The sequence below is a fragment of the Esox lucius genome, chromosome 24 (assembly GCF_011004845.1).
Source record: "Esox lucius isolate fEsoLuc1 chromosome 24, fEsoLuc1.pri, whole genome shotgun sequence".
Taxonomy (NCBI): Eukaryota; Metazoa; Chordata; class Actinopteri; order Esociformes; family Esocidae; genus Esox; species Esox lucius.
In genome coordinates, this window is record NC_047592.1 from 25,341,034 (window position 1) to 25,453,683 (window position 112,650).

The following is a 112,650-nucleotide window of genomic DNA, read 5'->3' on the forward strand; positions in this document are numbered from 1 at the left end:
TTGTCATTATTTAGTAGATATCTATCTATGTAGAATTTCTTTGAGTCTTTACTGTCTAGTACGTATTCCCTACTCTCTGTTTCTATCTTTTGCTCTTATCGATAAAGCTCCAGAACTTTCTTTCCACTGGACTCTTGTTGTAGGCCCTCATGTCATGCTGTTAGTTTGCTTGTCTGCCACTTTTACTCTTTTCTTTAAATTGGGTCAGTTGCATCGCTAGCCAATCGGGCTAAACCTGGTTATTTTTTATGTCCATTTATAATGTTTTAATTGAAGAAAGACTATTACCTACAACGGCTAGTGGTGAAATGATGTGCTCCTAGTCAGTGCCGTGCACAGACCTTCCAAGGGGCATGTCACACGGATTGACCATTTGAGTGTGTGAGGTGGATGACACACAGCACGTCACCAAGGCGGATGTCAACTGGAAAGGGCGCTAGGTAGCCAAGGGCCACGTGCTCTGGACAGGTTGTCTTACCTGTGCACGTGCCCTGCTCTTACTGAGCACTGGAGTCTGTAGAGTTGAGACTATCTGGATTACCTGGCTACAGAACACCTGTGAACAGGTGGTGGTCATTTTGATTTGAAAATTGGATTTCCACACGGAGATCCACTTAGCACTCTATGAAAATGAATATCATGCCCTTTTTATGTAAGAGCTGTTTGGACAAAATCCCTGTAGGCTAAAAAGCCTGTTGAAGAGGGATGGAAGTTCTGGCCCGCCTCATAAATACATAGATATTTGACCAATAAGAAAGAGTTACTTAACCCTGCTGCCAATAACCGCTAGCTTTCATATTTCCCCTTCCTAATCAGACCACTCCCAGATTGTCCTGTTGAAATTCCGGCTTTAGAAACCGGTGTTTCCTAAGAAGCTCTTTTTGTTTTCTTTAGGCTGTTTGATTTTCATTCAGGACCCTCTCTTTGTGTCCCAAAAATGAAAGCTCATCTCTGAAATCCTTAGCCTGTGCTATTCCCTTAATCAAGAGGTTATAAAGCTCTGGGCCGCGTTGCACTTCTAGATCTAGGATCAGCAAACCCCTAACGTCAGCTGTTTGCATGGAATATGTTAAACTGATCTTAGATTAGTGCCTACGGACAACTGAGTTCCAAATGTGTGCCCTATTCCCCATGAAGTACACTTCTTTCTAACGTCGCGTCCACAGGGGCCTTGTAAGGAATGTGGTGCTTTTCACTCCTTTCTCCTGAATTGATCGTCTTATGTCTTCTTGTTTGTCTGTCTATTTTGGCTCTTTTTTATTTTTTTTACCTAATCGTTTTTCTGCATGTTGTCCTGCCTGGACTTTGAAGTGTAGGTGTATCTTTGAACTGGTTTTTAAAATGGTGAAAGGAGGGCAGTGATAAGGACAGTTTAGAGACCCTGGTGATTGTTTCATTAAAATCTCTTGGGACAGCACCTCAATAACCTGAAGAGTTGGCTTCCAGATTCATGCCTATGGCTGGGGTCTGATATCTGGCCTGTTAAACAGAGCAGAAGCCATTAACGCCTCCCAGGATGTTCTGTTAGAGTGCATGGTCGTGACGGTGTTGTGTTTTTTGTTTGGTTTTTTACAGCGGCCCATAAAAGCATGATCTGACCTACTCTGTTGTCTGTTAAAACTTGTCCAAGTGTCTGGGGTTTTTCGCAATTGTGTTTTTCCAATTTTGTGTGGCAGGGATAGGCATGTGTCATAGATTTAACCTGAATCTCAACTGTCTTTCCTTGATTCCTGGCATCCTTTCTCCCCGAAACGCCTGGGAGGTAGAGGAGCAGTCTGTGCGGTGTGACCAAACCACGTCACTTCTCCAAAGATGCCCCATTTCGTCTTTTAGAATATCTGTAATAGTTGTGCCCTCTGCTGGTGATTCCCCGGCTACTAACCCAGCCACTGAAATTTATGTCAGCCCAACACAGAGAAAATGGAGAGAGTGGGAGCGATGAAGAGGGGGAACGCATTTTGATGAAGCTCTCCATAAAATGCATCTGTTTGCCCATTACAAACGGATACATTCCGTCATATTTTAGTCAGCTTGTTAGTTCAAAGATATTGTGCACGTTTTCTTTCTCAATTTTTTGTTTGTTGTTGGTACAACTCCCCTTCTGACTGCTGCCTGGTGTTAATTAACAATGTAAATACAACTACAAACAAACGCATATACACACATTACCAATCCCAGATGATCCCAGTACCGAACAAAAGGGAATATGGGATGTGTTTAGACTGGCAAAAGCTCTCATCTGATTGGTCTAATGACCAATTAGGCTAACAAGGGCTGAATCACCAGTCTAAATGCAGGCACGGTGTCATTTGGGAAAGACACGTGTGTCTGCCATAATGTTTTTGTCTTTGTATTCTTTTCTTTTTCTGAACATGAGAGATATTTGATATTGCATTATACAGTATATAGGTAGACATATAGTAATACCCAATGGGGAGAAGTCATGGGAGGAATCGTTTGCATATCTATCGGAGGTCCCTAACGGCTAGTCAATGGATTTGGTCAATTGATGAAACAATTGATTATTTGTCTGTGACGCCAAACGATTCAGAGAATAATATCCAATTTTGATCTTGATCTTCCCCAGTCACTTTGTATATTTTTTATTTATTTATGCAGAAATATAATGATTTTATTAAGCATGGAAAGTACATACAAAAGTTACAGAATACACACAAATTATGGGCTTTTATTTTACTTATGGCGTTATAATTTTTTGGAAGAAATAAAGTCATTTTCCATTCTTTAAATGTTTTGTGATTTTGTTTGTACTGTTTGCTCACTTTTAATATAAACTGTCGGCTCTTGCCTTTTGGGGCCCTAAGCAAAATATAATTTGTGGCCCCCTCTCCCGTCAGTCAGTGGCTCCCTAGGTGACTGCTTATGCCTGGAGCCGGCCCTGCATATCACCCCCTGCTGTTACCTGGTCTTCCTGTTTTTGAAGCTGCATCTTGCAGTCCAGCTTCTGTATTTTGGCTGTGGAAGTCTTCGGTGGCTGGTAATGGCTCACATCCATGCCTACCTCCTGGAGAGTCTTACAGGTCTGTTGGAAAGGTGTTTTCTTTCCCTTAATAATGGTGAGTATTCTTTGGTCATCCACCGCTGATTTCTACCTTGTCTACCAAGTCGTTTGTGATTTTTAAACGTCACTTGAAAGATTACAATTTTTCAGACTCAAAATGGCTTTTGTGCCTTCCATTGACACCACATTGGTTGTCATGTTCATTCAAATATGTAGCAGTGTTTATTTGAAAGGGGTAAGAACTTTTGTTCAGGCGCCAGGCAGTTTGTAACAAACACAAATACACACAGGCATTTGAACCATAATGAAGAAAATAAGTAGTCTATATAGGCCTCTAACAAAAAGCAACCAAACATGCAAACTTACAGTACAACAAGATTAGTAAAAGTGACCCATAAAATACGTAAAATGCATTGGCCAACTATTGCTTGCTATGTTTTCTAGGGTAGCTGTTTGTATCATCTTTCCAGTAATTACTTTTGTCGATAACTAGTTAATTGAGTGAAGTGTAATTATTACTACTAGTTTATCTACTTTAGCTACTTAATACTTAAGTCACTCTGGATAAGAACATCTAAATGACTAGAAAGTATACGGTCAGTTTTACAATGTTTAAAATACTAGGACGTTTGCTTTAAAATGGCAAGATAGTTCTTTTTGCCTCAGAATGGGTAGAATTTAATTTCTGGTGTTAGTCCAGTTTTCACATTTTTTTTGGCTCCTAATTGGTGGCCTTTTGGCTCCTAATTTGGCGGTCCTTGACAATTATTTTTTTGGAAAACCACTGCCTCTTATCCCAAACCGCCATGCCAGGACACACACTGCTAAGACGGATCAGGAGAGGAATGTCAAGCCAACCCAGATAAGGACTGACAGCTGAAGAGGAGAGGGGAATGACTGGTGGTTATTTATATCATTCAGCCGGGCCAACCAAAGACCCCCTCTCTCCCCCTTTATTTTTTGCTTCTGGATCTCTCTCTCTCATTTGCTTGTTAATTCGTTTTGGGAATGTTCTGGAAATTCTAAAATAAGGGATTAAGCTTCCCGAAACCTCTAGAAGAGAAGGAGGAGGAATAAGTGAGGTATAACAAAAGGAAACGTTAGGCCAAACAGTTACTAGAGGACAAGCAGACCAACATGGCGCTCCTATGCTACAACAAAGGTTGCGGAGAGAAGTTTGATGCAGAGAAGAACAAAGATGGTGAGTGGGAGTCCTTTAAAATTCCAACACTTCCAAGTCAAACAATCTGTTTAATGTTAATTGCAGTTTTTGAAGTTTTGGGCTTTGATGTTTGTAATAGTATTATTGGTTAATATACTGCGTGTTACAGATGCAGTTTTGCATGACAATGTAGAGAATTGACAATGTGTATTTTGGTGATCGTTTGATTAACTAATCTGGCAGATTCTTGTGGCACAGTGATGTAATTTGACAGGTGTCTTGAGCTTAGATCAAGCTTGATCAAATACTGAAACACAAGGTCAACGAAAGCTTAGTCATCCAAGCTTTGACATACTGAGAGACTGTTTTGCTGTTGTGTGTGAAAGAAATGGCCGCTTAATTTCTGAATGACGTTCATGTGTTCTAATGGACAAAACACAAGCTGCTCTGATTCTCCACGTGTCTTTAGCCTACTGAGTAGAGCGGTCTCCCCTTCCTGGCAACTGTTAGCTCTATTGCCACCGTATATGGGCCACCCCCCCCCCTCCAGTTGCCTGGGAGACTCGGGTGGGTGGGTGTGTCACAGGTCACACTGTCGTGTCGGACAAATGTCTGAGCCTACAAGCACCATATGTTTAACATCTCTGTCTCTCTTTGTACTTCTCTCCATCTAGATGCCTGTCTACATCATCCAGGTGTTCCCATCTTCCATGATGCCCTCAAGGTGATTAAAAAGTGCCATCGTTAGGCCTTGGCATCCGGGGCTATAGCCCCGGGCACAAATTGACCGAAAAAATGTATAAATAAATAGTCCCAGATCTATTCATCTATTACTCTGATTGTGCATTATGACATTGTGGACATGTAGGCCGTTAGCGTGTACATTGAAATGTTATGCATGTACATTCAAAACCCTGTGCTTTCTGTCCAGGGTGGGCTTAGCCCCGAGTGTATTGTCATCCTAGCGACGCCTCTGTGATTGAATAAATAATTTAGAGGAATGTACAGATGAGGATCAATCAATGTCAAACCGTCAGTGTCAGTGAGTGAGCAGATTAACAATATGTGTTGGTTGGTATGTGTGGTTCTTTCTAGGGTTGGTCTTGTTGTAAGAAGAGAACCACAGACTTCTCTGAGTTTCTCGCTATTAAGGTAAGGACAATGTGCGAGTCACTGGGTTTGAAGACAGTTTCAACTGTCTGATCTAAAGGATATATACTATCTCTAGGAATACAACTAATAAAGTACCAATAGTAGTTTAAAGGCAGTACCTGGACTGGACTTTCCTGTTGCAGGGCTGTACCCGTGGACGTCATAGCAACGAAAAGCCCCAGGAGCCTTTGCAGCCGGCTGTAACAACAGACAAGAACGGTGTAAAAAGCAACCGGGAAGAAATAATTTACCAGGGGCCCAAATCTGCTGAGGCAATGCAGAAAGAGAGACCAAGGTAGTGTCCAGCTGTTCTGCTGTTCTGCTGGATTCACTGAAATGGTTGTGATGGTGGTGAAAATCACCTTTGGAGGTCACTGCGTTGGACTCCCAGGCCATATAGGGAAATGTGCTGGCCAGTCAACAAACAGGACTCACCCAGTTGGGATCAGCATAACTATTTCACTTGAAACCAAGTCTTTGGCTAAAGTTGCTGTTTGGGATAACTAGCTCACTTGAGCAAGGATGGCTTCATCATAATTGGTTGAAGACAAAACTAAGGTCCAGCACATTTCATGCAGGTTTTCATAGAAAATAAGGACATTTCAAAGTGACCCCAAACTTCTGAGCTGTAGTGTATATGTAAGCAAAGACGTCAGAGGGGATGTGGGTCTTCGAGACCACAGAAATAGAGCAGTAAAAAGTGATGTCATAACCATGATATTCAGTCTCTTATAAACCGTGTTGTTTGAATTCTGAATGCTAATTGGCGTATAGCCATGGTATGAGACCGTGTACCATGGGGAATGACATTTCATTACCTTTTACTGCTCTAATTGTGTTGGACACCGGTTTAGGAGAGTAATAAGGTATTTCTGGAGTGTGGTCTTTGGCCAATATAACGTCTAGGAACTGTGTTAAGGCACTCCACAATGTGTTGTGCCTAAGAACAGCCCTTAGCTGTTGGTATATTGGCCTCCTGTCCCTTATTGCTTACATATACCAGATCTGTCTGCCAATCAGGGTTCTGGATTCAAACCAACCAATTTATAAAGATGTGTATTTCTTTTATGTCAAATATTTGTTTATGGAACACGCATGCTCAACCAGAGAGAAAATTATAAGCAAATTTTATATATATTTTGTGTTATGTGAAGTGCAAGGTTTCCACAGGGGCTTCATTAAAATAGCTGGCGGTGTTTGTTTATTTCTGTCTGCGTTGCCCCTTATAGTTCAGACGAGGAGAAGACCAAGCTGGAACTGAAGGTGTCCCCCTCTCTGATCCAGATCCTGGAGAAGCTAGACATCACCAGCAAGGAAGAACTGAAGAAGAAAGGTGTGTGAGTTAGACAGTGCAACAAAGGGCCAATTCAGTTTGTCTGGGTAGCCACAATTAACTACATTATTGGGTCTGTTTTTAGGAGTTTTGTGGCTTGGGGAGAGGGGGAGATGTTATTCATGAGCATGTTGGTTGTGGAAGGTTCCACTGGGAGGAAACTCCCGTTGTAATCGAACCCACAACCCAGGTTGCAAGTGTCATTTCATCTGAAAATCTAGAGATCTTGAGTTTTCTCTCCCTTAACCACTCCCATAAGATCCTGGTTCATCTTGATGCTCAAATGGTTGTTCTTTTCTGTGGTATCAGCAGGGTGATCTTTATTTCATGTTTTTATCTCCCACCCCCCACCCACACACACTTACAGAGAGTGCAGTTGTCATGCAGGGAACGCGATGCAAGAACACAGGATGCAAAATAGTGGGTGTTTTTGTGTGTGTTAGCATGTGTTTTTGCGCATGAGAGAAATGAAGAAAGGAATGAAAAATGTGTGGTGCACTCCTGCCTTTGTACATGATGAATCTGTTGCATTCTGCTGACGTCGGGTATCAACCTACATTAGTTCCCCCACTCTGTCTCACGCAGTTTTTAACTCTTTCCCGTAATGGTTTGCACTAGAGAAAAAAAATATTGTATAGACCCATCTCACTCTAATCTTGCTCTTATTTGCACAGAAATTACCACAGTTGGTTCAGTGCTCAAGCTACTTCTCACTTTCAACCCTGTTTTGTAATTTGACAAGTGTCGCCATCAACTGGCCAATTTTAGCAAATGCATGTTCATATGCCTCTTTATCTGAGGAAAATGTCATTGTCAGTGGTTTATTTTTTCTTTGTTTGCTTACTGTCGACAGCAATACCAGGGGCCAGAGACCAACCTGGAGACATGTAGGCATCATCCTGGAGCCCCAGTCTTCCATGAAGGGTAAGACCACAACAAGATAAACTGTTTTAAACTTGTCGCTCGTATGCTTATACAATATTTTGCAGTAGGTTCTTAATGCTGATTGGCTCAATGCCATGTTGTATATCAGATTGTACATAACAAGTATAACACACAACCTTTTACTGTTATGACTGCGTCTGTAACCAGTTCATAATAGCAATAAGGCACTTCTGAGGTTTAGGGTATTCTGTTCTATCACTCAACATACATCCAGGCACTTTGCATTGCTTGACTTGGGTTGTGCATATGAACAACTCTTACTTTGGTCTGTTGCCCATTTACCACACCCTCTCTTGCATTGCCCTTTAATTGTTTTATTATTTTGTTGTGTTTTATTATTGTACTATTGTATTTTTATAAAAAATATGGAGAAACCAGAATTTTTCATATTGAATGTATGAATTGTGCCATATTGCTAATTATACTCATTTCCAGATAAAAATACTAGTTTTTAATATGGATGTAATGGTACCATACATCATGTGCTGTAATTCAAACTCAACAGGTATAAGTACTGGAGCTGCTGTTGTGTGAAAACAACAGACTTCAATGCTTTCCTGGACCAGAAGGGTTGTACTGAAGGCAAACATCGCTGGGTCCAAAAATTGGTCAGTTTCAACTGTCCTCTGTGGATTATTTTGCCCATTTGAGCTAATTTACCATTGAGCCTATCTCTCACAAGTCACTTTCTGGTGTGAAGAGTTAACTGTTAACATAACATAGTCTTTCACTCTGTGTGTATAGAACAACAAAAAAGTAGCGTGTAGGCACGACTGGTACCAGACAGCCAGCAAGGTTTTCGTGACCATCTATGCCAAGAACTCCATACCCGAACTGTCCTACGTTGAGGCTAACCGCACTGTGGTAAGAGTAGCTCCACACTCACATTACCATCTAAAGAATTGCCATGTTGTCAGTGTCTTCAGACTTGCGGGTACAGGAATTTGCTTCTCCACACCACCAGGCTGCCTGTGCTCTCTGGCCCAGAGCAGTACCTAGCTAATTGTATTTCGCTCAGAAAGATCTGCAATCTTGAGGTCACACACTGTCAGCCTGTGAGCGCGACTGAGACTTCCAAACAGAACTACCAACTTTTCAATGCTACATATCCATTGGAAAATAATGAGAGCCGCGCATCCACAGCATGCGGTGTATCATGCCCTTTAAAGGGAAACACTGCCATTACATTTGACACAGCAGGGTCATGTTCTACATGAGTCCTTAGTGCTAGATTTGTACTTTGTTGGTAGAACCTGTAACCACGCCATAACACGGTGAGAATGCCAGTGGCAGAAACCTGGTCGGCAGAGTCCGGTGAAACGACGGTCCCCTGCGGCCTGAGATCAGCCCAGTGCCGCTGCATCTGTCTGAGACTGATGAGTGTTGACTAAATGACTAAAACACAGACATGTTTATTTTCGCTGGTCTTTTAAATAATTCAATCTTCCATCTCTCCTTCCCTTAGCTGACCTGCCACATCCAGTTTGAAGACAACAAGATTTTCCATAAGGACTTCCATCTGTGGGGAGTGAGTGTTGATCCATGCAGCACCTCTTTCCACATCGTCTTCCTATTTCTTTTCTTTTTGTCTCTCTGCATGTCTCTGTCTAATTAGGCTGAACAAAATTCATTAAATATTTGAACGTTTTATTTATTTAGTATAGTGGAAATGTTATGCCAACCTTAGTTCAACACCCAGTATCCTTTTCAAGCACAGTTCAGTTTTGTGAATCCTAGAGGAAGCTAAATTTGCCACTTGATTACATTTTGACTACCTTTCTCAATGTTTTTTTCCCTTTATATGGCCTTGAGGCATACCATTCATACAGACATCCCAACAATAACCCTAATTCTGTTTTGTCCTTCCTGTAGGTAGCGGATGTAGCTAACAGTGTGGTCAACATGGTGCCTACTAAAGTGGAGGTGTCACTGCACAAGTCAGATGCTGTGGCCTGGGGAAAACTAGAGGACCCCAAGTTCAAACCTGAAGCAGAACCCCAAGAAGAGGACCTTGGTACTGTACCCTCCCACTTCATGTTGTTTTCTTTTACACACTCAGGAGGAGTTGCTCCTAATTGGCTCAGGATGGGTGGTGCTGAGTGCTGGCAGAAGGTTTTATTTTAAGACATTGCAGCTACTAGTTGCTGAGGGTTCCAAGCCATTCACAATTCCCTGTTATTTACACTGTTCAAATGCCAAATCACTCACGGAAGTAGTATGTGAAGACAAGTATCAAGAGTATCAAGTATCAAGACGCCAACTGTTAACCAAAATAAAACGTGGTGGGAAATATTTTGCCGAGAGAATACTTCCAGAGAATGTGACAAGTGTTACAATGACAGGTGTGTTTTGAATTTCTAGGTTTTGTTGATAACTAGCATGATAGGCTCATTCAGGCTATATTGCAATGTTAGCTTTGCTCACTAGAAATGTAAAAGTAATCTCAGATTCAGCCATAATATGAAGCATTGAGATTTCAGTGCCCACTAATGCCAAAGAACTGTCTTTAATATTCAGCTGAGTGATGGCCCTAAACCTTAATGTAAAATGTGAAGAAACACCCCCTGGGTGAATGTACCACTACCTGACACCCAAATATACTGTCAATGTGTTTCAGATTACACTGATGAGGCCGACGACCCCAGTCAGTGGGACAGGGACATAGATGATGATGACATCAGTGACTCGGACGAGGAGTGGGAGAAAGCGCAGGTTGTCCAGAACCCTCCAGTGGATGAGGATATGCCTGTGTTGGAAACATAAATTTGATTGGTTGTCCTTTTCTGTTAAGGGGACTGTCTGATGGGCAGTGACATTGTTGATTTCTTAAGTCAAGGGAAATGTTTTGGCTGGAAGATTCATGTATTTTTGGTTAATGTAGCAGATACAAATCTCAGTAATTTAAGATTAGTTTTCTTCTTTTCCCTTCCAGTAATGGTGTCCATATTGGGACACTGTCAGGCATCAGACCTTTTATTTGGGTTAGAATAAATGTGCCAATATGGCCACTGCACTCTGGTTTCATTGTATTGAAATAAAGGCCTATTGTTTTGAATAGTCATTGTACTGCAGTTCTGCTTGAAAGTATGTGAACCCCGTTTTTATCTGACATAACAGGTTTATAGTTACCAATTCTGTATGTTGGTTTAGAGGAAATCATGAGAAAAACTAAATAAAAAAAAAAACGAGTTAGTGCAGTTTGTAAGTTGAATCAGGTTGGCAAATAATTGGGTAACAAATGAACCAATCAAGGGAATCTGAGAAATAGAGACAAGAAACCTGGGCAATTTGTTGTTACCCATACTGGTGAATGCAAAACAGACATTGCCAACAGGAAAGAAGATATCAGAGGACATCGGGAAGAGGGCAGTGAGAGTACCTCACTTTGGGGAAGGCTAAACATCTATCTCAAAAACATTTGAGGTCCATCAGTCCACTGTGATGCAAATAATTTACTAATGGTGAGCACAACTCAAAGTTGAAAATATGCCTACAACAAAAATAGAGCTACAACAAAAATAATGTCAGGTAAATGGCAAACACAACATCTGGAGATCTGCAGAACTCCCTCTCTGGACAGATTCGTTCAGATTCGTTTACCCAACACTGCCTACCACCAAACGAACCTTCCCAACTTTCAAGCATAGTTGTGAGAAATTATCAAGATCTGGGGCTGCTTTTCCTCCACTGGACATGGCAGACGGCACATCACTGAATTCTGAGGTAAACCAGGAGATTCTTGAACAGAATTTCAGGAAATCAGTGAAGGAGTTAAAGCTGGGACAAAAATGGGTATTCCGACAAGACCACAACCAAAAGCAAATCAGCCAAAGAATGGCTCAAGAGAAATAAGATTTCAAAGTCCTGACATGTCAAATCAGGGTTATTCCACCAATTATTGATTTCTGAACTCTTCCTAAGTTAAAACAAATATTTTGTTGTTAAAAAATGAATATGAATTTGTTTTCTTTGCATTATTTGAGGTCTGAAAACAATGCATCTTGTTTTCAGACCTCACTGGTTATTTTGACCAGTTGTTGTTTTCTATAAATTAATACTCTAAATGACAATATTTGTTTGGAATTTGGGTGTAATATTGTCAGTAGTTAATAGAATAAAACCACATTTATTTTAACACATACCTATGAATAGTAAAACCAGAGAATCTGATAATTTTGCAGTGGTCTCCCATATATACAGTACATTGTTAATACAGTGTACATGAACGTTTTCAAAAAGAATTCTACATCATTTTATAACTGGATGATGAAACCTAAAGAATAATCTTTACTGATATTGAGCTTGAGATTTGTTTTGAGAAGCTATATTACTGTAATTCATGTGGATGTGTAGCACTAACTTAAAAGTAAATAATGACATTTTCTACAAATAAATCTGTATATTTGGCCACATAGAACTGACATTTAATTTGTTTCTCCCCAGCCCTGCAGGCACTCACATACACACAGACAAAGAATGATTGACAGACTTTATTTCAGCCTCGTGCTAGCAGCAACCGAATACGATTGCTTGCTCCGGAGTGTTGAACATGGATTTTTCAACAGTTTGATAAAACACAGGCTACGCGAGGAATTCAATCAAATGCCCGTCACCGACAAGCTGTATAACAAAATGCAATAAAACAGTAAAACCATAGCCTGCATGATTAATGTCAGATTGGCAAAGTAAACATTTTTTGTCAAAATAATATTTTGGCTCTGACATGATGCATATGGTGTGTATATATATATATATATATATATATAAATATTTGGAACTCTCAATAAAGTTCATTACATGGTCATTAATTCAAAGATTCACAATTCAAGATTTGATCACAATTCAAGATTCAATTCACAATCACATCCCTCATCAGTTTATACCATTAAATAGTATAACATACAATACCTTTACCTTTTATGTCCAACCCTAGTTACAGCGATCAACAAATTTAGAGCACAATAGTATTACTATTAAACATCTTCGAACAAACAACGTGCAACATCGAGTCCAGCTTTGAGCTTTGCACTGTGGAGTCCGTCCAGTTCTATCCATAGGGGTGCGTTCACAAGACAAAGTTGCGTTCACAGAAATCTGCCACCAATCAAATGTCCATTCAATTCAGTCTTTAGACAAAATGTGCATTAACAAGACACGTGTGTCCACAAATCTGTCATTAAATACTGTCACACAACCGTGGCATACAAGATGTTACATACGTGTTGTCCAACAAAACGTTTCCAAATCGTTTGCTGTTGACTTGATCGTTATGTTGTTGTTGCATTGTTCTCGGTGGTTGACCTCTATATATTTTGTCACGCAAGATTTCAGCTGTGTTCAGCACTGATATATCCTGGTGCCGTGACATAGACGCAATAACAGCAGCGCAATAATCATTGGCATAACATTAGAAATGTTGTAGCAATGTTGTCACAATATCTTTGAGAATCCAGTCCTCCATGACATTAGGGTGTATAAAGTAAGAACATCAGGGTTGCAAAATGCCTGAATGTTTTCAAACATTCCTGGGTTTACAGAAACTATAAATCTTCTTGGAATTTTGAAAAACTCAGAAATTTTACACACCTGAGCACATTTACACAATACAACAGTCCCCTGACAAATGAATAAACATATTTTACATATATTTACTTTAGCATTCATTTAGTTATATTTATACTGTATATTACATACTATTAACACACTGATCTCTGTATAGATTTGTCATAAATATGAAGGACCGTTTTCATAGATAAAAAAACCACAAAGGAACGAACAAACGCACACGCACACACACACACTCACTCTCTTTACGTTTTGCTTTGTAAAGTGCAAGGCAAGATACAGTAAACTTCTTTGAAATGAATGACACTCACAGTGTCATTTACATACACGCACACATGTCTTAAGTCATTTTAAACCACTGCGCTCAGTACGAAACTTGGCACACATGTACATCACTAAAGCCTATAGCAATAACAGCAGGACCAGCACGCTATCAATACAGTAGCACGATCATAGCTAACACTATCTTGATGGATGCTAATAAAACAGGAAAGAAATACAATTTATTAGCTATTAAATGGCTAATACATAGCTTGTTCAAAATGTAATGAATTAAGTATGTTTTTGTAATGAACAACTTAAACCTATATTTCCTGCTCATGGTTCAGTTGTATATAGTTTGGCATAGTGGTCTTTATAATAATTACATATTTTCAAAACTTCAATAATTTATAAATAAATGAAGGATAGAATTATTTAGCAATAAACAATTTTTGGTTAATAAAAATACTTTAACTATTAACAGTTTATAAGCAGTTTAAGACTTTCAAAATATATTTTTACCCAACTTCTACAGGAGAACATTTCAATATCACAGAATTTGTATTCCATTGTAAGGTTTAGGGAAAGTATATGGTACACCTAACCACAGATCTAAAATTAAAGTACGAGGAATGAAAACCCTAGATCAGTGTATAGACGTTACTTTGTCCAGGCCTGCAGACACAATTAGGGTCATAATGCCTTAGATATTACAGTAAGTACTGAATTAGCTAGCCCTGGTTATTACAATAAGAATTGTACAGTAGTAGATTGGCTTTTATTTTATGGTAGGTAATGTAGTAGCTAGCCCTAGATATTACAGTAAATACTGGGGTAACTGGCCATGGCCGTGTTAGTTATCACATAACCAATTTTACAGTGGACAACACACAGCAAGGCCAATATAGTAATACCATCTTGATATTAATAAGTTAATTCATGTTGAGGTTTAATACATTCCTTTATCTTACCCTTCAATAATAGTTTTACCAAATTTGCGCCATTTAAGAATCTCCAGTTCAGCAGGAGAGAATAAGGTGTTGTTTACATTGTTGTTCTTGTTTAGATTGTTGTTGTACTTGATAATTTAGTTCAGACTTTTTAAAGGAAATGCGAAAAACTCCAGAAAGTTGCCCCAAAAGTTAAAAGTAAATGAGAAAAGAGGTGGGGTAGCCAAAACTCCTCCAAATAGAGGGGTTATCTACGGATAATAATAACAAGAAAAAGTCTGCTGCTGTCATGCAAAGGAAAACGTTGCCTCGGTAAACACATTGCGTCATCAAGGAAATATTTGCTTACAGAGCGTCTCTCCTTTCCTCCCCTCTGATTGGCCACTTAGCCTCTCATGACACACCCTCCTGCAGGGTCAGCTGGAAAAACATAATGAATAAGAGAATACCAAACAGTGATGCGATACAAAGCCTCGACCCCCCGGATGTCATGATGACAGCTGTCTAGTTAAGCCTCCTCGTTAAGTTCCTCAATTGCCTGTAGGATCCGTCTCACATGCCCCACTTTTAATATCCCAAGATCCTGGGAAAGAGAACAGACAATTAGACATTTCTATGATAAAACTTTCACATTACATATTTTCAACTGTGCATTTTTCAACTGATTGTCATAAAATTAAGTATTTGGTAATAAGTACTTAGTTGGATATCAAGTTCTATAAATAATGTATGTTGGCATTACTTAAACTTTTTGTGCCAAGGGACCGGTAAAGTATAGCAAGCATATTTAATAAAAAGTATTTAAAAAGTAAAGCACAGCCTTCTTTCTCCTGTGGCTGCTTGTGTAAAGAACAAGTCACCACTGGCTTTTTTTTTTTAAAATACATATTTCTCAAGGCAATATTTCCGACTGACTACCCTAACACACTGCACGGTTTAAAATGGTAATACCACGGACCCATTTAAACCTCCATTTTACGACATATTGGGGGTAAAACTAATGAAACATTTGAATATAGCCTTGAGAACTGCCCTAATCTCAATCAACACCAAAATAAAACACCAACATATCAAACAACTGACTCTGAAGGATTCAGGGCTACAGTAACGAGTTAAAGACGTGTTCCTGAGAGTCCTGTCATTAATGTACGGGGATTTTAACAGATCCAACTTAAAGTATTGTCTTGGATGTATTGTATAATGTAAGCTATGTTGATTATGTATGACAAGTCACTGAGCATTATCGTTTCATAATGGAAAGAGAAAGACGTGATTATATGGCCTTCAAGAAATGACATGCTGCAGAGCGTTATGAAGCAAGAAACAACATGTATTTCATATGTGAATGTGTGGCCTGTATTGTGCAAACAAATGATAATACTGTGTTGACGTTTGTGTGATGTAACTGTTTAGAGTGCTATCATGAGATACATTCTTATTTTAATGTTTAGATTGTAATATGAACACCAAGTGCATTATTATAAGCCACTAAACAGACAAAACAATACAATAGATATAAAAGCAACATACAAAAATTATAAGGTTATATACATTTGTCTGTCTCATCATTTATTTTATTAATTTATTTATATCTTCCATCTTTTTTTCATGCTTTATTGGACAGAAAAGTGAGAGCAGTATTTGCTGAAAAAGCAGTGAGATGGATTTGAGAGCATGTTGCAACAGTGCACGTGCACAAGAGGAAGTGTCCTGGGACTATTTTCTTTTCCTCCCCACCAAATGACATGTGGTCCATCATTTACTCTGCAGGCCTCTGGGCTCTGTTGGTAGCTACACTGTACATACTTTAAATTTAGTAAGGAATATATTTGAACATTTGAATAAGATCCCTCCACATCCAACAAAGCCACGCAAAGTTTGAGTGTATTGGAAATAGAATTATGCTTTAGACCCAAAAAGGCTGACCATGCCAATGTACACTGCTCACAAAAATTAAGGGAACATGCAATCATCACAGTATAACACTAAATTAGTGAAACATCAATCTGTCCAGTGAGGAAGCATAAGCAATTGTGAATCAGTGTCACCTGTTTAGATGCAAATGAAAGTGACAACAGGTGCACTGGAGAGGGAACAGTAAGTTAACCCCCAAAAAGGGAATGGTTTTGCAGGTGGTGGCCACAGGCAATTGTTCTCTTCTTATCCTTCCTGACTGATTCTTCTCTAGTTTTGTATTTTGCTAGTGTCCTGGTAGCATGAGGTGGTACCTGCAGCCCATTTAGGGTTGCACAGGCAGTCCAACTCCTCCAGGATGGCACATCCATGTGCGCCATCACAAGGTTTGCTGTGTCTCCCAGTACAGTCTCAAGAACATAGAGGAGATACCAGTTACACCAGGAGAGCTGGACAGGGCCATAGAAAGGCATCAACCCAGCAGCAGGACGGTATCTGCTCCTTTGTGTGAGGAGGAACAGGAGGAGCACTGCCAAAGCCCTACAAAATGACTTCCAGCAAGCTACAGGTGTGCATGTTTCTGACCAAACGGTCAGAAACTGATTCCATGAGGGTGGCATTAGGGCCCGACATCCTCTAGTGGGACCTGTGCTCACAGCCCAGCACCATGCAGCTCGACTGGCATTCACCAGAGAACACCAGAATTGGCAGGTCCGCCATTGGTGTCCCGTTCTCTACACAGATGAGAGCAGGTTCACACTGAATAGGTGACAGATGTGAAAGAGTCTGGAGACGCCATGGTGAACATTATGCTGCTTTGCAACATCATCCAACATGACCGGTTTGGCAGTGGGTCAGTGATGGTCTGGGGAGACATATCCTTGGAGGGTCACACAGGCCTCCATGTCCTAGCCAACGGTACCCTGACTGCTGGGTTCCTCCTGGTGCAGGACAATGCCGGCCTCATATGAGCTGAGTGTGTAGGCAGTTCCTGGATGACAAAGGCATTGATGCCATTGACTGGCCCTCAAGTTCCCCAGACCTGAATCCAATTGAGAACCTCTGAGACATTATGTATGCCACGAGTAGCGCCACAGACTGTCCAGGAACTCAGTGATGCCCTGATCCAGGTCTGGGAGGAGATCCCCCAGGACTCCATCAGGAGCCCAGACGTTGTCCGGAGTGCATTCAGGCACGGGGGCCATGCACACTACTGAGTCACATGAGTTGCCGTGATGAAATTCACACAAGTTGCAACAGCTTGAGATTTCAATAGTTTACTTTGATTTGAGTTTGAAACCCTCAATTGGTTGGTGATTTTGGTTTCCATTGACTGTTATGTCATTTTGCTCTGAATGAATGACACAATGTACAGTAAAGACTTAGATTTTGTATGTATTTCCTTCATTGAGCCCCGATGTGTGATTAAATGTTCCCTTCATGTTTTGGAGCAGTGTGAATAGGCAGAGTGATAGAGACGCCCATGAGGATAGAACCCATTGAGGGTTTCTTCCCTTTTTTTGTAGTCAATTAGGCAGGATCACATAATTACATCCAGGTCATCTGGAGGGATCTAGAATTTATTTATAGTCAAATGCAGGTGGCAGTTAATTGCCAACCCTGGCTTTACACCTGTTCATAAAACATATTTATAGGTGGCAGTATGCAACCTATTAGTTTGACCACCAGGTGGTAGAAAACCATTCAGTACTTCGAAATGGAGATTGGCATTAAAGCATAATATGCAAAATGGGCGCCCCGTTTTTTATCGTCCCCCTGTACCTTGAGGTCGTGCCTCTGCAACTGTGAGAGCTGGCCGCCCCGGATGTCCCTGGAGAGAAAAGTCTCTCTGTACTCCCCTAATCCCAGAGAGTCCAGCCAAGCAGCTACCTCTTCACTCTCCCACTTCACCGCTATAGTGCGCCAAAGACACACGCACACACGCACCCACCAGCGCGAAGACACACAGAGAAAACAATAGATACAGGAAAAGAAGACACTGACACAGAAAGTTACCTACCAGTGGACAAGGGTGAGTGGAGGGGCACACAATAATGGATGGATTAGCCAATCATTTGATTTAATGTTAGAAAAGAGTTGAATGGGACGTAAAACCTATGTACATTCTTTATCATCATGCCATTTTTAAAGTGCTAAATTCTATTCTATCATTATAAATACATGTACCCATAATGTTCCTGTTAAATAAGTAAATGGAGCACATGGTCAAACCAACCGTTTCCTTACGCTCAAATCCACTACAAGAACCTGCCAAGACTACATTTTAACTGGTTTTTGTTTCATTTCTACACTAACTTTATGAAGCCCTATGCTATTTAAAATATTATTAAGCATAACATTGTACAGTAAATTGCATAATCATCCACCCTCTTAGATTTTATTGTATTATAATGTGCAATTGAAACAGATTGGTTTTTATCAACAATGTCAAAAGAATATTTAGAGGATACTTAATAATTTTTTACATTATATTAAGTTAAATTATAGAAGAATTTGTTTTGATCAATCCCAAAATGCACAGCTAAAATAATACTTTGTAATGCATAAAATAAATTCCCATTTTACGACCTATATAAACACTAGCAAACGCAAAGTGTCATTGATATTAATGGTCCATCAAGGGTTTTCTAGCAATAAATTCCCCACCAGCCGCCACTGACACCGATGCAAAACATTCATAAAACCACAAGCATGCATAGATACTCAAAGACAAACAGAATCAAACAAAAGAAAATCCCACAGAAGCTACAACATACAACTACACTGCATCTACAGTAGGCCTGGACGTCCACAGCAGGCCATGAAGCAGGGGAGTCGCCTAGAAGCTTACCTGACAGAGGGCTGTTATGCCAGGCCACAAAGTACTAGGGTGTGGTTGAGGCTTTATGTAGGTTAGACCTTACAGCAGGGGGCTTGTCTGGATCCTTACCCGACAGAGAGCTGTTAGACCTCTGCTTGTGGAGTTTCTCTTTTTCTTTTTTCACTTTGGGCATCATCTTCAGTTTCATGCTGCTCTTAGAACTTGCTCGCACAGTGTCCTGGAAAGGGGTCAAGAAAGCCCAAGGGGGAGAAGGAAATTAAACATTAAACACGCCGAGTTGTGAGTTCAACATACTGAAATTTGACATCCACTTTGAACCCCTCCAAACTGTAGAGATGTGGGACTTTTACAAAATGTAGAACCTGAGGACCAGTCTGAACCAATCATTTTCTTCTCTTGCTACCTTGGGGATTTGGTTTAGCAACCTTACTGGTCAGATGACCCATATAGGCTACCTACTGTCCAGAGGGTGAGTGGAAAGGCATGGGCAGAAAGAGAATTACAATAACAATGTGTGATTGAAAAATACTTAGGTTGCTCACACACACCTCCTCAGAGCAGTGCATAGTGGGGCAGATCCAGTGTATATCGTCCAGCTTGTTAAGTTCAGCGCTCAAAGAGTTAAGTGTTGAGAGGAGGTCATCTTCTTGGGGAGAGTCCAGCTGAAACAGAAAATGTAGGGGATGAATGAAGTATCCTGAATGGGAGAGTAAAACAATCGGGAAGGGGATAGTGGCTGCAGTTCAAATAGGGCTGCTTTACGTTGTTTTACATCACAGGTGTCAGACCGATTCCACAGAGGGCCTAGTGCATGCTGTTATTTTTTAGTTGGTGCCCAACTGAGACCTAAACAACCAGGGGGAAATCCTAACTAATTAGTGACCAAATTAATACTACAGGGTAAGAGCAAAAACCTGCAGTCCCTCAGCCTTCCATAGAACGGGTTTGAATGTACTTCTGAGGGCACTTGCCCAAACATGAAAGAGTAATGATTGGAGTTAGCTAACTAGCTACGCACCCCACCAGGTGTCTGACCAATCAGGTACCAGTATGAGACATTTAGTTCTGCTGATTCAGTATGATGCTTTGTGGCTACCTGCATAACAGACTTGATTACATTTTATACTGACTTGTGGGTGACATCACCCAAGTGAGCAACGTTTCTGAGTTGGTCCACAAAGCTAAATCAAGGGCCTTGGGGGCAGCTTTTGTGAACAGGACCGGCAATTAAGATGGTAATCAAACTGCATCCGGTTTCAGTTGGGATTCCCATGAGGAGAAGGGGCTAGGGCGAAGGCTGGTAACTATGTAATTGGACTGCAGCCAAGACATCTAACAGCAGCCTGAATGAGAGAGTCTAAATCAGATGGGGAGCCGACTAAACAGTACCAACTAAATGGGTCTGTCCTGTGTTAGGTTCTTGGCCCATGGCAGTGTCTGCATTGTCTTGTGACTGGATACACAGTATGTCTGAGGAAATGTGTATAGTAACAAAAACAACGTTGGTCAATAGTCATGTGCTTCCTTATATCAGTTTGTTATATCAAAATGTGGCTAGTTGTGTTCAAAATGCGTATACATGTGTTGTGATATCCAAATGCCATGCAGTCAGTCCATAGAGATGGATAGAAGACTCCTCTGAGCTGAAACTAGTTTAAGCATGGACATCACAATGGAGGGTTTCAAAGTAGTCTACCAGACAAGGACCTCGGACTTCATTGGCTGATACCTCCTGAGGACATCAACAGAAGTTATCAGCCCATGGATTAGACTCCCATCGAAAGTGGACCCAATGATGCTTGCAGACTTCATATTGAGATGGCTACAGAGGTCTATCCAAGCCTATGTCTTCTGCCAATTTGTGAGGCTAATAGTATTTTTACCAATAGTCTTCCCTCCAGCAGCATCCTGGTCTCCAGCTGAAGGACTTTACTACTGTTCACGATCTCCACCGCTGTACTGCGACTTAAACACTGGGCACATCAGTCAGAGGGAATGAGAAAGGTTTATCATTAAGTAATAATATACTTTATTTAAACAAAAAGGCATAAGGAGGTGTGGAATATGGTCAATATACCACTACTAAGGACAGTTCTTTTGGAGTGCCTGGATTGAGCCCTTACAGGAAATACATCAGAAACTAGTTTTAGGCACCCAGAGGTGCCTAATTGGTTTTATAATCTGGTTACCTAATATAATATTCAGCATCCAAGACCCAAGCTTCACAGTTTATAATAATATATCCCAATTAGCAGAGGATTTTATCCAAAGCTATTCATACCATTTTTACAGCTAGAGCCCAGAAATCCCAGAAAGCATTATTAAATACAACCAATCTTTTATAGTTTCACATTTTTTACAACTAGGATATAAATGCTGTAATTCTAATGTTCCACAAAATACCCTAATTATAAAAAATGTTGTGGCTAATGGCGGGTGTAGTTCTATGAGTGCTGCAAAATACTGTTTGGTTGGACAGTGCTGCCAGTTTGTGTAGTCTTGTGAGTGCGGTTAAGTACTTCTGGGTAGTGTAGTTCAGGGAGCGCGGTTAAATACTGCTGGGTAGTGTCATTTTGTAAGTGCTACTAAGTACTGCAGTGTTCTGTAGTTGAGTTGTTTTACCTCAGGGCTGGATGGTTTGGAAGGGAAGGCTTCAGTCAACACCAGAGCACTAGCATTGACAGCATGTGCTAATTCCTGTTCAACCAACTTGTGAGTCTTAGCTGCCTCTCTTATCCTTTAAATAAATAAATAAATAAATATGACATTGTATTAATTATTTAATAGAATATAACTCAGTAATTAATTAATTAATTTCAACATATTTTTTAGGAACATGAAAGAATGTAAGCCAAATCATATTCCCTAATTAATTTTGTCATAAATACATTTAATTTCATACTTTGTGACGAGTGTTCCAGTCATGTCTAGCTAGAGCAGCATCACTCACACGCGGTCACATTCACCCAGTCGTGTCTAGCTAGAGCAGCATCACTCACAAGCGGTCACATTCACCCAGTCGTGTCTAGCTAGAGCAGCATCACTCACACGCGGTCACATTCACCCAGTCGTGTCTAGCTAGAGCAGCATCACTCACACACAGTCACATTCACCCAGTCGTGTCTAGCTAGAGCAGCATCACTCACACGCGGTCACATTCACCCAGTCGTGTCTAGCTAGAGCAGCATCACTCACACGCGGTCACATTCACCCAGTCGTGTCTAGCTAGAGCAGCATCACTCACACGGTCACATTCACCCAGTCGTGTCTAGCTAGAGCAGCATCACTCACACACGGTCACATTCACCCAGTCGTGTCTAGCTAGAGCAGCATCAGTCACACGCGGTCACATTCACCCAGTCGTGTCTAGCTAGAGCAGCATCACTCACAAGCGGTCACATTCACCCAGTCGTGTCTAGCTAGAGCAGCATCACTCACACGCGGTCACATTCACCCAGTCGTGTCTAGCTAGAGCAGCATCACTCACACACAGTCACATTCACCCAGTCGTGTATAGCTAGAGCAGCATCACTCACACGCGGTCACATTCACCCAGTCGTGTCTAGCTAGAGCAGCATCACTCACACGCGGTCACATTCACCCAGTCGTGTATAGCTAGTGCAGCATCACACACACACAGTCACATTCACACACACCTGGTGATAAGCGTGTCAGCCACCATGCCTAACTGCTGCACTTGGGCACATTCCTCCTCTGTAAGGTATTCCATGGACTGCTGGGAGTTGAGGCGGGGCCTGGAGGAACGGTAGCTGTCAATCTTCCTCTTATCCTCCCACGACGTTAGAGTCCTTTCAAAGTTCTGTAAGCATAAAACGGAAATGTAGAAACGCAACATAGAAAAAGATTAAAGGAAAGTATATCCCAGAAAGCTAGTGGTCAAACCTGTTTTTGTAACGTCAAACTCTGTAATTCTGCTGCACTAGAGGGTGAGATTAGGATTTGAAACAATGACAATAGCAGCAACCACAGTACCTTTGGAAAGTGTTCAGACGACATCACTTTCTCCACATTTTGTTGTGTTAAAGACTATATTTATAATTTATAAAATTTTCCCCCGTTCATTTCCTCGGCAATACACCATAATGACAAAGCAAAAACGCATTTTTAGAAACGTGTAATAATTTACTGAAAATTATATTTTATGTTTAAGTATTATGACCCTTTATTCAGTATTTGTTAGAAGAAACTTGGTCAGTAATAAGAGTCTTCTTGAGTGTGCCTCTGCCAGCTTATATAGACGTGTGCCTTTCTAAATCATGTCCAATCAGTTGAATTGACCTTAGGTGGACTCCAATCCAGTTCCATAGACATACCAAAGATGATCAAAGGATACAGGATGCATCTGAGCCCAGTTTGGACTGTCATGGTAGGGGGTGTAAATAGTAAAACACATGAGATATGACTTTTTCACTCCATTCATTAGAATGAATACATCAAATTTATTCGCTTTATCATTATGAGGTAATGTGTGTAGATTGATGACAAAAAAGGAACATTTTATAAATTATTACTTAAGACTTTCAAAAGCCCCTGAATATTTTTCAACGGCACTCAATATAGTACACATAACACATAATCATACAGAATAACACCTCAACCAAAAGAGAAATATATTTAATTCTGGTGTGCAGAACTTGGTTCCAGACCAGCATATTATATGTTTATTCATTTATCCAGACACTCTTATTGACAAACAAAACAGTTATTTGATCAAAACAAAGAGGCTTGTCGAAGCTAGCCTGGATGAAAAGGCTACAGCTGAGCACACAAAAACACCAACCTACCCTGTCTCTGGTGAGCATCTGAGCCCTGTTCTTATGGGTTATCTTAACGATGCCAGGGGGCTGGATCCAGGCCTCCCCATCCACCTGAACTGGGACTCCCTCCTCTCCAAGGATGGTGATCTTCACCTGGCGACACTGGACACCGGGAGGAGAAGGAGAAGGCAGAGATAGCAAACAGGAGGAGAGGGTATGGTGAGTGAAGTCCAATAAATAGGACCCCAACCGACTATAAAACCTATCGCCAAGGCCCAGTGGTGGAACTCCCGGCACGCTCCTCACCACAATAAAAAAGGGGTCCACTCTCCTTTGGAAGTAAATAAACAATAACAGCGATGTGTTTTGGGTCTGTGGTTTGGCGTATGAGTGTGTCCCATCTGATGTGGTACTGTTTGTGTGTCATACCTGTGCTATGCGGTGGTGCTGGATGTTGATTACTCTGGACACAGCCATCTGCATGCTGCCAAATACAGCCACCACTTCCAGCTTCTTGTCGTCAAAAGATGGAGCGCCAAAATTCTACCCAGAAGAAACAAATTGACTTTCCCCCACAGCTAACACAAACACCGGTCAGGCCACACAAAGCCGATTAACGGCTAAGCAGGTTTAGTTATTTATTGTTTTAAGTTTGGAAATAATGCTGCATCGTTCAAATGCCTAGTAACCTCTTTGAAAGCACAGTTGTGTTAAAATGTAAACCTTTTCAAGGTGAGGCGCAGAGTTCATAACAGACGCACTGGTGTGTGTGTGTGTGTTGACTCACGTTGTCCTCTTTGGTGCCTCCCCAGAAGTTGATCCCTCCTGCATAGCTAGGAATGTTGAGGACTGCCAGACCCTGAAGACTAGGGAGACTCATAGCTACACCATCACACTGGGAGAGATGGGAGATGGGAGAAGAAAGGGAAAGACAAGGGGAAAAGAGATCAAGGGAGAAAGAGACAGTAGAACTTGTTTTATCATACAGGTCACAAAAACCACAATTATGATATTACAGATGACACAACCGAACATCTGTCAATCACACTCTATGATGTACTGATTACAGTAGAGATAACTAAGCCACAGCTTCAGGGGTGTCATTTAGCAGAAGACAAACTAGATTACAATATATGTCCTCATTCCCTAGGGGTGTTCATCTGATTTTCTCTGAATGTGTGTGTGTGTGTCAGGCAGCTGTGTGCCATCTTACCTCAAGCAGTACTCGTTGTTCCAGGTTTTTATATGTCTTTTGGACCAACTCCTTGGTTCCCATTACGCCGTACCACAACTTGTTCTTAGTTCGACTGCTGCAGAGGCCGACAGAAACCGACAGCCAGGTGTTTTAATCACACTTTTTGAAAGGTGCTAAATTAGAATTTAGAAGCTTTTTTCATGGTAAATTTAATTACCCTTCATTGTGTAGTTATGATGCTTGTATTTGTATAAGAGGATAATGGCGGTTACCTGCATTTCTTGGGATGTTCATCTCTCTTGTTGTTGAACTCCAGGGAGATCTTAGCATCCAGACCAATACCAAAGTAGTTGTTCATCACACACTTCTCTGAGCACTGGCTGAAAATACACACACACACACACACACACACACACACACACACACACACACAGTTACCATAATCAATCTTGTCGAAGAACGTTTTAAGAGATAACGTTTTCTCCTGTCTGCAGAGGTTCTTCTACCATCTTAAATGACGGTCACATTGATTAAGTGATTCCTTACTCCTCATTGAAGGACGGAGGACTGAGACTCTCTGGTTTCTCCAGGATGATGTTGGAGGAGGAGGGGCTTAAACTGACATGACCTGATTGGTTGTAGAGGAGAGAGAGCAAAGGAATCATGGGTTAATGGATTTAACACATTGTCAATTTACGAACATATTCACCCTATTAAACTACATTTTTCAAGTACTTTATGTACTATTGGAAAGGAAAGTGATTAAAGATAGAGAGTTTTGTTAAGAGAGCATTGGGCTGGATTTGAAGCCAAGCCGGCAAATTAAAAACAAACATGGAAAGCTTGCCGACTGGAAAAGTAAGTCAATATTTGTAGCAGGTCGACTACATATTTAGAACTGTGTGTGCGACTCACGAGGTTCGGCCTCTTTCAGCTCCTCGCTGTTTTCTCTCTTGATGGAGGACGAGGAAGACATGCGCTGGAGATGTGTGTGCCTGTTCTGCTCATCCACCACTAGGGGGAGAGAGATAGACACAGTACAGAGTAGAGAGATAGAGAAGAGATAGAGTGAGCAATGTGTGAGCTTGTGTAGGCGTTCGCAGTACATGACTGCTTCAGAATGCGTGTGTTCACTCAGTACGTCCATCGCTTATGCATTATTCACATATTTAATGCGTTCTGCATGCAATTTTTTCTGTGCAGTGTATTCAATCCACTAGAGCAGTCAAAATGAAGTAAACAGAAACTACATGAAAAAAGACCGGATGTATTTCTCTGGCAGTAGATGATGTTCAGATTATATTGAGTGTGTGTGTGTGTGTTGTACCTTTCTCAGCCTGTTCTATGATCTGCCTCAGTGCTTTCTTCAGACTGTTAGCTCTCAGCATCAGCTGTTCCCTGGACCTTTAAGTTAAAAAGCACATATTAAGATTTTTCGCATAATTGTAATTATTTTTTAACCCTTTATTGGAAAGAGTTTGGGAATCCATGCCACAGCAGTTGAACAGAGGCAGCTGCTCGCTGACAAAACTCGTCACAACAGTGAATGCTTTGACCGACAAGATCCTGGTGGACGGAATACAAAGAAAATGAAGATAAGCACCGATATGGAGGTCGGGGTTCCCCTCCTGGGGTGTCAGCGCCCTTCTCCCGGTGCCCGTTTGGGGGTGGTACACTGCCGGCTGGCACCACCTGGGCATCGGCTTCCTCACTCAGAGCCTTCACCAGGCTTTCCAGCTTCTCGTTCAACAGGGCGCACTGAGAGCAACAGAGGCATAGAGACAGACAGAGACAAACGAGGGAGAGAGACAACTCAGCTGTGAAGCTTATCTTAGCTCAGTTCATCTCAGAACCACTTCCATATATACACTGCAGCATTCAGTTCCAGAAATGCATCCAAATTATAGATGCATTATGTAGAGCTGAATCTGCTGAATTGGAATATATGAATAATATTGATGATATTCAGGGTAGAAAAACACTGCATTATCCCAATTGGCCTTCAGGCAGTAAGAGGCCGACGTTCAAAATAGAACCTTATTGCCAATAAAGTGCACTGGTTTTGTCCAGGAGGACGGGTCCAAAGTAACCAGGGTTCCATTACAAATGAAACCGCAAACCCTTTTTATTACCTTTTGACTTGAATACATCTATATCATCACCCACACAAACACACCACTCTGCAAAGTGGTTAACCCCATTATACAACCTGTTACGTAACACGCACGCGTATGCACACACACCTTCTTGGCCATAGCGTCAGCTTCTTGCTTGTTCTCCGTGGCTCGCTCATACGCTCTCCCCACCTCCGCCACGAAATCGTTCACCGTCCCACACAAAAACCTGCAGGAGAGAAGGGCAGAGAGGGAGAAGAGAGACAGAAAGCAGGACAGAGTTTTTGAGGGAGAGAAACGCAACTGTTGTAACGACGTAGCATTTGAAGAAGCCTTCATCCTTTTGAAACTGACTCTGTTGGGATGTTAATGTCCCTCAGCTGATTTGGATGTTGTCTTACTGCCTGCAATGCTTTCTTCTTGGCTGTATGCAGCACCAGTATCAAACAGAATTCATCAGAACGTGGCGGTTCTGCGGGGAACTTAGAGAACGTGTAAGTCATGCCATCCATGTGGACTCAAGTGGCCATCACGTGAGTGTCTGCCACGTGCCTGGGGTGGCTTCACACCATTACCGGAACCAAACACACGAGAGCAGTGTGACAATCGACGCTCTTATTTTTGGGATGAATGGATTCACGTTGCTGTTTCAGTGGTGTGCCTGCGTCACTTTGTTGAAATTGCCAAACTCCTCCTAAAACACACCGTTTTCAAAAAATTATCTTGCCTCAGCTAAGTGCCCTCACACTGCCTCATATATATCAACCTCACAATCCCAATGTCAATCAAAATGAGGTTGAGGTATGCAGGAGGTCATTTGGGGAGGGAGATGAATGATTTCTTTGTTTCGATAGGATATTATCAGATAATTTCTAGGTGGGACTTTTCAGCTGGAAAGAGATTTCAGACAGATGATCATGTGACCAGAGTTCTCCTTTCAATAATTAAGAATCAATATTTAAGCCTAAAACAGAGACAAATTGCACATACTTGGCAGAGGATATGACGTCCGTATGTTTGTCTGAATCCAGGATCTTAGTGAGGTGGGAGGCCACAGAGTCTGCATACTGAGTGATGTGGACCTGAAGGGGAGATGAAAATGACCAGTTTCATGAAAAAGCTTGCGCATTGTGAGAAACTGTGGTGTCATTTTGGCTCCAAGAGAAGCGGGAAAGCCGGCTTGTGTGTGATATTTGGCTCAGTTGGCAGAGAATGGAGTTCACAACACCAGGGTTCGTTTCCCACATGGGACCACTATACAACTCAATAGTGTCAGTGGCTCTAGATAAGACTGCCAAATGCTAAATGAATGTAATGACATTAGACTTGGGTGAAAATAATGTTTTCTTCATAATTCCTTCGTAAAAGGTGGTGTAATTTTAGCTCAAATTGGAGGCCAATGTACCTGTAAGTGGGATTCGGGGCTAAAATCATCTTCCTTTACCATGGGATACTGTTTGGTAGGCAACTCGTATGTCATAACACTCCACCTGAGGTGACACAGAACAAACACACATTTAACTTTTACTGTTCTTGTGAAAAAAATACAAAAAAACAGTCAAAATACTATTCTTCAAAAACTCTGAAACTTAAATTCCTAACCCCAAATCAAACTAAGAAATAACCTTCTTCCTCATGGGGAGAGGCGAAAGCTCAGACAAGATCAAATGTTTTGTTTTACTATCCTTCATGGGGATGTTAGTTCCCCACCAGGACAATAAAACATGTCAGGAAATGAACAGGAAAACATTGCACCACTATCAACTTGACAATGACATCGACATTTCATTTGAATTACTCAACATCTTGACTTCGTTTTTCAGATATCATCAGGTGAACTAAACCGATTTACTTCTCTAGTATAACAAAGACAGAGAAAGCTGCTCGCTCGGTCATGGAAGATACGGTCTGTTAAGCCCTGTTCCAGTATAATAACTTCCAGAGCTGTAAATACCTTTCAGAGTTGATTATATCTTATAAGGCATTACAGCAGTCATAAAAATACATTTCATAACCACACTAAACTTGCCTGTTCTATCGCCTCTTCACTTAAAGAAATCCCCCTTTCTCCCTTTCCCTCAGCCCCCCCCCATCTCTCCTACCGGTCCAGCATCTTGGTGGTGGCCCGTTCCAGTTTCTCCAGGATCTGGAGGAGTTGAGCGTCGTCGTCACACAGCCCCCCCCAGCCCAGCACCCGGGCCAGATCGTTACCGGTCCCCAAGGGGAGCACACCAAGCTGGCACTGGAGAGGAGACAGACGGACCAGACCCAGGTCCCGTATAAATAGAAACAACTCAAAGACACAACCAGTACTGCTCACAATATCAATCTCTAGAAGTGTACACTTTCAGGATCATGGGGGGGGGGGGTAGGAAGAAGAATAACTTCTGGGAAAGGGAAGGGTTTATCTTCTGATCGGTTTCTGTTGTTTCTTTCTGCTGAGATGTATATTTATCTTTTTTTATTTATCGCTTTTTTGCTGTTTCATTTTATTTATATTAAACAGTTTAATGTATAAGTAATTAGGGTGTAACCAAAACGATGTCAACCACAGGCTGCGCCATTAAAACAAATTGGGGAGTACTGCACCAAGCGATTCAAGACTTCTTAACAAACCTGTTTGTGCAGGTTAAGTTTGTCCAGTTCAGACAGAACCCAGCCAACGCTGCCATCACCACCACACACCAAGATGCGGAATGTGGCGAACTTCTGGAACACGCGTAGACTGGAGTACAGGAGAGGAGAGAGCGGGAAAGAAGGAGAGAGAGAAGCTGAGTCGGTAGATCTCTTTCTAAAGTCAAAGATGGTATAAAACCATGTGGGACACTTACCCCAACTGTGGCCCGCCGTTCATCAAGTCAAACACCTGGGCGGGGTTGAGCAGCTGTTTGAACTTGCGCAAGAACTTAACTCCTTGGTTGTCACCACTCTTAGAGTTGCAGAGAACCAAGAGAGGCGAGGTGCAGGATGGAGAGGTGGCCTTCCAGAAGCCTGAAGGGAAACAGAAATCAAATGGGGTTAGGTTGGGGTCCTGGTGGCACAATTGCTGCTGCAGGACAAATGGGTGGCCTTCCAGAAGCCTAAAGATAAATCAATATAGGTTTAAGCTGGGGTCCTAGTGGTACAATTAATTAAAGCAAATGATGATCTTGAGTTCGAAGTCCCATCAAGTATTTATTTTTTTACATGCGCATGGGACAATTGAAATACAGCCACCTATGTATGACCACACTCCGAGTAATCAAATAATCTAGGTACGACAGGCGTCTTTGTACTCCTTCACTGGCCAGCCACCCTACTCATATTACTCACACATTGAACAAAGAACAGATTCTAGGTCATACTCAGGTCAAGCTGTTCAACAGATAAACAGAGAGCCCTATGGTCTGTTACTCACTCACTGACCCAGGTCACAGCGTACTAAATGATACCACTACAGAAACTAATACTTTGGTTCTCAGTTTAAAATTTCCACCACAAATTTCTGCTGCAGGACAAATGGATGGCCTTCCAGTTGAGAACGATAAATCTACATAATTTCTGGGTGGGGTCCTGCACAGGTGGTTATCTAAACTCATACCTACATTCAGATTGTTTCTTACATGTGTTCTTTTAGCTTTCCTAGTGTGGCTTCCCCTTGGTTTAAAAACAGCCCAAGGAAGGAAAAGTCACGATGGATAATCTTGTGTGTTTTCTTAGAATGAGCTAAACATTTAGTGTGTGTGTGTGGTGTGTGTCTCACCATCAGAGTCGATACTGTTGAGGGCGGTTGGAGGGATGATTGACACTCGGCATTGACCCAGAGGACACGCCTTTCCCATCTGCTCCCTACAGCTGTTGTGGACCTGTACATGCGCACAGACACACACACACACGCACAGACAGACAGACACACACACACACACACACACAAAATCAATCAGAGGTGGCATTTGGAATGTTGGAGAGGTGACATTTTCGTCCAATGACCTTTCAGATCTAACACCCAAGTTCCTGATGTGATTTTGTCTTGAAGAGTAAACTGTGTGTGTTTGCACAAGTCTTTATACTGTGGTTATAAGTATGTACGCGCGTCCATCCGTGTTTGTGCACACACTTACGATAGCCTTGCACCATAGACATCTCCAGTCTTGCAATCTCCTGACACTGCCACAGTTTCGGTCACACACCACACACTTAGCACTGACCGGCAGGTTGCCTTCTAACCACTGATGAGGCATAGAAATCTAGATGGGGAGAGAGAGGGAGGGAGAGATAGAGAGAGAGGGACTCATAACAATTTGCACATTTTTTAACCCTGTTATGTAGGTTATAATATAATATTTGAAAATCCTCTTTTAAATCTTGTAAGATTTACTCAGAATTTAAGATTTATTATATTGTAGTTTTCACTTTTGTTATATCTTACGGCTATCTTCTTCCCACCTGCATGTTTTGCATTTCAATGACAGCCCTTACATTGAAATTTGGAGACAGAGATCGAGAGAGAACTCTGCGTTTACATCAACCTGTCTGGGGAGCACCGGGATGCAAGCATGAGCACATGGGGAGCAATTTGGGTTAACCGCCTCGCCCCGGAACAAAACCACACATTTTTTTAAATTACGGCTCAGTGATTCAACAAATCAGACTTTGGTAACTGGTCGGGAGTGAAATAAATAGAGCGAGGCCGCTATGGGCATATTGTTAACTAAATCAGGTGAAAACCAAGCTGCAGATCTTTTAGGCAAAATACATTATTGTCAAATCACAGCAACAAGACATCTGACCTCTCTAGCTTTGATGGCAGCGCGTGCATATCGCGAGGCTCAGCGTCTACTCAGTTTTTGCAAATTAGCAGTAATTTACTTAATAATTCTTAGCTTATTAACTCCGTACAGCCTAGCTCACACACTATACAACCGACAAAAACTCCTTGGAGCACAATACACAGAAAGAGTTTTTGACAACTTCCACTGGAAGACGCCATTCAAACCTCCGGTAGGAAGTGCCCGGATGCACGTAAACAAAGGCATGGGAAGACTAGGCTAATGCTAGCCACCTTTCACTGTTCCTTCTTGCCAAGTATTTACCCCTCATTAAAGGTGTGAAACCATTATTAAGGAGAGTCAAAGCGTAGCCAGAAGGGTCAGACTCACCTCTACAGCACCAGTTTCAACACACAGACTGGAGGTTGTTTGCCACTCAAGCCACGCATGACTCCCATATGGACATTGAAACATATGCTTCTTCTGTTCTGGATTACATCAACATCTTTAACATCCAACGATGTCACCAACCAAAAACTAATAAAGACCTTCCCCAACCAGAAGCCTTGGATGAACAGAGAGGTCCGACAACTGCTAAAGGCACGCAACACTGCGTTCAGATCCGGCGATACAGAGGACAACTCATCCAGAGCCAATCTGAAAAGGGGCATCTGTTAATTTGCTAAAGGAGCCGTTTTTACCGAGTATGAGTAATCCATAATTTTTTTTACTGATTACAAATATGGACAGGTAACTTGTAACTGTAACGGATTACATTTAAAAAGTTACCTACCCAACCCTGCTTATTACTTGTAAATACTTTTTGGTTAAAGGCTAACTGCATTTCATTGTGTACTGTTCAATGACAATAAAGTTGAATCTAATGAGAAAAGGGTAACCAGTGAAGTACAAACAACACTGTAAACAAAACCAATTTCCATCTTTTTATTTTCACTCTTTACATTAATTACCATTTATACTCATAACTATTTGCACAAAATGGTACAGATCTAATAACATAATTTAAAAGACCTTTATAGTGTGATGTTTCTTTAGAATGTCACACTACTAAATAATTGTTTTTGTAATATCTTGTTTTCCATTGGCTTTGGCAAAGTACACATAGGTTTCCCCTTGCCAATAAATGCCATTAAATAACTGACACTGAAATACCTGCCACATTTTGGCAAGCTCCTATCCAACCACTTACGTGGCATGGCTAACTCAGGACACACAATACCCAATATGCAGACAAAAAGGTATCCGTGCACAACATAGTGGGAAAAGCACAATTTCTTGTTTCTTACATTTTTATGTGGCATTTTTTTTATCGTTCATTTGCTAAAGGAGCTGTTTTTTCTTTTCACAAATGTTTTAAATGAGTACATTTCTGATCCTCTTCTAAAACCTCACTGTGTGTGAGTCCCAGTAACGTAGCATTATTATCGATTTATTGGAAAAGAGATGGAAAGAATGTCAGGAAAGGTGGGAGGAGAAGGGCGAAAGCCTGTGCCAGAATAGCAGTGGATCGGTCTACACCTACGCTTGCAGTGGTAAGGTACAGTGTTGTGGAGGCATCAGCTAAGACCAGCTAGGCTGTTCACCTTCACAGGGGAGAGTTTTAAAGCAGCAGTCATCTGTTGCAACAATGACAAAGTCAAACTGAGATCAAGGACAGGGCTAGGGAAATGAAATCACCCGCAATTTCGCAGACAAAGCAACGGACGTGTGAGGACTGACCATCCAAGATATCGTCCATGATAAACGCAGTTCACAACTTGCAGCGTGCACCTTTATTGGCCGGATGGTGCCGGAACAACACGGCCAAGTCAATGAGAAACAAAGAACGGTGGCGCAGAGGGACTTTGCAGTACTCACCCCTTCTTCGTCCTCTATGATGTCATTTCCTATGGAGGCCAGCGTGGTCCATTTACAGTTGTTGGTGGAACGGACGGCACAGCGCTTATGTGCCTTGAACTTACACACTGTCGGTGAGGGGGGCAAGAGGGACAGCCATTCGTTTAGAAACCAACAACCTGGCTGACATTTCTGTTAAAGTAAAAATCTAAATATAGACCTTTTCAATTATTTGGATAAAAGTGTATTTGTACCTTCACAGGACAGCCCATGCGAGGTGACTCCAGAAAGGGCTTCTCTGCAGACGTTACAGAAGGTGGGTCTGGCGTGGGAGCAGGCGTACCAGTTATGCATCCCAGAGAAATGTTCCATGTTAAAAAGACTGGCCTGCAAAAACAGGAGGAGAGCGTGAGGGAGAGAGAATAATACGCCGTGTTTATTCCAGTCCACAGACAAGCTCCGCCCAACTTAACCACCCAGGTCAACAACAAGGAACAGACTACTGTGTGACAGATGCTGATTTAAAAAGAGTTTAGTAAAAGAAAAAGATTTACTGAAAGGTAGTTTCAACTTTATCAAAAGCAAATAACACACTGATGCAACATTCGGTTTGAAATGTGAGAATAGTGAATTGACAGAATTAACCAATTGTTGAATAACAGTATTTATAAAAATTCCCCCTTCTAGCAATGACTTTGCAAGTAGCTGGGCTACTTGATTAAGTCAAATGTGCTTGCTAGGTATCTGTGGTTTGTGGTTGTCTAACCATCTTAAAATGAATACACTAACTGTAAGTCTGAAAATGACAAACAGATATGAAAATGGAAATTCAAAAGAAAGTCCCATAAACTGTAGTTCAAAAATAAAACACAACCAACATGTGCATGTTGTGTGGTTAAAGTGCAAAGCTGAGGATAAATGAACAAGACTGGAGAGGATGGAAGGTGGAACAGGAGGAATGTTCACCTCGTATGTCTCCCATTTCTGAACGGACTTCAGAGCGCCGATCCAGTCCTCCATCTCCTTCCTACTCTCAGCGCAGAGCATCAGCTTTCTGAATGGAGTGATAACCTGAAGAGAAAAAGGGAGAGGAAGAAACACATATGAGAGAGAGGATGAGAAGGGGGTAGTAGAAAGAAGAAAGCAGACAGTAAAAAACAGAGCAAGATACGGAATTGAGAGATAATGGATGCAAGAGGAAGGAGAGAGAAAGAGATGGGTATAGATAGAAAGGCAGTGATAGAGATGAGGGGAAAGAGATGAGGGGAAAGAGATGAGGGGAAAGAGATGAGGGGAAAGAGATGAGGGGAAAGAGATGAGGGGAAAGAGATGAGGGAAAGAGATGAGGGAAAGAGATAAGGGAAAGAGATGGGTATAGATATAAAGGCAGTGATAGAGATGAGGGGAAAGAGATGAGGGGAAAGAGATGAGGGGAAAGAGATGAGGGGAAAGAGATGAGGGAAAGAGGTGAGGGAAAGAGATGAGGGAAAGAGATGAGGGAAAGAGATGAGGGAAAGAGATGAGGGAAAGAGATGAGGGAAAGAGATGAGGGATAGAGATGAGGGGAAAGAGATGAGGGGAAAGAGATGAGGGAAAGAGATGAGGGGAAAGAGATGAGGGAAAGAGATGGGTATAGATAGAAAGGCAGTGATAAAAAGGCAGGGATGAGATGAGGGGAAAGAGAGAGAGACAAAATGTGGGTAATCGAAGAGGGAGAAAGCGGTTGATACACAAGGAGAGAGACACAAGCTGCATAAAATACATACATGGGTATAGATAGAAAGGCAGTGATAGAGATGAGGGGAAAGAGATGAGGGGAAAGAGATGAGGGGAAAGAGATGAGGGAAAGAGATGAGGGAAAGAGATGAGGGATAGAGATGAGGGGAAAGAGATGAGGGGAAAGAGATGAGGGGAAAGAGATGAGGGAAAGAGATGGGTATAGATAGAAAGGCAGTGATAAAAAAGAGATGAGGGAAAGAGATGAGGGGAAAGAGATGAGGGAAAGAGGGAAAGAGATGGGTATAGATAGAAAGGCAGTGATAAAAAGGCAGGGATGAGATGAGGGGAAAGAGAGAGAGACAAAATGTGGGTAATCGAAGAGGGAGAAAGCGGTTGATACACAAGGAGAGAGACACAAGCTGCATAAAATACATAGTAGCAAAGCCCTTTAACTGACTACCAAAATAGAAACTGTCAATATTAATAAGATCAAGTAGGGGAACCACCTTTTCTACTGAACTCTACTCTCAACAATGTCAAAACATGATGATAAGTACAGCCAGAAATAGTACATGGAAAAATCCTTTTGGCGAATACACTAATATATCAATGGGGATTAAATGGACTCACAAAAAACTATGGAAAAAGAAAGTGCCTACTGTTAATAAATTAGAGGTTTGATTAAATTAGAAGTACATTTCCTTGTTAGTCACTAAATATAAGTCACCAAAGATTCACATATTTTGCTTGATCAGACAGTTTTGTCTTTCTATTAAGAAATAAATATTGTTCAATGTTAAAATAATTGGTTATTGTTAAAAAAATGTACATAACATTACTGCTTTTAATATTTTGTATTTTATATTTGTAGGGAATAGATCAGCTATAACCATAGAGAACATTTCTTGATGAATTACTAACGTCCCCTTTTTGCAAAAACAATTAGGTTCAGGAGGGTCAAAGTTTTGCCAGACCGTTCAGCTTATCACACGGCTTGCTCAATCAGGTGACTGTCGCAGACACACGGACGCTGAAAGAAACACCTTCTCAGGTCAACAACCATGATTGAGCTTGCAAGCAGTCACCCAACCAAAAGGAGTAGCTAGAGTGCAGCTGGACAAGGCAGCCATGTCTGACACCCTCCCGGATGTAGCTGAGACAATTTCGGCATGATGCAACCAATCTTCTAAAACCTATCCACCATGATGCAACTGCATTGCGAGGCAGTGACTTAAGACAGCCACGCCAATCAGGTTGCTTCCTATCATGAATTTTGATGAGCTTTGCTAGCATCACATAGTTAGCTAAAAACACATTTAGTAGGGAAGCATTTTAGAGGATTAAACTACAGGCGTTGTTTTTGGCAGACGGTGTGGGTCATCGGAGGTTACCGTGAAGCTGTTGTTGATGTTCTTGGTGCTGGTCTCGGCCACGCTGGCATCTGATAGGTCCACCTCGTCAAATATCAGAGACTGAGAGAAAACAAGAACAGAAAACAGAAATTTGAACTTTGTGGTAGCGGGGGTGTCAGGTCAACTAGCTAAACAAGATTTAACTGGAATATACTCAAAATATTCAGAGGAAAACTACAAACAATCCGGGCAGGGCAGAATCAGGTCAACATTCACTAATAATAATAAAAAAGCAATTAAGTTCGGGAAAATTTTACAATAGAGACTTCCTTTCATATCATCAAAAAGCCCTGCAATACTAAAGCAAATCTGTCTATAAATCGACACTGTGATCACGACCAAAACCTAAGAATACAGGCTCAGGGACATTTGCCTGCCATTAAGACACCTACTGACAGGAAAACCTGTCTGCCCGTAGAGGAAGGCCATGAATGATCAAAGCACAGAGCTCCAAAACCTCACAAAATGCACAAAGCCATTAACAGACATTACTTCCAAAATGTGAACATATAATTAAAACAAAAAATATATAAAAATAGATCATTAAAACTGCCAGTCCCATTACAAGAAAACAAAGAACTAAAGACTGGCAGCACACTATACAATATAACACTTTATATTGTATAGTGTGTTGCCAGTGTATATTGCCAGTGTATATTGTTGCTAGGATTACAAGTAATGCTGCTAAAACATGAAATAGAGAAACAGAACCAGAGCAGCAGAGAAAATGCAAATGCAAACCCAAATGAATGCATGCAGAATAACATGAGAAATATACGCACAAATTATCAAATAATAAACTGAGAGAAGCACTGTTCAATTTCACACCCACCTGAACAAAACCAATTCTCAAACATTCCATAACAAAGCCCTAACAAAACCAATTCTCAAACATTCCATAACAAAGCCCTAACATTCAGAGATACAAACCTAGAGAAAAGCATCTTAAGCCGGCTGGTTTTGGGGCTTTGTCCCCAAACCCAAACAGACACAGCAGAGCCACAGGACAGCAGCGCAGTTAGACCCGATCAAATAACGAGAATTGTTTTTGGGAACTATTTTACACACTGGACAGTTTAAAACATAAATAAAATAAAAAAGAGCTCAAACTGGAATGCTACCTTGCCCTAAATAGAGAGTACCCAGGGACAGAGAACACAGTATGTAATGTAAGAACACAGTAGAGGCACATTTCTCACAGATCATACATACCCACAACTGTGATGAATTCAATGCAATCTGCTGTTATCAGCATGACTTGTGAGCTGTTGCCATGTGAAAAGGACAACCAGTGGAGCACAAACAACATTGCGAACATAACCAATATTAATCTCTTTATTTTCCCTTGTTATTCATACTTTAAATCTTTTCATTGTTACACACTGTACATTGCCACTAATAGAACATTTCAAAGTCCTTTATCCCTTTATTGTGTGCACTGATTTCTTACAATTTTATATTGTTTATTTTGATTTTGGCTTTCCCTTCTGTTATTTATTACATCTTGCATATTTTCCACTTGAGTTTGGAATGTAAACAAATATTTCCCATACCAATAAAGCCTTTTAAGTTGAATTGAGAGAGGGGTGAGGGAAGTGAGGGAGAAAAGAGAGCGAGAGGAACAAGAAAAGAGAAACGGACAAACCAAATCTGAAACATGAGAACTGAACGTATTCAGGATGGAAAAAAAGCCTGTCCTATACTCGTTAAAACATCTGTGAAAGTGAAAGCTTATTATCCTGGGTGCTGTTGTGTTTCTGCTCCTGTCAACTCCATAAGGAGTAATCATGATAATGACCACTGAGTTGACTAAAGCACAGATATGTCCCTTTGTTAACAGCCTGCCCATCCAATAACTTTCATAGCCAGGTCCATATTTCAATACTGCAGCTGCAAACCGAATTGGAGGAACAAACATACACACATCTAACTTGGGAGTGAACATTTAGAATCACCTTTATTTGCTAAGTATATTTACACATTCTCAGATCTGGATTAGGTGTAATGCTGCTTGTAGTAGGTGTAATGCTGCTTGTAGTAGGTGTAATACTGCTTGTAGTAGGTGTAATTCTGCTTGTATTAGGTGTAATGCTGCTTGTATTAGGTGTAATGCTGCATGTAGTAGGTGTAATGCTGCATGTAGTAGGTGTAATGCTGCTTGTATTAGGTGTAATGCTGCTTGTATTAGGTGTAATGCTGCTTGTATTAGGTGTAATGCTGCTTGTATTAGGTGTAATGCTGCTTGTATTAGGTGTAATGCTGCTTGTATTAGGTGTAATGCTGCTTGTAGTAGGTGTAATGCTGCTTGTAGTAGGTGTAATGCTGCTTGTAGTAGGTGTAATGCTGCTTGTATTAGGTGTAATGCTGCTTGTATTAGGTGTAATGCTGCTTGTAGTAGGTGTAATGCTGCTTGTAGTAGGTGTAATGCTGCTTGTAGTAGGTGTAATGCTGCTTGTAGTAGGTGTAATGCTGCTTGTAGTAGGTGTAATGCTGCTTGTATTAGGTGTAATGCTGCTTGTATTAGGTGTAATGCTGCTTGTATTAGGTGTAATGCTGCTTGTAGTAAGTGTAATGCTGCTTGTATTAGGTGTAATGCTGCTTGTATTAGGTGTAATGCTGCTTGTAGTAAGTGTAATGCTGCTTGTATTAGGTGTAATGCTGCTTGTAGTAAGTGTAATGCTGCTTGTATTAGGTGTAATGCTGCTTGTAGTAGGTGTAATAATGTGGTAAATAACATGTAGAGACAGCACACGGAAAGTAACCAGTGTTACCTTGGAGTCTTTGGCATAGTAGAGTGTCCGGCCTCTTAGTTTGAAGTACCTCCTCTTCCATCTCTGGAAGGAGCTGGTCTGTTTCAATAAGATGCCTTCCTTCACACTTTTCTATTGAGAAGACAGAGAGAGAGAGATGTGAGTTTAGCTGCTGAATGTCAGGTTCAACACGATGCCTTTCTTCATAGGATGGAGAGAGAAGGGCGGGGTGACGTAGTTATGGTGAATGTGTGTATGTGGAAGCGTGATAGCTGTTCAGCTACATTTGGGGAATGTCAGTTGTAACGCGGAGAGTCCCTTGGCAGAGGACTTGGAAGGCCCGTGTTCCGTTCCCCCGTGGGACGCCTGACATACCAGCCTTTCACAACTACAACCAGCCCAAGTTCTACATGACTTACTGATACAAGTGGCATTTACTGCAATCGTCTAAGAGTTCATGATCAGCATTATGTTGACTTTATCGTTGCCTGAGAATCTTACATGACCCATTTCAATGTGGTAGGGTAATAAAACATTCAATATTACCTCGGGGAAAAAAAGTGTCTGAAGAGACAAAGTAAAGGAATGAAAGACAATAGAGACAACGGAAGACAGACCTACAGGAAGTGTTTACATCCACGCTAATTAAATATTGAAATGATTACGGCTCCAGGCACGGAGAACATGGAGTATGGAAACACTCTGCTTATCTTAATTGGCATACGGTTGCAACCCCAGAGTAGGACAATTAAAACCCCTTGTTTTCTGAGCACATGCCAAGTGCAAGCTTCCCTGAGACGTGCCCCTCCCTCATAAGGAATTACAATTGAAAAACAGAACTTCACATGGTGTTTGTATGTGTGACTGTCAAGACAAGGATTGAGGAGCAACAGGGTGGGCTGGATGCCTGTCTTTTTACAGAAATATTAGACTATTATGACTAGTCTCATAATTAAAACTGGTTATGTTAAAATGTTTGGACCCCTTCAGATTCTGCTATATTATTGCAGTAGGCTATATTATTGCAGATGTTTCTCTAACCTGCAAGTAGTAGGCTCATGTAAGAATTGGCAACCATTTCGTTAGCCACTTTAGTTTTATTTTAAAAAAAACTCCAGGAGTTGAGCCTGTAAGACCCTAGCTCAGAATCGAGATTAATGAATTATTCTACTCTGATGCTGTTTCAATTTGTTTCAAACAGGGTCTGTGACTATGTTTATCCATATTAAGTTAACTTTTGATTTGTCACTCATGCACCTGTTTTTCAATATCACTTATACATTACAAAAAAAAAATGTTCAATGGAATTTGTTGATTTAATCACACAAAGCTTTTAAAAAAATATGTTAAATAATACTGAAATATATAAGTATATAAACAATAAAAGGCGGCAGGTACTGGAAAACAATTGCCTCTCGCAAAGCAGCTAGGTGTCCCTAGCAGTTTAAGAGCTGGGGGACAGCGGCTGGGCTGTGGGAAGACAGTGGCATGTAATCGCTAGGAGGTTGACTGTCGCCATAAAAAAAAGAAATTATTACGCTAGCGCACAGTCCTTAATGTCTATTCTAGCCGCTGGACTACCACCAACTACTCATTGCTGTCTGGGTACTAACACTTATCCTAACCAATTGTAACTTTTACCCTGAACCAAACACTTAAGCAAAACAAAACAGACACTTCAAAAAGGAAACAGAGAAAGTATCCCAATTGACAGCCATACCCTAGTTAAACTAGTTTGGGGACATTTTTAGCCATTTGTATAGTTAAACCTGTTAAGCCTCCTTTTAAAAGGCGAGCAGACTGGATGCCTGTTATAATTCAGATATGGATCCTGACACACACCTTGTCCCAGCTAGAATGCAGACTGCTTACAAATTCACGGTGATGTGGCAATGACTCCCACACACACACAATGGCACACACTAGGATAGCCATGTCACTATGACTCAGAACAGAGTGGAACATGGCCAGCACAGGCATTAATGATACTTCACCTACACGATGAAGTGGTCACGTCTCCTCTGCACCTTCCAATCACGAGGACTTGAGCGTCCTCATATGGCACAATTACTTTCCGCTCACGGCGATAGGCAGCCTAGTGGTTGGGGTGTCTAACCCGGGAATCAAAAGGTTGCTAGTTCGAATCCCCAAGCTGGCAAGATGTCAAATCTGTTCTGTCCTTGAGCAACACAGTCAACCTGGAGTCACCCTGGATAAAATGTGTCCTAAATGACTAGTGTACATTGTTCATAAAAGAAGACAGAAAAATGAGTCATGAAAATAATATGACCATGGCCTAAGGTGATCCATTGGTGTAAAATTCTGGCTCTGATGCACATGTACCGCTTCTGTATGGGTCCAAATACCTATTTCAACTAAAACTCTGTCCTTGACAGGCGTATGCATTTCTGAATCTGAATGTCTCCTGAGTAAAAGTAGATTTACCCTAATTGTTTATACTAAAATGTTATTGAGGTTAACAACATTTCTAAATACAATTTAGAATTTATTGCATAACATTACAATTTACCTTCTTTTTTTTCATTTAGTACCTCTCTTTTTGTCACGAGTGGGTGGGGTCGACTATTCGATGACAAAAAAACTAGAAAGTCAGATTGGATCTTTATATCTGAAGAGAGTAACATGCAACACTGGCAGAGCCACTTCTAAACATTTAATTATTTTGTGCTTTTCAAATATTAGCCACAACAAAATGTACATCTTCATTATTGTAATTTGTTGCTAAAACATTATTATGGGAACATGAACACAACATAATGATGAACATGAACACAATTTCATGACCAACATCCTACTTTCCCTACTTCTTACTCATCCAATGGTTCTGCTTAAATCCCGGTCCCTTCCAAATTTAAAGGGTTAATGCTTTCTCATTTCCAATTCTTCCCTGCTGTTCTCCTCATTCTGAAGCATTACATAAATGCGCTGTCCTCCATGCGGCTTAAGTCTTATCTTATCAACAGGGATCCCTCCATAACAAGTGTTCATCTCTGTGCTTGCACATAAAGGAATTACCTCCCGGTGTGTGTGTGTGTCTGTGTGTGTCTGAGAGAAAGAGAGACAGTGTGACAGGAAAGATTATTAAATATACAGTGCCTGGCCACGTTGACACAGTTAGAAGTTGAGGTGAGGCTACAGAACAGACTACTTTCTCGTAGAATTTCCATGATCTATTTCCCAATGACCTTATGTACACACAATACCAGTAATCACACTGATCTTCATAGGGCTTCAACCTATACTGTTTATGCTCAGTTTAACCAATTTACTCATGTGTTTCCTTTATTTGGGCGGACACCTGTGGGTAGGTGCTTATATTAGTCCTATTTCATTGAGATGTTGCCCTTTCTCATTTGCTGCTCCTTGAGGATGTCTCTCTCTCCTCCCCACCCCCATGATGGCAGCATGGATAGTAGTATGTGAAGGATCTGTGGTCCAGTAATAAATCCAATTCATCACTATCACAGCACACACAATCAAATTCCCAGTGTGTGTGTGTGTGTGTGAGCATCTGTCTTCATAGCCACAGGAAAAAGACAGACAGAATCTCAGCACCTTCAGCTTGTGAGAGATGCAGGGAGAGACACAGATAACAGGACAGTAAAAGCCACGGAAATAATTACAGATGTATGTGAACATGACCAATGAAGCAGTGGCCTTGGGTGTTCCAGAGTTCTAAGCACAAGAACCACAGCAGCATGGGTTGGGTTCCAATCCTGCCCAGAGCTCTTTCAGCTTAAAGTCCTTTTCATTCCTATCATCGCGACTGTCTTTCTATCTGATAAAGCAGAACATTTTCCAAAACATATCTTCAGAAGACTACAAAGCAAACAGACATTTTGCCCAGGGTCAAAGTCCACCTATAAATCATCTGACCTGTGAGTTCATAGATAACAGCACCACGGAACACCTGAATCAGCCAATTGCGCATATCGTCTGTCGCCAAGGTAACAAGCTGACAAAACCTGCCTGTTGGTTGTCTGAATGCCGGCTTCTATGTGTGACCCAGACAGAGACTTCACGGCCCCATAACTGCGTGACACAAATGACGCTGACTGCTTGAAGTTAAAGCCAGTTTTAAGGTCTCGTGAACATTGAATGCAGCTGATAGGTGCAGTCATTAAATGGGCAGGAGAATGTGATTGGGTAAATTATTGTTACTCAATTTCAACATCTACATTTGTACAGAGAAATAGGCTCAGTCGACCAAACCCACCAACTGTAACAGATCAAAAAGGAAACTTTTTACTGGTCAGCCAACGACTGAAAGTGTCAAGTACACCATCAAAGTTGGAAACTCCATATGATTTCAACCTCATATCCTCTCCCCGCCAAACCCTATTGGAAGGATTTTAAATGTGCGTTGTCAGACACACTCTCAAAGTGGCTTGTGGAATATACAATCGACCATCTGTTGCACAGTAATTTTTTAATCACCCATTTCTTCAGTGTCGACTGTTTTCACTTAAACTCATACATTCCCTCTTTAAAAGTCTCTCTCTTCCTTTAACTCTCTCCAAACAGAGTCAGAGTTAGTCAGATCCAGCCAGACCAGTCTATTCATTAGAGGAGGACTAATCTCATTCACTACCAATTAGTCTCTGTAAAACGCTGTGCGGGACCTGTCCCTGGGCCACTTGCAATCACACACACAGTCACCCGCTCACACACACGCTGCCAGACCTGTGTGTCGTGGCTTGGCTGTCTCTCCCAGTGGATGTTGTCCAGTTGGTCTCCATGGCTGAGCTGGCAGTCATCGTCCTGTCCCACCACGCAGCGGAAGAGCATAGGAGCCAGGCAACAAGCCCCACTGGGGCAGCAGCTGGGCATGACCTCTGTCTGTCTGTCTCTCTGTCTGTCTGTCTCTCTGTCTGTCTGTCTCTCTGTCTGTCTGTCTCTCTGTCTGTCTCTGCGGTTACTCTCTCATCGGCATGTTCTCTCTCCTGTCAAAAACCATTTGGTTTCAGTTTATTCCCTCTTGTCTGGCACTCACGAAGCACAAAGTGTTGAAGTAGTGAATTCTTTCCCTCTCTCTCTAGCTTTCACTCCTGCTCTCTTTCTCTCCGGTAATGGAACAGCCCAAGGTTGCGGTGGCTGCTGTGAAAGTCAACTGGGTCGACATGCTTCCTCTTTCCATTGCCTGATCATAGGTCACGCCCCCTCTCAGGTGTGTATGAGGACCCACCCTAACCAGGAAGACATCCTGCCCCCCCCGTCTCTCTCTTTCCCTAGCCCAAACCTAGTTCACGCCCCCTTTCAGGTGTGCAAGACAGGCCTGCCTCAACCACAGAGGCATCCCCACCCACTGTGTTTCTCCCTCTTCAACACCGCTGTTTCTTTTGCCAGGCCCCTTTTGATTCAGTCTCTCTTTGTGCGCGCACCCTTCCCCTCTCACAGGCTGTATTCAAAAGGAAGTGGGAGGGGAGACCCGGGCTAAAAATAGAACTGGTGCAACCTGTTGAGACTGGTTACCCAAGATGGGAACATGCAGAGACACACGCCCACTCACGGAGACACTTGGTAGATATTTGATGATGATAAACATTCTTGACATCACTGGTGTGTGCTGTTGTCTTGGTATCTAGTTTTCACGCCAACGCACATCTGGTACATAATGGGGTGAGGAGCGCTGTGTGTGTCATGTCGGTGTCTCGTCCAGTCAGACCAAATTAGCTTCCGTCTGTGTATGCATGTGTTTGAGCGTGTCATGTCACATAACGTGCGCCCCTAGAGATGAGCTGACACCGTTCTCTCCATCCATCTTCCCTTCTTTTTTCTTTCGCCGCCTCTGGAAATCCATCTCTCCTTAGTGACACTACACAAGTCCCCTTCGTTCTTCTCACCTCTTTCTTTCTCTATCCCTTTCTGTCTTCGCGTAGGGACTCTAAGTGAAGTTGTGAGTATATTTTCTTCCGGCATTTTGATGCTTAAGTGTACAGAGACGTGGGGAGAGATTCTGGCAGAGCGCTGGGACAGGGTCGTGGGGAGAGATTCTGGCAGAGCGCTGGGACAGGGATGTGGGGAGAGATTCTGGCAGAGCGCTGGGACAGGGATGTGGGGAGAGATTCTGGCAGAGCGCTGGGACAGGGATGTGGGGAGAGATTCTGGCAGAGCGCTGGGACAGGGATGTGGGGAGAGATTCTGGCAGAGCGCTGGGACAGGGTCGTGGGGAGAGATTCTGGCAGAGCGCTGGGACAGGGATGTGGGGAGAGATTCTGGCAGAGCGCTGGGACAGGGATGTGGGGAGAGATTCTGGCAGAGCGCTGGGACAGGGATGTGGGGAGAGATTCTGGCAGAGCGCTGGGACAGGGACGTGGGGAGAGATTCTGGCAGAGCGCTGGGACAGGGATGTGGGGAGAGATTCTGGCAGAGCGCTGGGACAGGGATGTGGGGAGAGATTCTGGCAGAGCGCTGGGACAGGGATGTGGGGAGAGATTCTGGCAGAGCGCTGGGACAGGGACGTGGGGAGAGATTCTGGCAGAGCGCTGGGACAGGGACGTGGGGAGAGATTCTGGCAGAGCGCTGGGACAGGGACGTGGGGAGAGATTCTGGCAGAGCGCTGGGACAGGGACGTGGGGAGAGATTCTGGCAGAGCGCTGGGACAGGGATGTGGGGAGAGATTCTGGCAGAGCGCTGGGATGAATTTGGCTCAGGCTGCAGCAGGACATGTCCAGTGGAGGCAGCGGCCTTAACCTCTTGACCGCCGGAGGACACAAGGATTTAAGTGGGCATTTGGAGTCACCCCAAAGAGCTGATTTGCTAAGTGGTGTGATTCTGCTGCACCTACTCGGTCCCTCTCTTTCTCTCATCATCTTCTCTGTCCAGCTCTCTCACCCTCTACACCCGCAACTAAACCTCTTGTCCAGTAGAGGGCAGCAGATCCCCTGGGTTGACAGAACCTCATAAGGCTGAGAATTGGAGAAGAACGAACACTAGAAAGAGGGAGGGAGAGTGGTGCAATCATTTGTATCTGTCAGATAAACCATCATGTCAACCATTCACACACACACACACACACACACATACACATACACATACACACACTTGCACCGTAGAGGTCGGCGACCATCTCATGGCATTCAAAGTTGCCATGGTGATGGGGGAACTAACCCCACGGCTGGACTGAAGTGGGCACGCGCACACTCACATGTTCTTCTGTCCATCTTACCTAGTAAACTGAAAGGCCAACAGTCGTATCCTGGGCCACTTTAAGTGTTGGTTTAACACATTTACAACGACTCCATACGTTAGTGGAAACTGACAACGGCATTCTACAAGTGGCAGAAAGGATTTCTGCATTTTCAGAGAAAACAGTCACTCTCACATTCACACTTCGGGTAGGAGGATAGTGTGTTGACCACATCCTCGCCTGTAACTGTAGAATTATTAATAGCAACACAGGAAGAACTATAATGACAGATACGCAGAGAACAAACACACACAGACACACACCCCCTAAAAAAGGCAGCATTACATAATTGGCCTGAGGTGGTTTCATACACAATGCACCTATAATGAGGACAACGGTCACATATTGACACACTCATGCAGGCACTGACAGGCAAAGAGACACTGAGGATTGAAGTGACCTATTCACACACACACACACACACACACACGCGTGCGCGCGCCCCCCCGCTTTACATAGATTAAAGAAAGCGGGACACGGATATGGTCTGAGGAGCAGAAGGTGGAGTTAGAAAGAAATGACTGAGAAGGAAAATATAGAGGGAGGGAGACGGTTGTGGGGGGGGGCTGGGGTCCTCCAGGATATTTCCTCCCTGGCGTGCTGCGATTGTTAATCCAGATACTATGATGCAGCTAAACTGGTGCTGAGGCACTGCTTGATAAAAACACTTGTGCCGTGCGCGCGCACAGACACCCGCGTCACGACAGCCTCCTCGACCCCGAGAGCGCTGTTGGTCGTGCCGTCGCCACGGGAGACCGCAAATTCCGTGGCGACCGCTCCATTTTACCCCCCCCCCCCCAATCCCCCCGGAACACATTTTCGCAGACGACGCGGTGACCTGTCCAAATGAGGAACGGGGGCTTCCACACACCTCTGAACGAGGCTCCTTCTAGAAAGCACTGAAAACAGGTCAGCAGTGATGAGGACACAGTGGGATTCCTCTTCCCACTCCTGCTCTTACATTGACAAACCTCACGGGTGGCCTTGACACAAAAGTGTGCATACTAGAAATGGCACACTGCGAAGGGAGCGAGGGGGCCATTTGGCATGAATCCTAAAGACAAAGGTTCAGGGTATTTACATATATACTTCAATGTATGAAAGGAACATGAAAGATATGCGGACGCATTTCAATGCTTTACTTGACAGGAAAGTGGAGAAAGTGTGTTTGCTCAAAGAGCAGTGAGCCAGACCGACACCCACACTGCTGTGGTGCCCATGCAACAAAGAGCACGGGACCACCACAGGCCGCTTGAAAACTGTTTGAACACCAAGTTAAACGTTCTGCTACCTCAGTGGTCATAAAGAGGCATTCAATAGGGCCAATGTACAGCTTGTCTTCTCAACTCAACTGCCAATCGCCAACACAAACTCTCCTTTTCAGAACTACTAAGGTTCAGTCTTCCAGCTGGACTTGGGTTAACCAAGATTCCATTTTGTGGTTATTTGGTTCCATGGCTCCAGATAAAACTATGATCAGCTTATTTCCTACCGTGTCATGCTCCCAGAGGAAGAGAGCACACAGTCAGCAAAGGTTCAGGACCCTGGAGAGCACGAACTGGGAGACAGCGGGAATGTTCCAGGACAGGGACAGCCCACACCGGGGGAGTGCGAGAACATTCCGGAACATTCCGGAGGCAGCTGGGAGGCAGCCATAAAGAGGGGGACACTCTGAAACCATCACCCATAAAGGCTTAGGAGACGCTGCCTGAGAAGCCTGGGGATGCTGCCTTAGTTCCTTCTCTTCTTGTTGTGGCTACAAATAAACCCTTGGGCATCGTAACCACTACCTGCCTGTGCCACAAATACATTTAGGAATTAGAAAACTACATTTAAATGAATAGCATCCCAATGAATTAGAGAACTAATACTATTTCAACCCACTTATAATACACATGAAATTCAAGTTTGCAGTAACCTCAGAGAAACTAGGATATGATAGGAATTTGATACTGGATGAACTGCAGGCTAAACACTTGACAGGTTAGAAGACTGCCGCCCAACGGAGCGGATACCTCACGTTAATGAAATGATTGATATCAACCACAGGGAGGAATAATCGCTTCTGGAAAATGTCCTGAATAAACGTGGAAAAATGCAACGAATAATACAAGGTTAACAGCTAGACAGTCTGGAAAAGGAAAGGCAATTCAATCTTTTAATAGACAATCAATGATGAGAGAAATTAAGATGGCGGCATGGAAGAAGAGAGGGTTGGAGGAGTGGAGAGATGGAGAGATGGATTGAGAGATAGAATAAAGGATGGAAGGGATGGATTTAGTTGAGTAACTGGGCCTCATTGTCTCCCCTCATCTATCTGGTAGACCATCATTAAGTCCCTGATCAATACAACTGTTTTCTACTCCCTCCTTTCTTTCCCTGTGTGTGTGTGTGTGTGTGTGTGTGTGTGTGGGTGTGTGTGTGTGTGTGGGGGGGGGGGGGTTTACATTGCCAGACCATGTGGGAAATAAGATAAAATCATAATTTACTAAATGAAATAAACTCTCTTTCCCTTTCTCTTAATGTCTTTCAGACACTCCCTGGTTCCTCGCTCACCCAGCTTCTATCGCTCCCGTCTTCTCAGCATCGATATGTTTCAGTTTGATGGATAGACAGGACGTCGCCGTCGGCTCCAGCCAGACCATAATGAGCCGCACCTTAGCCATGGAAACAGGCAACAGGCCAGCCCAAAGGCATCTTCCCTTAATGAGGTTGAACTTGAGCATGGCTGCCACTTTGGCCGAGGAAAACATACCGTAACTTGATTTTGTTTTGTAACTTTCTTTTTTGTTTGTTTCCAATAATTTGGTGAAATCATGTGTCAAGTCAAAATCTCAAGTCCTTAAGAAAAGGTAAAGCGGGGTATGAAATACAGAACCTTTTATGGGGTGGGTTATGTTGAAACCTTTGTTTGAAGTACCGTTGAAATACTGTTGCAATACAGTGGAAGTATGACGCAGTAAGCTGCTGTTGAAATGATTGCAAAGGGTTGAAATGTGGTTGTTACAAAACTTCTGTGCGTCTGAGAGTCGCTTACTATACCTGAAGGTGAAGTGTGTGTGTGTGTGTGTGTCTGACGGTGCATGAGTGGGCCTGAGTGGTTCTCTCACCCATCTCCCATGCAAATTGAGTTGAACTCATCCTGCACTCCTGCTCTCATCCTGCACTCCTGCTCTCATCCTGCACTCCTGCTCTCATCCTGCACTCCTGCTCTCATCCTGCACTCCACTCTCTCTCTCTCTCTCTCTCTCTCTCTCTCTCTCTCTCTCTCTCTCTCTCTCTCTCTCTCTCTCTCTCTCTCTCTCTCTCTCTCTCTCTCTCTCTCTCTCTCTCTCTCTCTCTCTCTCTCTCTCTCTCTCTCTCTCTCTCTCTCTCTCTCTCTCTCTCTCTCTCTCTCTCTCTCTCTCTCTCTCTCTCTCTCTCTCTCTCTCTCTCTCTCTCTCTCTCTCTCTCTCTCTCTCTCTCTCTCTCTCTCTCTCTCTCTCTCTCTCTCTCTCTCTCTCTCTCTCTCTCTCTCTCTCTCTCTCTCTCTCTCTCTCTCTATGCACTCTTCTCTCTCACCTCCATCTCTCTCTCTCTCTCTCTGTGCTGTATGCACTCTTCTCTCTCACCTCCATCTCTCTCTCTTTCTCTCTCTCTCTCTCTCTCACTGCCTCATTCCCGTTTTCAACTCACTCTGTCCTTCTCTCTAGCCATCCTGTACCTTTACATAATAACATCAATTATTTGCTTTGTGAAAATGATTGGATGAGGTCTGAAATGAAAACCTGATACGGAACATCTATGCCTTTGTTCCAGTAACACTGTCCGCTAAATGATAAATCTGCTGAAAGAACTTACGTTTATTGCTTGATTACCCCTGGATAAAAAATGTAATGAAATGAACCCCTCAGTAACCCAGGCCTTTCCTTTAATTGTGGATTTGCATAATGTCACAACAGGCTCAACCGGCCGATTGTTTGGCTGCTTGCTACGTTGGACATGCAAAGGGAATCAAGAAGTTAATTTCCAAGTCAAATAACTGAATGAGTGAGCTACAGGTTCAGGTAAACAGAGATGAACACATGGACAAATCCCAGACACGGACATTGTCTCGCCTTTGACTCCATTTTTAGAAGTTATATTTGAACCAGGTCTAATTTTAGAAGCCTACTTTGCTAAACAAATATTTTGCGGTTTGGATGAGCGACAATACAAATGTTAATGGTATGCAGTTGTGTGTGTGTTATTAGAAAAAATTCTAATGGCAGTATATTTATAACTTAATGTAAACAACAATTCTGTATTACTGGGAGGAGAGTTGGGCTGCAAGTGTGTGTGTGTGTGTGTGTGTGTGTATTTGTGTGGGTGCGTGTGCGTGAGCAAGTGTACTCAAAAGGTCCTTACAAGTATAGTAAAATCTGAGGAACTGAGGACATTGGCCGGTCCTCACCATATAATAATAGACTTTTAGGAGTAGGGTTTAAGGGTTAGGTTTAGGGTTAAAGTCACGGTTTTAGGGATATGGTTACAGTTTGTTTTAAGGTTAGGGAAAACATATTTTTAGTAGTAGTACATTTTCAGTCCTCATGTGTATCTACACATGTGTGTGTGGTACAGACTGATCTGACTAAGCTGATCTGACTTGCTCTCTCTCGCTCTCTTGCTTTCCTCTCGGTTTTTCAAATTCAACTGATTGCAGTAAGAAAACATATTGCCAAAGCAACAAGGTAGACAATAGATATTGTAATGAAGCAAGGAAGAGAAATCTGGTGTTCAGCTAGTCCAGTTCCATGTCAGAATGATTACATCGTGCTCTTCTCGCCCCCTCAGCCTGTTGCATAAGGGCCGCAGAGACACACAGACGCGCACACACAAACACAAGTGTGCGTATAAACTGGAAGCCGGCAGCTTGTAAAACAGCAGGCATGTACACTCACACTGAGAGACTCAGAGTCGTTTCAGAGTCAACGCAAACCGAGGTGGTGGCGTTAAGCAGATTGTTGCCGCATTGTTTTAGGCACAGAACTTGTGCACCCTGGAAAATGTACAACACAACAAATAGCAGCGTATCTTTCCTTGCCTTGTCTCATACTGTATACAGTGGCTCTGGAAAGTATTCAGACCCCTTCACTTTCTACACACTTTGTAGTGCAATAGACTGAATGTGTAATTAATAAAAAAATGCACACAACAGTTCCTAATGAAAGTTTAAACATCTGTGCCAATTAATTAAAAATAAATAAGTAAAAGATCTGATTTATATAAGTCCATTGCCAATGCCCTCCAAACTGAGCTCAGATGCATTCTGTGTTATTTGATCATCCTTGAGATGTCTTGAGAACTGGATTGGTCCACTTTTTGCAAATTCAATTGATTGGACATGATTTAGAAAAGGCCCACACCTGTCTATTTAAGGTTCCACACTGCAAGTCACACAAAAAAGACCTCCACATAGACCTCTGAGATAGAACTGTGTCGACGCATATCTCTGGGGAAGATATTTTAAATTTCCCAGGTGCATAATTGTGAAATATCGGAAACTAGGTGAAAGCCACTTAAGTAAAAGACAAATGACATTGAGTTTGAAGAATGAGACCAAAATCTATCTGGCTAATAGAATCCCTACTCTGAAGCATGATGGTGGGAGAATCATGCTATGGGGATGCTTCACAGTGGCAGGGACCGGGAGACTGGTCAGGATTGAGCAAAGGATCAACAGAGCAAAATACAGACAGATCCTTGAAGAAAGCAAACATAGAGTGCAGAAGACCGTAGACTTGGTCAAAGATTCAGTGTTTAGCACGAAAACAATCCGAAGAACAAAGCCAAGACAACATTGGAGTGGCTTTCTGACAAGACTAAGAACGTCCTTGAGATGCCCAGTCAAAGCTAGGACTTAAACTCCATTGAGCATCTGTGGAGAGACCTGAAGATTACACTTCATTGATGCTCTCCATCCAAACTGACAGTATGAGAGGATCTGCAAGGAAGAATGGCAAGAACTGGACAAATCCAGTTGAGCAAAGCAGGTAGAAGCATATTACTGCCAAAGAGGCTTCTATGAAGTACTGGAAACTTACTGAATATTCACATACATGAGAAACTGTTTTTTTCCCACAATAAATTGGCAACCATTTCTAAAAACTAGTTTTCCCTTTGTCATTATGGGTTACCGTGGGAAAAGTGATGGCAAAAAAGTAAATACAATCAATTATAAATTAATTCTATAATGGGAATGTGCATTGGACATGATTTAATTGTGCTAAAAGTACCTTACTATTTGAATGGTATTCGGATATTCAAAATACATGTTTTAGAAGAATAAAGATTTTAACCAGAACATTACTAGGCCTAAAAAGGAGAAGATGTTTTTCACATATTACGCAGCTCATTGGCCATTTGTTTGAGACAAGATGGAGGAGAATGAGAAAACTTTGGTAGCCAAGCCAAATTCAGTTACACAACTAGACATTTATCAACTCATAACCTTGCCTTTCTGGGATGGGGAAGTCTAGAGAAGCTAGCTAGCTACACAAGCCAGCTTTATGATATTTGCTGACTGGGCCACCCACTATTCCACTAGTGCTGCATTGACTGACAGACATATACAATAAACATGAGTGAAACAAAGTTGTGGCAAATGTCATGGTATATCATTGTATGTAAAAATTCTAGATTGGAATACACAAGTATTCAAATACAAACTTCATTTTTAAATATTCAAATAACACTGCCCTGCTCTATAACAAAACAAAATGAGGAGAAAGGGAAGGAGACCATTTTTTCAATGATAACCCAACACCATCTCAAAAGCGTATTTCATAAAGGAATATCAACATAGTCCAAGCTATTGTGAAATGCCAAAACCTAAATTCAGCAAGCCACTTGTAACTTGTTTAATCTCTGACCAATCAATCAAATTTCAATCAATCAAATTTATTTTTACAACAGCAGTTGTCACAAAGTGCTTTTACAAAAACACCCAGCCTTAAACCCCAAGGAGCAAACAACAGTCGTGTTGAATTTCAGTTGCTAGGAAAAACTCCCTAGGAAGGCCGAAATTTAGGAAGAAACCTAGAGAGGACCCAGGTTCAGAGGGGAGACCAGTCTTCTGGCTGTGCCGGGTGAAAAAATTAAGAGTCCAATTTGAATAATTAATAAATGCATGTGGGTTAAATCCAGCGTCTATTTAAATTTAGACTAGGTCAGAACCATGACCAGATGGACAAGGACAGGGACAACACAGGGGAGGGAGGAGGCGTCAGCACAGTGGCAGCTGAAATCGTCATGTATCATCTTGATCTGCAACACAACCAGAAGGATTTTGGACAGGGACAGCAACTGGCCCCCCAAACCAGATACTCTGCAGGTGTGGACCAGGACCTCATGTCCTCCTAAAGTTTAAAACAGGAGGAGACGGGAGGAGACTGTGAAAATTCAGAAAATGCATTCCTCATATCAACAACGATTTATAGTGGAGAAGGAGAACTGACCCTATTCCCCAGCACAATAGTATAGCAGCATAAGATCTTGGGACTGAGATGGAGGGGTCTGGCGACACTGTGGCCCTACCTGGGGAAGGCCCCAGACAGGGCCCAACAGGCAGGAAATCAATCCACCCACATTGCCAAGAATCAACCAAAGGGACACCCACCAACCGCACCAACCAACCAAAACATGAATGATTACATTCAAGTGAGATTGTTCCAGGTTACACTGGCAAGTAAACAAATATTTGGTTTCAATAAGCAATATAAAGGCAAGTGGCGGGTGGTATATTGCCAAGGGCTAAGAGCAGTTCTTAGACACTACATATAGGCAGAGTACCTAGATACAATACTAGCCCACTTTAATTTGACCACATACCACAAACTTCCAGGATTGGCGAGGAAGAGTTTTACCAAACGGGTCCTTACAACGCCAACCAAGAAATAGGAACGTAAAAAAGGGAAAGAAAGAGGGAGCACATTGTACAGATCCCGGTCCAGTTCGGACAAAGATCTGTCTGGTGGAACCAGCTTCCACTTGAAACAGGGAAAGAAAAGTCCCTGCCCATTCTCAGGAAACAACTGAAACCTTTATAAAAACAATCTGCTTATTTTCCACTTGCTTTGGCAAAATAACAAATCAAATGCAAGTTCAGTCTGTTATTCATCAAATGCACCGAATAACAGCATCATCATGCATAATGAAATTCTTGTGACATGGCACACGACATCTACGTTGTAAGAATACGTTGTACAATGACTTCCATTCCAGTAAAGTCCTTATACTCTGCATACCAATGAAGCAAATTGAATTGAGATAGATACATACTGTAGATATGTGTATACAAGAGGCATGGACTCTACAAGACACCTGAAGGTGTCCTGTGGTATCTGGGACCAAGACATTAGCAGCGAGATCCTTCAAGTCCTGTAAGTTGTGAGGTGGAGCCGCCATGGATTGGACTTGTTGGTCCAGCACATCCCATCGATGCTCATTCAGATTGAGATCTGGGGAATTTGGAGGCCAGGGCAACACCATGAACTCTTCATCATGTTCCTCAAACCATTCCTGAACAAGCTGTGCAGTGTGGCAGGGCACATAATTCAAGAGGCCACTGCCATCAGGGAATATAATTGAAATTAAGGGGTGTACCTGGTCTGCAACGATGCATATGACCTTCTGTCGGTTCGGACCACACAGGATAGCCCAACACCCTTTCGCTGGTTTGTGGTTTGTCCCTCCTTGGGCCACTATTTGTAGGTATTCACCACTGTTGACTGGGAGCACCTCACAAGCCTTGTTTCAGAGATGCTCTGACCCAGTCATCTGGCCATTACAATTTGGCCCTTGTTAAAGTCGCTCAGGTCTTTAATCCTACCTATTTCTCCTGCATCCAACACGTTGACAACAGGAACAGTTTTTTTGCTTATCAGCTAATCGACAGGTGCTCTTGTTAGGTGATGATCAACGTTATTTGCTTCACCTGTGAGTGGTCATAATGGTTTGGCTGATCAGTGTATAGATACAGATATACACAGGTTATAGAAATACATTTGAACACCCCCATGCTTAGCAATTCCTGTGTTGTCTTGACAAATTGTTAACAATAAGAATAGCATGAACTTAATTATTTACACTGATTAGTCATTGTAGTAAAATATATGACTACAAAGATAAACACATTTGTAGCGAAAAACATCATATCTTCAGAAATAGACTCAAAGTTTGCAAAGGGGAACACACGAGTGGTTTAATGCACATGCAAGCATTTGTCTGTCTGTCTGTGTGTGTTTTACACATAAGCACAAGCACGCTCTGTGGTAACAGAAGCGAGACAGTTATCATTCCATCTCTGTTCTCTCTTTGACGTTCTCTCACACTTCAAAATAAATAGAAATCACTTAGGAGTCCCACAGAATCCACATGCTCCTGCGCTTAAGGCAGTGAGGGACCCCTCTACTCCAGACATAACATTTCAGAATTCAACAAAGACAGGGCAGCCAATAAGTGAATCTCCTTCTTTACAGCAGTGGTTCTCTAACCAGGGTCCTCGGGCCAATACTTTTCTTTTTTGAAATGCAATTCAATGTCTTATGAATCCACAACACTGTACATTGTAAACCCTGGACAAAGTGGAACAGGGAAGCCACACAGAAATACACTCACCTAAAGGATTATTAGGAACACCATACTAATACTGTGTTTGACCATACTAATACCCTTTCGCCTTCAGAACTGCCTTAATTCTACGTGGCACTGATTCAACAAGGTGCTGAAAGCATTCTTTAGAAATGTTGGCCCATATTGATAGGATAGCATCTTGCTGTTGATGGAGATTTGTGGGATGCACATCCAGGGCACGAAGCTCCCGTTCCACCACATCCCAAAGATGCTCTATTGGGTTGAGATCTGGTGACTGTGGGGGCCATTTCAGTACAGTGAACTCATTGTCATGTTCAAGAAACCAATTTGAAATGATTCAAGCTTTGTGACATGGTGCATTATCCTGCTGGAAGTAGCCATCAGAGGATGGGTACATGGTGATCATAAAGGGATGGACATGGTAAGAAACAATGCTCAGGTAGGCTGTGGCATTTAAACCATGCCCAATTGGCACTAAGGGGCCTAAAGTGTGCCAAGAAAACATCCCCCACACCATTACACCACCACCACCAGCCTGCACAGTGGTAACAAGGCATGATGGATCCATGTTCTCATTCTGTTTATGCCAAATTCTGACTCTACCATCTGAATGTCTCAACAGAAATCGTGACTCATCAGACCAGGCGACATTCTTCCAGTCTTCAACTGTCCAATTTTGGTGAGCTCGTGCAAATTGTAGCCTCTTTTTCCTATTTGTAGTGGAGATGAGTGGTACCCGGTGGGGTATTCTGCTCTTGTAGCCCATCCGTGTTGTGGCTTCACAAATGCTTTGCTGCATACCACGGTTGTAACGAGTGGTTATTTTAGTCAAAGTTGCTCTTCTATCAGCTTGAATCAGTCGGCCCATTCTCCTCTGACCTCTAGCATCAACAAGGCATTTTTGCCCACAGGACTGCCGCATACTGGATGTTTTTCCCTTTTCACACCATTCTTTGTAAACCCTAGAAATGGTTGTGCGTGAAAATCCCAGTAACTGAGCAGATTGTGAAATACTCAGACCGGCCCGTCCGGCACCAACAACCATACCACGCTCAAAATTGCTTAAATCACCTTTCTTTCCCATTCTGACATTCAGTTTGGAGTTCAGGAGATTGTCTTGACCAGGACCACATCCCTAAATGCATTGAAGCAACTGCCATGGGATTGGTTGATTAGATAATTGCATTAATGAGAAATTTAACAGGTGTTCCTAATAATCCTTTAGGTGAGTGTACTCCAACAATAAGGTTAACACAATACTTGTTATTGTCCCCCCCAAAATTATTCAGTTACACATTGAGTCTCAAACAGCCGAAAGTCTTTCAATAGACAAGTTTCATCACATCAAATAAGCACCAGCCACCAAACGCTAGGTCTTAGGGGTGGCGTTAAGGTAGGATTCTGCGTTCTTCACAGAAAAAATAAGGTTTTCTTGCATTCTGAACAAAGTCTAGTCATCAGGAAGGATCATCCAGGCAACTTGGAAGTCAGCTGACTACACTGAAATGGTGGAGATCCCACTGACCATGTGATTCAATTTTAAATTGGAAGTTCCAACTTTTTATTGTAAAACTAGTTATCCGAAAAGACTGATTGTTCAAACATTCGCTACGTGCTCTCTTCTCTGCCTTTTTGTGCAGTGACGGAGTGTGTGTGGCAGGAGAAGCTGAGAGTTGCATTTTTGTTGCTAGGTTACCTGTCCAGGTCATTAGTTAACATTGTGCTACCTTCATCCCACTCTCCTTAACTTTTCACAGACTAACACCAAAGTCTAGCTAGCATGATATTTGAAATGTATGCAGTCATTTAGTCATTAGGAAAATAACTCCAAAACCAAAAAATTACATTCCATGGCTCATATTCCCATTTTGTTAATAACTCTGTGAAACGTAAAGTAGAATCTTTAAAATGAAGCTTTTTGGAGGTTCTATGTTTTGAAAATGCTAATGTGACCTCTGGGTTTAAATAAAACAATTACACGGTCCATTAAAGTTTTTGGTTTTCTACTAGAATCAGCAGACAGTAGAGAGGGGGCTAATAAACTCCAGTCCTGAAGGAGCTCAAACACTTTATGCTCTCCTGCTCATCAGGGGCTGTTTCAGACCTGAGACACCAGATGAGTGCAATTAACTAGAAGTTAAAAAACAACATAAACAGAAGTGTTGAATAGTCTTGCACTACACCCTCTGTGGCTCTCTATTCTACACTAATTGTTGTCCACAGTGACGGATAAATAGAGAGCGTCTGAGAGAACCTTGATAGCGCCGGCCGTGGTAAAATGTCCTCATGACCATGAGAGCCTTCTCTCTGCCATTGTGGTGTCAGCTAACACTTCTCCGTTTACAAATTGCTCTCTCTACCCCACCTCTTCTCTCGCCCCTGTGGTTTTGCTTTGTCTAATCGCCCTGCTGTTTAGAACACACTGGTGCTCCTTCCTCCTCCCTGTTCAGCTTCCTGTTCTCCTCTCCTCTATTCATCCAACCTTCCCTGCATCCTCCCCCTTTTCAGCAATAATCTATCTGTTCTCAACTTCTCTCCCTCCCCCTCTTCTCCTCCTTCTACCCTCCCAGTTTTCTCCTCCTTCTACCCAAATGTTCAAAGAATGGCTGAGAGAAGGAAAAGCGGGGAGGTGTGTGTGTGTGTTTTTCCTCCACAGACGGCAGGCCTACATTACCCCGATGAGGTGCCCCAGGTTCTGAACGCCTGCCAATATTACACACTGAATTATGACTTCATGTCACTCCCAATGGCAACCTAGACCCTATGTCGTGGCCGTTTGGTGCAACGTAGTGCACTACGAGGGGAATAGACTGCCATTTGGAACACAAGGTTCAGAGTCTGAGTGCTAGCTAGGTTGTATGCCTGATTAGAAAATATAGGAGGGAGAGAGAGAGAAAGAACAGGGGCTGAGTAATAGCCAGGATGGAAGAGCGAGAAAGAGGAAGAATGTGCAAAAAAGAGGAAGAAAGAAAGGCAGAGAACAGTGTGAACCCCGGCTGAACAAGATTAGAAAACACTTGCTCTTACTCCTGGACGTTCTCTATACGTCAAACTCTAAAGATATCCAAACCCCCCCCCCCTTATTTCTCTTTTTGTCTTTCATGGGCTCTCTCACACTTAGTAATGAGAAAATTGTTAGGTGTCATTTCTTTGCCAACCTTCTTTGTCAAGAGTTGCTCATCACTTCTATGGGCTCTGCTGCGATAAAAAGGGCCAGTCCACTGAAATTAAACCTACCATGATCCCCCCCCCCCCCCGCCCACTCCAGACTGTCTGTCTATAGTATATCTAACTGTCCATCCATAAGCCATCCACCCACACACACTAGTTGCTAGGTGTTCACACCCCAATCTCCATTCACTCCACTGCAGAAGATTTTCCTTTTTTTCTGATGTTCACAAGATGACAGCGATAGTAACACTTGAAAGAGCTTGTCTCACATCAGCTGGAGCAGAGGGTGGAGGGGGAGAGTGAGAGGGCTGTGAGGAGAGGTGGATGTCCTCTGTTACACTGTCTGTTCCACTGTGGCAGATAGTTCTCTCTCTCTTTTTCACTACAAGCTGGCTTCATGGCTGGAGGCTCCTAATTCCGCACACACAGGCTTCACTTATACGAAACCTCAGCCCAAAATAGACACATACAACACAGTCAACTGTGTCTTACCACGAAAATAACCTAGAATTATTTCAGACCCAAACACAAAAAGCCACTTCCTGTCCATAAACTGATCAACTAGCTATTCTTTTTTTATGTCTGTCAGTAACCCGGCAACAACAACCTCACAGATTTCTTTCTTCCTGTCAGTGTTCTATTTCTATTTCCGGTAAGTTCATACTCACTATTATATATCGGGGGGGTTGAACTCTGCGTGCTGATTGGCTGAAAGCTGTTGTAGATGGCATCTTATACCACTGGTAGGACATTACGTGGTTTGACTTGTCTAGACAGCTTGATAGCAATAAAGCATCTCTGGTTTTATGGCATATGGCAAATATAGCATGTAGTCACCGTACTACAGTATATTGGCCATACAGCACATCTGCAGTTTCAACTATTATTACAATCACTCTAAAGACAGGGAGGGAAATGAAGGCACCTCTAACCTTCCTGTCAGTTACTTGACGTGTGGGTGTGTAAATGCAGATCCAACACTTGGAAGGGATGACATAAGAGGACTTGCCTAAATGACACACCTGATTAAGGCAGGCCATAGAACGACAACAACTAGAATGGACATTCCTATTCAATGCAATACAGAACATGCTGTAAGGCCCTTAACTACCAGCAGCCGCCTATGTATTGGAAACACTTGAGCTGACAACGAACACACATTATACTGAAAGCAGGTGCTTCCACACAGGTGGAACCTCCAGTCATGCTTGGAAACGTAAAACAAATGCTAGGCAATTTTTCAGGCTGCCAGGTAAGAAAGCAGACATCAATGACTTTGAAAGAGTGATTGTTGGGGATAGCTTGGCAAGGGCTACAGTATCGAAGACTGCTCAACTAGCCGATGTTTCCCAATACACCACCTATATTTTAGTAATTGCCTGTATCCAGTATATATGTATGGTTATGAGATAATAATGTGAAGACAGTGTTTACATGACAGCTCATTTCTTCAGGAATTTCTATTTAATTAAACTGAAGTACGCATTTCATAAATGCTACGTAGCTTTGTCCAGCCTATATGGAAATCTCTTCACAAAATGTCGCTGTTAGTGGAGCATGAATGGCCTTTATTTACACAAACACTGAGGCTGAACAGAGTTTGCCTGATTCTGTAGATCGGCATCGTGACGAGATACTGAATGAAACTCTTTATGACCTTGCTCTATGAAGTCTTCCGGAAGCTCTCACTTTGTCTCCTTACGTCTCTCACTCTCAGTGTGTCGGATTTATCCGGAAACAGCCAGGTCCTCAGGGAACAATCGTCACTAATTGCACTCCAGCCCTCCTGTTCTGTTCCTTTCTTCTTTCATTCTCCCTCTCCCCCTCTCTCCCCTCTCTCTCTCTCCCCTCTCTCTCTCTCCCTCCCCTTTCTCTCTCACTCCCCTCTCTCTCACTCCTCTCTCTCTCACTCCCCTCTCCCTCCCTCTCTCTCTCCCCTCTCCCTCCCTCTCTCTCTCCCCTCTCCCTCCCTCTCTCTCTCTCCCCTCTCTCTCCCATACTCCTTGTCCTTGACACATTTTAGGGCTAACATCTTGCAAGCACACAGGGACACACTCAACTGAGGCACTTAAGTACGGAGCGTGTACAGGTGTGGGGGAGAGTGAGTTAAACACACACGCACGATCTACCCTTAAAATGTCATTGGCAGATGGGTCTTTTCAGCGGCGTCTCTCCTTATAATCCTTCCTTCCGGATACTCCGTCAGCTTCCTAAATGGACCATATCACCTCTATAGTGCACTAATTTTGTAAAAAAGATTCAATTTCCCTTTGAAAATCCGTCCAAGGAGGGAGAAACATTAATGATTAAAATACAAGGGCTAAGGGTTATCATTAAAACTGAGGCAACTCTGCTGTTAAGTTTTAGGTATTTATTCTGTTTTTTAGTGGCTCTGCTTTGGGAAAGGCTTGGGAAAGGCTTCCAACCATCATGCCCTGTGGCTTGGGCGCTCGTCTGACGTCCATTCACGTCCATTCACGACACCCTGGCAAGGCGCATGCCGACTTAATGGGAATGGCGCACTCCATGGGCCCTATTCCGTAGGTGTTTCCTGACAATCCCTGACATTGCAGGTATTTCAACTTCACATCACATCTAAACTCGGAACTGACAAAACCCTTATTTCCTTACTGGTCCCCGTTCGGGTCAGCAGATTATTACCAGCAATGTGGGTGGTGTGGGGTTTGTCATTCTATCCGTGAGAAACAGAGTTTACCCAAATTGCTCATCAAGACAACTCCTCGCGCCTATCTAATTCCGAGGATGACTTGAATGTGGAAACACCAAATCTCGGTTAGACCTTGTGTGCAACATCAAGAGCATTGTATTTTTAAATGACCATGATGTTCTTAAATGATTCAGAGAGAGTGAGTGTGTTTGTCTGCGTTTTGCAGATAGCTTCCTGTTTAAAGAAGTTTCAGCTGACAAAAAACCAGAGAGACTATTTTTAGACAGCGAATCAGAGAACGAGAGAGAGAAAATACAGAAAAAAAGACAGAAAACAAAAATAGAGAGAGAGAGAAAAATAGAGAGTGAGGAAGTGTCTTATACCAGTTCCGTACTGAGTGTGAGTGTGTGTGTGTGTGAGTGAATATTGTTGTTCTCTTCTAGTAAATGGGCTACGCCCCAAAAATGAGAACAGTAGTTGACACAAAATCCCTCAGAAGATGGATACTGATTGAGTGTCTCATTGGGAAGGCTTGCAAGTGACTGAGTAGACAATGTTCCAGTGGTGTGCATATCTGGATTGCAAGGGAAGCCAGAGAATTCTGCAAAAACAAACTGAAACAACGTACATTTTCTTAAATGTTTTTTTTATGTTCCTTCAGTAGGACCCCTGGATGGTGTGGGAAATGAAACTGTCATTCATTTATCCCATAGACATTTTGACAACATGTCACCATTGCTATTTATTGGGGAAATGCACTTTACACTTTCTGCTTTGAATAAGTACAAACTCTTGTCCAAAATTTCAATAAATTATTTATTGAAAAGATTACAAATAATGTATTTTTTATTAAAAAGACTATAATACAAATATATTTTCTTTCCTCCATGCAGTACATTTGTTTGAGTGATTGCTAATCTCTTGAATTAATTTTTGGCTAAAGATGTGTTTTTACCTATTCAATATTTGGAAACACGAAGATGGAAAGCGCATACCCTAATATGTAGCTATGAAGCACTACCACAACATTTTCTGATTTCTCAGACAGACCACTTAGAAGCTAAATTGTGGTGATAACAATTTTGTTGTTAGAACAAAGGCTTTCACTGATTGATAAGAGTTTCATGATTTGTGCGGGTGGATTAACCCTTTTAAGCTATTGATGGTATTATCCTGGTGACACGATGATTAAAGAGTGTCTGCCGTTTGATAAATAAACATAATCTTGCTGTTATCCATTATAATCTCGTCATGTAGCCTAGAGATGCCTACCCGCACTGAAATTTGTGAGATGTTGGTCGAAGCACAAGTGCCAAGAACAGCGTTGGCAAAAGGTTTTGTGACACAACTAAATCGGTGGACTTGAAAATGGTGATGGAAACATAACATTTAAAATTTGTATTCAGTGTATGAAAACATAACAGTGCTGCGCCTGATATTTGAATTGTGATGGAAGAGAAGTGTCTTAAAACATCCGCTAATAGTGGAATTATATCATTTCACAGTATCACTAATTGGCCAGTGTTGTGATTGACAGTGATATTCACCCATTGATTTCTTCCCCCCGACCCAGATTAACTGTTGGCCAAGGTAGAAACAGTTGCCATTTCTTACTTGCTAAAAATCTATACAGTTTATTCACTTTCTCTTAACGGAGCCCTGTGCAGCTCAACTGTTAAAACAGTGCATACACAACAGTGGGTCGTGGGTTACATTCCCATGAGAAGCCAGTGAGAAAAAAGCTGTTTACAGAATGGCAGATGAAAGCAACAGTAGAGTCATTCAGCGTAACATGAAAAGGGAGATTTTATTTGAATGAAGCATACCGTTCTTGTAATAAACTTAACCTCCACAGGGGGGGACAAATCCCACATAAGCAAAACACTTCTATTTGCACTTTGTCACTTTGCAAACTTCCGTTTGGTGGAAACACCACCGGAGGGAAAGATCCATTGATTCCAACTCTTTTCCTTGTAATTTTTTGGTCTTTAAGATGGTGTGTAATGCTAAGCTCCTGACGGATGAAGTGTTCTGACTGCCCCCATTTGTCACCATTAGCGAACAGACAGAAGGATTGGGAATAATGCTCACCCATATGACACAATCATCCATCTACAAGACAAATATGGTGTGTTTGTAGGTGAGTTTTTGTTTGTTTGTTTGTTTGTTTGTTTGTGTGTGTGTGGTTTTACATTATGAAGGACATCCATCTACCACAAATGCCTTTAGGAGATCTGTAGTCAATACAGTGTACCAAGTCAGAAAAAAGGGAATCAAAGTTCCATAACGCCAGGGTCTGGCAACTGGAGACTAGAAGGATGATTTCATTGTGGAAACAGGATGGTAGAAACATAATTACAATCAGTTGTGCCATGTGAATTGTCCACAACAAAGCCCAAAGATTTAATTTGATTGATTTTCTACCCTGATTACACTGAATACTGGCAAATAGATTTCCTAAATTAAAAATGTAAAACATTATTGTGGACTTGGTTGATTTTGTTTAGACAATCAATCAAATCTATTTTATTGGCCAATTAATCAAATCTATTTTATCATGCTCTTTTTACATCAACAGTTGTCATAATGTGCTTTTACAGATACCCAGCCAGATATCCCAAAGAGCAAGCAACAAGAGTTGATGCACAAGGTCAAAACTTCAGAAGAAACCTAGAGTGACTCAGAGGGGTTGCCAGTCCTCTTTTAGTTCTGCCGAGTGAAGACAAAAAGAGTACCTTGACCTTTTGGGCCATGTCACATGTTTTTGCATGTTCAGATGACAAGCAGGTGAATAAATGCATTTGGGCTGTCCAGATCCTTAAACACAATCCAGGTCAGATGCATGATGCCTTGCTGATCCCTGCTTTCAGCTATTGCTGATTAGTCACTAGAGAAAGACAGGATTACAATGCTAGAAACGGCCTATGATTAATTTGAGGAAATTAATTTGTAGCCCTTCCTAATTTTTCTGGAGCTTTTCAAGACTGATGATAATGTAGAAAGGACGGAATACATAGACACATAGTTCCATCTTTTCAGATTCTTTGACTCCTCTGGAAATCTAACTAATTAGACCACTGAGAATGTTTACAAATAAAAGCAACAAATACTTAATTTCTACTGCGGAAGAACTACTAAAGTTGGAAGCATAATGCATTTTATAGGGGCTACAGACTTTTTATTGAATTTCTCTTCACTTCTCTGTCGGAGATAAAGATAGAAAGGGAAAGAGAGCATTATAGAGCATATCTCCTTTAAGTACTCCTTTAAGTGTAGTGCACAAAGCATATAGGGCATAAAGACTCCATATCTATTCCTCATTCACACCCATATCTGAATCTACTGTGAATCCAATGGCCGGAACTCTCCTTACTTCTTTCTTTCCATTTCTTTCCTCCTTTCTTCTCTCTTCTCCCTGTCCTTTTTCTTTCTCTCGGTTTTACTGAAGGCTATCCAATTTCCTCTCTGTATCTATTGTGACGGTAATATATGTTATCTGATATAAGGTATCGGTTTTCCTTTTTAAAATAGAAGAGAGCGAGAGAGTCCATGTGTCTATAGGAAATATTAGCGCACCATTCCACATGTCTTCAGGCTTGTTTTTTTCTGACTCGGTGTGCGCAAACACACTCACACACACTCACACACACACACACACACACACACACACACACACACACACACTCCGGATCATGCCTCTGCAGGTTCGCATGCACGCATGTGCACATGCACACACAGTGAATTTGCTAAGATTCATATCATTACCATGTTTTCCTGTGTGATCAAAAGATTGTTAGTCAGTCTCCGGTAAAATATACAGTGGCAAAGAGCAGTCCTTAAGCATGACACAATGCGGAGTGCCTGGATAGAGCACTCAGCCGTGTTATACTGGTCATGAACCACCAACCCTTGAGGAGCCTTATTGCATTTATGAATCTGAATGTGAATGCAGTGAGTACATTCTCCATAGCTTTCAGGCAATGAGCATTCAGGGTTGGAACCACTTGGTTTATAATGTATACTACATTATCACCCAAGGCCTGGTCAATCGGATGGCAGTATGTAGGAAATAGGGTACCAGAGGGAACCCTGCTCTATGGATTACTAGCCAGGTTGGTAGTGACATACAAGAGAGGCAAGGGATGACGGATGTCGGGGCGAGGGTTGTGTTCTGCTGTTTGTTTCTGCTTGTTTTTCTTTCTCTCTCTCTCATGGCAGTACTTATCCACACACACACACACCTCCATCCCTCTGTTCCACGCCACCTTCTCTCCCTTGTTCTGGTCCATGTGTGTGTGTGTTTAACATTATGTTAACCTTCTCTCCGCCTCACATTTGGGGTTAGTTGTTTTTAAGGCCAATGAGGTCTCAAGCCTGACTGGAACCCCAGTTACGCAAAGGTTCCATGCTTTAAATATTAGCGATATTTGTTGTCAAGGCAAGGGCGAATTCCAAGTCTGGTTTGCGGTCTAGACCATTTTTCAGCTCGGGCAGCTAGAACTACACTCAGTCAAGCCCAAAAAAGGGACTACGTTTTTGTGAAAGTTGAAAACTGCCCTGGATGTCCACTTCCCCCTGGCTAAGGATATCGTTTAAATCCAGGTGCTGGTATGCAGCGCCAGTGAAACCAAAAAAACGTGTCATTGTCCAAATACTTCTGGAGTTCATTATAAAAAATTTAAAACAAATATTCTGGCTCCTTGGCCTGACAGCAAAGGGCAAGGGGTTGGGCAACATCCTAGGCACTCTAAGGGCTGACTGGGGTGGATATTTATGTTGCGTTGAGATTGTCATCACCTCGAACTATTACCTCAATGTCACAGCTCCCAGTTGGGTTACAATGTGCAACTAGTTAAAAATGTCAAATGACCTGGTCCACATGTTGCCCTTTTCCTCTGGCAATAAACCATGCTGTCTCAAATCATGCTGCTGAGATTTATTTGAGGAAATAGATGTGGGTTTATCCAAATGGCCAATTATTTGAGGGAAATATTCATCTCTGAAATGGTTGTGTATTAGGTTAGAACGTGCAGCTCAATATCCACCTCTATCATTCTACTGGTTAAAGACCCCCCCCCCCCTTCATACTGCCCATCATCTTCTCCTCCTTGTTCTGCTCCACTTCCTGTCATCAGTTTTCTGTCTTCTAATATTTCCCCTCTCTCTATTCCCTGGTCCAGTGGATGTCCTCTCTTTTAATGGTCAGTCCAACTAATGATGAACAACGCTACACTAACAGTGTTTCAACATTACACAGGAGAAGAGACAGAAAGGGTGGGTGGAGATGAAAGAAGACAAAGAAAGGAGGAAAAGGAGCAGAGACAGAGAAACTGATAGAGGAGAAGACAGGTCAAAAACCAATAAGGCAAATTGGTGAGAGAGAAACAGACACAGAGAGAGAGACAGACAGATACAGAGAGTGAGAGACTCCTCTTAGTGTGTCATTTCCTAATATTCCATATAATGTAGTGTTCGTATTGGACAGACGATGTCTACAAAAATACCAGATAGCCAATCAATAGAAATGAAGTTGGATGGCTCCAGCCAACGAACAGCAGACAGGGATGTGGAGTGCATATCTGTGCCTTCACTGATGGCTGAGCAAGCCTTCTTCATAACTGCGAATCACTTACAGAGTGCAGTACATATATTTATTACTTTAACATACAGTGGGGAGAACAAGTATTTGATACACTTCCAATTTTACAGGGTTTCCTACTTACAAAGCATGTAGAGGTCTGCAATTTTTATCAAAGGTACACTTCAACTGTGAGAGACGGAAACTAAAACAAAAATCCAGAAAATCACATTGTATGATTTTTCAATAATTAATTTGCATTTTATTGCATGAAATAAGTATTTGATCACCTAACAACCAGTAAGAATTCCGGCTCTCACAGACCTGTTAGTTTTTCTGTAAGAAGCCCTCCTGTTCTCCACTCATTACCTGTATTAACTGCACCTGTTTGAACTCGTTACCTGTATATAAGACACCTGTCCACACAATCAAAGAGACTCCAACCTCTCCACAATGGCCAAGACCAGAGAGCTGTGTAAGGACATCAGGGATAAAATTGTAGACCTGCACAAGGCTGGGATGGGCTACAGGACAATAGACAAGCAGCTTGGTGAGAAGGCAACAACTGTTGGCCGCAATTATTAAAAAAGGAAGAAGTTCAAGATGACTGTCAATCTCCCTCGGTCTGGGGCTCAATGCAAGATCTCACTTTGTGGGGCATCAATGTTCATGAGGAAGGTGAGGGATCAGCCCAGAACTACATGGCAGGACCTGATCAACGACCTGAAGAGAGCTGGGACCACAGTCTCAAAGAAAATCATTACTAATTCACTACGCCGTCATGGATTAAAATACTACAACGCACGCAAGGTCCCCCTGCTCAAGCCAGCACATGTCCAGGCCCGTCTGAAGTTTGCCAGTGACCATCTGGATGATCCAAAGGAGGAATGGGAGAAGGTCATGTGGTCTGATGAGACAAAAATAGAGCTTTTTGGTCTAAACTCCACTCGCCGTGTTTGGAGGAAGAAGAATGATGAGTACAACTCCAAGAACACCATCCCGACTGTGATGCATGTTGGTGGAAACATCATTCTTTGGGGATGCTTTTCTGCAAAGGGGACAGGACGACTGCACCGTATTGAGGGGAGGATGGATGGGGCCATGTATCACAAGATCTTTCCTCAGTAAGAGCATTGAACATGGGTCGTGGCTGGGTCTTCCAGCATGACAACGACCCGAAACACACAGCCAGGGCAACTAAGGAGTGGCTCCGTAAGAAGCATCTCAAGGTCCTGGAGTGGCCTAGCCAGTCACCAGACCTGAACCCAATAGAAAAACTTTGGAGGGAGCTGAAGTGTGAATCCCTGCTGCAGTGTGTGCAAACCTGGTCAAGAACTACAGGAAACATATGATCTCTGTAATTGCAAACAAAGGTTTCTGTACCAAATATTAAGTTCTCGTTTTCTGATGTATCTATGTAATAATGCAATAAAATGCAAATGTACTACTTAAAAATCATAATGATTTTCTGGATCTTCAACTCACAGTTGAAGAGTACCTATTATAAAAATGACAGACCTCTACATGCTTTGTAAGTGGGAAAACCTGCAAAATCGGCAGTGTATCAAAAACTTGTTCTCCCCACTGTATCTCGGACCTGGACATGCTAAATATTTTCACTATGATGTACATCTAACTTTACAACTGATATCTGGATGGATTATCTTACTCCCTCACTATCGCACAGTTTTGCTCAGTCACTGCTCAGTCACTGCTCAGTCACTGCTCAGTCACTGCTCGCTCTGTTTCTCTTTTTTCTCAGTCACTTCTTCCTCACTCTTCATCTCTCTGAGAAAGAAGCAGAAGTAGGGAGTGAAATAAAGAAGATATAGGAAGAATAAAGTAAGAAAAGGGAGGGATAATGCTGTCATTCACCTCTACTAGATGTCTGCAGCATGTGCGGGAAAAAAACTAATTAGGGGACGGCCCTCTTCACACAAACCTACACACTTCCTTTTTCAGCATTCTATGTTTGTCTCTTAGTCTTTTTTTAAGACCAACTTAAATTAACAGAGGCAACAAATATGCAACTGGAGGAAGAATCTAGAGATTACCATTACTGGACTCTCTTACTCTTTCTCGCTCAGTACAATAATGGAAAACTTTCTCCAGATTTCCCTCCTCTGTGTACTGATGAATAGTCCAAGTCCCACCAGTGTGTTACAGGCACACTCAACCCTCAGCCTGGCTGCCAGCAACCCCTGCAGCGTGCCCACCCCGTCCACAGCCCCATCCCTCCAGCGTGCCCACCACGTCCACAGCCCCGTCCCTCCAGCGTGCCCACCACGTCCACAGCCCCATCCCTCCAGCGTGCCCACCACGTCCACAGCCCCGTCCCTCCAGCGTGCCCACCACGTCCACAGCCCCGTCCCTCCAGCGTGCCCACCACGTCCACAGCCCCGTCCCTCCAGCGTGCCCACCACGTCCACAGCCCCGTCCCTCCAGCGTGCCCACCACATCCACAGCCCCGTCCCTCCAGCGTGCCCACCACATCCACAGCCCCGTCCCTCCAGCGTGCCCACGACGTCCACAGCCCCATCCCTCCAGCGTGCCCACCACATCCACAGCCCCGTCCCTGCAGCGTGCCCACCACGTCCACAGCCCCATCCCTCCAGCGTGCCCACCACGTCCACAGCCCCGTCCCTCCAGCGTGCCCACCACATCCACAGCCCCGTCCCTGCAGCGTGCCCACGACGTCCACAGCCCCGTCCCTCCAGCGTGCCCACCACGTCCACAGCCCCGTCCCTCCAGCGTGCCCACCACATCCACAGCCCCGTCCCTGCAGCGTGCCCACGACGTCCACAGCCCCGTCCCTCCAGCGTGCCCACCACGTCCACAGCCCCATCCCTCCAGCGTGCCCACCACGTCCACAGCCCCATCCCTCCAGCGTGCCCACCACGTCCACAGCCCCGTCCCTCCAGCGTGCCCACCACGTCCACAGCCCCATCCCTCCAGCGTGCCCACCACGTCCACAGCCCCATCCCTCCAGCGTGCCCACCACGTCCACAGCCCCGTCCCTCCAGCGTGCCCACCACGTCCACAGCCCCGTCCCTGCAGCGTGCCCACCACGTCCCGTCTTCCGAACAGTCGGCTTGGCTGCTCCTGATGAGTTAAGAACCGCCACACCTCTCAGCCTAAAGCTATACTTTGGTCCAAAAACGAACAGCCGGGAGGGGGAGAGAGAGACGGCCAGAGAGAAGTGGAATGGAGAAGAGAGTGATGAAGAGATCAAGCGAAGGAGACAGAGGGGGATGAAGAGCGATGACTCGAAATGGATGACAACAGGAACACTCGGTAGAAAGAACACCTGTTAGCATGCACCCATGCATGCAAACACACAGTCCTCTGCCCTCTACTTCAGCCTCTGTATTTTGGGTTCTACCTGGAACCAAAGGGTTTCTATCTAGTACTAAAATAGTTCTACAAAAAAAAAAATATTATTAGAAGAGTTCCCATTCTGGGACAGCCAAAGACAAAAATGTTCACCTAATGTCTGAGAGTAAGAGGGTACTGAAGCTCCCCGACCACTCCTAAAGATTCCCCAATCCAACAACACATTTTCCTTTTCATGGCTTGAGACAGCAACGGTTTGGAGTGGAAATGTGAGCAATCCACAGCTTCACATTACAGTAAATACATGACGCTTTTCTTCATGTTGCTCTTCCGACTAGCAAGTCACGTGGGTCAGCTTCAGTTAGCGTGCAAGCCCTATTCCGACAAGCCCAAGAATCCGTCTGCAACCTACCCCTCACTCGACCCTCAACAACAATTTAACAATCTGGAGGCAAACCGTTGTAGCAGCAGTGTTATTGGGGTGTGTTTTGTGTTACTGTGAGTATGTGGATTGTCCTTGCTGTAGGGGTTAGGAGATAGAGGAGAGGAGGTTTAGGGTTAAGGTTAGGTCGGGGCCCCACAAGAGTAGTAAAACGTAAAAAGTGTGTGTGTGTGTTAACGGTTTAATTGAATCATGTCTGGGTGACATGTCAAGGCTAATAACACTTAGCTCTGAGCTAACGAGCATGATGCAAATCCACCGGGGACCACTGAGTGGGTGGAGGAGAGAGAAGTAGAGAGGGGAGAGGTAGAGAGGGGAGAGGTAGAGAGGGGAGAGGTAGAGAGGGGAGAGGTAGAGAGGGGAAAGGTAGAGAGGGGAGAGGTAGAGAGGGGAGAGGTAGAGAGGGGAGAGGGGAGAAGTAGAGAGGGGAGAAGTAGAGAGGGGAGAGGGGAGAGGTAGAGAGGGGAGAGGTAGAGAGGGGAGAGGTAGAGAGGGGAGAGGTAGAGAGGGGAGAAGTAGAGAGGGGAGAGGTAGAGAGGGGAGAGGTAGAGGGGAGAGAGGTAGAGGGGAGAGAGGTAGAGAGGGGAGAGGTAGAGAGGTAGAGAGGTAGAGAGGGGAGAAGTAGAGAGGGGAGAGGTAGAGGGGAGAGAGGTAGAGAGGGGAGAGGTAGAGAGGGGAGAGGTAGAGAGGGGAGAGGTAGAGAGGTAGAGAGGTAGAGAGGTAGAGAGGGGAGAAGTAGAGAGGGGAGAGGTAGAGAGGGGAGAGGTAGAGAGGGGAGAAGTAGAGAGGGGAGAGGTAGAGAGGGGAGAGGTAGAGAGGGGAGAGGTAGAGAGGGGAGAGGTAGGGAGGGGAGAGGTAGGGAGGGGAGAGGTAGGGAGGGGAGAGGTAGAGAGGGGAGAGGTAGGGAGGGGAGAGGTAGGGAGGGGAGAGGTAGGGAGGGGAGAGGGAAGGAAGTGGAAGGGGGTGAGTGCGGTGAGAGTACAGGGACGAGGGATTAGAGGAGAGGTAGATCAAGAAAAAAGGGGAGTGATAGAAAGAAACAGGGAAGGCAGGTAAAGGGGAAAGAGATTGAGAAAATAGTGGGCGGGGACAGAGGATGGGGAGAGTGGGATTTAGAACTGTGTTAGTATCCCCATTAGCAACAGCCAAAAGCAACAGCTGTTCTTTCTATGGTCGATGGGTAAGGGGCCACGAGGGGGAGGTCCCGACATTTGTTTGTTTTTTCAAAATGCGGACAGGGAAAATGTCACTATTTTTCACATGTTCTTGGTTCCACCATCACTTGGGGACATTTTGGTCAATGGCAACATGGCAAAATCCAGCATCAGACACATAGATACATACATACACTTCTAATCAGCCAGCCTATCAGAGAGTCCAAATCCTCAGGTCTATGACTGGGTTAATCAGAGTCATGTGACCTCAGGTAACCCAATCTAATCATCTCTCTCCCACACAGACACACACAGACTAATCATCTTAGGCATGATTCCACATGGATGCATGGCCTGTTGGATTGACAGATTGTAATCCAATCTAAGCTTTGATAATAGCTACTGTAGCTCCTCCTGTGTTGTTATCATACAACTTAACAACTTGGCAAACAAATATCAATACAAGCTGTGATCAGCTAATGTTGTCCCTGACAAAAGGAATTCATTTTAAAACCTAGAACCAATATTAAATCAACACTGATGGTACCCACGACTTATTGCAGGCTGTTTGCGCACATCTTTGATTAGGAAAAGTTTCCCGAAAAGAAATATGTTGAAAATAAAGTTTGCTAAGAAGTATGATTAGATATAATGAGAATCAAACATGGAAATGACACCATCACTCATATACACCAATACTACAATGTAATATGATGGGGAGGTTTACAAGTATTATGACAATAGCTGTAATGGTATAATGACTAAGACGTAAAGAGTACATAGCTTTATTTTGAGGGTGTACACATACAACAGCAGAAAATAATAATTAGAAAGGTATTTTGGCTGGCCCTCTAGCAGAACCTTTTTTGTGTTTGTGGACAAACCTTTTGGGTTCTAGATAGAACTATTTTAGGTTACAGGGATACCTTAGGTTCCACAGAAAACCAAAAAGGCTCCTACCAGGATGAAAAAGGGTTCTCCTAGAGGGACAGCCAAATAATCCTCTTTTGAACTTTAAAAAAATAGTTTTATGTAAGTGGTTTCGTAATGACAGTACGTTTTTGGGAAAAAGTCTAATGTTTTGCATTTGGTCCCATGTTGGGCCACACTGTATGTAATTTGGCAGATGGTTTTATCCAAAGAGACTTACGGTCATGCGTGCAAAACAGTTTTCACACATGCGTGGTCTTAAGAATCACACCCATTATCCCGGAGTGACAAGCTCCAGGCTCTACCAACCGAGCTATGTGGTTAAGGTAATGTACTTTATGGAAGGTCATAGGTCAATGAGGACTAATTTGAGTTTGGACCAACAATGATTCACTGATAGAATCAGCTGTCTTTGAAACAAACACAGCCATGAAATCCCTATAAAAAACAACAACATTGGGCTGCATATTGATTTCAAATGATTTCTGACTCCAGTCAAAGACTAACAACTCAATCGGGCAATTTCAAATCAATGTACTGGCCGAAATCAGACATGGCAAATGTTTTATTCATTGATACATTGTTGTTAATCAGTGCTGATCAGTTGCTAGTTGTGTGTGTGTTTACAGATTATGTCTAGGCCTTTGATTCTAATCAGGATCAAGTCCACAGTTCACCTCCAATGATGACAAAAAGAAAAAGTGTTTTACCACTTACAAGTGTGTGTGTGTGGTGTATATGTGTGGTGTATGTGTGTGCAGTGTTTGTGTGTGTGTGTGTGGTGTATGTCAACCATACCTTGGCACGTAGCTGCCCCGACGTGGACACTTTCCGGATCAGCTTCTGCTCCGTCTCGTCTGTCTCACCGTCGCTATCCGAGCTCTCTTCCCCGGGTTCCACATGAGACTCCTGAGAAGACATAGAATCCCGGGGCTCTTGAACGTACAAGACGTTGGGATTCAGTTTGGAAGCCATGATGTGGTGGTGGTGGTGGGGGGGAGGGGGGCGGGGTTGATGCAATGCGTCCAACCAGACGATTCCTGATTGATAGCTTGATCTAAGACGGCAGGTTCCTCGTTCCTCTGAAAGGACAGATAATTAATATTTGATTATAAAGTAAAAAGTGCCAGTTCATAATTGGTTGGCAGTTAGAACATTTGAAATGTGCCCTCATATGTCAGTTAAAGCAAGACAATTTCAAATGACATGTAACACCGAAATGTAAGTTAAAGCAAGACATTGTCATTTTGTGAAAGAGAATGCTAATTAGAAATGTCCCTATGTTTCCCTATGTGAAGGCCAGACAGTTTGAAATGTTGCCACATAGAAGCTAAAGATAGTTAGAGATGTCCCTTTATGTTAGAGCAAGAAATCCCCATATGAACAGTGTGAAAAAGTACACCCCCTGGAAATTTTCATTTAAAAAAGAAACAGAAAAAGAACCAGGCAAGCCTAGTTCAGCCGGCTCACAACTGAAAGTAATGAATGTTGTTGCCCACACTGTATTCAAACTGGGGTCGCCCACATGAGAGGCTATGTCTTTAGCCACTACACCACGGATCAAGTGTCGGTATAGCGTCTCGACATTAGATAATTCTGTAATATTTAATATTTTGCTAGACACCATTAAGCATTGTGTTAATAAGAAATGTCAGTTTAAGTTCACCTTATTTATTATTTTAGGCTTCCTATTACATAGCTACTGAAAGTTGGAGTCAGCAAAGTTTTTGTCTGTCCTGAACAAATCCTGAGGGATAATGTGTTTTGACTGTGACGGGAGTCGAAAGCGGGACCTGTTGTTCCGTAGTTCACGTCTCTAACCACTACGCTGTTTAACAAGGGTCTGTGAGTCAGTCAGTCACAAAGAGACATTCGCTCTTCTAGGCCATCTCCACTTACACGGTCTGGCAAGAAATAAACATAAATAAATATATATATATTTGGACACATACATTTCTGAACTAAATTTCCACCAAGTTAATTGACAAAGGTAACACAATTTGACAAATCAAACAAAAGACATTTATCCAATAAAGAAAAATCTACCAAAATGCTATTTCATAATGCAGAAAAAGTAAGTACACCTCTACCTTTATCACAGTATAAAATTGCTAAAATGATATTCTGCTGCACCAAAACAGGTGCAAATAATTAACTTGGAGAGTAATTTGGGAGGGTCAGGCCAAGATCAAAAGACCAATCCAAGGCCCTCAAAAGTAGGACTTGATGCCCATGAGTCTGGAAGAAGTTATGCAATTAACATAAGACAGGTTGTCCCATCATATTCAGCCCAAAAACTGACCAAAAGATGCCCAAAGAAGTCTAAAAACCCCAGGGTAACATCAAGTTCTCATGGCACAAACAATGCCAAAGTACATGACTTAACTTTCAGAGAGTAAATAATCTTGGCCTTGCTGGGAGGTCAGGAAGGAAGACCCCATGTTTGGGGCAAACAAAACACTGCTTTTGAACAGAAGCACCTCATACCAACTGTAAAACATTGGGGCAGTGGTATTATGGTTTGGGGCTGCTTTGCTGCCTAGGGAACTGGCTAACTTGCCAGCATTGAGTCAACCATGAAGTAATTATTATACTAGAGAATGCTTGAGGAATATCTGAGGCCATCTGTCAAAAGGCTAAAGCTGAACAAACCTTGCAACAGGACAATGATTCAAAGCACACGAGCTTAGCTACAACAGAATGGCTCAAACATGAATGGAGGGTCACATTATGGCTGAGTCAAACCCAAATCTCAAGCCTATCGAAATGCAGTAGGGGGACTTGAAGTGGGCTGTAAATGCAAGAAAGGAAAAAATTCCTCTTCGTCAATGTAAGAGACAGGTATAAGAAATGGGTAGATTGAGTTATTTTAGCAGCTGGGGTGTAGTTACTTTTCTGCACTATGAAATTGCATTTCGGTTTATTTTAAGCAGATAAGTTGTGCCAATGTTTTCTTTGTGTGATTTGTTAAACTGGGTTTATCAGTGACTGTGCTTGGCATTTCTCTCAAATGTCCATGTGTCCAAATACGTTTTTTCAAAGACAACTTTACTTACATTTCCACAATAACGTAACTTAGGAAAAGATAGTTTGAAATGTCACTGTATATCAAGGCAAGACCATTCAAAATGTATCTGCATGTCAGTTTGAGCAAAACAGTTCGAAATACAGTAACTTAAGTGTAACTCTCACTGTTTTGCATGCTGTTTGACTGTAAAGGCATAATTGGGTGAGTTCATTATTTCATTTTCAAAATGCACTGTCTTTCTTTGGGGTGTTGCTTAAGACAGGGAAGGGACACGTGGAAGTGGTAGACTTTATATTTTCTTCGCTGGTTCCTGTTTTTATCTTACTTTCAACATCAATGCTTGTTATAGTAAAGCCTATATCAGTTTATTAAATGCCAAAAAAGCATATAGATTTAATGTAAAAAGAAAAATGTAAATGGTTATCTTGGGTGCTGTTACACTGTTTAAATGGTTATTGCATAATGAAATACCAAGCAAACAATGGGACTGCCCACAAGATGAAGTGTAGCTAGACCAATTTTTACATAGAGCAATACCACATACCTTATCGTTGTGTAACAGCTTTTTCTGCACTCATGCACTGATGATTGATAATATCCAACAATTGCACGAATATGCAGTCACTAAATAATTACATTAATGGCATTAAGCCTTTATGCGGGCGACGAGCAGCAGTAAAATATAACACACGTTTTTATTTGTCCCGTTCAATAAGTCCCACATGTGGTCATAAGATTTTTCACAATAACAAGACTAGCCTATATTTTGCAGTGGTCACCTGCAGTCCATATTTCTACCTGCCTGTCATCAAGTGTGTCTGTTTCCCTGGTTTCGTCTCTGAATTTACCCGACGTGTTGCTAGCCTACACCACGACCTTCCGATCTAGCCGGCCGCATGCAATAGGCAAAACCTAAACTAATTCATAACGTTTAGCAAAAATGTAGTTCAAACAGCTATTTATTTTAATATAAAAACGTTAAAATAAAAGGATTTGTCTGTAACCTTCAGATGTTTTTTTCATTGCAAGGCACAACAGGCAGTCGCGCGTCGCCCGCGCTTCTACAGCTGGCGGCTGACGAGCGAAAACGTTAGATCATTCCTTCCTTTAAGAATGTGATCGTTAATTACCCACGAAACAGCATGTGTGGTACAAAACGTGGATTTCAATTATAATCAACCTTACGTTCATTTATCAACTTATTCAAAATGTATTATGTTCACCAGCGACGCCACTGAAAACCGTTTCGATTCAAAAAATAAATAATACCCCATCGTCAAAATCTGGTAGACTATGTCAGCCTCCTTCAAGCATTTCGTTAAATATTCATCAACGAACACCTTATTAAGCTGTGAATATCATGCATCTGTATTCTAGCCGGCTGATTAAATATTTACCTCCGTTGCCGCGGTCTATAGCGGCTTTCCCCGCTGATTCTACCCTCGCCTGGGTGCCTGTCCCTCGGCTTGAATCCTCCCACACGACTGGGCACTGTCAAATCTGTGGTTCTCACGCTCCGCTCTCACACGGACACACTATAGGCTACGCATAGCAGCGGAGGCGATTTGAATGAGGTGGGTGGAATCGTGGGAGGGGAGGGGGTGAGAGGACGGAGGGTGATTTAAAGAGAATGCGGAGACTGATATATTCAATCAAAACCGTGCACTAGCCTATATTTCCCGAGGTAAAACTGGGAGTGCAAAATGAAAAAACCACAACCTCCAGGGACGGCAGAATAATAGTTGCCAGCGCACGCGGCGGTAATCGATTAAACTATCCAGAACGATTAGTTAAACGTCCTCGCGCATACCAGTAGTTGTAGGTTCTGACAGAGCCCAAGAAACGCACAGCCTTTCTTTGTCTGCCAGTTTGTCTTTCTCTTCCCCTCTCTCTTTCACCTGCTCAATATAGCTGTCGAGTTGTTGGCCTACTTTACAAACTTTTGTTTAAGCTCAAGTTTAAACATTGTCTCTAAGCTGGATGTTGCTTAGCTTTTCTCATTTTAGAACTGCACAATTACCTGCCAGGCTACCCCGAGTCACAAGTATAGCTATTTCTTAAAATAGGTCAATTTGGGCACAAAATAAATATTCTAAAACCACCAAACTCAAGTTTTGTGTTTGTTCTGCTTGGTCTGTCACAAAGGGCTCGATTTTGGCTTACTAAATGTATGCCTTTCCCAATGTACACAATTTCTAAACAATTATTATGATTAAGAATTCGGACTTGCCAAATGAAAGCGCATAACAGGCTCTGCACGGGTAGTGCGCATTTGTGAATAAACTTAATTAAACCGCCCCCCCTCACCCCCCACTTGCTGGCCAACATATTTTTTCTTGTTATCGTTTAGTATAGTTTTTAAAACATATATACCCATGACATTAAATACGTTGTACCATTAATTAGAATGTATACGATTTTCTTGATTGGATCAAACGAAATCCAGAACATAGCGATCAACAAATGAAAGAAATCCAGTCAGATTTTAAACTAATCCGACATCGTACATTAGTTTAGGGTTTGGAAATGAGTAACACGAATAAACTGTTAAGATAAATCAAGTATTTCCCGTCCTTAAAGGTTGAGTAATTTTTAAAATTGCACATTCAGCCATTAAACATTACTGTTTTTATCATTATAATACTAAGAATAGTACACATCACACTGGTCTATTCCTTGCATTGTAAAGTAACAGAGCATGTTAGCTACTTGTCAAACATTTCTGTGCCAGATAAGGTTCAAACTGAAAGGTCTGCAATCTGCTCCTTAAAAGCACAACAGTCAAAAACGTTATCTCCCTGTTTTCTGTATATTTTCCACACAATGAGGTAAAAACAAATGGCTGGAATGTCAGCCTATATCACTGGCATGGAATATTTGTGGAATTTCTGCCTGTTACATGCAGAGCCTGGTCATAGTAATGTTGACTACATCCAGCCAGGGACCAGGGTTCAATACCCAGTCCCCATCCATTTCAGTACCTCATTCTGCACTTCACCTGTCTCCCTCTGATTCTTTCCTTTAATAAAAGCCTTATAAAATAAGTGAGAAGGCTGAATGTCGTCTCTCTAAAAACAATTCAGCCTGTTCTGTTGGAATGGAATTGTTGGTATACTTTGCATTATCAGGCATGTGTATTTGCATTTGTTTCTGTTACTTAAAATAGTTTCCTAATGAGAGGGAGGCTCAGGTATATAAATGACTAAATATCTAGATTTGTTTAATTAAAACAGTGTACAAAATGATTTCAGAGATATATTTATTTGAAAATACAATTCAATCTAAAAACTGCCAGAAGCTTTTATTATTAAAAGCTACACTTCAACTATTATAGGTCCTCAGCCACCACCAAAGAGACCTGATGACAAGTTTCAATTCATGAATGTGGATGATGCAAATAATGCTAATTCCAGGCTAGGTTCAATAATTTCTTATTGCAAAAAATGACTGCATGGGCCTTCAAAAACGACTCACGGTAATTGTTATTTCACCCAAATTTGAATCTAGGATCAACTATCCCTTTAAATGCGCTGTTGCTGTAATTCGTTTAACTTCCACAAGGTGGGAGCAAATTAGGGATATCCCCTTAAATATTACAGTAAATGGACATTAACATCTGTGGTTTCTAGACTTAGAGAGAGTCAGAATCGACAGGGTCCAATATTTAAAGTGGTAGAATTAGGAAACACATTTTGGGATATATAATTAAACACTGACTCTTAAAGGTTTTGCATGAGTGTCATTGGTCAATAATCATTGCTACATCAGCACAAGCATAACTTTCATCCCTTCCAGTAACATTCAGGGCAGCCTAACATTTCTACATTCCAACCCTAATACCCTTATAGACTTCTGCCATGCTGGTACTGATGAATAAGGGTTATTCAGACATGTTGCCCAATGTAAGCAGCACACTTGGGATGTGTATCTGAGCAACATGCACACCTACGGTCTCATTATTTCTGAGGTGTGTTTACTGCTTAAGTGTGCTACATGCACATTAGGCAATTTGTATGAAAAACCCTTCCTCAGCATCCAGTTTTACCAGTCATGGTTTGAGATCAATTCCATTTCAATTCAGCAAGTAAACCAAAATTCCAATTTCAATTCCCCTCAAGACAGTCCAGTGAGGGCAATCTGGAATCAGGAGTAGAGTGATTGACTGCAATTAGAACGCAAATGACCCCAAAGCCTATACCATTGAAAGGGCTGTTCTTTGTTTGCCTGGTGACATACACCCAACCCCCCACGTCATTTCCAGTTAAAGTCCAGGTTACATTACAGTTCTGTGCTATTGTGTTACCTTGTGTGGATCTGCAATTTGAAACCTCTCAGAAAATCAATTCCTCACTTGATCAGCAAACACACAGACAAAGTTATTCCCTGTGTTAGAATACCCACACACAATTGCACGCAAATGTACACACATACACACATACGCACACACACAATGAAAACATGCACAGCAGTAACTGCTATCTGACAGGGGCCAGTGTGGACCCCTGGGGAAAAGCCAACCTAGAAATAGAAACTGATGATCTTACTAATCTCTCGCTTTCTTTTTCTCCCCCTTGTCCTTGCTGTTTTCTCTCTTTCCCATTTTTTCTCTTTCCTTCCTTCCTTCCTCCCTCTCTCCTTTTCTTTACTGTTCTCTCTTTTATTTTCTCCCTCTCCCCTCTACCTGTTTTGTTTATTTTTCTCCTGCTCTCATTCAACTTGGCTATGTAGCAAGGCGTATGCTTCACACCTTTGTAAGTCATCTGTCATTTAACTGGTATTCTGGTACTCTTCTTTCCCTTGTTATCATTCTTCTTCAGCCTCTATCTTCTTATCACTCATTCCCTCCTTAACCCCCCATCCCTCCCTCAAACTATCCCCAAGGCAGATGATAGGTGGAAGCAAAAAAAATCTGTGAGTCATTCAACTTTTAAAATTCCTTCCTCTCTCTCTCTCTCGCTCCAATGGTAGATATGTTATTCCCCTGGGTGTCATCTGTCTGCCGATGGAAACTGGTACACTTCCTTCCTTCCTGCAGTTTGCCTTTGATTACTCGGACATCAGAGGAGGTAGGGAGGTAAGACATAGAAGATCTTTGTTGTTTTAATTTTGTCAATTGGAAGGAAAGCTCAGGGACCAGCATGAGTTTGTCCAGTATAGAAAGCATTTGCTGTTAATCATTTGTTTTGTTATAGACTTTATTTCATCAGGTAAGCCAAATTAGGACCAATTCTCAATAACAATGACAACATGGCCAAAGGCAAAACATTGATAAAAATGAATCATTTCCCCCCAATTTTTGTTTTGTTTTGTGGAATTAATACATCCCTAGCATATAAACACACCACACACACCTCTAATGGCAATACCTTGTGGCTTTGTGCCTCCCTCTAGTGTTGGTGGGTTGCAGTACATTCATCATCAAGAGTGGAAGTTATGGCTATGACCTGTGTCTATGTTAGTCCCTAACCTAACTATAGTATTATTATGGGGACAAAAATGCTTAAATGAGTAAAGTTAGGATTAGGGTAACAGCTACAACTGTTAGTTTTAGGGTAACAGCTAAAAACAATGGGGTAAGAATTTGTGTTCTGGTTAGGTTTAGGCATTACCAATTAGCTTTAGGGTTAGTCATTAGGGCTGGGTTAGGTTTAGATATATGTTAGAGTACATTTTTGGGTTAAGATTAGTAATACGTTAGTAGTAAGTAGTAGTAGTATGTTTGTAAGGACAGTCAATTTTGGTGTCCCTATTTAAAAGCTAAGTAAACGTGTGTATGTACTCACCACTGTACTCTGGATTGGAGTGTGGGCTGAAGTAATGCAAGCAGTGTGAAGAAGATAGAAAAGTGTGTTGTTATAGAAGACCCTTACCCCATTCTTATTAAGTCTAAATATGCCAGAGATTTGACAATGCTTTGAATTATAGAGTTTTTTCCAACATGAAAGGTAACCAAAAAGAATTGGGCCAACCAAGCTGGTTGATTTGTTTTGTCAGCGGAACTGATAATTATTATTGTAAATGTGCATACTGCTAACACTGCTTCTGTATACATATAAGGTCCCTGTGTTAACATAAGATAGTAAACCAAATTATTTTCAAGAAAAACACTGGAAAAATCCTTCAATTCCTACCTGAAAGGGACATAGGACAGGACAAAGAGAGAACAAAAATACGAACGAATTTGAAGGATTTTTGAAAGACCGGAAGAGGTCAGGCAGAGAATGAAAGAGAAGTCAATTTTCCATTGCATGAAGTCTTTAAAGCTCTTTACTATACTATCAACCAGGCTTCTACAGATAGCCTAGTCTAAAATCTCAGGGGTGAATGATGTGACTCGTTAAATTACTGAGGTGCATAATTGCTTGTGATGATTGCTCATAATCATAATTGGTGTAAAAGTCCGTGGGCTTTTTCATCTGCATCCCAAATTAGCAACATATTAGCATGTCCTACATAGTATACTTCTTTTGACCAAATGCCTATAGTTCTTGGTCAAAAGTTAGGGACAAACTTTTCTTATCAGATAAAGGTAAACATTAAATGTTTGTCCAGGTGAATGCAACTACATTTGCCTTTACTTCACATTTATACATTGATCTGTTTTGCAAGACAAGCAGTCTTCAATAGGTGTTTTAAACCCACTGGACAAATGTGAAAGAGATCACACTGGTAGAAAATAGCTTGCCATTTGAGATGCACACAAAATACAGTGTTTTATATCAGTTGTTTTAGTTTTTTTAATGTATTTCTGTTAACAAGTTAAAAAAAATCATTTTTATATTGTTTGGTCGAGGCAAGTATTGATTTATGTGTGAGATCTGACAAAGGAAAATCTCATAAAATGACTAATTTGCTTGTACTGCATATTCTACGTGTGTGTGTAAGAGACAAATTTAGCAAATCCTGCCAATATATAAACCAACAGTTGTGGTGAAAACAGATAAAAAGAAAAAACACCATTTTAAATTGCCCTCTCCAATTTGTTACACTGCATTCATTCTATGTGTGTGTGGGTGTGTTTCTCAGTTAACTATATAAACGGGAAAAAATTATCCCAAACTTTGTTTGTATCAACAAAAATGTGACTAATGGGGATGTTTCTTGTCCCTATTTTGAAAAATTATTATTTTTTGCCTGAAGTGAATTAAGGTAAGGGTTTGGTTAGGTTACTGATTTGCATCAGCAACACTGACTAAATGACAAACAAGTCATTCATAACAATAGAACTGATGGCACCTTTATTCATATCAACTAGTTTCTAATTAATTAACAATTTGATTGTTAATCATAAATATAATGATAAATTATGTTTCAGGCAGTCATTCATGCAATGGTATGCAAAATCATGATCCTATTAAACAGCTACTTCAATAAGGGTACAATCATTTAGCAATCAATTATTGCAGAGGTCTTTTTACAAAAGATTTTACAGTATTTTTAAGCTACAAAATACAAAACACTAAAGTATTTTGATACAAAATATGAAGCCATTTTCATCAAATACAAATGACAATATTCTATTTTGTATTTGAAATACATGCATCATAAATACAGCCCATCCCTGTCTAACACCATGTAGATACATTGGAAACCAAGTCTTTGAACTACTCTAACCTACCCAGTTTCTTGCATCCTAACCAGAGGTTTTTGGACTTTATAATAAATCTTTTAAAACTTACTTAACTGTCTATAGGTCTGGCCAATCATTGGTGTCTATGATCGGCGTTCAAAAATGTTCGGTCCGATGTCCAAAAAAAACTTGATAATCGTTTGTTTCGGGAGTTCATCAAATTGTAGTAAAACTATTTCAGAATCCACATGTTGTATTGTCCAATTCAGAGCATATATTATACCTTACACCCTTTGAAAAAAAGTTTTTTCCTGAACTAGACACTAAAATTATCCAGTTTTCACATTACTAGAACGTGATAACACAGCAAAGAATTGTCCCCCATGAAGCGATTAAAGTCAAGGTTATAGGCGAGTAGTTGAGCCGGTACGAGGATGTCGTCGGGCGGTGGAAGGAGTACTTCGAGGATCTCCTCAATCCCGCTGTCACTTCTTCCATTGAGGAAGCAGAGGATGAGGGCTCAGAGGTGGACTCGTCCATCACCCGGGCTGAAGTCACTGAGGTGGTCAAGAAACTCCTCGGTGGCAAGAGGGACCACCAAGGTACCTCAAGTCTCTGGATGTTGTGGGGCTGTCTTGGTTGACACGCCTGTGCAACATCGCGTGGCGGTCGGGGACAGTGCCTCTGGGATGGCAGACCGGGGTGGTGGTCCCTCTTTTTAAGAAGGGGGACCGGAGGGTGTGTTCCAACTATAGGGGGATCACACTTCTCAGCCTCCCCGGGAAAGTCTATGCCAGGGTTCTGGAGAGGTGAATACGGCCGATAGTAGAACCTCGGATTCAGGAGGAACAGTGTGGTTTTCGTCCGGGCCGTGGAACACTGGACCAGCTCTATACCCTCTACGGGGTGTTGGAGGGTTCATGGGAGTTTGCCCAACCAATCCACATGTGTTTTGTGGATTTGGAGAAGGCTTTCGACTGTGTCCCTCGCGGCATCTTGTGGAGGGTGCTTGGGGAATATGGGGTCCTGGGTCCTTTGCTAAGGGCTGTCAGGTCCCTGTACAACCGAAGCAGAAGCTTGGTCCACATTGCCGGCAGTAAGTCAGACTTGTTCCCAGTGCATGTTGGACTCCGGCAGGGCTGCCCTTTGTCACCGGTTCTGTTTGTAATTTTTATGGACAGAATTTCTAGGCGCAGCCAGGGGCCGTAGGGTGTCAGGTTTGGGGACCACACAATTTCGTCTCTGCTCTTTGCAGATGATGTTGTCGTGTTGGCCCCTTCTAACCAGGACCTTCAGCATGCGCTGGGACGGTTTGCAGCCGAGTGTGAAGCGGTGGGGATGAAAATCAGTACCTCCCAATCCGAGGCCATGGTCCTCAGTGGGAAAAGGGTGGCTTGCCCACTTCAGGTTGGTGGAGAGTGCCTGCCTCAAGTGGAGGAGTTTAAGTATCTAGGGGTCTTGTTCACGAGTGAGGGAAGGATGGAACGGGAGATTGACAGACGGATCGGTGCAGCTTCTGCAGTAATGCAGTCGATGTATCGGTCTGTCGTGGTGAAGAAAGAGCTGAGCCGCAAGACGAAGCTCTCGATTTACCAGTCAATCTACGTTCCTACTCTCACCTATGGTCATGAGCTTTGGGTCATGACCGAAAGGACAAGATCCCGGATACAGGCGGCCGAAATGAGCTTTCTCCGCAGGGTGGCCGGGCGATCCCTTAGAGATAGGGTGAGAAGCTCGGTCACCCGGGAGGAGCTCAGAGTAGAGCCGCTGCTCCTCCACATCGAGAGGGGTCAGCTGAGGTGGCTTGGGCATCTTTTTCGGATGCCTCCGGAACGCCTTCCTGGAAAGGTGTTCCGGTCCCGTCCCACCGGGAGTAGACCCCGGGGAAGACCTAGGACACGCTGGAGGGACTATGTCTCCCGGCTGGCCTGGGAACGCCTCGGTGTCCCCCCGGAAGAGCTAGAGGAAGTGTCTGGGGAGAGGGAAGTCTGGGCATCCCTGTTTAGACTGCTGCCCCCGCGACCCGGCCCCGGATAAGCGGAAGAAGATGGTATGGTATGGTATGGTGTGAGCCGGTACCATGCGGAAAATTGGCAGTAGTTCAGAGAAAAAATGATGGTAAGCAATGGCGAGAGACGGCTGTTTCTATGTGTTTACTGTACATGTCTATACAAAGGTCCTTTACACAAGCAATAATGCAAAAGTCAATTTTATTTATACCAATGTTCTACCAATGTTGACCAAAATTCTGTACACTAAGATTTTACAATATTAAAATAAATCAAATAATCAGTACAAGAATAAAAGGGGTACCATAGCATCTCTGCTGGAAAAAATGGCAACACAAGCAGATACAGCAGATCAAAGTGCACGCCCTCTTTTCGGCGGCTAGCCGCCAGCGTAACGCAGTCTGGCCGCTGGTGGAAAGCCGCCTGAGAGGCAAATTAGCTTATGCAAATTGAGATCAGCAGAAAAGCAGCAAAAGCTGGTGGCCCGCTGGCTGTACGACATAATAGCCACCGGCGTGCCAGCTATTGCTCACTGGGTAGCTACCATTTCCAAAACTCAAAAACTGTCAACAGTGAAGTTAGCTAGAAAACATTAGCTAGCTAAGGCAGTTAACAAGTGAGTACTGCCAAACGGCAACACTGACAAATTGATGTAAGGCATAAATACGTAATTTACTGACATACTGTGTACAGTCTGTACCAATGGAGGTACCAAGTCCTTACTATGGAGGATCCGGTTGCTTTCAAAATCTTAAAAAATCTGGAAGTGCACCAGCAAGGATGGCAGTTTTGTCTGCTGCTCGACTATTTGGTTGGACAAATGACAAAGTTGTTTGATGAATTCGTTTCATAATGTATTTCGGAAGTAACGTAGCCTGTGGAAATAAAAATAAAAATGTTGGGAAAAAAAACTGTATATTTTGGCAAGCAAAAAGATTTGACTGAAGTGAAGTAACATGCGATTCTAATTAACCAGCCAATCAGAACTATGTCATACGCATTATTTATTGGTCGTTTTTGAAATGTTGCATTTGTAATAATTATGCGACTGGCTTTTGTATGCTACTTTTTGCATTCTTTATCTACCACAAAAATTATCTATATTGCATATGTTCACCGTAATTACATACATACGCACCACTGACAAAAAAGTGGGTAGAAAGCATATACCTGTGTATACCCTCCACTAAACCACTGGTAAGAAGTGAGTGTACACAATGGCAGCTGACAAAAAAGTGGGTATACAACAAATAACTGCGTATACCCTCCACTACACCACTGGGTATTCAGGAGGTGTGGGCCAAGACCTCAGGTGGAGACAAGGAACATTTAGAGAGTGAATTAACCTTTGTGAAAGGATTTACAGGAGAAGGAGAACTGACCCTACTCCCCCGGCATAATAATATATCAGCTTAAAACCTTGGGCTGAGACGGGGGTCCAGTGACACTGTGGCCTTATCTGGGGGAGGCCCCGGACAGGGCCCAACAGGCAGTTGACTCCACCCCGAATGGCATTGGAGAGACGGCATCCTAGTGGCAATGAGAGCCCACCTGGCAAGACAGCAAGGGTGGACAATATCAAGCCTCTCCGTTCACTTTCACACCCCTAGGTCAGGCTGCACTTAATCATAGACCATGCTGAAGAGATGAGTCTTTAGCAGACACTTGAAAGTTTGCACTATGCATTTCTAACCTTAAAGGAAAGGTTCAGGATTTTTGATCCTGGGGCCTTTTTTCAGATTATCTAGCCTAATCTTGGACTGTGGAGAAATTATTTTTTGGAATTAATACAATTTTGAAAGTTAACGATTTTTTGAAAGGAAGCCTCTCCCAGCTACAATGAAAGTGAACAGGGTAACAGATATAGCGTGCGAAATTATATGATACCTTAGATTTTCCAAAATGGGAATGCCACAATGTATTGATATACAGTGGGGAGAACAAATATTTGATACACTGACGATTTTGCAGGTTTTATACCTACGTATACCCTCCACTACACCACTGGGTACTCAGGAGGTGTGGGCCAAGAAACATCATTATCTGGGGATGCTTTTCTGCAAAGAGGACAGGACGACTGCATCGTATTGAGGGCAGGATGGATGGGGCCATGTATCGCGAGATCGTGGCCAACAACCTCCTTCCCCTCAGTAAGAGCATTGAAGATGGGTCGTGGCTGGGTCTTCCAGCATGACAACGACCCGAAAAACACAGGTTTGGGGACCACACGATTTCATCTCTGCTCTTGATGATGTTGCCGTGTTGGCCCCTTCAAACCAGGACCTTCAGCATGCACTGGGACGGTTTGCACCCGAGTGTGAAGCGGTTGGGATGAAAATCAGTACCTCCAAATCCAAGGCCATGGTCCTCAGTCGGAAAAGGGTGGCTTGCCCACTTCAGGTTGGTGGAGAGTGCCTGCCTCAAGTGGAGGAGTTTAAGTATCTAGGGGTCTTGTTCACGAGTGAGGGAAGGATGGAACGGGAGATTGACAGACGGATCGGTGCAGCTTCTGCAGTAATGCAGTCGATGTATCGGTCTGTCGTGGTGAAGAAAGAGCACAGCCGTAAGGTGAAGCTCTCGATTTACCGGTCAATCTATGTCCCTACTCTCACCTATGGTCATGAGCTTTGGGTCATGACCAAAAGGACAAGATCCCTGATACAGGCGGCCGAAATGAGCTTTCTCCGCAGGGTGGCTGGGCGATCCCTTAGAGATAGGGTGAGAAGCTTGGTCACCCGGGAGGAGCTCAGAGTAGAGCCGCTGCTCCTCCACATCGAGAGGGGTCAGCTGAGGTGGCTTGGGCATCTGTTCCGGATGCCTCCTGGACGCCTTCCCGGGAAGGTGTTCCGGGCCCGTCCCACTCGGAGGAGACCCCGGGGAAGACCTAGGACACGCTGGAGGGACTATGTCTCCCGGCTGGCCTGGGAACGCCTCGGTGTCCCCCCGGAAGAGCTAGAGGAAGTGTCTAGGGAGAGGGAAGTCTTGGCATCTCTGCTTAGACTGCTGCCCCCGCGACCCGGCCCCGGATAAGCGGAAGAAGATGGATGGATGCTTTTCTGATGTATCAAATACTTATGCAATAAAATGCAAATTAATTACTTAAAAATCATACAATGTGATATTCTGGATTTTTGTCACTCACAGTTTGTCACTCACAGTACCTATGATAAAAATTACAGACCTCTACATGCTTTGTAAGTGGGAAAACCTGCAAAATCGGCAGTGTATCAAATACTTGTTCTCCCCACTGTAGGTCTCTGTATGTTCTCCTGAAAGAAATTGGCAAATGCTCTTCGCGTTGCCCAAGCTAATTAGCTTTTTTTTCTACTTCCCTCTTTCCAACACCCAGGTGACTACACGCATCTCTGAGTGCCTGGCCCACATCTCCACTTGGATGTCGGCCCACCACGTCAAGCTTAAACTCAACCAGACTGAGATGCTTTTTCAAGGTTAAAAACTGCACAGTGTCCTCTCCCAGAGTCCAAAGAACGTTGGCATGACCCTCTACGACAAGCTGACATACTCTGCTAACATCAAGGCATTCACTTGTTCTTGCAGGTTCATGCTCAACAAGATTCGTAGAGTACAACCTTACTTTTCTCAGGAAGCAGCACAGGTACTTATCCAGGCACTTGTCATCTCACATTTGGATTACCTCAACTCACTCCTGGGGGGGCCCCTGTTGTGTGCAACCAAATCCCTGCAATTCATTCGATGTTCAACTTTCCCAAGTTCTCCCCACTCCTTTGCACTCTACACTGGCATTCAGTTGAAGCTCGAATCTGCTTCAACGCAACAAGAGGAGCTTCTCCTCCCTACTCATAGGCAATGCTCAAACCCTACATCCCTAACCAGGCTCTTTGTTCAGCCACCTCTGGGCTCTTGACTGTCGCTGCCCTTCCAGGGGAGTTACAGATCCATGGAGTCAAAACCAATCTCTGTCCTGTCACATCAACAGTGGAACCAGCTTCCCTTCAAGGCTAGGTTAGCAAGATTGTGAGTTTCTACCTACACAATATGGCCAATGTTATGTGGACACCCCTACTATTTACTATTTGCTCCAGCACTTAGCCATGAAATCTCCATAGACAAATATTGCCAAGTACAATGGGTCATACTGAAGAGATCATTTACTTTTAAAGTGGCACTGTCATAGAATGACACCTATGCCAGAAATCAGTTTGTGAAATGTCTGCCCTACATCTGTCCCGGTCAACTGTAAGTGCTATAATTGTGAAGTGAAAGTGTCTACAAGAAACAACAGCCCAGCCACGAAGTGGCACACTATGCAAACTCCCAGAGCAGGGCTGCTGAGTCCATAGCACACAAAAATTGCTTATCATCTGTTGCATCACCACAGAGTTCCAAACTGCCTCTGGAAGCAACATCAACAAGAACTGTGTGTTGGGAGCTTCACAAAATGGGTTTCCATGGCCGAGAAGCTGTACGCAAGAGTCACATCAACATGTGCAATTACAAAGTGTCAGCTGGAGTGGTGTACAGCATGCCACCACTGGACTCTGAAGGTGTGGAAACTACCTACCAGAATGCATAGTGCCGACTATAAAGTTTGGTGGAGGAGGGATTATGGTCTGGGGCTGTTTTTCAGGGTTTGGGCAAGGCCACTTAGTTCCAGTGAAGGGTCATCTTAATGCTACAGGATACAAATACATTTCAGATAATTGGGTGCTACCAACTTTGTGGCAACATTTTGGGGAAGGCCAATTCCTGTTCCCGAATGACTGTGCCCATGTGCACAAAGCGGGGTCCATAAACTCATCGTTCAACAAGGTTGGTGTGGAGTGACTCGAATGGCCTGCATAGCGCCTTGACTTCAACCCCACTGAACACCTTTGGGATGAATTGGAATGGCAATTGTGAGAAAGGCCTTCTTGTTCAACATCAGTACCTGACCATACAAATGCTCTTTTGGATGAATGGGAACAAGTTCCCACAGAGAAACTCTATAATCTTGTGGAAAGCCTTCCCAAAAGAGTGGCAGCTGGTATAGCTGCAAAGGAGGGGGCCAACTCCATATAATTGCCCCTGGTTTTGGAATGGGATGTCTAACAAGCTCATATAGGTGTGATGTTCGGCTGTCCACATACATTTGGCCATATAGTGTATCTTCATAAAACATCTGAAAATTCACCTTTTCTAGATTACTTAAAATAGTTCCACTGCCACCACCTCTGTCTGTTGTCTCTTGTTAACCTTTTATGCTTTATGTTTATTATCTGTATGGTCTTCTTTCTAACAATGCTAATAACTAATGCCTTAATTAGAATGCACTTACTACTAAACTGTGTGGTTGTTTCACCTAGCTCTTTTAAAATGTATGCACTTACTGTAAGTTATAAGGATAAGAGTGTCTGCTATATAACTAAAATGTGAAATATAAAGAAAGGGGGTAAGGAACAACGGAGAAAGGAAGGCGTGAGCGAGTCCCAGGTGGCGTAAGGTGCTGTCATGACACCAAACTGATCAACACAATCTCTATTTGAGCCTACATATCGGTCAGCATTGTCTGGGGATTGGCAATGCATTGTCACCAGAGATATCCTTGTCTCTTTGCACTATAGCTAACGGAGGTCCTGCTTTGACCAACATAACTTCTTACACGTAGTTGGATGAGCAGTGTAGGAAAAAACATTATGGGCCTGATGTCAATGAGGAAAGCTTGCTGTGATCTCTCTTGAGTCTCTCTGGATTGGTTGTGTTGGGGCAGTCTCGCATATATAATGGGATGTGATAAAATAATGGGGGGGGGGGGGGGGGGGGGGTGAGAGAGAGGCTGGAAGTGAAAGACGCAGGAGATATGAAGCCAGATAAAAGATAAATAGTATCAGTCCTGCAGCATAAATATCAACCAGACAGCATTCGTTTGAAGCTATAAATACACTGCAGATTAATGCATTTGTTTTAAGTGCTTTTGAGTCATCTCCAGTGTGAACAGCAAGGCAATCACAAGCACCAACACACAACAATTAACTTGTGAAATTATATGACGCAAAGTACAAGGAGTGGCATGTTAGCATAGAAAACAATGATTTGATTGATCATTATGATTATGCCACTGGTAAAACATCATAGCACTTTTTACTGCTCTAAATATGATGGTAATCAGTTTATGAGAGCAATAAGTCATCTCAGGGGTTTGTGATATATTGCCAATATATCATGGCTAAGAGCCATGTCAAGGTATCCTGCAATCCGTGATGCCTAAGAGCAGCTCTTAGCCGTGGTGTACTAGCTATTGTGCCTTATTGCTTACATATGAAGTGGCTATCAGCCAATCAGCATTCAGGATTCAAACCACCTGGTTTATAAGAGACCGTATATCATGGGTATGACGTCCTAATTGCATTGATAACTGGTTTATAAGAGTAATAAGGCATGTTAGGGTTGTGGTTTATTGTCAGTAATACCAAGGCTGAGCATGGCCATGGGAAGATTACTTGATCAGGGGGTACTGACAATGGCTGAGCGCTTCTCGGTATGCAACAGATCCAGATGATGCATGCACCTTGGCAGGATTGATGCACGTAACTCAAATGGAAAGAGGACTCATGCCCATCGGTAATACTGATGCATTCTTCTCGGAAAATGTATTTCGGAATCTGGTCAAAGGGAGCTGAGGCCAGTCCCCCAGCACTCCTACTTCCCAAGGCTATAAGGCGGAGTGGTGTATAAAGGCATATTGGGATATGAGTTGCCATGTGAACTGTGTCTGTCACGTTGAAGATGAGGTGCAGTGAAAACATACTTCCTCTATTTTTTTATAATTTTGATGCTAAAGGTTATCATATCTCCATCTAATATTAGATTTAAATACATTAACAAATAACATCAATTTCTGATACTCATTTAATACCATTAATTAAATCATGCAACACCCAGTGATCCCAGGATAAAATTATAATATATCCCTTACACTCAGTAACTGGCTGTGCAATCTTTCACATCACTGGGGCACTTTTTGCACACTCTTCAAGGGAGCACTGTTTTTCCTTATTTCAGGCCCTGACATATAATTGGGTTTAGATATGGCCAGTGGCCATTATTTGAACTGATCTTGGCCAAAGGATCAATTATGCCCTACGAAAGTCATAATAAAACCCCATATATGCTATTTTTATCTCACTTCAGTAGGACTCTTGATTACGAAGTGTCCCAGCTGAATTTGCTTAAACTAAATATTTAGAAGCACTTGACTAGGCCATTCCAAAATGGTCAAGTATGGTGGTGATGATGCGATGGTTTGGAAAAGCTTTGCTCCCCGGGACCCAGAAGATTTGCCATTATTGCCGCTATAATGCCACAAGACTTCCCATTATTATCAAACGTTTCTGAAGAAAAATATCTGCTTGTCAGTTGAAGCTCAAGTGCTGCGGGGTTACACAGCAAGACAATGATCCAAAACAGACCAACAAGTCTACATTTGAACGGCTGAAAAGCAACACATCTAAACACAGGACCTCAAAAAGTAATTAATGCTCAAAACCCCCCAAATGTCACCAAATGAAAGCTCTGTGTGCTAGATTCAGCATAAATAACTTTGCTTTGGTATCAGATGTCAAATTGCAATAAGATAACTCTGTGCTTGAGGTACATTTCCAGTGACACTGATCAAAAACGGAAATGTTTGCAGTCATTGCAGCTAAAGGTGTTGAGTATAAGAGGGCAATACCTTTTTCACTCAGCAGAAGGTAACATACTGTATGTTTCTTAAAGAAATCACTGAAATAAGTATCAAAATGTTATGTGGCCTAATTTAATTCAGCAGTCAAATCCACTGCCCTGGGGCACATGTACTGCTGCAACATGGGTTTGAATCTGTCCTATTGCTGTTTCAGCAAAATCTCTTTCCTACCAAATGAAGCATAACAATGCCTGAAAAAAATATCCTAAAGGTTCCTTTCAAATAATATTAGGTGTCGGTTAAACAACATTCATTGTCAACAACATACCAAAATAAAGCAAACATTTCTTTCACAGCACTGTTGCAGTAGCTTGACATATTCACTTTTATTCAACTAAGCCTTTAGATCTACCTACTTCTGATAATTCATAGCAATGAAGGTGGATTTACTGTTATATAAATAGTGTGTGTGTGCGCGTATGTGTGTATAGCTGTGTGTGCACCTTTTTTTCCCCACCTCTTCACGGTACATCATGAAGTGCTGTTTTGTGCGTGTGGGTGTCAATGTGTTTGGTGCATCAGTGCCTGCGTGTGAGAGTGTGTGACGGTGCGTTATATAACCATGAGTGGTGCGAAGGTGAAAGCTGCACGCCTGCTCCAATTAGCATACTGGTAAGTTGATATACAGTATCTCACAAAAGTGAGTACACGCCTCACATATTTGAGTATATCTTGTCATGTGACAACACTGAAGAAATGACATTTTGCTACAATGTGAAGTAGTGAGTGTACAGCTTGTATAACAGTGTATATTTTCTGTCCCCTCAAAATAACTCAACACACAGCCATTAAAGTCTAAACCGCTGGGAACAGAAGTGAGTACACCCCTAAGTGAAAATGTCCAAATTGGGCCCAATTAGCCATTTTCCATCCCCGGTGTCATGTGACTCGTTAGTGTTACAAGGTCTCAGGTGTGAATGGGGAGCAGGTGTGTTCAATTTGGTGTCATCGCTCTCAAACTCCCTCATACTGGTCACTGGAAGTTCAACAAGGCATCTCATGGCAAAGAACTCTCTGAGGATTTAAAAAAATGAATTGTTGCTCTACATAAAGATGGCCTAAGCTATAAGAAGATCGCCAAGACCCTGAAACTGAGCTGCAGCACGGTGGCCAACACCATACAGCGGTTTTACAGGACAGGTTCCACTCAGAACAGGCCTCACCATGGTCGACTGAAGAAGTTGAGTGCACATGCTCAGCGTCATATCCAGAGGATGTCTTTGAGAAATAGACGTATGAGTGCTGCCAGCATTGCAGCAGAGGTTGAAGGGGTGGGAGGTCAGTCTGTCAGTGCTCAGACCATAAGCCGAACACTGCATCAAATTGGTCTGCATGGCTGTCGTCTCAGAAGGAAGCCTCTTCTAAAGATGATGCACAAGAAAGCCTGCAAACAGTTTGCTGAAGACAAGCAGACTAAGGACATGGATTACTGGAACCATGTCCTGTGGTCTGATGAGACCAAGACAAACTTATTTGGTTCAGATGGTGTCAAGCGTGTGTGGCGGCAACCAGGTGACAAAGACAGGTGTGTCTTGCCTACAGTCAAGCATGGTGGCAGGAGTTTGATGGTCTGGGGCTGCATGAGTGCTGCTGGCACTGGGGAGCTACAGTTCATTGAGGGAACCATGAATGCCAACATGTACTGTGACATACGGAAGCAGAGCATGATCCCCTCCCTTCGGATGCTGGGCCACAGGGCCTATGACGACCCCAAACACACCTCCAAGACGACCGCTGCCTTGCTAAAGAACGTGAGGGTAAAGGTGATGGACTGGCCAAGCATGTCTCCAGACCTAAACCCTATTGAGCATCTGTGGGGCCTCCTCAAACGGAAGGTGCAGGAGCGCAAGGTCTCTAAAATCCACCAGCTCCGTGATGTTGTCATGGAGGAGTGGAAGAGGACTCTGGTGGAAGAAGCTCTGGTGAACTCCATGCCCAAGAGGGTTAAGGCAGTGCTGGAAAATGATGGTGGCCACACAAAATATTGACACTTTGGGCCCAATTTGGACATTTTCACTTAGGGGTGTACTCACTTTTGTTGCCAGCGGTTTAGACATTAATGACTGTATGTTGTGTTATTTTGAGGGGAACGCAAATTTACACTGTTATACAAGCTGTACACACTACTTGACATTGAAGCCAAGTGTCATTTCTTAAGTGATGTCACATGAACAGAAGGCATGTACTCATTTTTGTGAGATACTGTATTAATTAATAACTTTACAACAACATCTGGTGCTTTTAAAAGGAAATGTGTGGGTTGAGGGGTGTGTGTGTGTGGAAGAGAGAAAGGTGTGTGTGAGTGGGAGAGAGAATGTGCGTCTGTGTGTGGTACATTCACATGCATCAGTGGGCGTCAAAGGCAATAGGTAGACACCTTGCACATCCTCTCAGATGTTTTTCTTTTGATCAGACAACTCTTAACATATGATAAATATTGCTTTTTCCACGCTCTAGATTGCAGTTGTAGGGATTTTTTATTCAGATAAAATGTGTACACTTTTTATTTTCTGGGGTGGGTGGGTAGATCAGCTTTAACCATTTCAAATAGAGATTGTCATACATCATTACATGCATCATTTCAAATTGTATTTTATAATTAAATGTGTTTTCTTTTCCCTGTAAAAACACCTACCATATCAAACTATGTTCCCCTTTCCTTTTTCCGTTGGCTTCAATGGTTCTCCATCTTTCCATTTTACGTATCCAGTCCCACTCATTGATCTTTGATAGTGTCAGTATTTAACATGCATCAACCTTCACAGCTACCCTTCAATGTCCACAGAAAAGCTAATATTTCTCAGTACATTATCATGTTATTGCTTCATTTTGCACTACATCCGTCCGTTCTATAGTGGTGTCTTAGAAGGATCTTGAACATATCTGTGTCATACACTGCATTCTGAAAGTATTCAGATCTATTTACTTTTTCACATTTCGTTACATTACAGCCTTATTCTAAAATGGATTCAGTTAGTTTTTTCTCATAAATCTACACCAAATACATAGATTTCTGCAAAGACAGTAAAAAAGAAACCCTAAAATATAAAATGCACATACTGTAAGTAGTCAAACCATTTGCTATGTCATTCAAAATTGAGCTCAGGTGCATTGTTTTTCCTTGGATCATCCTTGAGACGTTTCTACAAAGTTGAGTTGACCTGTGGTAAATTCAATTCATTAGACATGATATGGAAAGGCACACACCTGTCTATATAAGGTCCCAAAGTTGACAATTCATGTCAAAGCTAAAGTCCCCAAGAACACAATGGCCTCAATCATTCATTGGTCAGGGTCAAGGAGGTGACCAAGAACGGCCCCTGCCCTTTCTTGGTCATGAAACAGGCAGCCAAGTGAAAAACATAACACCCATCTCCTTCCAAATGGTTTTGCCTAACTTGAAACAGAAGGGTTCAGTTTGCAGTGGTCTCTTAATTTTAACTCTTCTTTTCCTCACTCAAAACATTCCTTTTCAACTGTTTTGGAAAGGAAAGAAAAGGGGCAGTGGTCTCTTAATGTTTTCCGGAGCTGTACATCGTTTATCAGCATATGAGCAGCCAGCTAGCTAACATACAACTTACACTGGTTTAGTGGCGAGTGCTTGAACAAATTCTAACTGCAGCTGTTTTCACCTTTGCAGTCTGACAAAGTCTAAAGTTCATCCCCTAACAACTGAAATAGACAAAAATATGTATTTAAAAAAATTGCCCTAAGCTTTAGTGGTGCTAGCTTGAAATGTATTGCTCTGCCGCAACAGTGCATTGCTACAGCAGCTACATTAACTTACATTTGTAACGTTACTAGGCTCAGCTGGCTCACATCCTCTTGGCAGGCAGACATATTTGTATTCAGAAAGGAATATACATGAATCAGTTAATCTATTGATCAGCTTACGAGGACTGTTCATCCTTTCTACAGTCACATTAGAAGACAGAAGGTATGCTAGTATATTAGTTCTGGCTGCTGTTAATAATACAGTATATTGCAAAAGTAATCATGAACAAAAAAATAAGATGGACGCAATTGCATGTATGTTCAGTGCCTGAAATATACATGCAATGTGCTGTGTAATTTATTTTAGGCCAATGGTAAATAAATTGAGGCCTGGGGTGGTTCAATCCGAACCAATTTACGGTCAGGTCCAGAAATAATTGGACACTGATACAAGTTTTATTTTAGTATTATTTTTAAATAACACTTAAAATATATATTTTAAGTATTATTTTAGCTGATTATCAAAATATATTCAAGTTACAGTTAAATAGTGAAAATGGACTTAAAGTGCAGTCTCTCAGCTTTAAATAGAGTGTATTCAATCTATTTGGAAGAAGGGTTTATGAATTACAGCTCTTTAACATGTAGCCCCCTCTTTTTTCAAGGGTCCAGAAGTAATTGGACAATTGACTCAAAAGCTGTTTTATGGACAGGTGTGGGCTACTCCTTTTTTAATTCTTCATCAATTAATTAGGTAAGAGGTCTGGAGTTGATTCCAGGTGTGGCATTTGCATTTGGAAGCTGATGCTGTGAACCCACAACATGTGGTCAAAGGAGCTCTCAATGCAAGTGAAAGAGGCCATCCAAAATGTAAAATCCATCAGAGAGATAGCAGAAACATTAGGAGTGGCCAAATCAACAGTTTGGTACATTCTGGGAAAAAAAAGAATGCACTGATGAGCTCAGCAACACAAAAAGGCCAACAGTGGTGGATGATCATAGCCCCTTCACAACATCCAGCCAAGTGAAGACCACTCTCCAGGAGGTAGGCATATCATTACCCAAGTCTACCATAAAGAGAAGACTTCACAAGTGCAAATAAAGATGGTTCACCACAAGGTGAAAACCATTCATAAACCTTGAGAAAAGTAAGCCCAGTTTGCCAAAAAACATATAAAAAAGGCAGCCCAGTTCTGGAACAGCACTCTTTGGACAGATGAAACTTAGATCAATCTGTACCAGAATGATGAGAAGAAAAAAGGCTTGTTACGGCTCATGATCTGAAGCATACCACATCTTCTGTAAAACATGGTGGAGGCAGTGTGATGGAATGGGCATGTATGGCTTCCAATGGCATTGGGTCACTAGGGATTATTGATGATGAGACAGATGAAAGAAGCAGCCGGATGAATTCTGAAGTGTATATGAATATATAGTCTGCTCAGCTTTGGCTGTGTCAGTGTCCATATATTTCCAGATCCAACTATATTTTTTTGTGCTTAAAAGCACTCTATTAAAGCTCCCAAACTTGATCCAAAATACATAATTATTAAAGACATATAAATGTGTCAATAACTGCTTTTCTGGCCTGCAAATAGATTTTGACAAACATTTTACATCAAATAAAAATGTGCCGCCCTCCGTTTAACTTGAACCAAAATGTTTGCCCACCCTTGCTTTAGGCTATTATGTATGTATGTGTGCTGCTGTGCTTTAGCGACCCGATTGGGACTCCTTATGATTTGTAGTAAACATTTCTGTTCTTTTTAATGGTTGCAATGCAAACATACTGGAGGTTTTTGTTAGGTTCAAACCATGTGCATGCAGTGCTTTGGAAGCTCATTGACTTTTGCTTGCTTGTTAACTTGTTCTTCTAAGTGTCACAGTAAATATAGGCCAAAATACACTTGGCATTGTGTACCATTTCTTACTGTAAAATACAATAAAGTGGCACATAAGAAAGGAAGGAAGCTCAGCTACAGTAACTTATTGGTCAGACTCACAGGCACATAGTATATAAAAGGAACTTATTTATTATTGTTATGCATTCAAATGTTTGGCTATTTCTCCTGTGAGTGTAGGTATTTTATATATTATTTGAAAACAAATTGGGGGGTGGCCTTTTTGGGTTTGACCCCTGCTCCTCCAGATGTCTGTGAACGGACCAGAACCTGACAAACTGAAAGAATCTGCAGAGAACAATGGGAGAAACTGATGTGGGGGAACTTCATAAAAAACTATTTAAACACTTTCAGAATAACATGGTAAGGAACGTGTGGAAAAAGTGAAGGGGTGGAGATATTTTCCAAATGCACTGAATCTGATACTGATTCGGCCCACAAATGTACAGCCAGACCCAATGGATGTTTACCCAGGAATCCAACAGTACACTCTCTGCCTCTGTCATGGGCTTAATAAGAATTAGTAGACGACTTAATGCTTGCTTTAGTATACATATGTTACGTGGAACAGCTGAGGGATCCCAGGAGAGGTTTGAGAACACCTACCTAGAAGATGAGTGAACCAGTAAAACAGTTCATTGTTTCTAGAGACTGAGTGGACGTGGTTTTAGCGTGTTCCCTTTTTTGGCCCCTCTTTTTTTTATATCCCTCCCTGGCTTCAGATATTGTCGGATTCACTCTCAGTCTCAGTTACTACCCATAAATACCTTCTTGCCACTATACATGGCATGATGCATCTTACCCCTCGGACATGATAGACTTTGAATTAAGATGATCACCAAACAGATTTTACATCTCCTTTCCTAAGCTGCACACATGCAAATGCACGCATGTCTTCTTTCCTAAGCCTCAAACCTTAAACCCTGCATTAGAAATACCACAGTGCTATTTTTACTTTCGCTCATCGCAGTGTGTCTTTGGTCAATGTGTGTGAGTGTGTGTTTTAACATGTTAACAGTGATTTGACGTGACAGGATGTTGATAGTGGGAGCAGGCTGAGCAGCAGCTTCAGGTTAGGTCCTCACTCTCTGCCACCCTGCTGCTGGTGACACACAGAGACAGAAAAACAGAGGGGGAAGTAAGAGAGAGAGAGCGAGAGAGAGAGAGAAACAGAGGGGAGGTGAGAGAGGAGAAGTGAGGGAGAGGAGAGAGAGAGGGCTAGAAGAGAACAAAAGATTTAGAGAAAGAGAGGGAGGCAGGTAGAGGGAGATTTAGGGAGAAGGATAGAGAAATGGACAGGCAAAGTGTGGGGGAAAGAGTTGAATACTAGCCCTAGGGTATATGATAAATATATAAATTCATCACAGGGTCAAAGGTGGAATGCTACACACTGTCACATACAACATTTACTTTTCGATAAGCTACCTCAGGGTAGAAATGGCATGGTGTGTGTTAAAAAGAGACAGTATAGGAATGTCCATTTAGCAGATGGTGGTGGTGCGACCGGAGGTGAGATGCTGAGAGGCTAGCAGGCAGACAAAAACAGCTTGGAGAAGCGTCTCTAAAGCAGGGCAACAGCTGGCCTCTGAACCCCCTATGGTGCGAATCAGAAGAGCTACAGATGAGCCAAGACAGTGTCACTTATACAGCTTGATTAGACTACAATAATTGTCCTGACAAATTAATTTAAATGCCATTTACATAATATGTAAATACTATATTCTATTCACAGTAGATAATTAGAAATTCTCAATGGGCCATAAATACATCCTACAATTGTATGCAGTGCTTTCGGCTAGCCTCCTTTCCTGGAAGGCGTATAAAATCTGTGACTATGTTGTTTACCTGGTATTTAACATGGGGCTCTCCATCAAACAAGTGCTGTTGCTGGTGATAGTAACATTCTTGCCTCTCAATGAGAACATGATTATTTTTCGGATTCTGTTTATACACGGGGGAGGACCAGACTACATGCATCACCACTCATTCCACCCCAATACACTATGAGCGAGACAGTCCTTAGACCTCCGTAGGAATATCTATCAGGAATGTGTACCGAATAACCTTGGGAAGATTGCATGCAACAATTAAGACTTTCACTTGTTTACAAAACAAAAAAATTAAAAGTATCTCCCAAGAAGATCTGGCCCCAACTCTTGTTACCAAAGTAAAACTAATGTAGAGTAAAAATGGCCTTAGGCACTCCACTATGGAATAGTACTTCATAACTCTGTAGACTTGTATATCTGCTATTGTGGACATAATATTGACATCTATGCTTATCCACCGAAGGTTGCAGCTGCAAGTCTGAAATTCAAATCTACAATCATACAGTGGGGCAAAAGAGTATTTAGTCAGCCACCAACTGTGCAAGTTCTCCCACTTAAAAAGATGAGAAAGGCCTGTAATTTTCATCATAGATACACTTCAACTATGAGAGACAAAATGAGAAAATAAATCCAGAAAATTACATTGTAGGATTTTTTATGAATTTATTGGTAAATTCCTCTGTAAAATAAGTATTTGGTCACCTACAAACAAGCAAGATTTCTGGCTCTCACAGACCTGTAACTTCTTTAAGAGGCTCCTCTGTCCTCCACTCGTTACCTGTATTAATGGCACCTGTTTGAACTTGTTATCAGTATAAAAGACACCTGTCCACAACCTCAAACAGTCACTCTCCAAATGGCACTATGGTCAAGACCAAAGAGCTGTCAAAGGACACCAGAAACAAAATTGTAGACCTGCACCAGGCTGGGAAAACTGAATCTGCAATAGGTAAGCAGCTTGGTGTGAAGAAATTAACTGTGGGAGCAATTATAAGAAAATGGAAGACATACAAGACCACTGATAATCTCCCTCGATCCGGGGCTCCACGCAAGATCTCACCCCATGGGGTCAAAATGATCACAAGAATGGTGAGCAAAAATGTAGTGGCTTCGTAAGAAGCATTTCAAGGTCCTGGAGTGGCCTAGCCAGTCACCAGATCTCAATCCCATAGAAAATCTTTGCAGGGAGTTGAAAGTCTGTGTTTCCCAGCGATAGCCCCAAAACATTGCTGCTCTAGAGAAGATCTGCATGGAGGAATGGGCCAAAATACCAACAACAGTGTGTGAAAACCTTGTGAAGACTTACAATATAACATTACTCCAGCAGAAATTATGCAAACACATTTGATAGAATACCTTATTCTCCCCAGCAGAAAGTGGGGACTGGAACGCGCATCATCTATAAAGAATAAAGTTAGCCAGTGGGCTCTCAAAAACATCTTTCCCAAGAGATTAGGGGGAACGCAGCAGTGGTAGTAGCCAAATGGGCATTTTATATTAAGTCATCCATGTTAGACTAAAATAGCAGGCGCTTTCAAAATAAATAACAGTTAAACAATTTCAGGCACACATTTGATTTACATGTCCATCAACTTTGCATTATTCCATATAAATCAGTAACAATGGAGCATAACAACCTCCCATCAAGCAACACGCCAGTGGCCCACCGGCGGCCCACTAGTGTTTTGCTGCTGCGGCCACCGAGTGTTTCTGCAAAGCATCTGCCCAGCGGGCCACCGGCGGCAGCCGCTTTTTTTTATAGCGCGTGTCGCAGGTGGGCCGCTTTCATGACAATGCCTTCTAACAATGCTCTGATCAGCGGCTCACCAGCGGCACGACAGGGGGAAATAAACCCAGCGGGATGCCTCCCGCCCCAATATTAGGTTTTATTTATAATAATCCTTTATAATAATTTTGGTTATATCACAAATGACAATGAACTGAATAAAATCTTAATTCATTTCAAATAGTGAAAGATGCATACAAAAAAAACATGCATTATACAGCAAGCATACAGAATAAACATGTGCAAATGAATTGAAATAAGAATTTTACAAAATCAAATAGTGCAAGAAAACGTGTCCAGCAACAGATAGTAAAATTACAGTATTTGAATGTGAAAGTACAAAATAAACATAATACAATACAAAATAAACAAGGGCTAGAATGGCAGTAATATACATAAGTATGACCTAGCAGCAATCAATAGTTATTGAATATCATAGATACATCAGTGCAATAAGCTTGTGAATGGTGGCATAACACTACAACTACAGTCAGAACATTCACACAGAGATATACATGTATTAAGAGGATAATGCAATCATATATACACTCACCTAAAGGATTATTAGGAACACCTGTTCAATTTCTCATTAATGCAATTATCTAATCAACCAATCACATGGCAGTTGCTTCAATGGATTTAGGGGTGTGGTCCTGGTCAAGACAACGTCCTGAACTCCCAACTGAATGTCACAATGGGAAAGAAAGGTGATTTAAGCAATTTTGAGCGTGGCATGGTTGTTGGTGCCAGACGGCCCGGTCTGAGTATTTCACAATCTGCTCAGTTACTGGGATTTTCATGCACAACCATTTCTAGGGTTTACAAAGAATGGTGTGAAAAGGGAAAAACATCCAGTATGCGGCAGTCCTGTGGGCGAAAAATGCCTTGTTGATGCTAGAGGTCAGAGTAGAATGGGCCGACTGATTCAAGCTGATAGAAGAGCAACTTTGACTGAAATAACCACTTGTTACAACTGAGGTATGCAGCAAAGCATTTGTGAAGCCACAACACGCACAACCTTGAGGCGGATGGGCTACAACAGCAGAAGACCCCACCGGGTACCACTCATCTCCACTACAAATAGGAAAAAGAGGCTACAATTTGCACAAGCTCACCAAAATTGGACAGTTGAAGACTGGAAGAATGTTGCCTGGTCTGATGAGTCTCAATTTCTGTTGAGACATTCAGATGGTAGAGTCAGAATTTGGCGTAAACAGAATGAGAACATGGATCCATCATGCCTTGTTACCACTGTGCAGGCTGGTGGTGGTGGTGTAATGGTGTGGGGGATGTTTTCTTGGCACACTTTAGGCCCCTTAGTGCCAATTGGGCATCGTTTAAATGCCACGGCCTACCTGAGCATTGTTTCTGACCATGTCCATCCCTTTATGACCACCATGTACCCATCCTCTGATGGCTACTTCCAGCAGGATAATACACCATGTCACAAAGCTTGAATAATTTCAAATTGGTTTCTTGAACATGACAATGAGCTCACTGTACTGAAATGGCCCCCACAGTCACCAGATCTCAACCCAATAGAGCATCTTTGGGATGTGGTGGAACGGGAGCTTCGTGCCCTGGATGTGCATCCCACAAATCTCCATCAACTGCAAGATGCTATCCTATCAATATGGGCCAACATTTCTAAAGAATGCTTTCAGCACCTTGTTGAATCAATGCCACGTAGAATTAAGGCAGTTCTGAAGGCGAAAGGGGGTCAAACACAGTATTAGTATGGTGTTCCTAATAATCCTTTAGGTGAGTGTATATATATGACATAACAATTGCATTGAAAAACACACTACAGCAATTGCATTTCACAATATCAGCCTAGCAATAGCTAGTAAAAATCCCCATAACACCTTGCGGCACAACTGGAAGAGTGTCTCTCCTGTTGTTACACCATTCATTTATTGCATAGAGAATTTTTAGATCCACTTCAAATATAGTCTGTTTTCAGTGGGCTTACAACAGTTCACCATTTTCATAATTGCCTTAATATCTATAGGATAAATTGGCTTTTTTTGTACAGCTAATTTACTATTTCAGTTTGAAATACTCAACCTGTCATAATCCCAATGAAGCCAAGCGCATTTCACCATTCAGTAATTCCATAAGGAATTTTATAGACACTTCAAATAAGGACTGTGTTTCGTTTAGGCTTACACTGGCTAGGCATTTTGACAACTGTCAAAATCTCGTCAGGACAAGGTGACATTTGTTTCAATTAGCTACGCATCTGCCAGCATCATCTGTTTCCCTCTGATTAGTTAGTGTGAAATGGCCTTTGTGAAGGATCTAAGAGTTATATTATTAGTCATGAGATGTACAATGTTGAGATATTGAGATTGACACAATCTGCATGTGTGTGTCGTGGTGTGATGAGAGAACGTTTAGGCTTAAAGGCCCAGTGTGTAACTTTGGACAGAATAGCTAAAGCTAGCAAACTAGATGGACGTGCAATATTGCGCACCCCAGAAAATATAAATGGATTTAACAATACTTTATACAGCTAGATAAATATTAAATAGTAATATTACATAGTAATAGGATAGGTAAGCATGCTGTGTTGGTTTTCAGCCCAAGCAGGTTTTGAAGTTCTCGACACCTCTGAAAAGCCAGGCAGATATTGATATGCATTTACCTTCTCTTTCTGTCACTTTAACTTTTTGAAAATAAGCTGGCATCAGTCCACTGTCTCTTGGGCTTTCTTGCTGAAGATGCAAGAGAGGGGAACGGCGAACGGTGGTTTAATTGCACCATCTCGTTCCTGCATTCTGGGTTTCATGTTTTTTAATTTGCCCATGAGTGGTAGGTGGAGAAAGTCTGCATCATATCATCTGACTTCTAGCATCATAGGTGTAATTTTTCCATCAATTTGTACTTAACCAAGGGATGTTTATATAGCATTTCAACGCAATTGCTATGAGTTGTACTGCTACATTTCCTTCTTTGGGCCTCATTGAATGAATCCTACCAGTTAATGTGGTAAATTATAGCAATTTCGAGGCAAAAAGGTTACAAATTGTACCTTTAATAATGTAAGGTAATGATGATGACTGCATAAATCGAGTGTGAAATTTACCTTTGCTTTGATTGAGAGCAATTGTCTGTGAGTGTGAATGACAAATCATGGTATTGATGTTGCAAGGCTGATCCAGAGAGGGGGACCATGAAAGGTTCAAGAAATCCAGAGAGGACAGACTTATTTTTTGTAAATGCCATATATAGGCACTGCTGATATACACACACACACACCACAGCCAAGGTATGTCAGATCAGCCGACTGTCTGAAAACGACAATCTGCTAGACAAGACTCTTGCTTGTTGCAGCCCTTTAATGGATATAGAGAAGGGCTACAGTGTTTGTATTCACATCAGTTTACTATGAATTATGATTGATAGACTGATATGAATTATGATTGATAGACTGAAACTAAAATATAAAACATTTTGAAATGCGTTTTTGAATTTCAGAAATTTGAGAAGAAAATAATATTCCTTTTTGTCTATAAAGAGTGATCTTTTTATTACACAATTCGCCATTTTTGCAGCAACAGTACTTTGCTTACCAATGGATACCGAAACGTGTGTGCATCCTACAGCAAAACCACACTGCAAAACTACAGGATAAAATCTAGAGAAAGAAGCTTGCATATTTACAGGTACAGCCAAAAACTATATATTCTTCAACCCTGCACTATTTACCCATTCCTTGACCCATAGCCTTAGGGACATTTTGGTACATGCTGATACTTTTGATACACCTAAATCCCCTATGGAACATCTGGATGATGCCCACGAATCCTTCCCTTGTCGCCACTGCACAATGCGTACATGTATAGAAAAGTCTTACACATTTAAATCCTGTATTAATAAGGAATATATTATTAACAGATTTTTTTATTTCTGGGTCCAATAATGTAGTTTATATTCTTACATGCCCTTGTGGGGCAACTATGTTGTCAATGAACCTCGTAGTGCCATTAAATAAGTGGATTATTTATCTTAATACCCTACATCCCCAGGGTCTCTAATCAGTATTCTCTAATCTCTTTTCATTGTTCTAGCAGTTGTCATCTATGTTCTATATATTCAGAATTATTATTACTATATGCATTATGCTTTATATATGGTATTGGATGCCAACAGAATTCTCTTCAGGGTGATGTTACAAATGATATCTCTGACAGCCAGTGCCTAGCTACGTTTATACTGTGTGCTCATTGTCCTCTGATGTTTACTTCACAACTCTTTGTTGTCGAATGCAGCCCTGTCATTGCACATGCTGATTGTATAGTACTTAATTGCTTTCAACTGGTGTGTCAATCAAGGAAGATTGATTGCTGTGTCAGTCAATCTTCCTATAAAGGGTGTGTGTCTCATATTTATGTACACCACTGATGAAGACATAAAGCTAAAACGTTTGTTTCATAATATTTATTTGACATTTTTGCGCACCTTGCACTTTTATGTTACGTTTTCAGCATGGATAAAATTATTGTTTTCTGCATTTCAGCCTCTTTGGATCTTTTTTTTCCTTTTCAATGTCATGAGTGCAAGTTTTTTGTTTATCTTTCATTGTTTCGCTCCTTCACAAGATGCCCTTTTATTTCAGCCTGAGCACAAACCCTCTCTCAGCTGTACAGCCAAAAACTATAAATGCTATCATGTTTTCTAGACTCTGAACTTTTAAACATCTTAGTAAATTGTCTCAAACTTGTGCATGTATTTTTTTCAATTCAATGGTGGTTTGAAAGGCTGACAAATTAGGAACAGCCTGGCTGAAAACCTGAGGGACGCAGAATCTATTGTCTTGGGGCTGTTAATGTCTTATACTTATTGGGCAGACATTTGGCACACAAAAAGAAAGGCAAATCATTTCTCTGTCTCCTCCCCTTTAGGTGATGAAGATTGTTCAACATCTTTAACATAGCCATTTTTCTGAATAAGCATGTATTTCAAATGAATGTCAAATCTAATTCGGTGCCACTGATCCACTTGCTTGCCTTCTCTCTGTCCATCCATAGAACTGCTTTCCTCCTAAATGTATCCTTCGATCTGCATTTTGTCACCCAATTTATGTTCTTGCTTATTTTAATAAACCTTTTTTAACTAATCTTACATACATTTTGTTCACTACTTCATAAATAACACAAAGTCAATTCTAGGAGTATTGGTACTATTCATGAAATTGAACAAAGGTGAATTCAAAAAATAAACTACACATAGAGCTATATTTTGGGCTCAAACTTAAGGGGAGATGTATATTACATTTTCCTGCAATTCAAAAATGTTCCCATAGAGATGAGATCAATTGTACTATAAACACTGCTCACAAATTCTGCATTTTAGAAGTATATTTAATTAAGGGTTTATTGTTGCAACAAAATGTTCTGACAATAACCTAAAAGGAAAATTACATCAATTACATTGTCACACTGTTTTGTATATTGGACAGATATCAATGTCTCATGACATAATTTACATTTAAGTGATTTAGTAGACATTCTATCCAGAGTACCTTCTAGATAAAAAGAGGGATGAGGTGATTTCAAGCATAGGCAAATCCATCATTAAAATAGGCTGATCCAACACCTGTTACATTATAAGTAACTTTGAATTCTGAAAAATGAAAATATGGAATGGATTTATAAGGTGATAGTCATTATAAATCAACCTGTTTAGCTGTCACTGCATATTCAGAGTAGCCTACCCATACAGTAAGTCCAAAAGACTTTGAGTCATTGTTAGAACATATTCAAATCGGAATGCTAAGTGCAACCAGTCATGTTCTCTATCTAGAAAAGTATATTATTCCATTACTGTTGAGATTGAGACTAGATTGGCAATGCTGATTGTGATTATTTAGCACCTTCCTAGTATTCTGATATATCTGGGTGCATTTTAACAAGAAACCTAGGTTTGTAAAATTAACAAAGCACTCGCTCACTACCTAAACACTATAGTTTCTGCCTAGAAAACTATTTTAAAAATCAATTATTCAAACTATTGTTAGAGGAACCGCACAAAATATGGCTTATAGTTAGTGAGCAGCTGACCAGTCACAGAACCACTAGGAAACGGTGTGCGCATTTTCCACTCACAACGTAGGCTACTGCCAGACACGGGCAAAGATACTGTACATCCAAATGTTCTTTAAAACAAGATACACTTAAAATTATGGTATTTGGTATCAAAATAAACTACAAAATACAGCAGCCACATCATGTATCAAAATAAACTACTGTATTTTAAAAATACTTTTACAGGGGAGCATGAAATCACTTCAGAAACATTCCATCTATCAGTCTATTTGATCTATCCCTTCACCAGTACACTGACTCAGTACATTAAGTACACAATGTTTGATATCAACAGCTTTTCTCAGCCTAAAGAGTCATGCGATAAATCTGACATGCAACCAGTTAACAGATCAAATATTTACATATCCCTGTGATCACCCAGATGAAGGTTAGTTTTAATGTAAACAACAATTTAATGTTTAAATAACAGTTTGCTAAGGACTCATAATTGTATCCTAATTTAGTTACTTGGTGTTTGGTAAGGAAGGGCCTACGTTGCATTAGCAACACTGACTCATGACAAACAAGTCATTCATAAGAAGACTGATGGCACCTTTATTCACAGCAACTGGTTTATAAGTAATTAATCATTTGATTGTTAATCATAAATATAATAATAAATTATGTGTCAAGCAGTCATTCATTCAAATCATGATCCTACTAAACTGCTACTTCAATTAGGGTACAATCCTGTACCCTATCTCGCATCTTTGTGCACAACCTAAGAAAACTTAAAATGGCCTGAAAGTAGCAAGCTAACATTAACTGTGAGGGCTGCAACTTGGGTCTAATAGTTAGCTAAAACATTACAACAATTTGTAAATGATTTAGCCTAGGCTACTCAAACATCAGAACTTAACATGAACTGTTAAAAATCTTAGCAATTTATGCAAACATTTTATGGAAAGCTGGCAAACTACACCTTGACCTTCTTTTATTCAGGTATGAATCATTTTCTGTTCTGATCAAAACAAGTCTGTGCAAATTACTGAGTAGGCACCAATCAGAGGTGGCATTTTTATGATGCAGATGTAACCCACCTATAGGGTCAGTACACCACGCCTATAGGTTCGAAGGAGCAGTGGTAGCCAAACTGTAAAGAATTGGAGCAGGACACAAGGTGTATAGGACACACATACATTTCTTTAGTGAATGTAAATATTAGTGGAAGTACATACATGTACAAATTACAGATATTTAGTATACAATAGCTATTCAGAATCCCTATCTGACCCGGGTCCTAATACAGAAATGACCTTTTAAATTAAATAAAGAAACAGAACAAACAAAAACAAAACTGGAACTCAGGGGTGATCTTTCTGGCTCTATCCTCAGCTGTAAGTGGGTTCCTCGCCAATTCCTCGTCAGGAATGATCCATTCACATAAAAAAAATATAATAAGACAACCTGCATTACATCACAACAGGCTTATGAATCTTTATGCTATTACACTTAGCACAATACCATGTACAAATGTTTAAGTGATAACACAATATCATAATACATCATAATACTGTACAGTAACTTTTCTCAACACAAATGTAATATAAATATTACAATAGTATAAGCTTAACCTGCTTTAAACACCTAATTTCATGAGAGTAATTACTACTCACTAGCTAAGCAGAGCTAGCATTATTTGTTACCAAATGCCATCCTATAAGAGCTGGAATTAGATTTGACCACATTGCAACTAACTAAAACCGTCTCAACTAAAGTACTACAAAATGTAGCAAACTTTACAAAACATTTTCTCCTCAATTCTCAATTTTCTCTTTGAATTAGCACAACCTCTTTCAAGCTAATCGAAGCTAACCTCATGCTTCGAGAACAAAAGCTACATTTTGCCATGATTCACCAAGACAATATCAAATAATTTTCAACACAGAAAAAGTAAAGAATAGCGCAGAGTATTTCCGCCACGTACTTGACACTTTATGCCGAATATCACCAACTTATTTACTTCTAATCACCGTATATTGCATTTTATACACCCTTGCTCTTTTTGGCTGGTTTACCTCTAAAGGAAACTTAACGCTCCCGCTCTTTCTCTCTCAGATAGCGAGACATCTGCCACAACCACTTCTGATAGGTTAAAATGATGTTCCATATTAACCCTTTCTTTGATTGGGTTACACAGATTTCTAACAAAGTATTTTACAGTATTTTTAAACTACAAAATACAAAACACTAAAGTAATTTGATACAAAATATTAAGCCATTTTCAACAACCCTATCAAATACTAATGACATACTATTTTGTATTTGAAATACGTATTTTAAATAATTGTATCATAAATACTGGCCATCCCAGTCTACTGCGTTTCTAAGCAGTAGCCCAGTGAGTAATAGCTGGCGCGCCGCCGGCTATAATGTCTAGGCCACCAGCTTTTGCCGCTTTTCTCTTGATCTCAATTTGTACAAGCTAATTTGCATCTCAGGCGGCTTTCCACCAGCGGCCGGACTGCGTTACACTGGCGGCTAGCCGCCGGAAAGATGGCATGCGCTTTAGTCTGCTTTATCTGCTTGTGTTGCCATTTTTTTCCAGTAGAGATGCTATTTTACCCCTTTTATTTTTGTACTGATTATTTGATTTATTTTAATATTGTAAAATCTTAGTGTACAGAATTTTGGTCAACAATGTGTTGAAGTCTAACACTTCCCCGAGTTGGTTTGTTGGAAAGGAGAATAAAACACCAGGAGTCAGGTCAATTATCGTACCGCATATTCCGTTTTTTACAAAAGCTTTTGGAAACAAGGATCGCCGCACAATGTCTAAGGATCAACAGTCAAAACATCACTTTATACTTCCACTACGCCCAAAAGATAGAGGCGTTAAGTTACAAAGCAAGTGTGCCATTGGCCCAATCCCAGTTCTATTCCTTATAAGGATAAATGCAAGTATCCCCTTGCCCCCCTTGTGGTTTCTGTGTTGTCTGTCCGACTATGTGTGTGTGTCTCTGACCTGTGTCCTGTTTCTCAAAAGACAGACATACTAAATCTTTCTCTCCCCGGCAACCGCTTGAACAGGGTTTCCTATTCTCCTACTAGCACCTTCAATTTCAGCTCATATTACAAACAATTAATATTTTGTTTCATTGGTTACAACAGCTTACAACAGTTCACTAACTTATACAATCAATATATCTACAATTCCCCCTTTTGATCTCTCCCCAGAGAGATCACCCCTATTCGCCAAGCTCCA

The 112,650-nt window shown here is 42.0% G+C and overlaps 2 protein-coding genes across 4 annotated transcripts; one reads left to right on the plus strand and one right to left on the minus strand.

The window, feature by feature from the left end:
* The first annotated feature begins 3,927 nt into the window (after window positions 1–3,927).
* On the plus strand, window positions 3,928–10,671 carry zgc:92429 (cysteine and histidine-rich domain-containing protein 1). 2 transcript variants are annotated; one of them, NM_001303959.1, is given in 13 exon segments: window positions 4,138–4,223; window positions 4,859–4,908; window positions 5,280–5,336; window positions 5,480–5,631; window positions 6,566–6,669; window positions 7,037–7,089; window positions 7,523–7,593; window positions 8,120–8,222; window positions 8,359–8,478; window positions 9,080–9,142; window positions 9,487–9,628; window positions 10,232–10,365; window positions 10,368–10,667. In NM_001303959.1, coding segments are annotated over 13 exon segments (1,173 nt in total). In that variant the 5' UTR covers window positions 4,138–4,159; the 3' UTR covers window positions 10,428–10,667.
* Window positions 10,672–12,089: 1,418 nt separating this feature from the next.
* Window positions 12,090–78,654, minus strand: si:dkey-172j4.3 (diacylglycerol kinase delta). 2 transcript variants are annotated; one of them, XM_029117491.2, is made up of 30 exons: window positions 78,243–78,654; window positions 74,616–74,899; window positions 39,741–39,851; window positions 36,949–37,029; window positions 34,805–34,909; window positions 34,093–34,225; window positions 33,860–33,966; window positions 31,334–31,459; window positions 30,976–31,078; window positions 30,065–30,224; window positions 29,850–29,958; window positions 29,336–29,475; window positions 28,639–28,723; window positions 28,224–28,315; window positions 27,363–27,462; window positions 26,723–26,877; window positions 26,447–26,523; window positions 26,035–26,133; window positions 25,666–25,747; window positions 25,392–25,499; window positions 25,138–25,234; window positions 24,712–24,819; window positions 24,354–24,467; window positions 23,952–24,086; window positions 22,803–22,966; window positions 21,769–21,883; window positions 21,030–21,119; window positions 19,695–19,808; window positions 19,255–19,363; window positions 12,090–14,973 (listed from the first exon to the last, which is right to left on the minus strand). In XM_029117491.2, exons 2-30 carry the CDS (start codon window positions 74,790–74,792, stop codon window positions 14,921–14,923), a joined length of 3,249 nt encoding a protein of 1,082 aa, XP_028973324.1. In that variant the 5' UTR covers window positions 74,793–74,899; window positions 78,243–78,654; the 3' UTR covers window positions 12,090–14,920. The 2 variants fall into 2 exon arrangements, with proteins under 2 accessions (XP_028973324.1, XP_028973325.1); XM_029117492.2 differs by lacking the exons at window positions 74,616–74,899; window positions 78,243–78,654 and adding an exon at window positions 44,424–44,880.
* Window positions 78,655–112,650: the final 33,996 nt, after the last annotated feature.

Coding starts and splice junctions, on each gene's coding strand:
- zgc:92429 (XM_010900811.5), top strand. CDS start 4,160: ATGGCGCTCCTATGCTACAACAAAGGTTGCGGAGAGAAGTTTGATGCA. Junction 6,670..7,036: donor GGAAGAACTGAAGAAGAAAG/GTGTGTGAGTTA, acceptor ACACACTTACAG/AGAGTGCAGTTGTCATGCAG. Junction 8,479..9,079: donor TTGAGGCTAACCGCACTGTG/GTAAGAGTAGCT, acceptor TCCTTCCCTTAG/CTGACCTGCCACATCCAGTT.
- si:dkey-172j4.3 (XM_029117491.2), bottom strand. CDS start 74,792: ATGGCTTCCAAACTGAATCCCAACGTCTTGTACGTTCAAGAGCCCCGG. Junction 34,910..36,948: donor ACATCAACAACAGCTTCACG/GTAACCTCCGAT, acceptor TTTTCTCTTCAG/GTTATCACTCCATTCAGAAA. Junction 21,884..22,802: donor GCTGACACGCTTATCACCAG/GTGTGTGTGAAT, acceptor ATTTATTTAAAG/GATAAGAGAGGCAGCTAAGA.